The 144179-nt window shown below is 47.0% G+C and overlaps 2 protein-coding genes and 1 long non-coding RNA gene across 4 annotated transcripts; 1 reads left to right on the plus strand and 2 right to left on the minus strand.

The window, feature by feature from the left end:
• The first annotated feature begins 3671 nt into the window (after positions 1–3671).
• On the plus strand, positions 3672–83872 carry LOC135896874 (sodium-coupled monocarboxylate transporter 1-like). Of its 2 annotated transcripts, none has more exons than XM_065425377.2 (11): positions 3672–3728; positions 13737–13874; positions 16934–17099; positions 17461–17549; positions 17653–17762; positions 17932–17999; positions 22333–22419; positions 31397–31569; positions 67928–68031; positions 73337–73437; positions 83780–83872. In XM_065425377.2, the coding sequence occupies exons 2-11, from the start codon at positions 13816–13818 to the stop codon at positions 83864–83866; spliced, it is 1044 nt and encodes a 347-aa protein (XP_065281449.2). In that variant the 5' UTR covers positions 3672–3728; positions 13737–13815; the 3' UTR covers positions 83867–83872. The 2 variants fall into 2 exon arrangements, with proteins under 2 accessions (XP_065281449.2, XP_070395658.1); XM_070539557.1 differs by having other exon boundaries at positions 16934–17063.
• Positions 83873–103212: 19340 nt separating this feature from the next.
• LOC135896860 (uncharacterized) lies at positions 103213–104394 on the minus strand. The gene has a single exon (XM_065425364.2). The coding sequence runs from the start codon at positions 104392–104394 to the stop codon at positions 103213–103215; it is 1182 nt and encodes a 393-aa protein (XP_065281436.2).
• Positions 104395–105203: 809 nt separating this feature from the next.
• On the minus strand, positions 105204–106162 carry LOC135896876 (uncharacterized). The gene is made up of 3 exons (XR_010562837.1): positions 105513–106162; positions 105346–105453; positions 105204–105260 (listed from the first exon to the last, which is right to left on the minus strand). It is a non-coding gene; the product is annotated as an uncharacterized lncRNA (long non-coding RNA).
• Positions 106163–144179: the final 38017 nt, after the last annotated feature.

Below are 144179 nucleotides of genomic sequence, written 5' to 3' on the forward strand. Positions count from 1 at the left end.
GTTCTGGTTTATACCAGTGTCGTCTTCTCGATCACAAAGTTATGGCAGAAACAATTACAATGAAGAAAGAAAGTGATTTGATGCGAGGATTCGATCTTAGTGCGAACATTCTCACAGTCCATGATTGTATCTGTCAGGCACTCAACTGATCCTCCAGCTGTGCAGTATACCAATGCTGAATAGCGCAATCATGCCAGCCACTGCTACGATAGGTGAAATCCCGCTCAACTTCAGTGTACTCGACAAGAATAACGTACCCCCCCCCCCCCCGCTACGTGCTTCATACGCAACAACTTCTCTTCGCCACTTGAACAGGCAGTCAATTCTCTTCATTTACTCGTAACGAAAATGATGTAGCAGGTCCAAGTTATCTTCAGATTTTTTTTCCTCCTGACATCGTCTTGTTACCTTCATGGATAGCGTGAAATCTAATGGGATAGCCAAATATGAATTTGAGAAAAGCAAAACAAATCCAGCCGTCAGAAACTAAACTTTTAGTTGGATAGAGAACGGTAGCTAAGTCCGGACATGCAAGAGAAAAAGAAACCTGTTTTTAAGAATATTTGGGAACGGTATGCGAGGCCTTCTTGCTTCTACCATCTGGGGGCAGAGTTGAAGGAATAGTGAGAATACGAGTGTTCCGGCATCATTCTAATTTGGTATGCCAGTCGCATGCCACGGTTGTCCATGTGCATGGCTCCATGAAGATGTGACGACAACGCAGTGGCGAGGATAAAATGACAGAGAAGGAATTATATAGGCAGAACGATAAAAGCGGTATAACGATCGATGACGGCCTAGCTGGAATGAAATAATGATTCCTAAATGACGACAATGGCGTAACGATGACAGCCTGTTTTAGATGAACCAAGTAGAATGGAAAAACAACGACAGCATGACAACAATGGCTTGACGGTAACGCTATGACGGCACCCAGATCTGGAAGCTGCAGTGAAGACGATTGGCCAACCACGACGGCATGAATACGACGGTATGACAACAAATGCCTGGTAGGAATTGTCTAAAGACGACACAAGGATAACGATGAGATGCAACGGCGACACAATCGCGATTGAATGATTACAGCATGATAAACGTAGTATGACTGAGGAGCGAGGCCGGTGCGTCGGCGAATGTGACATAACGACCATGGCATGACGACGATAGCATTACATTATTAAGTGATGGCTATGGGGAAATGACATTGTGCTAGCGATATCATTGCGAGAACAGTAGGTCGACGACTGTGTAGCGACGATGGAAGGCAACGACAGCATGACGAGTCAGATATCGAAGTTAGAATGATGACTATGAAACGCCCGCCACCACACCCTGATCGTGGTACAAACATAAATGCCGACGACGACGTAATGACGGTGATAGCATGACAATGGTAGGATGACAATATATTGGCAAGTATATGGCGGCAATTCCATCACGGTGACTGTATACGAAGGAGGCATGAGAAAGATGGCGTGATGGCAATAGTGTGAACTGGTGTGACGACTATGGCACGAACACGATGGCATGCCCACGATCATCTCAAGACGGATGTATGATAGCGACTGTCTTATGATGACAGCATGACCACGGCGGCATATTCAGAATAGTATGCTGGCAGCATACCGGCCACGGAGACTCACTGGACAGACGTTGGAAGTCGCCCACCATGAGTTCTAACACAAGCTTCAGCTCTGCATTATTTTCCCTCCTCCAGCATTGGTCTTCAACGCTCCATCTTGTTCCAAAGCAGGACAAAGGCCACTGGCGGTCTTGTGGTGATTACCGAGCTTTCAATGCCGTCACTTCTCAAGAATACTTTGCCTTTCCCCACATAGATGACTTTGGCACCCGTCTCGCAGGAACACCGAGACGGGTGCGTATTTGACGAGTGCGTACCACCAAATTCTTCTCGAATCCAGCGACACTCGGAAGACAGCAAGCACTGCCCCTTTTGGCCTACATGATTTTGTTCGCATTTTGTACGGTTTGAAGAATGCGGCGCAAAAGTTTCAAATTTTTCTTCCCATATGCTGAAAAAGAAGAAGAGCCGAGCGGCGTGTACGTACTTCGCATGGGCTCTGTCGACTTTCATAATTCTTGTCAGAAATTCACATCGGAGGGCCGAAGCCTTTGTCGGACGACCTTCGTAAAGTCATCCGGAACCCCCTTGAGAAGTTTGAAGACCGTGAGTGCACATTATTTTGCGCTTTTGGACTTTGAAGTTCTCCGGAGTGGCGCTGCCGTGTTAAGCCTGACGCCGCCGTACGTAGAAGCGGAGGTAGGCGAGGCGCTCCACCGCCTTTGCCGCCGTTCGCTTGCTACGATTACTCGGCACTCACTGTGGCGCACATTGCTGGATCCCAGCCGGCCGCCTCTACTTCTACCGGAGGGAGTGGAGGTGGAGTTGTTGCTACAGCTCCACCCGCCTCCGGCGCTATTGTTCGAGCTGCCGCCGGGCCTTCGTCGCAAGAAACTACAGCCATGGACTTCCAAGACATTTCGGAAGATCGCCATGACGACCCTGCCACTATGGAAGAGGACCTTTCGCAAGGGACGCCATCGGTATGGCCTTATTCCAATTGGTCTTTACACCTCAAGCGAAGAACGAAGAAGAAGCTCACCAGAGGCGAGCAAGTGTGCGTGACAGGCAGGGTGATCTCTCCGCTATCACCCTCCTTTTGCACCGCGTTATCATCATCATCCTACGGAGCTGCAGGCGCTGGGGCATCAAAGAAGCCTTCTTTTAAGAGGCGACGACTCCCCCCACTGCCACGTAGCGACTTCAAAATCATTATTCGCCCCAAGAAATGCCTTCAGGTGAAGAATTTCAGCAACCACCAAATATCAAAAGCCGTCTCGGCCGTCTTTGGAGGGAAAGTTGACGATTCGCATTTCATCGTGCGCTTGAGACCCGGTTCCAACGTAATTATTGTTAGTATCCCAGATGAGGAGGTCGCGGATATTGCGCGCAAGATCACACGGATTGTGCTGGGCAGCAACCTATACGAAGTCAACTCTTACGTTGCGGCCCCGGACGGAGTGGCCCGGGGCGTCATTCATGGAATCGACCCGTATACCCCGCCCGAGGAGCTTATGTCTCACCTAAGTGTGAGGACCCAAGGCGTGGAAATCGTGCAGGCCCGCATGCTGGGAAAGACCAAGACGGCCGTGATAATGTTCAGCTCTCACGTAGTTCCACGATACGTCTACTACTACGAAGGGGAGACCGAGTGCCACCCCTACAAGCCCACAAAACAAATCTGCTATGTGCGCCAGTGCATGGGACACCGATCGGACGTTTGTCCTACCCCGAACATCAAAATCTGTCTCGCTTGCGGGACGCACGACCCGAGGGACGACTGCGAGTGCTCGCTCAAGTCGCCGTCTGCGGTGAAGCCCACGCCATGGGGTCTCGCGAGTGCAAGCAAAAGCTAAAATACAACAGCACTACCACCAAAAAGCATCCTCCACCCGGAACGAGGAAGGAAGACGACGACAATGATAGAGGAAGGCCAAGGTGACGCCGCCTGCGGTGGTTCAGCTCGGAATCCTCGGCGAGCCGGTCAAGGTCCCGGGCCCAGTCCAGGTCAATGTCCCGGTCCCAGTCCAAGTCCAGGTCTCGATTCCGCTCGGAGTGGCCAAAGCTAGGAGAGAAGCAAGGGCAGCGGCAGCCTTCTACCTCGACATCCACGTCTAAACAGAAGAACCAAGCCAACAACAACATGGTGAGCCGGAATCAGTCTAGTACCTCCTCCGCTCAAAATACCAGTGAAAATAGTAAATGCTTCCCAGAATGTACGCGCATCAGGGAAGAAAATAGGAAACTCAAGGCTCAGGTTAACGACCTAAACCAACGCATGCAACGCTTAGAAGCGTTGCTAAGCAAAACCAGCAACAACACACAGGCAGGGCCGCAAAGCGGAACGATAGGCCATGAGCCCGCCATCTCCATTCCTCCCCCCTCAAGAACCACCACGTCCTCATCGCTCCCCGGTGTGGCCTCGGCAGTGGCAGGCCAGTCAAGTGTAGTCACCCTCGAAGGTATTTATGCTACGATACAACAGATGCTTTACGAGATGGGCGAATTAAGCAATTAAGTCAAGGAGAACACACTAAGCCATGAAGACCTTGAAAGAAGAATACGCAAGGTTGAGTTTGGCTCGCGCAAGCGCGTCGACGACCAGATCAGCAACCCACGCATCAAGGCGTACAGGCGCATAAACAACACGGGTGACGTCAGGGGCGCCGACAACTGCGACGGCGGTGGCATGAACGTCAGCAATGGCTAACACCACACGCAGCGCGCCCGAACACCAAGAGATCTGGCAGTGGAATAGTCGCTCTTTCAACAAGAAGGCAAGTTCACTACAACTCTTGATCCAAAATCACCTATACCCCGCCGACGTCATCTGCCTTCAGGAGGTCGGGAACCAGCCGATCAGGCTATGGGGTTACTACGTAATTAAACACGCAGGATCACCGAAGGTCGCGGTTTTAGTTCACAAAACGGTGACCACCGTGGGGCAACATTAGCAACATCATGACATTAATCACGTGCTAGTGGAAGTCCTCCCGCTGAAGAGGAGTAGACATAGCACTTTCATCCTGAATTTGCACAGTCCGTCGAGGGCTCAAAAAGATGACTTCCGCAACATCATTTACGACAGCGTGAGAGCCACTGGCTGCAACCAGCTGGTAGTGGTTGGAGACATGAACGCTAGACACACGACTTGGGGCTACCAACAAGACACGCAAAAGGGAAGGTCGCTCCTCGATGCGGTTGACAAAATGGGCCTCGAATTGATAACCAACCTCCTCCAACCAACCCGAGTAGGCAACAGTGTAAGTCGAGACACGTTTCCGGACCTGTCATTTGTGAAAAACGTAAAGGAATACTCATGGGCGCACCTGGGTGAAACATTGGGCAGCGATCACTAAATCCTCTGCATCTCGGTATCCCTGGCGAAACTCACGAGCACAATTGGCGAAATTCGGCTTACGGACTGGGAGGCATGCAGGCAGTACACCCTTCCCCCCCCCCCCCTGAAAACGGTATAATGCACATAGCGGAATGGATGCAGCACCTCCGGGACGCCCACATCTGATCCACTAAAACCATCCAGCGCACGGTCGAGACGCCCTAATTCGACCACCGGCTCTTACATCTGTGGGAAGCCCGTAAGGGCCTCCTCAAACGGTGGAAGCGACAGCGGTTAAACTGGAAACTACGTCTACGAATCGAAAAAAGAACAGATGAAGCCAGAAATTACGCAATCGAGTTGACGCAGCAAAATTGATTAAAGTTTTGCACCTCGCTCAAGGGTACCCTGAGTACGGCGCTGACGTGGGCCATCCTAGTTTGATTGATCGAGCCCGAGAAGGCGAAATCGACAACCAGTCGGACGCTTCTAGAAATCGCTCACAAGGTCCCCGGAAACGACCAGGATCTGATTGACACCATCAAAACCAGATACCTGGGTAGCGACCTCATACAACCCTGCCTCCTAAAATATGAAGGAGAACCAAGACGACAACTGGACGCTCCCATCACGGAGGAAGACGTGTATACCACGGCACGAGCCTTACAGCGCAACACTGCTCCCGGAGTTGACAAAATCACCAATGTCATGATTAGAAACCTGAGCCCGATGCACATCCAGGACTGGACCAAATGCCTAAACGAAGAACTCTGGAGCAAGGGCCACGTACCGAACGAGTGGAAACACGCGGAAATCGTGACCATTCCCAAACTCGGCAAGAAGCCCGCGACCGACGCCCTGCGTCCCCAATCACTGACTTCATGCCTCGGCAAGCTGTACGAGAGGGTCATCGAAACCCGCCTCCAAGATTACGTAGAGGACGGTGACCTCTTCCCGTACACCATGCTTGGCTTCAGGCACTGACTTTCTGCTCAAGATGCGTTCCTAATCCTAAGGGAAGAAGTTCTCAAGGGCATCCCGAAGGGAGGAGAACACCTCCTGCTGGCATTCTACCTAAAATGGGCCTTTGATAACACCTTACACGAGGCCATTCTCAAGGTACTGAACGAAATCAGCTGCGGGAAGCGCATCTTTAATTACGTTAACTCGTTCCTGTCGGGCCGGACGGCAACCATGGGAATAGGCAAGACTCGATTGGATACGAGCGACGTGCCGAACAATGGAACACCGCAAGGGGTGATAATCTCCCCGATTCTCTTCAATGTCGCGATGCTAGCGCTGACCAAACAGCTGCGGAAGATCCCCGACCTAGGTTACGCCTGGCACGCAGACGACATCACGCTCTGGGCCACCAAGGGCTCCCTAGCGCGAAAATAGGCGACCCTTCAAGAGGCCGTGATGGCCGTGGAGAGATTTGCGGCAGCGAGCGGGATGCGTTGTGCGCCCGGATGCGTTGTGCGCCCGTTGTGCGCCCGTTTTGCACCCGGGTGCACGGAGGAGGAATCTACAAGTCCCCCGGCCCTATCGACCTCTATCTTGAGGGCCAGAATATAACGAAAGGCAATAAGACTAGAATTCTGGGTATTTCGGTCCAAAGCAACCTGAAAGCCTCCCACGCCATCGAAACCCTAAAGTCTGCCACAAACCAGATCTCGCGGATTATAAAACGAATTACAAGAAGCCGCAAGGGCATGCGAGAAGAGGACACGATTCCCCTCGTCCAGGCTCTGGTGATCAACAAAATAACGTATAGCATGCCTTATCACTATCACTCGCTAAACAGACGCGACCAAGAACAAGTCGATGCCATCATCAGAGGCGCGTAAAAAACGGCCCTGGGTCTCCCTGTCACCACCTCAAACGAGAAGTTAGCGGCGCTCGGGATCCACAACACCTTCCCTGAGCTGTCGGACGCGGTTATGGCTTCGCAAAAGGCCAGACCACAGAACACGACGGCGGGCAGAGCCATCCTCCACCGGACCGGAATGGCAACGGAGCTCCGTTCCCTCGATGGGCAACGATCACTCCCGTCTGAGGTCAGAGGCAAGATCAAGGCGAACCCGATACCGACGCACATGAGTCATGAACTCCATGAAGGACGACGCAAGGCTCGCGTCGACAGACAGCACCGACAATTCATGCGTGACCCATACGTACCAACGGGAGAGAAAACTCCTTGACCCGCGCGGCCTCCGTAAGGGCAGAGACCCCAGCTGCGGCTGAGGCCATAGCCGCGGCGCTGGTAATAAAACAAGAAGACAGGGCAGGCAGGGAAGTTCATGTCGTTACCGACTCGCAAAAACCCTGCCGTAACTTTACGAACGGATGAACGCCGCTGCTGGCGACTCAGATTCTAGGCCCGAGGCTGCAAGAATACCATCAAATCACGTTGACGCTGGGCCACGGGGGTCTGGAGGGGAACGAAAGGGCGAACCCCCTAGCTCGAACGCTAATCAACCGAGCGGGGCAAGACCAATCGTCTCATCAATCCCCACCCTTTAACTCCATGCCCCTGCCATGCAATTACTGCGACCGACTCGAGATCCAGCGACTCAACCGCAGGATTTATCCTCCGCCTAACAAAAAGCTCAGCGCTAAAGATGTCGTAGCTCTCCGACTTACTCAGACCAACACATTTCCAAACCTACAGAGATACAGCAAAATGTTCCCACATACATATCGCGGCATCTGCCCCTGGTGCAGCGACACACGCCCTACACTCTTTCACATCTCATGGGGGTGCGAGGGCAAACCTCAACACTTAAAGACGCCTAGCATGTCATGGGAGCGGTGGGAGGTACAGTTGACCGGCGATACCCTGGCGGAACAAGAAGCTCTCGTCCAGCAAGTAAGTCGAGCAGCCATGGCCAGTGGAGTCCTGGAAGAGGGCACCACCCACTCGACATCAAGAGCAGCCACCTCGATGGTCCGAATAAATGTTTTTTCTCTCTCTCTCTATCTCTCCCATATGCTGCCACACCCTATCGCCATAGCGCATATCACTCTTTTGGAAGAATTTGAGATTTTTTCGTTGACCTCTGAATCCTTCCTCAGTACCAACGGACCTTTGTCACCCACTCCTTCGCATTCAACGCTTGCGGACGATGTTTGTAAGATGATTGCACCTGACTTTCCTTCCTAACAAACAGCTCTTCGTCAGCTCTTGTCGTCTTATCGGGATACCTTTTATTTGCACGACCGTCGACTGGGCCAGACATCTGTTGTTATGCATCGCACCAACACCAGTGACACCAGTCCCATTTATAGGTGGCCATATCGTGTTTCCGCTACAGAAAGGGCCATCACACAGAAGGAGGTAGACAAGACGAAGAACAAGGACACCATTGAACGTTCTAGTAGCCCGTGGACATCACCAGTTGTCTTAGTAAAAAAAAAGACAACACGTGGCGCGTCTGCTTTGACTACCGCCACCTCAACAGAATAACAGAGAAGGACGTTTATCCACTGCCTCACACTGATGACGCTCTTGACTGCCTTCACGGATCCCAATACTTTAAACCAATGGACCTCCGCTCCGGCTATTGGCAGATTAGAGTCGATGAGATGGACCACGAGGAAACGGCTTTCTTCAGACCAGACAATCCGCGCCTATTTAAAATCATGCCCTTTGGCTTATGCAATGCGCCAGCTACATTCGAGCGCAACTGTCATGCAGCTTGAAGTGGTTACATGCCTCCGTTACCTCGACGATGTGATTGTGTTTTCGTAGAACTTTGAGAGCCACCTGCAGCGCCTCACAACCACACTCTCCGTGTTTCGTAGAGCTGGCCTTCAGCTAAATTCCTCCAAATGCCATTTCGGTCGTCGTGAAATTAACATGCTCGACCTTCTCATCAACACCGCAGGAATCAATCGTCATCCACAGAAAGTTCACGCCATGCGAATTTTTTGTGTAGCTTGTTCAGCAAACGATGTCCGTAGTTTTCTGGGCTTATGATCTTATGTCCGGCGATTTGTGAAAAATTTTCCTGACATCGCTCTCCCTCGCCATGACTTTCTTAAGAAAGATGTGTTTCACTTGAGGACCACTGCAACAGCAAGACTTCTCTACCCTGAATGAACGGCTTACAACTTCCCTGATACTTTCACAATTTGACCCTCCTGCGCTCAATTATGTACGAACTGATGCAAGTGGTCATGGCATCGGCGCTGTCCTCGCTTTACGTCAACAGGGCCAACACCGCGTCATCACTAACGCCAGCCACCTTCTTTCCAGGCCCGAGCGAAATTACTCCATTACTGAGAGAGAATGCCTCGCGCTCGAATGGGCGCTCGCCAAATTTCGACCGTACCTTTTCGGTCGGAGCTTCTGCGACGTAACTGATCATCACGCCCTCTGCTGGCTCTGTTCCTTGAAGGACCCAACTGGACGGCTAGCACGTTGGACATTGCGTCCACAAGAATACACATTTTCTATTATGTATAGGTCGGGGCACCTGCATAAAGACGTGGACTGCCTGTCCCGCAATCCCATGGATGGACCGGTCGAAACCGATGCAGACTCCGATATCAATGTCCTATCCCTCTCCGGCTTCCTCCATATTGGTGACAAGCAACGCGAAGATCCTGTTCTTCCAATACTTATGGAACGCCTAAGCTCCTCGACCAGTGAACCATCCCCCCGGATGTTCTCCTTGCACGATGGAACTTTGTACCGTCGTAGTGTTTGTCCTGATAGCTCCGAGCTCCTGCTATTCATTCCCAAGAACTTTCGACTGGACGTGTTCCAGCAACTTCACGACGCTCCTACTGCTGGACATTTTGGCATCTGTTGTACTTACGAGCACCTGCTGCGCCTCTTCTTCTGGCCCGGAATTTATCGCTCTGTGCGCCGGTATGTCGCTTCTTGCGACCTGTGTCAGCGCTGGAAGACGCCTGCTATGCCTCCTACTGGTTTGCTTCAATCAACTGATATCCCTACAGCGTTCTTCTTCCATTTGGGCCTCGACCTCCTTGGCCCTTTTCCAATTCCCATCAAAGGAAACAAACGGATTGCTGTAGCACCAGATTATGCCACGAGATATTCCATCGCACGAGCGCTGCCAAGCAGCTGCGCTACAGATGTCACCGACTTATTATACGACTTAATCCTGCACCACGGCGCCCCTCACCAGTTACTCGCGGATCGCGGCCGCTACTTTCTCTCGAAGGTCGTTGATGATCTGCTCCACTCCTGTTCTGCAGAACACCAGCTTGCTACCGCGTACCACCATCAAACGAGCGGCCTCACCGAGCGACTCAACCACACACTAACTTAAAAGCGACTGGGACGTCACTTTACCATACATCACTTTCGCATACAATTCGTCCCATCACGGCACTGCCGGACTTTCACCATTTTATCTATTGTATGGGCACGACCCCACATGCCCTTCGACACGTTTCTACCTTCCGCAGTACAATCATCCAGCACTGGTTGCGCTCGCGATGCTATTGCCCTAGCCGCCCAGGCCCCAGTTGTCACCCGTCATCGCTTTACAGTCTCGCAAGCTTCTCAACAGCGACGCTACGACCTTTAGCACCGATACCACCATTTGTCATCTGATTTGGTTCCATTGGCCTTCTTTGGACGCCTTCACGTCGCGCGGCTTGTCGGAAAACTACTTTCCCCTTATTCTGGTCCGTACCAGATCTTACGTCAACTGTCCGACGTGACATACGATATCGCCCCTGTCGGTCAGCCTTTAGTGCCTCGCAACGTCACCAGCGATGCTGTTCACGTCGCCAGGCCCAAGCCCTTTGTCCCCCCTTTAAGTTAGGCTATATAACTTTCACCAGGATGGAGCTAATCCCGCCGGGAGGGTGATGTTACGATGAAGCGAAAGAAGAAGTTGACGTGGACTAGAGGAAGATGACGTCTGGCAATTGCCTGAATGACATATGCACCAGTTGTATATATACACTATTTCACACTCGTGGGCCTGCTTTCTTCCTGCAACAACATTGTTACAGGGATGTTAAGAGTACAGAAGATTGTATTTACAGTATATATATATATATATATATATATATATATATATATATATATACTGCATTTGTAACGCCTGATGGGCTCTATGAATTCAAAGTTCTCCCTTTTGGTTTGTGTTCCGCGCCAGCCACGTTCCAAAGACTAATGGATACTGTACTCTCAGACCTTAAGTGGAAGACATGCTTAGTCTACCTAGATGATGTCATTGTTTATTCTGCCACATTTGATGAACATCTGAGACGGCTACGGTCAGTTCTTCAAGCCATACAGTCCGCTGGGCTTACCTTAAAACCTGAAAAGTGCCACTTTGGATATGAAGAACTACAGTTTTTGGGCCACGTAGTAAGTCACACAGGTGTCAGACCTGATCCTGAGAAAATCGCAGCCGTCGCAAAGTTTTCAAGGCCTACAGACAAAAAGGCAGTCAGACGCTTCATGGGCCTATGCGCATATTACCGGCGATTTATTGCGGGTTTTGCACGCATCGCCTCACCGCTTACCTGCTTAACCAGAGATGATGTCACGTTTGTGTGGGGCGAGGAGCAGGAGGCGGCATTTAACGAGTTGCGGTACCGTCTACAAACTCCGCCTGTTCTTGCCCACTTTGACGTGGATGCGCCGACAATGATCCACACCGATGCCAGCAACGTAGGTTTAGGCGCCGTCCTTGTTCAACGGCAAGACGGCGCTGAGCGAGTCATCGCTTACGCGAGTAGAACATTGTCACGTGCCGAGTCGAACTACTCTACCACAGAGAAGGAATGCTTGGCTGTAGTATGGGCAGTTACCAAGTTCCGTCCGTACATATACGGCCGCCCATTTCAAGTTATAAGTGACCACCATTCTCTCTGCTGGTTGACCAACATGAAAGATCCATCTGCACGTTTGGCACGCTGGAGCCTACGGCTTCAAGAGTACGACATGACGGTGGTCTATAAATCGGGAAGGCAGCACTTAGACGCTGATTGCCTTTCCAGATCGCCGATCGAGTCGTCCGGCGGAGATGATGACGAATCCACTGGCTTTTTGGGAGTTGTTGATGCGGCCACCATCTCTCAACAACAGCAAGAGGACCAGGAGCTCGCGTCACTAATTGATTTCTTAGAAGGCCGCACCACAAACAAGCCCAGATTGTTCTCGAGGCACCTGTCATCATTCTGCTACGCAACAGTGTTCTTTTTAGGAGGAACTTCTCTTCAACAGGGAAGAAATATCTACTCGTCGTTCCTAAAACACTCCGCAATGAAATTTTGCAGGCCTGTCACGACGAAGCTACCTCAGGTCACTTAGGCTACACAAGAACATTAGCACGGATCAAAAAGAAGTATTACTGGCCACGGCTCGTAGCACAGGTGAAGCACTACGTTCGAACGTGCCTTGACTGTCAGCGGCGAAAAGTGCCACCTACGAAACCTGCCGGACTATTACATCCCGTTCCAGTGCCTGCAACACCGTTTGCACAAATTGGGATGGACCTTTTGGGCCCATTCCCAATATCTGCTGCCGGAAATAAATGGATCATAGTCGCGACAGATTACCTTACGCGATATGCTGAAACCAAGGCACTTCCTAGCAGCACAGCAGCCGAGGCAGCACAGTTCTTCATCGAAAACGTCGTCCTGAGGCACGGTGCTCCAGCGGTCATCGTAACCGACAGGGGAACCGCGTTCACGGCTGAACTTTTGTGAACTGTACTCACCTTCAGTGGCACGGCACACAGAAGGACGACAGCCTATCACCCGCAAAGCAATGGACTTACGGAGCGCCTCAACAAGACTCTCGCAGACATGCTGTGCATGTATGTCGATGTGGAACACAAGAACTGGGACCAAATATTACCCTACGTAACGTTTGCTTATAATACGGCTCGGCAAGAAACAACAAGAATGACGCCATTCAGTCTCCTCCACGGTCGAGAAGTGACTACAATGCTGGATGCTATGCTTCCTCATGACTTCAGCGATTCCGAGACTGACGCCGCAGATTTTACAGAGCGCGCTGAAGAAGCAAGACAGCTCGCGCGCGTTCGCATAGCTAGCCAGCAAGACCGTGATGCCCGACGTTACAATGAACACCATCGCTGCGTCGTCTACCAACCCGGGCAAAGAGTGTGGGTTTGGGCTCCAGTACGCCGCCGAGGCCTCGCGGAGAAACTTCTGCGACGATACTTTGGACCGTACAAGGTTTTACGACGCCTTAGCGACGTCAACTATGAAGTCGTTCCTGACAGCCCATCCTGCTCGAGGCGCCGTCAGGACCTGCCTGAGACTGTGCACGTGGTGCGCATGAAACCGTATTTTTCTGAGTGACATGGACACGCTCTGGTTTGCTGGACACCAGATGCTATCCGCCGAGCATCGGGACGATGCTCTTTCTGGAGGAGGGCAAATGCCGCGACGCCATCAGCGCCCGACCACGTTGACGAAAAAGACGATGACCTTGTCTGTGCAAGCGAGGCGCTAGAGAAGAAGAAGCCTGGCCTGAGCGCTTGCCCTAACTCTCTCGAATAAATACCGCTCTCCTTTTCTTGTCTCCAGTGAGCCGTGACAATATATATATACAAAATGAGTCAGAGTAGTGGTGGTGGCTGACCACTAATAACACGCTGCAGCCAGCATCCCGCAATCTTCTTCTTCCTCTCTTCTTTCATCCTTCCGTAACAATACCAATATACTCATTAAGATTCATTCCAAAACTAAGCACTAAATTTCAGTGTCGCGTGCAGGGATTGCTTTTCGATAACAAAGAACTACCATGAAACTCAGTAACCGGAGCGACGTTGCTCTGTACTTCTTGAAAAGTACGCAGTTTGACTTAACAGACGACGAGAACGTGTGGCCCCTTGTTTCATCGTTGCCATCAGCGTTCTATCGAGTGACCATGGATCAAATTGTCGTCCAGAGGTGCCTGGCGTCGAGAACACTTGCTAGTGCACAAAGGTACGAAGCGTCATTCTATACAATGATATTTCTTGTTTTCCCAACGGTGTTGTGAATTTGTAGTGATGGTGAAGAAATCAACCACTGTAAAATGGCCGGTAATTCTAATTTTTATGGGAAGAAATTCCGGCCTGAGTGTCAAGCAACATTCAATGCACATCGAGAGCACCAAAAACAGTCGCTGATCGTCGAAGTGCGTACACAATTTATTCACGTACCCTGGTATATTGACACGAAAACGTTGACGCTCGCCTATATTTCAAAATGTACAACAGCATTCCCATTACTATGAATTTCATTAGACGAGACTCTCTCACTGGAAATTCTCAGACGACATGGCACAATGCACTAGTCGCGCCTTTCGCTGAGTGACCAATCGATATAAGTGATGATCCGTTGAAAAATTGTCACCAATAAAACACGAACAAATGTACGCATGGCAATATCACCTGGCAGTTTTAAGATTTTTATGCTGCTGGCTAGTACGTGCTTTAGCATTTAAAACTCACCGCATATTTTTGTGCAACTTTACTTGAGCATTAGTGCCGCGTTTAAGCAATCATGCACTAAGGTGTGTTTCTTGCGGTAGCATTATATATATATATATATATATATATATATATATATATATATATATATATATATATATATATATATATATATATATATATATATACATATATATATATATATATATATATGTGTGTGTGTGTGTGTGTGTGTGTGTGTGTGTGTGTGTGTGTGTGTGTGTGTGTGTGTGTTCAGTAACACCTTACAATGCGGTGCACGCGCTTAAAACCATGGATGCGGGACCTCAAAGGGGTGCAACGTAATGCTGACCCATTTCTCTCGCACTTATTGTTATGGCATCGCTCACTTTCTCCCTGAAACGACTAAACAAGATGCTGGCATGAAGAGAGCATATGACAGACATTTCACATAGGAACTATAAGAAATGTACAACGAGTTTCAAAACCCTAGCAATGTCCAAGAAAACACATTAAAACAGGACACAGCAAATTACATTGCACCATGAAGTGTCTCGAGAGACAGGTTCGGCGGATCCCACGTAGAGATGGAAATCAGTGATACGCAAAGCTTTCACTGATATGTTTTTTTTATTTGTCTTCATTTCACATTTCCAAACGTTTATGTTGCTACACTGTTCTTGTGGTATGCATGCGACGGCTCAATTTTGTCCACTTGCCTGTTTACCTCTCAATGAGCTGCATTCATCGTTAACATTCTCACTATTTTGTATCTCAACATTCCATGCTCAATGCACGCCCTAGTTACATCTTTTTTGCTGTCCTTGTTCTTTACAAGCTTCGCTTGCCGACTGCTGCACTTCTTGTCTACTTTTTGCCTAAGCCAATGTCACATGGACAAACAAATAATGGCACGCAATTCATGCCTGCATTGTACATACGTTCGGTACAGACTTGCCGACTGCTGCACTTCTTGCCTACTTGTCTTTTCAAGTGCCTCATCATTGGCCAAGAATATTCATGCAGCCAGTAGCAGGTACTAAATCGCACATAGCTGATAAAATATGCCTAGTTGGTCGTATGCAGTGGTAGATGTTGTCGAGTAGGCAGCATACATAGTGACAAGTATCAAGTGACCCAGGTTGTAATGCAATTGACAAGACAGTACTATCCTGCACGTACAGTGGGCAGTTGAGGCAAAGTTCAAAGTTGTCGAATATCACTGTTTTTGAGCAAAAAATAATAAAACGTCATGCATGCGCACATTGTACACACGTTCAGTGCCAGTTTCACCGACCCAGTTTAGGTCTACCTACGACAGATCTGTATCACTTTTTTAAGAGCAACAACTGCACGTGTTCGCAGAGTATCCCCTACCCATGGTTGTATTAGGATTGGTTCAAATCATTGTTCTCCGATATTCTGATCATTGTAGACACCAGTCGGTTTGTACTATTCAACTTATATTTATAAGTGCTTTTAATGTCGATGCTCTCATTACAACAACTCCATTCTAAACTTGCATCAATGGCGTAGTCTGTGCAATCTGGGCGTGAATTAGAAATGTTGCGAGAATGCACAATAGGGCGTTCGAATTCGTCTTATCAGACGTGGAAAATTAGCCGCTCTTTTGGATGCGTGGTTTCGAAGACATGAAAGCAAAGCTCAAAAAAATAAACAGCAAGCGTTGAAATAACAAAAGCGCGTTTTGGAAGAGGCTGCGCACAAGTGTATACGTAATCGCTGAACTCGCCAGCGTCTCGTGCATTATGGGGTTTGAAACGTCTTTAAAGCAAGCACTAACAGCACCGCTGGATGACATCTTTAACATGAAGGTGTTTTCTGCCAGGTTCCAGTGAAACTGTGTCCCATGTATGAAGGTCACGAGTCTCACGAGATGAAAAAACGTTGCCGTCATTTGCTAATTTAATAGCTAGAGATGTAGGCATCGAAGTGTTTGAAAGGTTTGCGTTATTACATAAATACCGATCCTAATAAGTATATTTGTCGCAATGATGAAAGTGAAGCATCGTTTGTTTAACGCTGAACAATTCCGAATTAAGCCATGCTAGTCGCCTGGACACACGTATAACGGTACTCAATATGTTAATTCTAGTAACTATGAGGCGGTGAAAATTAGTTGGCCTCTATTATGGACAGAGTTTCTCGCACTTCTTAAGGTGATCCCTCACAACCAACCTGACTTGGTTTCACCACGGTGGCTTACCTGAAAGCAGTTGCATAGGATTGCAGCAGTGATGCCGCCGGAGCTCTAACGACGCAGTTATGCCGCATGCATAGTCACCCAGCTGTCGGATATACTTATTACGGCTGGTTTTTATAGCAATACTGCTTACGCTGTGCAGCAGCACAAGCGTCACGTGTTGGCTATTACTGGCATTGCTCCGCCTTTGAAACCAAACTGTACCTAATGAAAGACTACTCATATTTGTGGTTTTGCATTTGTAAAGGTGCAGCAAACCTCCTAGTGTTTCTTAGCATGCACGTTTCACTTTCGTATGATGCCCGACTCCTCTGAAAGAGGGATCAGCCATTTTGTTATATATGCAGGACTGTGCTCACAGGGTCCGTCCTGCTTGTAGCGGCATATACCGTCGAACTCCTGATGGCATTGTCCTTGGTACTCTGGTTTCGAGGTTGCGACTCCCAGCTGTCAGGAGCTATCAAGAATACTGATCAGGCAAGGACGCAGTATCGTCATATGATGCGCTGTAAGGTGACTCGAACTACACCTTATTTCAGAAAGCGCAACATCTTCGTCATGTTTGGGCTATATATTCAGTAAACTCGATTTTTTCACAAGAATACACATATCAGACTGGATTTCAATTTACGCTGCAAGCGAAATGCAATTTTTAGGTTAAAAATTTCATAATAGGTAAATAGGCAGTAAATTGACATACAGTTTACGAACGATTTCCTAGCCCCTTCTTAGGAAAGAGAGAAGGAATGTGTGAGCTATAGTCTTCCTGTAAAATTATTATAGAGGGGCGATACACGTTAAGCCACACTGGTAAACATATATGGATGTATGTTTTCTATTGTCACTTTGTAACACAGCCTTGTCTGTCGAGCAGGTACTGCCCTTCTATATTAAGACGCACCTGATGCAGTTCCCAGGATTTACCGGCCTTTTCCTCGCTGCAGTTGTAAGCGCCGGAGCCAGGTAACGACAATCAGTGTTTTATCTTTCAGTTCTAATCATGTTGGGCGCAGCCTATACATTTGGCGTGATTAAGCTCATCGTGATTACCTGACTTTCTTTGCAGCACAATATCCTCCTCAATCAACTCCATGATAGCTTTGCTGCATGTGGACGTGCTTCCTTATTTCTTCAAGAGTGCCGGTTCTGACGTCCCATTTAGAACACAGGGACTAGGTGACTGAAGGTATCACGCCTTGCTACAGTCTACATTATGTGATATGGAGGTTCGCATAGAATAAAATTATCAACAAGAGATGCCCGAAAACTTTTGCTTCTCTAGGCAATTTGATAGGAATAGGAGCATACAGCATTGTATTTTAACATTATATTCATTGTTTTTTAGCGTTCCTTCTTGGTGCCGTCATGACAATTTACAGTTGCATTTGTGTTTACGTGGGATCCGTCACCAGGGTGAGTTCTTCTTTGCACAATTTTACCAGCCTCACAAATGTATTTGAGTGAGTGGAGTCGTCATGCAGTCAGCGATGCCGCTGTGTACAGGCGACATGTTGTTTCTCATTGTTATCATAAGCTGCAACAATTCCAGCAGAAGAAACGCACTGTAGAAAGTGGAATATTAACATTTCTTTCAAGGTGCACAGTTCGCAGTTCTGGATGACGCTGGAGTAGTTTATTCGCAACAGTTAACAGGATGCTCGACCTGCTGTACATTACAGTTCATTAGGTTCAGTTAGTACCACAAAAATTAAGGTATCTTGAGCGGGTATGCACTTCTAGGACAGCACTTTCCAGCAAGGATATCCCGCGCACCCATAGAAAATTCGAAAGTACAAGTTCTCTTTACTGAGAGTCTACCGTAAAATTTTTCACCATGTTATAGCTTCTGTGCCACAATGACGCATACAAATTCTGGAGGGTTGGTGAAGGAACCGCACATACCACGAGGGCCAAGAATGTGACAGCTCAAATACAATATTAGTAAAATTAAAAAAGTAATTGACTAGGATACCCTATTAGAGGACCCTATAAACCGACAATATGAGCACGGATGTTAAGTCCAGATATCTTGATTACGCAAAACACTCCATGATGGCCCCAGTGGCATTACAGTGTCTGTCAACTTTAGGGGTTATGTGGGTCGATTCCCCGGGAGTCCTGTTTGAGTGCCTCAGGCAAGAACCAAGGATCAACGACAAATACCCTCAAGCTCTACATCAATTATTTGCAAGATCGCGACTGCAATTGCTGCAGCGGAAACAAAGATGATTCATACTGCAGTTGAGCACACTGTCAGAACATTAGTCGCGCCGACCGAGGACCACTAAGAAAAGGCTCCACAAGGCGTATGATCTGAGGGTCAAATTAAACACGAAAGCGTGTCATCTGATTCCAGACACCACTTTCGTAACCTGCAATGCCAACTTAGACTCTCGAACCGTCGGATGAGAGAATTAGTAAAACAATTCCAGTGAAAGGTTGACAAAATTCAGTGTGTGCGTGAGGCCTAGAAGAGGTCTTTAAGCCTATTTACGTTTCTTACCCGTAGGCCTTCAGCATGAAAAACCTCCCTACATGGAGAACTACGAGAAAGACAAAACATATCATTGGGACAAAGGGCGGGAAATGCAGACCTGAGATGTGCGTACCTGGCGTGCATGAATAACAAAGTCAGGTAATAAAGCACAAAGAATACCAACTCAAGATTTGTCCCGTGATGTGTGGAATGAGGTAGGATATATCGAGCACCGCCTGTATTCGTATGAGCCCTTAGGTCCCTAAGTCTAGACGTTTCTGGAGAGTATAAGAAGAGAATATTTTCATGGGCATGCTAACGTTTATGTCACCCGGAAGGACCACAGATTGCAGACAAACAGGCGTCTGGAATTCTACATGCGACTAGGGGAGAGACCTAATTGATTGATTTATGGTCTATAGACCATGATGGCATGGAAAGAGACGCTAAGGCGGAGCAATTACAAGCCGGATTTCTCCGTCTAGGAGAAATTTCACGGTCTGTTGGGCTAGTTGGTCGAACACAGTTACCGGTTATGTAGCACGTGTCCTCGTGTCTATCTGTGCTTTTTACGCTATATCAGGAAGTTCTCTGCATAAGCGCGCCTGTGCAAACATCATGACCAACACCATCACGATCATTACTGAATATATTGCTCCTCGTCTTTGATTACTAGCATTGTACCAGTGCTGTTGTTTAAGGGCCCATTCCTCAAACAAATACAAGCATAAGCGCATTGCATGTACTGCATTCGTGCAGTCGAAAGCGCAATAGCAGCTTCGATTGACGACGCACAATGGACAAAGATATGGAGTGTAGCTGACTTTTTAAAAATTGCTTTAGAAAAATTTTGGCAGAACATATGGTATACTGACTGTCCAACTGAATGTGATTAGCATTCAAACATTGTACCAACACACCCTAATACTGAAGACACAATTATTTGGAATCGTAGTCACTCTGAGATTGCCTATGTTATATGCTGCGCGCACCGATCTGTTGTTGGCCCTTTCTTTTATGACGCAACATTGCTAGCTATAGTCACCCATGATCATGATTATTTGAAGTTGGCTGTATAACAAGGGTGCTGTGATGAAGAAAGAATGCTCTTCTGTGTAATAACGAAGGTGACATGATGACGATGGCATAACGACAATGGAAATACATTTTTGAAATTAACACGCTGGCATAACGGTGACAACACGATGATGATGGCCTCAGAATAACGGTATGACGACGCGTGTAAGATGACAATGGCATGGAAATGACTTTATGACGTCGACACTATAACGACGCTAGCGTGACACCAATAATATGACTAAGCTGCAATCGTCACAAACACCACAAAAGGGGTCTTGGAGGAAAAGACAGTGATGTGATGTGACAGTGAAATGACGATGGCGGCACGAGAACGAATCTATGACAACGAATGCAACGAATGTGACCACGGCGATGAAATGGTAACGGCTGCGTAATCATGATAGAATGTCGGTAGCCTGGCTACGAAAGAAAGCAAATTGAATGATGTTGACAGAACGACGAAGCCGTTATGAGGACGCCAACATGATGGCAGTGGTATGGCGTTTGTGAAATGATGCCGATGACATAACAATGACAGCGTGACTTCGGCATGACTTCAATAGGATGACGACGGCTCTACGACATTGACATGATGATGATGGCATAGCGGGAATCAGATGACAAAGTTGGCATCACGACACTGAAACGACCAGGAGGGCACCACAAGGATAGTATGAAAACAAATTCATGTCCACGGGTGTGAGACGATGTCACAATGACGACGATCGCATGCCAATGGTTGGAGAACAATGATACATCTGCGATGGGACGATGACGGCTGCACCGCATTGATGGAATGACGCCGTTATCACAAGGATCCTCTGATGAAGTTCGAGTGCGGACGATGGAACAACACGACAGCAAGACGATACCATTATGACAAAGAATGCACGACGATCATTTTAGGATGGCGATGACGTGACGCCTAGGTCATGGCGAAGGTTGCATGACAAATATTGAATGGTCACGATGCAAATACATCGACGGCATCCCGACTAAGATTACGTATCTAGTGGCCCAAGCTTTTAGACAGCTTGAGCCACATGGTTGGCGTGGGAACCTAGATGGGTAGATAAACTCAAATGCACGAAGAAGGCAAATAAGGCTAACTATAATAAAAACCCACTCAGTGCAGATTGCGCTCAAGTTCTCGTCGCCTTGGGTACGTATATCAAGATGTACTGGCTCAGTCATACAAAAAATATCGGCCCAACAATACCGCCACGCATCATGACCACGAAAATGCATACGTCTTGCACGTTGTGACTAAACAAACTGCATTCCGCCTCACAATCGGAATTGAGTTGTATGAACCATCATGGAACAGCTAAGTCAGGACGTTGCTATGGCGGTTATAATAGTGCGCACTTCTGCACGTTCTTGCTATGATGCCTCTAACCTTGACAATAGAGCAAGGCCTTTGCAAACAACAAGTTCTTGAACAAAAACTTGTCGCTTTCTCAGCCGTTCTCCCTGAAAAAATACTGAAAGTTTCACCCGAAGCCGGAACATCGCAAGCCATAGCAACTTTTAGCGTTTTGTGCTCTAGGTTATACAACTGCTGCAGTGGTGCGGGCACGGAACCTTGGAAGATGAGAAGGTGGGTTGCATTACCGGAGCGATTAATGATGTCAGCGGCCGCGTTGCAGGTGCCGCACATCGATGGTGCACGATATTAGAACAACGGCCAATCGGTAGCGGTTCTCAGCATCCAATGAAACGACTTGATTGATTTTGCGATGTTTAATATACAGTCCGCTCAAGCTAGTGTGCGCAAAATGTAAGGCTATCGGCGCAACGTCTTCGCACAAAGAGCAATAATAAATGTGCCTGCAAGACTCATGCCACCTCCTGAAGCCAGTGCGTTACCCAAGTTCCGGCAGAGCCGGTGGGACAGAGCTTGACGGTCATAGCACGTGGTTTGCTTTTCCTTTTCGGTTCTTACCGCCCAACTCGCTGCATGCCTGTGGATACATTTATTTCCACCGCCCGGTGTCCACGCAAGGACTCTCGATAGTAGGGCAGCCCGACGGGGCCGACGCCGATGGCACGAACGATCTCGAGTGAACATTTATTTGATAACCTGAAATAATTATTACGCATGCGCGATACAAAGACAACGAGCGCTTCTCTTTTCTCCACTTCATAGAAATTACAATTTAAGACTTCGTGTTTCTGTCTGTTTTCAAGGCTATGATCCTCGTATACTCTGCAGCGGCTGGCCCATGTATTGGTTTGCTGCTTCTGGCGATTGGACTCCCATTTGTGCATTCCAAGGTAGGCCTTGTTTTTCTAAATTCATAGTATTATACACGAGTCCTATATATTTTGTAGGTATGTATCTAATGAAAATGTTGTCCGAAACCAAAGCCCGCACAGCCTTTTCGCAACTCCAACCAAACTCTCGCCCTCTAGTGACCGTGCCGATAACCAGCCGATCTAGACTCAGCCATGTGTTGTCAAGTTACAGCGTGTGCTGCAATGTCGCCTCGTAGGTCTAAAAGCGTCATAATGCTGCCACACACAAACCCAAAAATAACTGATTCCGAAAACATATTACTGTATTTTATTATGCGGGTCACCCAGCTGGAAAGACAACAATTCATAGTTTTATCGTGTTCCGAAAATAGTAGTGGAAGAGGAACATGGATAACAAACTTGTGCATTGGAAAAAAAAAACTGACACTACGGTGATTTGATCCAAATTCTTCACATGCGACTTGTTTAATCCCGGCATGTAGACGATTGCTTTTGTTTTCTCTATTTTATATATGTTACTGGCGTGTAAATGAGCATAGTGTACTTCAATTATTAGGCATGCGCTTTGATAAATCCGGGATGTACATTTAACGTCCATTTGGTTTAGTTAGCTTAGTGTTTAGCGTCTGCATTACTATTAGTGTTTCCTTAACCAGCATGAATATTCTAGTTAATGGAGCATGTTACTGAGGCTCCGACAGCAGGGACAATAACTATAGCGCTGGAGGTCTGAACTTGATAATGAATCATGCTAGGGCGCAAGGCGACGTAGCGTTTTGAAAGCATGGTTAATTTAAGAATGGTCTAAGTAGAAGATGATGTTTTGTCAATCTCCGCGGTTAGTTGTCAGTTTACTTCCTCGGAAAAAAATGGAGAAGCAACTGCATAAAGGGCTCATTCAATATTTTGGTGCCTAGGACTGGTTACATCGCCGCTATTTCGCTTTCCGATAATGTGTACACAACAAAGTTCCATCGCAACTGGTTTGTTTCGTATCCAAGTCATGCATTCACAGTAATACAAGTGACATTGCTCAAAAGTAAACCATCGCAAAATTGTGGAAACCTAGTGGAAGAAACGCAACTTTGTCGCACGGGTTATATTTGTTTTAACATTTCACCAGTCTTTAGGAATTCCTATGGGCGGCGTTTCTTTTCTGTGTTCCAAACCTGAACGCTGCCTCGAACACTGCGTGCTACAAGAACGAACTAGCGACAGTCATTGGACGCCGACTACCTCTTCACACGAGTCAGAGAACTATAAAAAGAAAGGTGAACCCCGACTCACAAACTCTCTTACCTATTTCTCTTACCCCTATACACGCTGACCAGGCAACATAACAGTTTTTAGCCTCGTTCTATCAGTCCACAATAACCGTATTCACCTCCTGTAAGCACGAAAGACTTTGCTGCCTACGTATTGTGCAATGCTGTACGTATATGTGATATACTGTTACAGGAATCATAGGGTGGAGCTGCCTATGAAGACCGAAAAGAGTAAAGTATCCTAACTGTAAGCTTTCCCAAATCCGCTACACACCAGCATTTCCCTTTTTAACCACGGGTTCACTTGAAAGTCTATAAAGAGGAATGATGCGACTACGCAAGCAATCTGAACGTTTGCACGGACAGCGCGGTTTTCGGCGGTTTTGTCCCAGAAATATTTCACACCAACCACCATAAGGTAATGGGCAGCAAATGGTCTTTTTTTCGTCGACGAAGCACCTCAATTATAGGCCACAAACCCGAAGCGTAAGCACCACACCACTCGAAAGAGCTGTTGTGAACCTAGATTTTGTACCTATTTTTGTTCATTTGAACAGCGTTGCCAGCAGGAGTAGCGCGTTCTGAAGTTGCTAATAAATGTGGACTGAACCGGAAGTGCAGTCTGACAGACCATCTGAAAACGCAGCTGTCCCAAGGCTATGATTAAGCAAGAAGCTGAGATGTGACGTATGCGCTGGTGGTTTCAAAAAGCAACTTTCCCGAGCGAAGCATGGGTGCGATTGCGGCCTGATGAATTCACCATTCAGCTGCTGTGCTGGACCACAGAGCTTCGATTCCGCCATAGGTCACGCCCAATTTATTACAGCAATAATATCATCATCATCACCATCATCCTCATCATCATGGTAACGCCCACTGCAGGGCAAAGGCCTCTCGCATACTTCTTCAACTACCCCGGTCATGTACTAATTGTGGCCATGTTGTCCCTGCAAACTTCTTCATCTCATCCACCAACCTAACTTTCTGCCACCCCCTTCTACGCTTCCCTTCCCTTGGAATCCAGTCCGTAACCCTTAATGACTATCGGTTATCTTCCCTCCTCATTACGTGTCCTGCCCATGCCCCCATTCCTTTTCTTAATTTTAACTAAGATGTCATTAACTAGCCTTTGTTCCCTCTCCCAATCTGCTTTTTTCTTATCCGTTAACATTAGACCCATCATTATCCTTTCCATAGCTCGTTGCGTCGTCCTCAGTTTAAGTAGAGCCCTTTTCGTAAGCCTCCAGGTTTCTGCCCCGTACGTGAGTACTGGTAAGACACAGCTGTTATACACTTTTCTCTTGAGGGATACTGGCAACCTGCTCTTCATGATCTGAGAATGCCTCTCAAACGCACCCCAGCCCTTTCTTATTCTTCTGATTATTTCATTCTCATGATCCGGATCCGCGGTCACTACCAGCCTTAGGTAGATCTATTCCTTTACCACTTCCAGGACCTCGCTACCTATCGTAAATTGCTTTTCTCTTCCGAGATTGTAAAACATTAGTTTAGTTTACAGCAGATGAATTTTTAGACCCACCCTTCTGCTTTGCCTCTCCAGGTCAGTGAGTATGCATTGGAATTGGTCCCCTGAGTTACTAAGCAAGGCAATATCATCAGCGAATCGCAAGGTACTAAGGTTCGCCATTAACTATTATTCCTATTTCTTCCCAATGCAGGTTTCTGAATACCTCCTGTAAACACGCTGTGAATAGCATTGGAGAGATTGTATCTCCCTGCTTGACGCCTTTCTTTATTGGGATGTTGTTGCTCTCTTTATGGAGGACTACGGTGGCTGTGGAGCCGCTATAGATATATTTCGGTATTTTACCATGTGGCTCGTCTACACACTGATTATGTAATGCATCCATGACTGCTGAGGTTTTGACTGAATCAAACGCTTTCTCGTAATCAATGAAAGATATGTATCAGGGTTCGTTATATTCCGTACATTTCTCTATCTTCTGATTGATGGTGTGAATATCGTCTATTGTTCAGCAGCCTTTATGGAATCCTGCCTGCTCCTTTGGTTGGCAGAAGTCTAAGGTGTTTCTGATTCTATTTGCGATTATCTTAGTACATACCAACGTTACTAGACTAGCTTCAGTTTTAAAACTCGGCGCCGTTGCGCGGAACCGCCACCCGCCCGCGCCTTCGTGGCGCTGCAGTCGCGCCCGGCTTCACTTCCTCACTAGCCGGCTACGCGGGCGGGCCGGACTAAGCGCGCGGTGCAGCGTATTGTGTGGTTCGTTGTTGAAGGCGAATTTCAGCAAGCATGTAATCCGCGAAACTGTAGCTTTCGCCGAGTTTGTTGAGAATATAAGCAGACGATGCGGACGTGCTGCGCACCTGGCTGCATAGGCGGCTATCGGAACGATGTCGACAGTTCGGCGCGCTGCTTTTTCTGTGCCGCCAGCAATGCGACGCTTCGCTCGGCGTGGAACAGAGCGATTCTGTTGTTGTTGTTGTTGTTGTTGTTGTCCTGAGTGGCCGTGGCACATACCCACAGTGGGGGATTGGCCAAGAATCGGGCGGTTTAATTAGGTGCCTAAAATAATAATGATAACAAGCGAGTTAACAATTTGGGCGTGTGAGTTTAAAAGTAAACGTTTTGTGTTTGGAGACAAAAAGAAATAATCAGATGAAAACCGGGTATAAGATAACAATAATAATAATAATTATTAATAAAAGATAAGAAATAAAAGAAAGCTATGGCTGGGAGGGAGAACGATCAATCTAACATGGAAATCGATTAGTTTCAATGAGGTAATTTTGGATCGCCAAGCAAACATTTCTGTTGCTGAACCCAACAATGGAGGCTCCAAAAGATAGGATCACAGGCACTGATAAAGTCAGACCAATAGAGCGAAGCGGGATTTCGAGTAGTCGTTTTCTTATAATAGAAAAACGTCTGCAAGACAACAAGAAATGGTCGATTGTCTCCGCTTCGCCACAGAATGAGCATAGTGGTGAAGGGACCAGACCAGACCTGTGGAGGTAGAAGTTCAATGCAGGTATACGGCAGCGCAGCTTCGTGATGGACACTTCAATTTTCCGTGTTCGGCAAAACTCTCTGTTCCAAGGGTGCAGGAGATGTCCGTACTCCACAGAGTTAGTAATTTCGGAGCCTGATACTGACTGTATAATGATACTCCTGCGAAATCTAGATGCAGTTACATAAGCAGTCAAAGGGCAGCAAGGAAGAATCGGGCCATTTATCGATGCCTTGGCTAGAGAGTCTGCAATTTCATTAATGATTAGTCCTTTATGGCCGGGCACCCAAATCAAACGCACGCTTCTCAAGTAACCAGGTACCAATGATTGAAATGTCCTCATCACGCGAGAATCACTAGAAGCAGTAAGGGATGAGCACAATGATAAAGAATCAGTAACTATCACAGCTGACGTAATTGATGGTCCTAATTTGCGTAATGCTAGCACCACGGCCATGAATTCGGCTATTCCTTGTGCCGACCGGCACACGCACTCGTGCCACTGCTCCTACGTTCATCGTCGTCTTCCACAGCTGGCTGCGTTGCCGTTCATCATTCCAGCGTAGAATTTCACTTCTGTCATCGTAATGGGGAGGCCGCGTTTACGGTGGGAGGGGCCATTGCTTAAGGCAGTATGAGCCACTCATTGTCTTACGTAACGGATAGATTTAATTTCTGAAGAAACTTAATTTTGAATAATCGCAAATCGGGCGAAAGCAGCTAATCACGCCTCCGAGCAAACTCGAGACATCGAACGGAAGCGACAACGGCGGGCTACGGGCATATCGTCAGTGACGTCGTTCTCTCCGTCACAGCCGATTGTGTGTGTTACCGCATAATTCAGAAATACTTTAATGAATCCTCTAGATTAACCCAGTGATAAACACGGGCCGCACGTTTCAACTTCGCTGGTTAACCATCTTCACGGAGTGGAAGAGCAGATGATATTTTTTTGTGTGTGTGTGTGGCTTGTGTGTTCAAAGACTGACTTCATCTTTCTTTTTGTTGCGCTTCTTTGGCGTGGCGAGAAGCCTCGGTGCGGATGAAGATCATCCTAATCACACACTTTGGCCAAATGTTCAGGCTTCTGAGCCTAAACTGCGCGAAACGTTAAGACGGCAGGAAAAAACACAGCTCCCGCGCTTCGCTCTATGCGTTTCTTTCTTTCGTGCAGTTTACCCTTATTACAGTATGAACCAACTGGCCCGATAAATCTTATTGCTGTAGGTGGATACCGCTTTCTCATGGTGTCACTAATTCGGACAAGGGAGAACGCCAGCGAGCGTGAAACACGCGCAAACTGCCCGTCCGCACGGGCTCAAGGCTGCGGCGAGGCGTCTGCAGTGGAGCCCGATGGAACGGCGCTGCCATCTGGCGGCTGTCGCAGAAGTGGCGACACCGGCTGTAAGCGCGCGGGCGGAGAGCTTTACAACTGAAGCTAGTCTAGTAACGTTGGTACATACTTTGTAGGCAACGGACAGTAAGCTGATCGGTCTATAATTTTTCAATTCTTTGGGGCCCCCTTTCTTATAAATTAGGATTAAGTTGGCGTTCTTCCAAGAGTCCGATACGCTCGAGTTCATCAGGCATTGCGTATACAGGGTGGCCAGTCTTACCCAGACATAAGCCATTTTCAGTTACGTAGCAGAGCACTCGAGGTGGATTGAGCGTACTTGATCGCGTCACTCTGTAAACAAATTCGACGACACACGTGACTTAGATGTGTGAATTTGACAATTGAAAGTACGTAAGAGCAACCGTGACAGGTGCACGTGCAGTTATCGAGGCGTCATAATCATCGAAAACTAACTATTATGTCGTATACTTGGACAGTAAGTGGCGCGAAGCTTGGGTTTTTATTTTTCCTCTCCCACACGACCACTTACTTAACGACAACGTCAAGCTACGGCACCAACCTCCGCGCACACTTGTTCTATCATGACGCATGTCTTCATTTGCCTAGAAGAATACATATTTTCTTATATATAAGATAAAGAGGAAGACCTGAGCTAGTGCAGACTAGCAGACTAGGTCTGCACTGGTAAAGAGGGAAGGGAGTGAAAGAACTGGTGTGAATGGGGATGATGAGAGAAGTGGCTAGTTCTTATGAGGACGCCGAGAATGGTGTCCTCCGACAATGTTTGACTGGCGACGCCGGCTAGAGAATTATCCAAGGTCTTTTGCTGCAGGAAATGTGCTGGGCTATCGCACGACAAAATATGCTGGACTATCGCCAGCTTTCTTCATAACTGTATGGCGAAATTCCATAAGAATGTATTTCATTTTCCTCATATAAGAAGGAAAAGAATCGCGTAGCGGCAGTATTTTGCTGTTTTTATTCACTGGTCGATAATAATGCTTCCGGTTTTCGCGCAGAATGAAGCTAGTGGCTGCATTTCTTGTGCTAATTGAATAGTTATCATCTTAACTCTACAGAAAACTGTGACAGGCAGTGAGGCTTGCTCCTCTTTTTAGAGAAGACGCATAGCGATCGGTGCAAGAGTTCTCAATAACGCTTCCTACTTTCTGTATACAAGGAAGATAAGGAATAGCGTCACGATAATAAAGAAAACAACAACAACAGCAACCGTGTTGACATGCATCTGAGAGGTTATACGGATTGGTGTTACAACTACTGTTGCATACGCGTAAAAGAGGCTAGTGATAGAGGGCAAAAGGCATCCGCTGCAACTCCGCTCTCGTAAAATGTTTTGTGCTAGTGGGCCGTTTTAGCGCGGACCAATAAATGATATCGACGATATAGGAAGCAGGAAAAAAATGCATTTGCACGTCTACAGTTGTTAGAGTTGTTAGTCCATGTTAACGCTAGAGTTGTTAGTCCATGTTAACGAAGTAAACTACACCTAATAGGCTTTGGACGCACTGATATTCTTAATTATATTCTTATATGAAAAATGTTGTACCAATTCAACGTCATAATCAAAACATTCAATAAAGCAAATATATTACAGCCTCTGATAACACGTAGCACTCCAATTCTCTCGCGAGCGTGCTTAGGAAGTTCGTACTTTAGTAACTCTCTTCTAAACTACCTTTAAGCTTGTGGTAATAGGTGTGGAACTGCTCTCTATTGTGCATCGGCTGGCAGACGTTTTACGGGAAATGGGTTACGACCAAATCTCACAAGTGGTTATTCCTACTGTCCGAACTATACGCAGCTAAAGCAAATATGACAGCTAGTAGGACAAAAAAACAAAGGCTAGTGTCTATTGAACCTCTTTCTGTATATTCTTTTCTTGCGTTCAGCAGCCTTCTATGTTTAGCATCTGAGGGCGCTATGACATCGTGAAACTATTCAGAGGCAGCAACCATAGCACTCTTCCGACTGCCTCTTTCGCCCCGCACTTCATTCTACAGCACTCTTTTTTTTTTGCGACGCTTCAGTTCATCGTCCGTCCCATCACGCTATGAGCAGTCTGACATAGAGTCGGTGAGGCCACCACTAATACACGGGTCGCATGCGATAGGTCAGGTAATAGGGTGATGACTCGAGGTGGGGGGGGGCGGGGGTGGGCGGAGACTGCAGCCACTGTTTGCAAGTGTGCTGGAAGAGGAGTTCACACTAGGAGCTTTTTGCCATGCGTTTAAGCAAAATTTCCATCGACCACCAAACAGGCTCGTTTAAATTGGAGCTACTATCACGGGAAACGAAGTTTTCAGTGCAGCGCGCCAAATCCCAAGACTTGCGCTATGGAAGCATTGAATCGCACTGGGCCAGTTCTCACTGCCTTGCTACAAATTCATCGTTAGTAAACAAATATTTGAAAACAATCAGCAATCACACACGCATTTTGCATCGCTCCATGCTCTGATAGCACTGCCAACACTTGTGCTATAGATATAAGAACGAAATGCCGATTGACATCACCATGTCGATCCCGCTCTCAGGTACAGCGTGTGGATGACTGTGTGCAGTTCGTATCATCTACATAAGCCGTCTTGACAGCGTAGGACACACTCACATGTTGCATGGCGCAATAGTTGGGGCTTACACACTACGGTTGCGTTATTCTGTCGCGCAATCTAGATTCTTGAGTTTATCCTGCAGTCTACCGGAAGTCGCCAAGTGTGTTCGCGCCTACAGTGCACTTTCCATTTCTTTTTGTAGCAACATAAATCGGCAGAAGCGTTACACTGAGGAGCAGGTAACCAAGTGTGCATTTGAAATGAGTTCTTGGGAAACACGGCAGTAATTTTTCGTTTTTCCCGTATGCTTCCTAAATATGTCTATCATTTTAGTATTTAAGGAACGTGTCCGTGCTTTCTTCTGCGTTCATATGTTTCTTGACTTTAGTCAGACCAACATGGTGGATTTCAGTGGCGACCACCTTTTTTACGGCGTGCGGCATTCCATTTCGTCACGTATGTCGCTATCTCCTAAGATGTGATTAGCTTAATTGTGTTATAAATACGCAAAGAAAGCAACGCACTACAATCGCTCCATCGGTGGTGCTCAGCCCATGAGCACAGAAAAGCAACACTTCTACAAAACGGCCGCGGTCGGCAACAACAACAACAAGACACCTCATTGAGCCACTACATTCAAAAAACGATAAAAACAACAGAAATATGCGATATAACATGAACCCCTACACGAACCCTACAGTCTTAAGGAGAGCCCTTATAGTCTCTGTCATGTGTCACATAAAGGAAACAAGGACTCTTTGCAACTACAAAGATAATGAACTAAATGACTTGTAAACTGTTTTATTACAGGGTGCCGGAATTTCAACTCTCCTCTTCTTCGCCATTCAGCTGTACCTCCTGTGGCAAAGAATAGAGAAGATAATATTGCCACAACGTATGCCAGTGACGCTTCAGTACTGCCCACGGAACACCACCGACGTACACAAGAGATTAAATGATACGCACACTTGGAGCCCACACAGGTGTGTAGACAGAGCTAAGTATGGTAATAGGACCTGAGGGGCTGCTGCCATGTTAGCGTAGTAGCTGAATCGGGAACTCCATCTTGCGTTGACGCAATATGAACTAGGTACCTATCGTTCATTTATCTGAAAGCTGGTGCCCAGGAAGAAATATTGTCAGCGTGGAATAATGGGATACCATGGTGAATTTGCGTTATCCTACTTGTTTTCTAAGAGGAACTGGAGCAGTGTTCAAGTAATTGTGAATTGCGTAGCAATAACTACAATTGCAGGTTTTTCTTCTTATTTATTTTTATCGTCATATGCCCATTACATTACCTAACTCGTTAAAAATACATAAGAGTTAGTGCTAAAACAGTCATTTAGAGGTGCGACATTAAGAAATAAATGAGACTTTGTATTAGGGAGTGCACTTGGGTAGCTCGATTTCACATTGCCTAAACAGGACAAGTTAGAACCGCTGAAGAGTAAGACGAATAAACTGGTCCCTACTACAAATGCCGTATACTAAGGAAACAGACACGCTTTCAAGAGCAGCGAATCCTTAGAGAGATGAAGAAAGGTGTAAGAAGGCACTTAGGCACAAAGTTGAAGTCGACGAATGACACACTCTCCATGAGCTAGCTCGCAATGACAGAGTCATCACACAGACGCAGGGGCGTAGCCAGGGGGGGGGGGGCTTACGGGGCTTCAGCCCCCCCCCCCCGAACTTTTTTCGTGCGGTCCATGCACCGCTCACCCAGGCAATACCCGGGGCCGGAAATCATTCCGAATTTTCTCTAGAATGTCTTTTTCACGCTCGAAAAGACACTCCAGTGCGAACCTTGCGAACTCAGGCTGGATTTCGCGGACGCGCCCATGCACCGGGAGTCACATAACGCAATCAGCCCCATTCGAGCACAAAGTTGCAAGGCGTTTCATGGCAAACGGGCTCGCCACGCCATCTTGCGGAGGCCGCGGAATCTACGCAGCGCATGGATGTCAATTCCGAAATTTATGGGTATAAAGTTCTCATAAACTTTTGATGTGAAAGTTGCATATACATTTCCAAAGTTGTGCTTTAGGATTTCAATTGCGGAACTTTGTGGGTTTGATGTTACTATAAATATTGGACGCCAAAGGTGCACTGATTTTTCTAAAGTCTTACATCGGACCATACAACGAGACAAGCCAAATCAACACACTATCAGACAAGTTGAAAAAGCCAGCAGTGAGGTCGGATGAGAAGAAGCGTTGTGGTAGTTCATTTGTGCCGTCATGACACATAAAAGAATATCAACATTTTTTCTCCACTGACGCCAAAGCATCCGTGTCAAGACAGTAAAGTGAGCCAAGGTAACTACGTTCTTATTTATTTTTTTCTACTTCGACTTTTATTCGCGAGGACACATTGAGCCTCTTCTATTTTTTTGTCCTCGTTACCCTACCGACGGGCTGCCAGAGGCAGCCAGCGCGCATGCGTTTTTCTCGTGTTGCTCCGACCACCGCGCGGCGCACTTCGGTGCGCATTCGCTTTTCTCTGTCCGAGTGGATTTTCGCGTGCAGAGTTTTGGGCACTTTATGGCTAGCAGACGAGAAAAATAAACTTTCGTCGCCCACCGCCATCACTGTGGGGACTCGACGAATTGCATGGCGTTCGCTTGAGCGCAACCTCTCCGTAACGTCTTGTCTCGCCAGTGTAGGATATACCCAGCAGTATGCGTATCGTTCTCGGTGGACCACGCGTCTCACGTTTTCTTCGATATTCTTTCCGTAGCTACATTAGGTGCCCAAAGTAGGCATTCGATTGTGGCCAACATACTTTGCGCTTTTTAATTTCGGTGCCTCGGCTCCACACAAAAAAAAAGAAAGAAGACATTGTTGTGGCGCAGCGAATTTTTGTATGGTGAAAGCTCGATTTTGTTACTTCTTTTGCGGACTGTAATGGGCCACAGGACGGTTCAGTTGCCGGATAGTCTTATTATATAGTGTCAACGGCCGATCAGACACAATTGCCCTGGAACGTCTCAAACCCGCCTACATCGAAGCACCCGCGCCATCAGCTCCACCAGTATGCGACGCGACCCTGCTGCATCCTTCGCCGCCGCCAGTGCACGTGACACCCAAGACCAACGCCAAGACACGCCGCGTCACGTGGACTTTCCATCGTTCGTCGAACTTTCCTCCTCTCTAGGGGGGGGGGGAGCCCTCTGTAGCGGCAGCAGCATCGGCGTCGCACGAGAGTTGACGTAGACGCTCGCGTCTACACGAGGCACGAGCGGCTGGCACGCTCCGGCACGGGCTAGCGTCCCGAAGATCATTAAAGAGAATGCTACGCTAAGCGACGGAGTGTCGGTTCTTCCTCTCCTGCAAGAGCCCGAGACTTTACCGGTCTACGTGGTCGCTCGTCGCCACAATAGCATTGCGATAGCAATTGTATGGACACTCCAGGCGCATTCCGGCCGTCGCCCACATGTTTCGTAAAAAGTCCAAGGGCGACATCATGGTGACCACGCGCCGCACGCTGTATGTGCGAGTGAAAGCGTAGGGAGGGGGTTGGGGGGCTGGAATTGGTGAGACGACGATGGTGGCTAAGTCTTGTGTGCGCAAAAGAGAAAACGGGGAGCAAGCGCGCCGCATTCCGTCGCGCGCGATACATCGGGCGGAGTGGATGGAACGGGGATGGGATCTAGGATTCTGTGAATTTCTAATCGCGCAACATGTTTATTTGCCTTGTGTGACGCATTGTGTACAGTGACCTTTCTTAAATACGTGGATTTATTGGAGACGTATACCTATATTTAAATATCTTGTTGTGGGGTTTTGTGTATACATGCAATGAACTTTGTTTCCAGTGACACCTTTTTGCATTTTATCAAGCTGTATCTTCGCATTTGTATATTTCATTGTATCTTGGCATTTCTAATATACGAAGGCAAGTAAAACTAAAGTGAGCCAACCCACCCCACGCAATAATTGTTCGGTCCATTATCTGAGGCATGCACGTGACACAGAGGCATCTCTCTATTACAAAAGTGACACGCAGGTGTGAGTATCGAAGCTGTTTAATGCTCTCATACACTAGGTTGAACATAGTTGAGTGCATAATAGACGCTCTAGAAGCTGAGCAGTGTGGTGCCCTGAGGTTTTTGACAGCTGAAGGTATTCCCCAAAAGAAATTAGTCACCGTATGGCTGCCGTGTACGTTGAACATTGCATTTCATGGGCCACTGTGAAGCATTCGAGCAACACTTCAAAGAAGGACGCGAAAGTTGCAAAGACGATACAAGGCCGGGCCAAAGCCATCGTGCAATCACCCCTAACAAAACTGCAAAGGTTGATGAGCTGATGGGACAAGAATGGAGGATAATCATCGATGAACTAGGAGAGCGTGTGAACATCAGTCACGGTTTGGTTCACGCCATAATTCATGAACATCATGATGGTTATCCGCTTTTGTGTGCGCAATGGTTGCCCAAGATTTTGAACTACCGCCAGAAGACGGAGAAGTTCAGCGCTGCCTTGACTCATCTGATCCGGTATCCGAATAAGGGTGAGGACTTCTTGTCTCCAATTGTGATCGGGGACGAACCATGGTGCCACTTCTACGAGCCTGAAACACGACAGCAAAGCTTACAGTGGAAACATTCGAATTCACCATCCCCAACAAAGGAAAGGCCGTCATTTCCGCCGGAAAGGTGTTGTTGACTTTCTTGTTTCGATCGTCAGGGGCCATTACTGATAGAATTTGCTGAATTTTGAGAGACTATCAGTTTTTTTCGTTATTGTAAAACGCCAGATCAACTGCGTGTCACAATCAGCAACAAACTACGTGGAAAATTGCCGAATGGGGTCATCTTGTTGCACGACAATGCCGTGCCCGCGTCGCTGATGTGGTTAACACAAAACTGGCCATGCTCAAGTGGGAAACGCTGCAACATCCGCCATACAGCCCAGACCTGTCGCCTTGCGACTTCCACTTTTTGGAGCATCTGAAAAAACAGCTCAAGCGAACCAGATTCCTGTCGGACCATGACGTGAAAGGGTCACTTGCAGACTTTTTGAAGCAGCAACCCAAGGAATTTAATGAGACGAGAATCACGTGACTCGTTAGACAAAGGGACAAATGTCTAAGTGATCATGGAGACAAAATTTGAATACGGTACCCCGTTTGCCATATATTCGCATTGGCTGACTTTCATTTGACTCGCCTTCGTTTATTTTGCAGAACTTCTGCTTTGTATACGTGCTCTCTGTTGCGGCTCTAATTTCGGTACAATTACTCACGATACACGAACAGTGACAGCTGCTCCTGCGTAATACATTGGAACAAATGACAGCGTCATTGAGATTTTTCACTGACCGTTGCATATGTACAAGAAGCCAAAGAACGCTCTTTAATGACAATGTTTCATTAATATTTGTCATCAGCTTGTTAATTTCATGGCCTTTACATTTTTCATATCAGCGGCATGCACTGCCTTGCTGGTTTCGAACTAACATAGTTGTAAAATTCGTGTGATATTTTTGATACTTCCGGATCGCTTTTAATGAAATTTGTTGGATTTGAGAGAGAAAGTTAAATTCTAGTGTCTATTGGAAGCGGAATTTCGATTTAGGGCCTTTACATTGTTTAAATATTTTGAAAAACTCGAAAGTAAAAAAAAATAGAAGCACGACGTTTACAAACTAATAGCTGTGCATCAAGCACACATGTCGCTGTTCAGTAAACGGTGTCTGTTATAGCAGTCAAAGCGGACAAATTTGGTGTGTCAATTCGTATCTTACCTGAATTGGTTACGTTGTGTAAAAGGATTCTGCAAAAGCCGTATTTCCATAAGGCTATTTCTTTTAGATTCACGTGTAGCATAGAATTTTTTTCGCTGTAGATGTACTATTAGGTGCAATTCACAGAACTGTGATATGTTTCATTGGTGAGTTGCATAGTTTTAAACTTGATAGTTTAGATTTCTGAAAATTTGCGATTTCGGTGAATCTTCAATAAAGAATTGACAACCTAAATGAAAAATTCAAAACCAACAGTCACTAGAATCTAAGTTTTCCTTTTAAATGCAACAAACCTCGTCAAATTTGGTGCATTGGTTGCCGAGAAAAACGAATTTTCCTTTTTCATGTATTTAGATACGAGCACCCGAGCTCAAGCTTCCTCTTAAGGAGGAGATCGAGCTGCAATGTGAGCGCACCCCCCCCCCCCGAAAGAAATTTCTGGCTACGTCACTGCATAGACGTCACTGCCCACGAAACTCTAGTGCATCCCTTCTCGCATGTGGAGGTTAGACGGAGCATCGAGCTGATTATTTTTTGTTTCACTACGTTAGGGATTGGCACACTATCCAGAGTGTACTAGCTTCAGGATAGTCTCTAAATTGTGAAGTATAAGAACGTGTTAACCTTAAAACACTTTCGCGCTTTTGCATACCAAAACTGCTATTTGATTGTGAGGAACTCCGTTGTCGGGAAAAGAAGACCCTGTCCTAATGGTTATGGTATCGCGCTTCTGTGCTAGAGGTCCTCTCACCAGACCCTGCCTTCAGGCGACGTTTTTTACTAAGAGATCCTGGTACATCCACCAAAGAGAGCCGTTCATTACACTTGTAACGTTTACCTTTATCCTTGGACTCCACGATCAGCGTTCAAAAGATTTGTGGCTGCGACATCTTGTAGCGACGAAGCACATGAAGTGACTCCTTCTGTATGGAGGTAAAGACACCCTGTCAACCTACTAAACGTCTGACAAGGCTCTCTTGATGAGTGGTGTTGCACGCATTACATATCGACGGTGCACAAGCAGAGACCGACGGGAAATAGTTGGCATTTTGAAAACGCTCCAAGCGTCTGCATTTGCTCGCTTGCTGTCGGAAATAATTAAGGATCTTCCATTCTGTCTCTTGAGGCATGTCTGTGTGGCATGAAACCCAGAGTAGTGACCACTTGTGCTGGGTGATGCCCTGATGGAAGGCCACCGGGTATATATATATATATATATATATATATATATATATATATATATATATATATATATATATTTATATATATATATATATATATTCTAAAGGTGTTTATTTGGCAGAGCTTGGGAGCAGCGCAACGTCGACGGGCAGGGCAGTCAGAGCTTCCAAGCACGAGAGCCGTTGCTGAGCAGGAGCGCTCGATCCACTAGCGTTTAGAGCCAGTAGCGCTGAACCCACTAGCGTCTCTTCTACAATCTCTTCGCTACAACCACCCCCCCGGGAGCGAGAAGGGAGCCGTCCGGCGACCTAACAGCTCGTCACGATGAGCGGGTCGTAGTAAGGCTTTAAACGGTCGACATGGACAATGTCTCGTCCCCGGCGGCGCATGTCTTCAGATGGCTCAACTGGTTCGATGACATAGTTTACAGGAGATGCGCGTTCGAGAACACGATAAGGGCCTTCATACTTAGGGACCAGTTTTGACGAGAGGCCAGGGGCAGTTAAAGGGACGGAGAGCCACACGAGCGCTCCCGGATCGAAGGTGACCGTGGCAGTGGCGTCACCGCGAGTGCCCCTCTGGCGCTTTTGATCAGCGGAAGTAAAGGCCCGTGCGAGGTCACGGCACTCTTCTGCATATCGGACCGTGTCAGAAATAGGGACGTACTCGGATGCATCCGGCCGGTACGGAAGAATGGTGTCGATGGTGTGCGAAGGGTGTCGACCATACAGGAAGAAATACGGTGAAAATCCAGTGGTGCTCTGCGTAGCGGTATTATACGCGTAGATGACGAATGGCAGAATGGCGTCCCAGTTCGTGTGGTCGGAGGCAACGTACATTGAAAGCATGTCGCCGAGCGTACGGTTGAAGCGTTCTGGGAGGCCATTCGTGTGAGGGTGGTACGCCGTAGTCGTACGATGAACAACGTGGCACTCTTTGAGAATCGCTTCAACTACTTCCCACAGGAAGACGCGTCCGCGATCGCTGAGCAATTCTTGAGGTAGACCATGCCGCAGGATGAATCGGCGTAGCAGGAATGATGCAACATCGCGCGCTGTAGCTGCTGGGAGAGCGGCGGTTTCGGCGTATCGTGTAAGGTGATCTACTGCCACAATGGCCCAGCGGTTACCAGCCGACGTCAGGGGAAGTGGTCCATACAAATCGATGCCAACGCGCCCGAACGGTTGGGTAGGGCAGGGTAGAGGCTGCAGGCCAGCTGGCGAGAGGTGGGGTGCAGATTTTCGGCGCTGGCAGTCGGGGCATGAACGAACAAACTTTTGAATGTAGTTGTACATTCCTCGCCAGTAGTAGCGTCGTCGGAGGCGCTGGTAGGTTTTGAAAAGTCCCGAATGCGCACACTGTGGATCAGAGTGGAACGATGCGCAGATTTCAGAACGCAGGCTTCGAGGTACAACTAATAACCACTGGCGGCCGTCAGAGGTGTAATTGCGTCGATAAAGCAGGTCGTCGCGAATGGCGAAATGGCGAGCTTGACGGCGCAATGCACGAGTGGTTGGCTGCGATGACGGATCAGCAAGGCAGCCTATGATGGAGGCAATCCAGGGGTCCTTGCGCTGCTCAGAAGCGATGGTCCCAATGGCGACGGAAGAAACGTCAAGCTGGGATATTGCGCAACAGGCATGGTCGTCTGGCAAGGGAGAACGTGAGAGGGCGTCAGCATCAGCATGCTGGCGTCCGTTGCGGTACAGTACGCGGATATCGTAATCCTGTAAGCGAAGCGCCCAGCGGGCGAGACGGCCTGAGGGATCCTTCAATGACGACAGCCAGCATAGTGCATGGTGGTCCGTGACGACATCAAATTGGCGACCATACAAATAGGGCCGGAACTTGGTAAGCGCCCAGATGATCGCCAGGCATTCTTTTTCCGTGACGGTGTAATTGGTCTCGGCTTTAGTAAGCATACGGCTTGCGTATGCCACAACGTATTCAGGAAACCCTTCTTTGCGCTGTGCTAAGACAGCGCCGAGGCCAACACCGCTGGCATCTGTGTGTACCTCAATAGGTGCCGTTGGATCGTAGTGGCGCAAAATGGGAGGAGACGTCAGCAAACGACGGAGCTTAGTGAACGCCTCGTCGCACTCGGACGACCACGAATGGAGAGGTCCGTTGCTGCCAAGGAGCTTCGTCAGGGGTGATATGACGGCGGCGAAATTGCGAATGAAGCGCCGGAAGTAGGAGCACAAACCTACAAAACTGCGCAATTCTTTGACGGACGTCGGTTTAGGAAATTCAGCTACGGCACGAAGTTTGGCTGGATCGGGGAGGATTCCATCCTTCGAGACGACATAGCCTAGTATCATAAGCTGCCGCGCTGCAAATCGGCACTTCTTTAGGTTCAGTTGAAGGCCAGCGTTCGCTAAGCAAGTCAAAACATGCCGTAGGCGTTGAAGGTGCGTGGTGAAGTCAGAGGCAAAAACAACAACGTCGTCGAGATAACACAAGCACGTGTGCCACTTCAAACCGCGGAGGACTGTGTCCATCATGCGTTCAAAAGTTGCTGGCGCATTACAAAGTCCAAACGGCATGACGTTAAATTCGTATAAGCCGTCGGGTGTGACAAAGGCTGTCTTCGGCCTATCGACGTCAGCCATGGGTACTTGCCAATAGCCGGAGCGTAAATCTAGAGATGAAAAGAATTCTGCTCCTTGTAGGCTATCAATGGCGTCATCAATTCGCGGCAGCGGGTATACATCTTTGCGAGTGATCTTGTTCCGGCGGCGATAGTCTACACAGAACCGTATCGAGCCGTCTTTTTTCGTAACAAGGACGACAGGGGATGCCCATGGACAGTTCGAGGGTCGGATCACTTCGCGGCGAAGCATATCGTCCACTTGCTCATTAATCACACGACGTTCCGTCGCAGAGACGCGATATGGTCGTTGCCGCAATGGTGGTTGGAAGCCAGTGTCAATATGGTGCGTGACAGCAGACGCCCGGCCCAAGGAAGGTTGCTCGACATCAAAAGAAGAACGAAATTCTTCTAAGATGCGCAGAAGCTGCGAACGCTGAGGTGGGGTGAGGCCATCGGCAATAGATGAATCGAACACACCTGTGGGCAAAGGGTCGGACGTCGACAGAGAACCGAGCGTGTTGTAACTGGCGCAGGACGTGTCTTCGGGAACATCCGTAATTTGTACGGCGTCGAGCACTTCTACGTGGCCAAGACATTCGCCTTGAAGCAGCATCACAGGGTATGAGAAGGGGTTACATACAAAAATAGCTGTGGAGCCCTGTTTGACGTTCACAGTCGCAAAAGGCAGCAGCAGACGTTTTCGAGTGTAAAAGCGGCCCGACGGAGAAAGTAGCGCGATGGCATCAGAGAGGCTGCTGCACTGCATTGACACAATCACTGACGAGTTGGCAGGAACGTTTGTGTCGTGCCTGACGAGTAGTTTGTTTGCAAAAGGAGCATTATCGGCAAGTGTCATATCTGCTATCGGCGACAGTTCTAGTTCGGCCCGTGCGCAATGAATGACGGCATCGTGGCGGGCGAGAAAGTCCCACCCCAGGATAACTTCGTGGGAGCACGAGGAAATCACAATAAATTCGACGGCGTATACAACGTCCTCGATGAGAACACGAGCGGTGCACGCCGCAATCGGGTGAATACGCTGTGCGCCTGCTGTGCGGAGGGCGAATCCACCAATGGGCGTCGTAACCTTTCGAAGGAAGCGACAAAGCTTTGCGTCCATAACTGATACAGCGGCTCCGGTATCCACGAGGGCAGATGTGCGCACACCGTCAACTAACACGTCTATCACATTGGACTTCCGCGTTTCGACGGCGTCGCAGCCCTTGCCTCATGGACTGCGACGATTAGTTTTCCTCATCCCGAGCTTCGGGACGAGGCCGCATCGGTGATGGGGAGCGTCGGCGTGGAGAAGTTGAGCGGCGGATGTTAGCGGACCGGCGGAATGGTGGTGACGCAGCCCGAGGTTCGTCATCGTAATAAGGGCGCGGAGAACTCGCCATAGAACTTGGCCCATAAGGTGTAGCGCTAGGCGACTGCACGCGACTACAGTAGCGTGCGACGTGGCCTGCGTAGCCGCACGCAAAACATATTGGTCGATTGTCCGCTGTACGCCACCGAGTCGTTGCGGCAGGTCCCATCCATGTGGAAGGACGCGTTGGACGTGGCGCCTGGTGAAGTGATTGCATAGCCGGCTGTTGTCGGGGCATAGCGAGGACTTCGGCGTACGTGAGAGGTCCCCGTTGAGGGAGTTGTTGAGGCTGGGTGACGACTTCCGCGTAGCTGAGTGGCACAGCCGTCGGCATCTGTTGGGGCCTGGCCATGACTTCGGCGTAGCTGTGAGGCGCAGCCGCAGGAACACGCTGGTGGTGCTCAGGCAAAACCTCGTGCAGTTCTTGCGCTATGACGCGGCGAAGCGGAGGCGCAAAACTTGGCGTAGGCGCGTGTACCGAATGCGGCTGTGCAAAATCCATCAACGAGAGTTGCCGGGCAACTTCCTCGCGGACGAACGCCTTCATTTCTGCGAGCAACGCTGCCTGGTTGGACATGGCAGCCAAACCAGCGAGGTGTTCGTCACGCGGTAGAGATCGACGGGTCAGTGACCGCTGCCTGCAGAGTTCTTCATAGCTCTGGCACAGTGTGACAATTTCAGCCACAGAGCGTGGACTTTTGGCCAGCAACATGTTAAAGGCGTCGTCTTCTATGCCCTTCAGTATGTTTCGGATGCGATCAGACTCCGCCATGGTGGAATCGACTTTCCTGCATAGATCCAGGACATCTTCGATATAGCTGGTGAACGTTTCGCCTGGCTGTTGAGCTCGTTCTCGCAAACGTTGCTCGGCACGCAGCTTGCGAATAGCAGGGCGGCCAAACACATCGGCGAGGGAAGTCTTAAATTCCGACCATGGCTGGAACTCTGCTTGGTGGTTGTTATACCACAGGCTGGCCACTCCAGCGAGGTAGAACAGAACATGGCTCAATTTGGCTGCTTCATCCCACTTGTTATGGTCGCCTACTCTGTCGTACGCCGTGAGCCATTCGTCCACGTCAGTTCATCCGCTCCAGTGTAGATAGGAGGGTCGCGATGACGAGGCACCCCGGGACACGCAGTGGGTGCAGGAGGAGGCGTTTGCTGGGAGGCGTCTTGGGGCATGGTAGATGGTAAGGTACGGGACCGGAGTTCCAGGATGATCGTCTGAGGCAGAGCTCGGCAGCAGAGCTCGGGATCGTTTGGCAGAGCTCGGGAGCAGCGCAACGTCGACGGGCAGGGCAGTCAGAGCTTCCAAGCACGAGAGCCGTTGCTGAGCAGGAGCGCTCGACCCACTAGCGTCTCTTCTACAATCTCTTCGCTACAATATATATATATATATATATATATATATATATATATATATATATATATATATATATATATATATATATATATATATATATATATATATATTGTAATGAAGAAGAGCACAAGAACAAGGCCATCCAGATCGTCTCTTCCATGCCTGCTGGGTAACCAGTGGGCCAGCCGGATTGCCAGTGCTTGGCACGAGTGTGAGCCGTTCGGACAAACAGCTGTTCCTGCTCTGTGTCACCTGCCTCCTCGGTTACGAAGAGACGTTACCATCGGAACTGTTCAGTGCACCCATTACAATTGGTGGAAGGTGCTGGGTACTCAAGAACATCTACACCCTGGAACTCTGGTCTCATACTCTGCCTCCCCTCATGCCTGACTCTCCCCAGCCGACGCCGGCGCCACTCCCCTTGCCTACTCTGGTGCTGTCCCGCAACGCCATCCAGTGGTTTTCAGCGGTACGGATGAACAGGACGTCAATGACTGGTTGGCTACGTACGAACGGGTGAGCTTGCACAATCGATGAGATGATACCGCCAAGTTAAATGCCGTCATATCCTACCTTGCGGGAGTGGCTCACCTGTGGTTTAAGAATCACAAAGCCGACTTTCACTCCTGGTCCGCGTTCAAGAGCAGTTTCGCTGCACTTTTCAGTCGCCCTGCCGTCCACAAGTTGCGTGCCGAGCAGCGGTTACGACAGCGAGCGTAACAACCTGGTGAATCATTCACCTGTTATATTCAAGAGGTTCTCGACGTATGCAAGCGTGTGGATGCGTCTATGCTGGAAAATGACAAATTGAAGCACATTTTGAAGGGCATCGCCGATGACATTTTCCAAATGTTGGTCGCCAAGAGCCCGCGCACCGTAGCAGAGCTCATAAACATGTGCCAAAGCTACGATGAGTTCAGGAAGCAGCGCCAGTTGACCAGGCGCCCCTCAGTGGCTGACGAGGCCCTCTCTTCCATGACAGCCTCCTCTGATCGTTCCTCCATGCTCACACAAATCCAAGCTTTCGTGCGGGAGGAAGTTGCACGCCAGCTTACTCTGCTACCCTTCGCTGAGCTACAGCAGCCGCTGCCGCAACAGCCTCCTACACTGCTCGCTCCTACACTCCGGTGGGTTATTGAAGACCAAGTTGCTGAGGCTCTACCAATGCAGCATCAGCAGTACCCTGCCGCCGCGCCACTTACTTACGCATCCGTCGCCGCGCAGCCACCTCGTCAACCACTCGTTGCGCTACATCCTCGGCCGCCACCACCCGTTCATAGTCCTGTTCATCGACCTGCTCCTGCCTTTAATAATCCTTGGCGCACGCAAGACAGCAGGCCCATATGTTATGCCTGTGGTATTCCGGGCCACGTTGCACGACTCTGCCGCCACCGCATGCTGCACTCCGATGAGTTTGGCAGTCGCCTCCCTCCGCCAACCTGCAGCCTTTCCACGACACTTATTTTAGTCGGCAGTCGAACAGGCCACCAGCCGAGTGCCCGGTCCTTACACGTCGTTCACCTTCCCCACGTCGCCACTCGTTGCCCCCCATGCGTCGGTGCCCTTCGCCCACGCAAGAGGAAAACTAAGCGCCGCAGTTCAGGAGGCAAGAACTGCGTCGCCATCGATCTGTACAAGTCCTCCATTGTCGCCTTCGAACATTGTCGATCTTATTGTTGACGGCATCCCTACCGTTCCGATAATTGACACTGGAGCAGCCATGTCTGTCCTAAACGAACGCTTCTCTCGCGCTTTACGAAAAGTTACGACGCCACTTTCTGGGTTTTCTCTTCGCACAGCAAGCGCGCAGCCAGTTCAGCCTCCAGCAGCATGCACAGCTAGAGTTGTTATTCAGGGCGTTCTCTATATATTGGAGTTTGTGGTTCTCCAGTCCTGTTCTCACGACGTGATAATTTGGTGGGACTTTCTTTCGCGAAATAACGCCGCCATCAATTGTGCACGTGCTGAAGTCGAATTATCGCATCTGTGTGACACGCCCCTCGTCGGCGCCACTTCTCTTACCGCTAAGCTAGTTCTTCGAGAAGACATCACCATACCGCCGTACTCGTCTGCCGTTGTTCCCGTTTTCTGTGGCGCTGTCTCTGAAGGCGCTGTCTTCTTCACTCCTTCAGAACTCTTCATGACCCGCAAAGACGTTCCCCTACCTTTCGCTGCGCTTGAAATTTCAGCCGGTTTTAGCGCCATCCTTGTCTGCAATCCGCTTTCTACAGCCCTGATGGCTCTTCGCGGCGAAGCACTTGGCCATGTTCAGCCTATTGATGACATGTTTATAACCGACGTGCCGGATGCTTCGTATGCACAGCTCACCGACTTCTGTGCACTTTCCACTTCTGCTCCGCCATCACCTGACTTATTCACACCTTTCCTTGCCGATGACCTTACTTCCGAGCAGCGCTCCCAGCTTCTTCACCTGCTTGCCCAGTTCCGCTCTTCTTTTGATGTCGCTCAGCCTACTCTGGGTCGCTCGTCAACCGTCAGCCACCACATCGACACTGGCTCCAACGCGCCATCGCGGCAGCGCCCGTACCGCGTATCCGCCAAGGAGCGTCAGGTGATCAGTAAGCACGTGGACGACATGCTTGAGCGCGGCGTCATTCGACGTTCCAATAGCCCGAGGGTATCACCGGTGGTTCTCGTCATAAAAAAAAGATGGTTCCATTCGGGTCTGCGTCGATTATCGCCGTCTGAACAAGATAACGCGGAAAGACGTCTACCCTCTACCGCACATTGACGACGCTTTGGACAGCTTGCAAGGCGCTAAATTGTTCTCTTCGTTGGATTTACGCTCGGGCTACTGGCAGGTCCCGATGTCGGCAGTTGATCGCCCTAAAACTGCATTTGTTACGCCAGATGGTTTATACGAATTTAATGTGATGCCATTTGGCCTATGCAATGCGCCTGCTACCTTTGAACTAATGACGGACAATATCTTGGGCGGCCTAAAATGGAGCACGTGTTTGTGTTATCTCGACATCGTTGTGTTCGCCCCTTATTTCAGCACGAATCTTCTTCGCCTTAGGCAAGTTTTGACGTCCTTGACCAACGCAGGCCTGCAAAGAACCTGAAAAAGTGCCAGTTCGCCGCGCGCAAGCTCATGATTCTAGGTCACGTCGTATCCGAAGACGGCATTTGCCCCGACCCCTCAAAACGTCGCGCCGTGGCAGAATTTCCGAAACCTAAGACACTCAAAGAACTCCGCGCCTTCATCGGCCTCTGTTCTTACTTCCGACGCTTTGTTCGCAATATTGCCTCGATAATATCACCTCTGACACAACTCTTCAGTGGCGCCAACGACCTATCCTCCTGGTCTCCTGCATGCGACACCGCGTTCGTGACCTTACGCCGTCTCCTGACGTCTCCGCCTATACTGCGACACTATGACCCCACCGCCCCAACTGAAGTGCATACCGATGCCAGTGGTATTGGCCTTGGCGCTGTCCTTGCGCAGCGCAAGTCAGCGCAAGCGCAGTGCGTCGTTGCTTACGCCAGTCATGCGCTGGCCAAAGCCGAACGCAATTACAGCATCACAGAAAAAGAATGCCTGGCAAACATTTGAGCACTCGGAAAGTTTCGCCCCTATTTTTCCGGCAGGCCTTTCAATGTAGTTACTGAACATCACGCCCTTTGTAGGTTATCCTATTTAAAAGACCCGTCTGGACGCCTTGCCCGCTGGGCTCTACGCATTCAAGAATACGACATACACGTCATATACCGCTCAGGTCGCAAGCACACTGACGCTGACGCTCTGTCTCGCTCTCAGCTGCCAGGCGACGCGGCATCCCTCTCCACCATTAAGGCGGTATCCTCGGTCGACATCGACACCTTCGCATCAGAACAGCGCAAGGATCCTTGGGTGGCCTCTCTTTTGGATCTCCTTTCTGGCTCGCCTGCCTCTCCCATCTCCCGCTCCCTGCGTCGCCAGGCTGTCCATTTTGCTGTCGGGGATAAACTCTTGTATCGACGGAACTACCAGCCCGATGGTCGCGAGTGGCTCCTGGTTATCCCTAGGACTTTGCGTTCCGACATGTGCGCGTCTTTCCATACTGACCCACAATGTGCACACGCAGGCGTTTTCAAGACGTATGAGCGCCTGCGGCAACGTTACTACTGGCGAGGAATGTTTACTTTTGTCCAAAAGTTTGTCCGCTCGTGCCCGCCATGCCAACGCCGCGAATCTCCGCCTCATCCGCCCCACGGATTATTACAGTCGCTTCCGAGCCCTGCTCGTGCCTTCGACCGTGTGGGAATTGACCTGTATGGGCCGCTACCACTAACCCCCACTGGAAAACGATGGATTATTGTCGCATTTCATCACCTTACCCGCTATGCCGAAAGTGCTGCTCTACCTGCAGTGACCGCCAGTGACGTTGCATCCTTTCTGCTCCATCGTTTCATTCTTCGTCATGGCCCACCTCGGGAGCTGCTGAGTGATAGAGGCCGTGTGTTTCTGTTGCAGGTGGTTGAAGCTCTGCTTGCTCAATGCCGCATAGTTCACCGGACCACCACGGCGTACCATCCTCAAACTAACGGACTTACAGAGCGTTTCAATCGCACCCTTGGTGATATGCTCATCATGTACGTTTCATCGGAGCATACAAACTTGGACATCGTCCTCCCATTTGTCACGTACGCATATAATACGGCTACACAAAGTACCAAAGCATTTTCTCCATACTTCCTTCTCTACGGTCGCGATCCTTCCCATACCATCGACACGGTTTTACCTTAAACACCAGACTCGTCAGAATGTTCTCCCGTTTCAGCCGTCGCCCGATACGCCGAGGAATGCCGTCAATTAGCCCGAAAGTTCACCTCCACTGACCAACAACGACAAAAAGCCAATCGTGATGGCGACGCTACTAATCCGAACTTCGCTCCCGGCACCCCTGTCTTGTTGTCCGTGCCTTCTACCACGCCTGGACTTTCAACAAAACTTCTCTCGCAGTATGATGGACCATACCGAATCGTCGAATGGACCTCTCCCATCAACTGTCATAGTGCCGCTTACATCGACATCCGACAAGCGCCGCCGTGGACGGGATGTTGTTCACGTGCGCCACCTGAAACAATTCTATGACCCGCTCGTCTCCACGTCGTAAGGCGGCAGGATGGCTCCACTTTTGCACCGGGGGTGATTGTAATGAAGAAGAAGAGCACAAGGACAAGGCCAGCCAGATCGTCTCTTCCATTCCTGCTGTGCAACCAGTGAGCCAGCCGGATCGCCAGTGCTTGGCACGAGTGTGAGCCATTCGGGCAAACAGCTGTTCCTGCTCTGCGTCACCTGCCTCCTCGGTTGCGAAGGGACGTTACCATCGGAACTGCTCAGTGCACCCATTACAATATATATATATATATATATATATATATATATATAAATTGTGGGCCTTCGGCCTAACGTGCCTGGACCCCGCAGCGCACGCAAAGGGGCGCCGCGGCGGGTTCGCAGACTCGCCGGCACTGCGCAGAGATGACTCCAGCCGTGGCACCAACGAATGGGGGTTTATGCCCTGTTATGCACAAAATGCGCGTACAATACAGGAATACGGCACTGGGGTGGCAGTCGCAGACTGCGGCTGAAAGCTCCCGGGAAGTCTGCTCCGCCACGCTGGCTCTTGCCAGCAGGTTCGCCACACAGAAGGGGGCCGCCTTGCTCTGAGGGGTGCGGGACCAAGTGGGTCCGCTCGCCCGACAGCCAAGAGCACCGAAAGTCAATCTGTCCGGCCGAAAGCGCCCGCGCTGCTCCGATGCTGCAGCAGAGAGAAGCCGAAGAGAGGGCGAGAGGAGCCCGTTCCTCAGGCACTGTTATTACGCGCGCCGCCCGGCGTAAGGTTAGCCGCGCGCGTAAGCAGCAGGCTCCGCGTCGCGCCGGCGCCACCGGCCGCGGGGAATGTACGCTACCCAATATAAGGCTTGGAACTGCGTGTCCCTAGTAGTCGCGCGGGTGAATGGCCCAAGTCTCGCGTGAACAGGAGACAGGGGTCCAAAAGGGGTCCCCACATCCCCCCCCCCCCCTCCTGAAGACTCAGGCCGGCCCATGAGGAAGCCAACATTTATTTATTTATTTATTTATTTATTTTTGTTTATTTATTTATTCATTCATTTATTTATTTATACATACTGCAGCCCGTTAGGGCTATGGCAGGACTGGGTGTACATGCGAGGAAAACTGATTATGATATGCAGAAACAAGAACATAGCAATATAAAAATGTGAAGGAACTATACATCAGCAATAGCATTTAAAAAATTGAGAAATCGGTAACGAAAGAACTTCGGCAGGTAACAAATTCCACTGTTCGATCGTGCGGGGAAAAAAACTGTATTTGAAAGTGTTAGTGCGTGGATGGAGTGGTCTGATATTAGAGGCATTATAAGCTGTAGTTGAAGTTGGGCGAGCAGGCATTAAAAGGGAGGCATCTGATAGGTGACAAAGAGAGTTCTTATAAGAATAGAAAATCTGCAGAGATTCTATGTGCCACCACCTAGAAAGAAACTGGAGGTTTAATTCCGTAAGAGCAGCTCACGCTGAAAAGTCTCGGTCGAAGCGACAGGAAACGAAACGAATAGCCGTGCTCTGGACAGACTCAATACAAATAATTTCACATTGTTTATATGGGTTCCATACGGAGGAAGCATATTCTAAAATTGGGCGAATCAGTATTTTGTATGCTACTCATTTAGTGTACCTCGGAGCAGGAGACAACGTCCGGCGGATGTAACGAAGATTTTTTAACGCTTTACTACAAATGTAATCTATATGTTTAGACCAATACAAGGTGGGTGTAAAAATGACGCCTAAATATTTGTATTGAAAAACTCGTGTTAGTAGTGAACCGTTGCATATATAATCATATCATACGGACATGTGTCTGTGAGTAAAAGGCATTATGAGAGTTTTATCACAATTTATCCTCATTTTCCAAGTAGCACACCAGTCACAAAATGAAACAAGGGAATCTTTAAGGCGCTTATGATCAGCGAGTGAGTCAACTGGGTTGTACATAACACAATCATCTGCAGAGAGGCGTATTCTTGAAGTAACATGGTCTGGAAGGTTGTTAATAAACAATAAGAATAGTAGAGGGTGAAGTCCGGATCCTTGTGCGACTCCTGAGGTGACGTCGACTACAGACGAATCCGCAGAATCATAGCATACGAATTGCGAACGCAAAGAAAGGAAACTGGAAATCCAAGACACTAACTGAGGGTTATTTAGAATATTATGGAGTTTCAAAAGCAATTTAGAATATAGTGCTGTGTCAAAAGCTTTACTAAAGTCAATGAAAATGGTGTCAGTTTGATTACCTAAGTCGATGTAATGGGAAAGGTCATGAGTGAACTCCGTAAGTCGTGTTACAGTATGAAAACCGCGCCTGAAGCCGTGCTGAAAGCTGTTGAATAGGTTATTATTTTCAAGGAACAGCATTATATGCTTATAGATTATGTGTTCTAGTATTTTACATGAGGTTGCAGTTAAAGAAATAGGCCTATAGTTAGATAAAAGCTGCCTGTCACCGGATTTATATAAGGGTAGTACTTTAGCTCTTTTCCAGGAAAAAGGCCCAACGCCACTATTAAGGGACTTCTGACATATAATGAACATATATTTAGATGTCCATAGCGAGAGTCGTACTAAAGAGGAATTCGGAAATCCATCATGACCAGCTGGTTTTTTAGTATCTAAGTTTAGTATGAGGTTCAAAACACCTTTTAGGCTAATGTCGATATCATCAATTGCATATGAATCGTCAGTTGCAAATGTTGAACGACTGGAATCATCCGAGGCGAATACTGACTGAAAATATGTAATCTCTAATGGATCGTTAACAACACTGTTGTTGATTTTAAAAGATGTGGAAGAAGAAGAGCCAGGTGATATGAAATACCAGAATTTACGGGGGTTAGACTTCAGCAGTTTCGGAAGCTGAGCATGATAGAAGAAATTTTTGGCCGAGGTGGTTTTTTTCTGGAGTACGTTTTTTATCTGAGCGTACAAAACGCATGCCTCAGCATTATTCGAGCGTTTAGTGCGAAGTCTACCAGCACGTCGCGATAAGTGCAGCAGTTCCCGGTTCATCCAGGGAAGGTTATTGTTTTTTTCTTAGTTTTCAAAGGAACGAATCAATATATACTGTTGTGACGGAAACATCTCAACGCTGCCGCCACTGTTGCGAAGGGGGATCCAAGGCGACGGTGATTAAACGAAACATTTATATGCAGTACGCACAAGGGCGTTACATGAACGGCTCAGAGGCCGGGGCCTAACGGACTCGCACTAAAGCGTGCGGTGAGAAACGGGAGCACGCCTCTGCTTGCTGTCGTCGTCGTCGTCCCGTGGTTCGGGCTTTTATAACCACAGGAGTCGATGCAGCTGCCATCGGCTCGAACCTCCAATCAGTACCCACCGCGGGTTGCTGTGCAAATTTCGACAAATGGACGAGAGGCAGCCTGCATCAGGCGATCTCGGTGAAGTGGTTCAACGGCGCCGCTGCGGCGGCGGCACAGGATGTAACCCGAACACGACCCGCCGTCGGGCCCGGCGAATTCGTTCGGCGCCCAGCTTCAGCCGCATGCCGGCAAAGCGAACCTTTGTTGGGAGCTCTAGCACAAGAATACATGATTTTACTATGCTTTCAAAACACGCCACGAGTGCATCAACGTCACTAGATAGTCCAAGTGTCAAAAATACGCCGAAATTATCGGATAGTTCATCTGTGATACGGACGTCATCAGCTCTGGAAAAGTCTCGAAACCTGGACAGCGTAAAACTTTGGTTATGGATTGGCCGGTTTACGGATAGAAAATCAGCGATGTGATCCGAGATACCATCAATTATTTCGTACTTGTAACCCGTCTTGGCAAAATGAGTGCTGCGAAAAATCAAATCCAGTACTGCGTCAGCACGGGTGGGACTATGAACGACCTGCTTTAAGCCAAGAGATAACGATAATTCAACAAATTTCCTGCTTAATGCATTAGCATGATCAAAAAATGAGAGAGACGTCCAGTTGATTCCGGGAGCTATACAATCACCCAGTAAGACGAAATTTGAGGAAACTGAATTCTCTTGCAGTAAAACTTGGTCAAGGTTGTCAGGAGTTTCCAACGAACTATTAGGGGGACAATAGAAAACGCATATGTTTAAGAATTGTTTACCGTAGTAAAGTCTCCAGCAGACTGATTCTATGTCTAGCGCAGAGAAGAGGACGTTGAATTTGAAATCTGAGCGAAAAAGCAATGCAACACCACCACCTCTTTGATTATGACGATCATTTCGCATGGTGGCGTAACCTGGCGTTGTAAATTCCGAGTCAGGAATACCGCATGTAATCAAGTTTCGGTGATACCAATTATGTCAGGTGAATCGGACAAAACAAGCGCAAGAAAAAGGGAAAATTTATTAGCTATACTTCTAGCGTTGATGTTCATAATGGTAAGATATCTTTGGGTTGTAGCAGTTCCACCTATAGCTGACTGTGATGCGGGACCTGCTGTCTTACAAAAGTTGCGACGATTAGAGATTTTTACAAGAGAGTTTGTGGAATCGCACCAGTTATACCGAATGTTGTCAATGAAAATATGGTCAAACCTAATCTTAACAGAAGACCCATTGTTGCGATGCTGACTGGACGCCTCCCATAGTTTCTTCCGAATTCCACGAACTATGGGTGAAAAGTCATCAGAAAGCCTATGTCCGGAATCCGTAAGCCTAAAACCATTCTTCAGCAAAGTAAGCTTGTCATTAAAATCAAGCATTTTCAAGATTACCGGGCGTGGATGGTTTTCAGGAGCTCTTCCCAAACGATCGAGGCGTTCGATGCGAGGACATTGAATACCAAGACTCTGTTGAAATAATTCAGATATTTTGGAAAGAAGGGAATCGTGAGTTTCATCAACAGTTTCTAATAAGCCATGTAAAATAATGTTGTTACACCTAGACCGATTTTCTAGATCTTCATTCTTTCCAGTCAACTCAGAGACTGAACGCTTCAGTGCAGTTATTTCGTTATGTAATTGACCATTTTCAGGCCGTGAAGCAGGGGTGGCCAATGCCTTTTCAACACCGAAAATGTGCAATTCACGTGCCCCGAAGCGCACACCAACATAACTTTTTATCTCTGCAATGTCGCGAGCCATGTCCTTATTGTTAGTCAATATTTCAGTCAAAAGTTGTACAAGCACAGGATTATCGGAGTTCGACAATGCTTCCTCAACCACCAGCTCTTCAGTAGGATTAGAAACCCTCGGCGAATTAGCAGAGCGGCTTGAATGGCCCAAGGAAGCGCGACGCTTTTTAGTAGATTTATTCGACCGGCTTCCCGTAGTGGGTCCAGGGTTAAGCTCGATATCACCACTCAAGAGAAGGCGGTTGAGGGCCGTCAACATAGCATACGTCATGAAAAAAAGTGGCGTGGGCAACACAGCAACAGCAAAAAACGATCGTCGGACTTTAAACAATGAGCATTTTTGCGGTAATATACCTGCATAAGCAAGAAAGAGCATTTAGGCGGCATTCCGTAGCTGTTTCCAAGCTGCCCACTGATGAGGGGAACCGCACACAGTGCTTGTAAACCCCTGCCTTATGATGTCGCTGAGCTAGAAGGGTTGCTGATGGGTTTGTCGGGAATGGCAACGTTGAGGGCGGTGTCTAGCAGCAGAGATGAGCAGATTGATGGCCCGCACCCATGACACACGTAGGCGATAATGCAGACCTGCGCAGCTTCCTCGATCTCAGCCACGTGCAATTGCACCGGTGATGGTGCAGTCAGCCGCGTGAAGGCAGCAGCAGGGACGATGGTTCCGGGGAAAAGACTGGCAAACTGCGTAAGCAAGAAACAGCATTTGGCGGCATTCCGTAGTTGTTGCCAAGCTGCCCACATGAATCAATGGCGAAACTGACGTCTGACCTGTTTTATTTTCTCAAGCGAAAATATCGAATTGGAGACTCTCCCACAGGGTCGGTGCCTCCGTCTTCCGGATAAAGGACTAAGCTGTAGAGGGGCGCCAGCGCTGTCGCCTGCTGGACAGCTGCAGCGATGGTCACCGCGAAAAAAGGCTCCGAGGCGAGAGTGCCGACAACGGAACGCAGCAGGGCAGGGTTGACGCCCGGGTCGGTGTTCTTCAGCACCTGTGTGGCTGGATCCGTCCCGGGCTCCGCGGCAGCCGGCGCTGTCCCCCTAACGTGAAGCTTGTGCAACCCGCTGGAGTCATAGGACCGGCACAGCCGCAGCACACTGCAGATGCCCCAGTACACTGCCGAAGGGTCAGGAGCCATGACCGCTCCGCCCAAGGCCTCGACCATGGCTGATACCGTGCGGCCGCGGAAGATGCGTGGGATCTCTCGCCCGCTCATTTCGTTCTCCACCTTCCTTTGTTCCTTCCACCATTTCGTCGACACGAAGCAAAGTGGCGCTTCAGAGCCGGATTGGAAGGCCCACTTAGCGACATGGTGGCGTGAAGGCAAACGGGCACCTGGCTGTGGAGACGCAGGCCACGACCGCACTAGAAGGATGTGGAGGTGGTAGACGCGCTAGATTGGACAGCGGGTCGTGCTGTGGTCTTAGGAGCGAGTGCGACCATAGTGGCTTCCCGAACGGCTTGCGACTGGAGGTGCCTGCAGCGGTGGCGGCGGCTCCCGTGAGACATGGGTGAGTCGGTCGATGTCCTCGAGGCATGCTGGGACGAGTTCATTGTAGGCGTCTGTGTAGCACCAGCCTGACAGTTAGCACTTCAAACAACTAATACGCACTCCGATGATAACAACACACCAACAGCAAACCTCACAGTCCGACGACAATGTTCATACACAGAACACGAAGCTCACAATGCGTCCGTCAGCTTGCCAATCAAGCATCGTTCTGGCACATTCACCCTTGCAGGCGGCTGCCAAAGGGAAGGAGGAGGCTCACGGAAAGGGGCGCATTGGGCTTGTGGTAGCCTCATGTGACCCTCCGGCGAGCGCTGAAACGCTAACCGTGCCTTTCATGTCACTCGAGCGCAACTGGAGGATAAAGTTCCCCATGCGCGAACAGTATGGCAACGGCTAGGTCCGCTTTCACAGTTCACACCGGCGGGCTCGCGGCTCACTTTGGTTTACCATGGCCCTCAGCAGAAGCTGCGCACTATGAAAAAGCGTCTTATTCGGCTAATGAGTGCCTTTCTTGCGCTTTAACGCGTGCGTTTACGCTATAGTCACACCTCTCCGCCCGCCATCTCGACGGGGAATAAGGTCCCCCTGCCTACCAGCGAGAAGCGGCGACTAAGAGCGTTTTCGCAACTTATACGGGCGAGTGCGTGGATTGAGATCCGCCGTCTTGCTCGGTTGCGCTTGCTGTGTCTTTTCCTCTTCCCAGTTGTTGCTTCTGGCAACGAAAGGTTTAGAGGTCAGAAACGTTCACTGGACCGCCGGATGGTCTACCGCTTGAATCCATCAGCTCATACACAAGGGGACATTTTGGTCTCTACTCGGTATGAGCCCGGCCACTTGGCTGACAGTGAGGCTGAGATGCCCTTTGTTGCGTCACTCAGTACATGATTGCGCCTGTGGACGGGGTAACTTACTTCATAATGCACCTCTCTATGCGACCGGTCGTATTGTGTCTTTTGTCCAGCGCGTGCTTTCGCCAGGTTGGTGCGTACATGAGAAAGGGCCTAGCTCACCCTAGCGTGCACTTGCACCGCGTAATCGGGGAGACCCGACGCAACGGCGCTCGCGCCGTTGCCGGTTTGCAGAACGCGATCCATAGTATTTGGCAGCTCTCTCCCGAAGTCGACTGGGTACATGCCCCAGTCGAACTGTTTACCCGATGTGCGCAAAGAAAAACCTATCTCACGGAGACAGGCGTGCCAGTCCCTGTGTTGCCGGGCAAAAGCTGCGAGCAAAGGCTTCACATTTCGGTTCATCCACTCGGTGGGATTGGCATGAGGGTGATAAGTCGTTGTTTTGCGGTGTTAATGCCAAAGGCTGCACAGATATCGACGAGCACCTTGGTCGTGAAATATGACGCGTTGTCCATGATCAGCTCCGCCGGAAAGCCAACGCGGATGAATACCTCGAGCAACTTGTCCCATATGGCGCCTGCCGTTAGCTTTCGAAGGGGAAGAAGGGTTACCCACTTCGTGGAATGATCTGTGACGGCCAGCAGGAATGTGTGACCTTGCCAGCTTCTTGGTAAAGGTCCCATAACGTCACAGGCCGCAATTTGCCAGGGTAGCTGGCTCTCGATCGGCTGCATGAGACCCGGGGGTTTGCCACTACGCGGCTTCACACTTTGACACACGCGGTGTGAGCGAGAATAATGAAGATTCACGCTTCATGCCTAATAATGAAATCACGCTTCATGCCTGGCCAGGTTTCGGAGCGGCACAACTGAAGATAAGTCTTACGGCCACTGGCGTGTTCGGCCAACCGCGAGTCATGAAAATAGCTCAAAGTGGCCCTGCGTAGACTGCTGTGAATCACCACCTTGAAGGACTCATGAGGAGCCTTTTCAGAAGGAATATAGCACAGGAGCACTCCATCAGCATCCAGCAGAAACGATTCCAACATGCCTGCAACAATACGGGGTGCGTCTCGCACGGCGCCAACAGCAATACCAGCTGTCAATTTGCGCACATCGGCGTTGCCGCCTTCCTCCTTCCCGGAGGTGTGCTCTTTTTCGATCTCGTCAGCGATTTGCTGACAAAATGGGTCGTTGCGCTGAGCTTCCAGCAGCTCCTGTCTGTTGCATGCGATACCCATGGACGTTACAGGGTCCAGCAGGTACGCACGTTTGTCCGGCGATGGCGGCTTATAGGCGGCACAGCCACCTGAACTCGCTCCTTCCGTGCCATTGGAGACAAGAGCTCCGGCTTCGTTCGGAGACTGTCGCGGAGGGGTGCCAGTCAAAAGTGTCCGGGTCTCAAAACGGGGGCGCGCGACAAGGCGTCGGCTACCATGTTTGTGCTCCCCTTCCGATAGCGAACCAGAAAGTTGTAGAGCTCTAACGTCAATGCCCAGTGTGTGAGGCGCCTGAGGGCTCGCACAAACGGTTTAACGAGGTGAGCGCCATGTGATCCATTTCAACAACAAAAGGCACTCCGTCGACGTAGTGATCGAACTTACGCAGAGCGAACACTATCGCTAGACACTCACGTTCGGTCACGGAATAGTTACGCTCGGTGGGCGTCAACGACCGGCTGACAAAGACCGGCTGAAAAAGACCACTGGCTGAAGAACGTCCTCCTGTTCTTGGAGCAGCACCGCACCTATTCCCAGGTCACTCGCGTCAGCTTGGACTATGAACTCCCTGTTCAGGTCGGGCAGGTTCAGCTCTGCTGTGTCCTCGAAAGCTATAGGGAGAGCCCTGGAGGCAACACCTTGCTCTGGACCCCAGCTGCAGCTTGTAGACTTCCTCAACAACGAGGTCTGTAGAGGAGCTGTAGAGTAAGGTCTGTATAAGGGAGCCTGTAGAGCGGCGCAGTTGGGCACAAATTGGCGGCAGTAATTCACCACGACAGAAAAGCGTCTGAGCGCCTGTATGTTCGCCGGCGTTGGATACTCGAGGATAGCTCAGAACTTGTCCTCCCTCGGCAAAACACCGCCTCGCACTATTGTAAACCCACCAGTGAGACACGGGTCTCTGCGATTTGAGCTTTCTTCTGGTTCAGAGTGATCCCGGCAGCGTGCAGCCTTCCAAGGATGTTTTCCAATTGGCGGAGGTGTTCCTCAAAAGTGCGAGAGAAGAGGACAATATCGTCTAGGCAGGCTAGGGCGTATTGCAATTTTGCCCTTCCCAGAACTCTGTCCATCAATCTCTGGAAAGTCGCTGCAGTGCCCGAGCAGCCAAAGGGCATGCGAGTGGACTCGTACAAGCCTCGATGTGAGGTAAAAGCGGTTTTCTCCGCGTCCCTTTGCTCCATCTGAACTTGCAGGTAACAGCGGCTAGCATCTAGAGTGGTAAAATAATGAGGACCACCTAGGCTGGCCACGATTGAGTCAATGCTTGGCTAAGGGTAAGCATCCTTGCGAATGACTTCACTGAGTCGGCGGAAATCCACGCAAAGACGAGAGGAGCCGTCTTTTTTCGGGACGAGCACTACGAAGAGCCCCACGGACTATTAGATCGTGGGATTACGCCAGTCTCGATCATTTCGTACATTGCGAGGTCGATAGCTTCCATTCTGGCCAAACTCACGGGTCTAGGACTGCATTTCCACGGTAGCCCATCGCTTGTGTCGATCCGGTGTAGCACAAGAGTGGTGCGTCAAGGCCGATCGGTAAACATCGCGGGAAATTGGTTCTGCAGCAATGACAGGCGCGCCTTCTCACCTTCCGACAAACTGCCAGGCAAAGGCGGCAGCGAGCGGTTCGCTCCGCCGCGCGCGCTTGCGATCGTAGGATAACATGAAATCCTATCCCTAGCACTGCGGTCGGCTCGGGAGAATGAGTCTCGCAACAAGCTCTGCCCGCTTCGCTGGCCGACGAGGGTCGGCGTACAGCGGGTTTCGTGGCAGCCGGTGTCTGGAGGGTCAATGGGACTCGCCTCTCTTTCTGCCATGGTGTCGAGCCTGGGGCTCTAGGGGCCACCGCAGCGACAGGGAAGTGAGCAAAAGGTTTTAGGGGCGCACAAGGGCCCTCCCAGTATCCTTTGTTTGTATCCTTTGTATTCTTCTATCCCAGTGTGGGCAGAAAGTCTCGGCCTAATATCACGGGGACGGACAGAACAGGGAGGTACACGAACCTGTGACGGTGTACAGGCTCCTCCCAGCACACAACTAATCTTGCCGAGCCACACGAGGTAGCGGCACCACTCGCAAGATGGAAGGCGGTGTTGCAGGCTCGCAGCCGGACAGTGTGCCGGCGTAAGTGAGCCAAAACTTCCTCCCCGAACAGCGAGGCTGAGGCGCCGCTGTCCAGTAGCGCTGCAAACGTTCGACCAGCGATAGTGAACCTAAAGAAGGGGGCTGGCGACAGGTCATCCAGTCCTACCCTACACCCCACCGGGGCTAAGGAAGCCCTTGTTTCAGGCACCGCCGGCGAAGGCAGAGTCACCGGCGGCGTAAGCCGTTTCCTGTGGGGCGATTGTGCCCTTCGGTAGCGCCGCGGTTTGTGAACTCCCGGGCCATGTGGCCCGCCTTATTGCACTTGTAGCAGACGACGCTGCGTGCAGGTAGATCTCCTCGCGGCGCGCTGCGCGCTAGCGGTGGTTTCAGCGCTTGTCTGTGGTATTTGTTTCCTTGTATCTTCGTCTGTTTCGCGCTGTTTAACCCCAGTTCTAAGGTGGGTTCTGTTGCGCCGCGTGGGCATTGGTATCAGTTTCCACCGCCGGGTCGCTTCGATGGTCCCAGTTTCTTGCTCGGCCGGGCTGGGTTACTGTGCGCGTCCGCCTGGCGTACGAGTACGCGTCAAGAGCGTGGTCAGAAAGCTCCCACGCGCCTCGCTCCGTTTCTCCAATGAGGGCTGCTGTTGCGTCGGTTTGCCGGAATGGGGCGGGCGTAAGCACGTTGCCGCCGTTGCAAGCGCACCGGGGCTCAAGGGACAACGACTCAGGCGGCGCCAGGCGGCAGGCCCGCGGGGCCAGAATGTCACCCTGAATAAGCTTCGCTTCAGCGGCCAAATCGTCCAGGTCGTGCAACCGACCATTTCGAAGGTAAGCGGCGAAGGTTAGATGGGCTTGCCAAATCACCCACTCCACCTTTTCAGAGTTCGACGCCGAGTGCTCTGCTCAAGGAAATAAAGCTCCTGCATGGCTCTCAAGTACTCGTGCAAATATTCATCTCTGTGTTGGGTTCGTAGCTCCAACTCGCGCCGCATGCGTCGCCCATATTCAAGTTGGAGGAACGCCTGACTGAACAACGTTCTAAGCTCCTCCATGCTACGAGCGCGCTGTCCGACTAGGCGGTACCACCGCGCTGCTTGGGCGGTCAGCGAGACAGGCAGTATGGTGCCCAAAATCACGCTGTTTTCCATCATAATGGCTTTCTGGTATTGGCATAGAGACCCCACGTATTCATTAGCCTTCATGCGGTCTGAGTAACCGCTGTACGTCGCAATATGTACCTTGAAGTTGCTCGGCAGGGCAGGCCTAGGTGGACTGAGGTCCACCATGGGAGGCCTGACACTAGCCCGAGATTGCGCCATTTGCAGCAGCGATGATAGCAACTGCGCGGCTGCGGTGTGCAGCAGCGACTGGTCCGAACGAGGCTCACAAAGTGCCTGACGGGATGTGCCCGCTCGTGGCCCTAAGGGACCGGCGAATGGTGCAGAAATGTCGTGTGAGCCTAAGGGAGTCCGGCCGACGGTGCTGCGAAAAGGTAGCCCTCCAGGCCAACTGAGGCCGGATAGCGTATCGCAGTCGCCGGCAGAGCGGGATGGCTCCTGCTCGGCAGAAGGCCGAAGTAGCTGAGCAGGTAAAGGGCTCACGCTGCTTGGGCCGTAGGGTGCGCTGGTGAACGGACTAACCAATGGGCGTCCCTAGCGGGCCGCACCTGGCATCTGATAGCAGGGGGTTGCCCCGAAGAGCATCCCTGAAGCTTACAGCATTGTCCGCTGCCTCAAACGACAGAAGGTCTGCAACCAAGGACTCAGGCTGTGACGGGGGCCGCAAAGGGACCTGCTCCGACGCCATGCGGAAACCTAGTTGGGTGCAAGATATGTGGTGCTTCGGGCTAACGTGCCCGGACGCGGCTAGCTAAGGTCTAAGGAGACACGCAGCTCGACCCCACTCCTCAGCGCACGCAAAGGGGCGACGCGGTGGGTTCGCTGACTCAGCGGCAAAGCGTAGAGACGACTCCAGCACCAAATAATGGGGTTTGTTCCCTGTTATGTAAAAAAATGCGCGTACAATACAGGAATACAGCACTGGGGTGGCATTCGCATACTACGGCTGAAAGCTCCCGGGAACTCTGCTCCGCCACGCTGGTTCTTGCCAGCAGGTTCGCCACACAGAAGGCGGCCGCCTCGCTCATAGGGGCGCGGGACCAAGTGGGTCCGCACGTCCGACAGCGTATAACACCGAAAGTCAATCTCTCCGGGCGAAAGCGCCCGCGCACCTCCGATGCTGAAGGAGAGGGAAGCCGAAGAGAGGGCGAGAAAGGCCCGCTTCTCAGGCACTGTTCTTACGCGCGGCGCATGGCGTAGCGCGAGCCGCGCGCGCAAGCAGCAGGCTCCACGTCGTGCCGGCGCCAGCTGCCGCGTGGAATGTACACTATCCAAAATAAGGCTAGGGACTGCGTGTCCCCAGTGACCGCGCGGGCGAATGGCCCAAGTCTCGCGTGAACAGGAGACAGGGGTCCAAAAGGGGTCTCCACGATATATATATATATATATATATATATATATATATATATATATATATATATATATATATATATATATATATATATATATATTCATTTCGTGTCGTGATGCCGAATAGTCTCATAGTCTCAGAACGGCCTTTACAAGTGACTTCCACTGTTCTGCTTTGGATTATCACAGTTCTACCTGCAAGAATTATGACAAGTCAGACTGCTACTTGGCCAGGCATGTGGCAGGACGTCTTACAATACGTGCGCAGCTCTTCAAATTCTCAAAGAGTAAAACTACGTGGCGCGCTTCCACCTAGCTTGATGCAGCCAGTTGCAGAGTGCAGTTATATGCAGTCCTTCAAATCGGCCGAGTGTGATGTAATGGGACACTTCCTCCCATCTCCGTGGGTCAACTGCTACTAATTGGTGGTTACCGACCTCTTTAAGAAGTAGGTTGGTTTTTATACCTATTGCGTTCACTTACTTCACAGAAAATTTGGCACTTGCTCCTCGATGTCATCCCGCGTTTTGGTTTCCCACCACAACTGATAACCTCAAACGCCAGTTGTTTCGCGTGTCTCGCATTCTCCAACACCTATTCTCTTTCACCGTCAAACAGAATACAACAACGGCATACGATCCACAGGCTAACGTAACCGAACGCATCAATAAAAACCTGCGGCCAATGCTTATGGAACATACTACCAACCACAGTACATGGAATATTGAGCTTCCGGAAATAGCATTTGCGACGCGTAGCACGGTCAACAGATCCACTGGTTTTACACCTGCACATCTGAACTCTGGCACAGTAATTTCATTTCCAGGAAACTGCACCTCGGTGCTATCACATTCAGCCTATTTGATAACCACCTTCCGTGAATGCATGACGTAAGAGGCTCACAACCGCTATTAACGCTGTTCGGGAACAATTTCATAATGCTCGGCTCGAGAAAACGTGCCAATATAACCCACACCCCCATAGTGCTCAGTGAACGTAATGACCTAATATTGCTTCGTACGCATCAAATGATCAACTCAGCTAAAGGTTTTTAGGCAACCTTAGCACCTTGATGGGATGGTTCATTTGCTATTTCACCCAACGTTGGTAATTTATATTACCGCTTGCAAGACACGACAACCGACAGCCTAGCTGGGCCAGTACTTGTCTCGAAATTCAAGCGCTATAACGGTAAGCTCTCTTCTTTAGACTTGTAGCATTCTTGTGACCTCTTTTGCTGGCTTTATCTACACTGAAGCTACAAAATATCAAGCTTTACTTATGAAGTTTTCTAACCGCATAGACATGCCTGCAATTCCATGCACTGCAACTCGCATATACCAATTGCCCCACTCTAAACGCGAGTACCGCCAATGTCCGTGGATCCAGAACCGGTGTGCCCCATTACTCGATTCTTATCGCCGTTCACTTCTCGGTGGCCGCCGCACCGTCGCTTCCTGGATGGCCCTTGATCTCGCGAACCACTGCGTTGGTAGGGTGTCGCGGCTGTCTTGGGGATTGCAGCTTCGACCATTCATTGGGTACTAGCAAGGGCTGGTTCCCGAGCCATTCAGGACCCTTCTCATCATAAAGAGATAACACTCAGAGCAACCACCCATATACAAACCCGATAAAACACGAATTATGTGCCCCGTAACCGCATCCCGAACATATCTGGGCACGTCCATCAAGCGGGGTCTATCCACCGGGCCAGGATCGTCGCCCCTGCGCTTTTCAATCCTGGCCTTTAGTCACCAGTTACACCACTGTGGAGATCACTGTTCCTCTCCTCCAGTCTTTGTGACCACACCTTCTTAAAGAGGAGGTCTTTCCTAAAATACAAAACTCCGCAGGGTGCCGACGCACTTGCTCCACCTGAGCCTCAATCACCCATGGAGGACCTCCTCGACCTCGACATGAATCCGTGATCCGCACCGAAGGGGGCAGTGTGGAAACGCCGGCTGCATGGCTGCACCACTGTGCCGCCATCATCTGGGCCTGGCTCATGCTTCGTGAGGTGTCATGTGCTACCAACCTGTGGCGGGCGCGCGAGGAACGGCGACGAGGAGGCAGTCCTGTTTATTGGGGGCATCGGGCAGTAAATTTTCTCGTTTGCATGGCTCTTGCACTGCGTCATCTACGAGAGCCTCAGCTGGCCAGTGGCTTTGAAGCCATCACCCTGAGCGTAGAATATATATATCGATTGAAGAAGGCGATGACTGGAGAAGCGGACGATGAAGAAGCGCGCATGCTTTAGAGAAAGGGTAAGGCGTTTCAGGCAAGGCACGTCCCTTGCTTCTGACGTTACACAGGTCGAAAGGATGCACCTCACCAACCTGCCATGGCTAGTCGTAAGCCTCCGCTCACCATTACAAGTACAAATGAAGCCCAAAGACGTCCCTGTTGACAAGTGGCTTCCTCTTTTCGAGTTCAAGGGGGCTGGAGCACCGCGGACGCAGTTTCATTGGGTCAGTAACCTCAATTATTACATGGAAGGGGAAGCGTTGATGTGGTACCTCACAGCGACATTTGGCCACAGCAATTCACGGGAAGAACTCAAGCATAAAGGAACACTTTGCGATAGCCACTGGAGATGCCTGCCGGCTTTTCATGCACTGCCGGCTGAATGGAGGAGACGAGACCATCCAGGTTATGTCGGAAAAAGGGAATTCGGTGCCTTGGCCTACCTCGAAGGGTACCACATCATCTATGGGTTGACTGACGATGTTCCTTCTCACGTTGAATTAGTGCTAGCCGGACTGTCTTTCACCTTACCATCAGAGTTCCTCGCCGCGGTACAATGAGTTGAGACATCCATGAAACGAGTGAGATAACTTTCCTTTACTTTAAGTACCAGTACAATTCCAAGAAATCTACATCCCTTCAGCAGACCGCAACACTCAACATTGACATCTAGCCCGCGTGTTCCTGGAAACGAATGTAGATACTGCTCAGCTGCTGTGTTCCTCCGACATTTTCATTGCCACAATGAATGTCTGCGCCGTGGTGCGTGTCTGCTCTTGAGACTGCATCTGGAAAAAGTAAGAGGAACCCCGAGTTTCACTAATACGCTTTATCGCTCCCATCAACTGAAAACCAATCACTGCAACTCTCTATAGAGGAGGAATGATTATTTGTATTAGTGAGGCTGTGTACAGACAGCTCCGACTTCAGTTGATGAGATACTGTAGCATCACAGTTCAACACGTTGCATCAAGCATTAGGATTTGTCACATGGTCAGTCAATTGCAGATTAGAAACATCACAAAGAAAGTAGATGTGCACGTGCTGATATACATGAGAACAGAGTTGAATGTTGGTCTAGACAGCATCTCCTGCTTCAACATTTATGTAAACATGTAAGCTAAGACAGTTACGGAAGCACGTAACATTTTCAACGCACGTGAATGGGGCGATGAGGGAAGCCAGAAAACCTCTCTAATCAAAACACTGAACCGGCAAGCGGCTACGCTCGAGTGTTCTTTAAATATGAAGGTGTCTTCTCGAAATGACATACGGATATTGGATGCATCTATACTGAGTTCATAGAATCGCACACACGATTGTTGTTCCAATTAATAGGGCACGATACAGATGTTTGCAAAGAGACAACGCAGAAATAAGAAACAAGTTGACATCCTTGTTAAGTAAGGAGCTGCGAGGCCTTAATTGTCCCCTACGCCGCATCAGTCATTCAAGCGGAAAAGAATGGCGACGGACGCACTCGTTTATGTAACAACTACCACAAGTTGAACTGCAGAATGGTGCCCGGCTATCACCAAATTCCACAGATTGACGATGTGCTTCAACACTTGGGAGTTCTTTACTACGCTGAATGTAACTTCCATATACCGGCGTGCCCGACTGCATCCTTTCAACATTCAGAAAAGATACATTGATTTACTAATGGCTGGTATAAATGGCTGGTGAGGTCGTTCGGGTTAAAGAGCACTCATGCTACATTTAAAGCAGCCATGAATGCAATCATAGCGAAACATTGACTGCATATTGTAATAGACTGTTTTGACAATGTTGTCCTCTATTCCGAGATTTCTGGCGACCATGTGTGCCTTCTCGAGGGAATACTGAAAGCTTCTAAGGCCTAGAATGTGGAATTGAAGCGCGAAACGTTTCAATTTTTCATGTCGAGCATCGCGTATTTGGACCTCAAAATTTCACAAGGAACTTTGACACCTAACCAAGGCCACGTTGTTGCGATAAATAATTGTCCAACACCAAGACAAAGGACCTTAAGCATTTTTGGCACCGTAAACAATCATCGCCACTGCATCCGTCATCTCAGCGATATCGCTTTTCCTCGCACAGTACTACCCCGCAAATAAACTAGGTAGACGTGAATAGAAGTATGCAAGCGAGCTTCTTTAACTCAAGAAGGGCATAACTGAACGGCTTCACATATAGAACGCTCCAAGACCTCTACTGTATACTGCGATACATCTTGTAAAGGAAGTGGTGCTGTGCTGAATCCGTCAGGTTATACAGACAATGAACATCCCGTTACCAATATTTCATATAAATATACTTTAGAACGAAGGTAACTACACCATCGCACACAGAAAATGCCTTCCCATCATAGATGCGATTGTTAAGTGGCATTGCTATCCACATGGGAAGCCGTTCAGTGTTGCAACGAACCATTCTGCGCTACAGGAGCTGAGGAATGTCAAGAGTCATCAACATTAGCTCTTTCAGTTGTCGTTAAAGTTTTCAATGTGTAAGGTGAACATCAAACACGAGGAAGCCATAAGCAATGTTCAAGCTGACGCACTTTCTAAAGCTCCTATAGTGAAGCTTCTCTCACCCACATATCTTCAGAAATATAATAACGAGTGCCCCAAAGCAATGTACACGCTAGAGAAAGGCATAGGGATCGCCAGAAGAAAGGCCTAAGGTTGATATATGGGCCTTATGCACTACGCTAAACAATTCATGGGAAAGCTCAACATTTTCGGGACGTTGGCAGGAAAAGAAAATTTTGACTCCTCTCTGCACAATTCTACTGGCCAGATATAATAGCCGATGTCGCCAACGACATTTGCATTGGGACACATGCTCATAGTACAAGAAGACGAAAACAAAGAAGTACGCATCACTTGACTCAATGCGTCCAATTATACATTCTTTTGATCTCCTTGGAATGAACGCCACTGGAGGATTTTCTAGATAAGGCTAATCAAAAAGACTCACCCACTTGGCCACTGACCATGTTACTCGCCATGTTTAGGCGTTTCCTCACGAAAATGAAAATAGCGACGCCTACATTTTATGCTGAATAAGCCTTTTTGCTGCCGGCAAACCACGGAAGTTTCTTTCATATCATGGAAGAGGGTTCACAGCAGGAAAGTAATAAGCAGTTAAGTAAAGCATAACCGAAGGCATGAACTCTTCAAGTCATCCCATCATGCACAGTGCAACGATATGAAGGAGTGGTCAAATCACAGTCAGCACATTTCACGATGAACCACAGAAGTCTTAGACTAAGCTGCTATCTGAAATGTCATCGCCGAATACAAAAGAAATGCTTCAGGAAGTTGCGGGTTACGCACTTTCGTAATTGATGTTTGGAATTGTATCTTACCCAGCCATATTAAAGCAACCAGAATAAATTGTTGAACAAGGTAAACTGTCGTTTTGAACTCGATCGCTTACCACAAAGAACAAAGTATTCTATGACAGGAAGTTTCTCCCGATTGACCTTCAAGTAACTGACTCAGTACTTTACGAGACACCATAGCATTCCACTGATGTCAAGTTGAGTTCCCTTATGTAAGGTCTGTACAAAATTCTACGCAAGGTGCCGCCAGTGAACTATGAGATAAACCGCTCAGTAACGCCTTTAGGTGGAGAAAGGTGGAGGACGAACGCTTTTTAAGTCTCCAAATTGCGGCATTATCTTTCACCTTCTGAACTGAGACTTTCTTGAGGCGAGAGGGACATGTGGCAATTTGCGAACCCACTGGCTGGAGAAGCGGATGACGCAGTACGTGGGCTTTCGAGTAAAAGTATGGCGCCTCAGCCCACGTCGCTTGCTCTTAACGGTATATATACATATATATATATATATATATATATATATATATATATATATAGTACGGGAAATCAAGGTGACCAGTCGTGCTATGGTCACATGAACAGTAGCACTTATGCGACTTAGATCGACTAGTTGGCTGCTGGCTTCGGGGAACATAGTTGTAACTGCGCTTTAGACAACGGGACACAGAAAGAATAGTACCTCATATTCGCCCGTAATTTCGCGTGCTCTGTCTCGGGAATGGACCCAAGAAACAGGCTAGACCCACTATCTGTACAGAAAATTTATGTTAACTCGATAAGAATGACATCGGCTATAGAATTTACGGCAGAACAATGCATTTCTGTTCAGAATCTACAAGAGACGAAGCGTTCTTTCTTCATTTCATTTAAGTGTTTTGCAAAGGTGCGAAACACATGAAGCGGGTTATTGTAGTTGTATTTTGATGGTCTTGTTTACACCACCTTATTGAAAGCGAAGTGCAAGGAAACTTCAATTTATATCACTTTGTGATAGGTAGACAGTGCATACTACTGAAGCGCACATGATTGAGCTGCTGGGTTCTTGATTGTCCAGTATTCTTGTTACCAGCCTTTTATTTGCACCTACGGAGACGACGCTTGCACTTAGGCAGCATCTGATGTTGGTGTATGATCATTACTCCCAGAAGTTTTCGGCAATGATGCATCAAAAGGCAGCACACTAGTTACCATGCTCTTTAATATATTTTTTCTCTTGCAGATCAGTTAATCATGACGCACCATATCTCATTTCACCCTTTTGGAGCTCTTTATTTTCCACTGCAGGGACGCTCCTCTTGGGAATACTGATTAGTATTGCCACAGGTAAATACGACATCTGTAGTAGGGTTAGTTTGTGTTTTAACGCGACAGCGTTAAGGAGCTGGTGTTAGAAAAGCCCATGCCGTCAGTGTCGGCTGCGTTGGCCGTGAGCGAAAAATGGTGGACGGCAACTCATAAATAAAAACTTGCAAGATGGGCTGGGTGGGAATAGAACCAGGGTCTCCGGTGTGTGAGACGGAGACGCTACCACTCAGCCATGAGATCGATGGTTCAAAGCATGACAAAAGCGCCTCTAGTGAATGCGGTGTTGCATTAGAAACGTGCCATAGAAATTTATACTGCGGTGTATACCAGTTTTATGAGCATGTCAATTACAGAAGTCGCAGTTAAACGAGTAGCGAAGCACGTTCCTGCTACATTTCTTCTGTGCTTGGCGCACACGCAAAGCCATCTTGCGGCAAAGACAGAAGACCCCCTCCTTGAAATGTTCGGCGCTGCTCCGGCAGATGGCGCGCCGCTCGCCTGTTCCTCCCCATAGTCTCGTTTGAGCGCATTGAGGCAGCGCGGACACCGGTGCGAGGATGCCCCAATACCCTTGTGTTTAATTAGTTTTCTCACTCTCTCCCCTTCTAACTTCCAGCGTGCGTCCTTCGACCCTCGTGCTTACGCGACTCGGCTCCCCTTTCCGCTCATACCGCGTTCCTATGTGCAGCCTCCAATGCGGGATGACTCTGACGTGATCGCTGCGCCGTAGCGCGTCTGGTGGGAAAGCGTCCCCTGCGATGTGTGCTGTGCTGCTGGCGAGGAGTCATGCGTCTGCGTGGTGCTCCCGAGCGAGATAGAGGACGATCGCATGGACGCGTCAGTCCCATGATCGCGTCCGCCTTCATGGCGCGTCGCGGCCCGACTGTCCGTGCCGGTCTAGACGTTTGGCTCGCGCAGATCGTTTCTCCCTCCGAGACATCGAGTTCTTTGGTTTGTACCGCTTGCTCCGGCACACATTTCGTTGCCGCACCGAACGCTGCGTTGCTCGGCGCTCACCGTGTGTCTTTGCGTGACTCAAGAGCATGCGGAGCGAATGAGTGAGCGGTGCAAACGGGGTGCGATAACGCTATCGCGTTCCATTCTTGAAGGCGAAGCTTAAGCGTCCTCCATTTTTTTTCAGATGAATGCTTACTACGATCGGTTAGCTTCATCTTTATTAAATCCTTAAATACTTCATTCTATTCCATGAATATTGGTACTCCAGTGATCCTACGTTTTTGCAACTTTCATTCTTCAAGAAAAAAACTGTTTTGTGAACAATTCATAATCAACAGAAAGGCGAAATGACTTTCTTATGTCTTATGCACTAAAAAAGTTCTTTTTCTTTGTTAAAATAATGTTTAAACAACCATATTAAACATCAACTCTTATTTCACCTCAGCTTTTCACTCTTTCCTTGTGAATATGGCAATATTGCTGAAATCCCTGAAAGAGAATACAGAAATGGAAATTATTCAAGCTGTATTTGAACGCAATCGAAGAAAGATGACCAACGTGGAAGTGGGCTCATACTAGGTAGAATCTGTGTGTCATAACACCGTCTTCTCATTAACCGAATGGCCATGAACCAGTTCTGCTGTATTATCGGCGTGTCATGGAACATCTAAACGTCTCGGTAAAAGCAAAACTGCAGCGCCTGAAGCAGGTGGCGCTGACAAAAATGTTCTCAATGCTCTCGCCAGAGTAATGTAAGAAATAGAATTCTCCAATGTTCAACCCCATTATCCTACATAAGCTTTCATTGGTCATTGCAATTACGAAGAATTTGTCTGAACATTTATATTGATGTTCAGTATAATTTACCAAAAATACACCGCTGTTCATAAATAGAAATACCCGCCTTACTTTCTTCCCCGCCACTGTGCCTGTATTTCATAATTATTGTCGCCAGCTTGTCAAAGATCCGCTGATATATTGCTACACTATTTTTTAAACGCTTCAACGAGGAGCGATTCAGCAGATGCAAAGAAAACCGCCGCCTACTGATGGATGTAGCAATAATATTAAATTTGAGAAGACGAAAGCGAAAACCAATTTTGAAGAATAGTCTTATTCTTTGGACTTTTAGTACTTCTTTCGCTACGGGACCATCCACCACACACGTCGAGTGCCGTTATTTTCGTAACTGAGACGCTCTCATCGCCATAGCGCTTCTATGGACGGGCAAATTCTGGGGCCGATCACCGGTGTGTGGGAAAGCTATATGTAGAACAAACAGAGTTATTAAGATGCACGCAATAAAACGCGGGCGCTAGCGCGCATATGCGTTTACTCCTTAGCACTGAATGTAATGGTTTGCAAGCACTCGAAGTTCTTGACGAAAAGCTGAATTACTACGATCTGCGGTTCAATGCTGCATAGAAATGGTCGCCATCCACAAAGTGGAACGTCTTTAAAACCACGTTTGCAATGCTTCACATGATCAACTAGAGCAATCAAAACACGCGGGCACCAGATATTACACTGGCAGCTTCGACGAGTCATGTATACAACAGACAGACCTAACTCCCAGGTCAGATTTTCGACAATCGCCGACTGCGCTCGCCCCAGTCCTTGCGCTTTGAATGCTACTTGTTTTTAAGAGCAACAGTTTGCCTAATAAGGAGTTCTGATTCACAGTTTTTATAATGTTTTCTTCAGCATCACTAGAAAGTGATATCTGGTGGAGGTGTTTTTGGGTTCATAAATAGGGATGCCCCTTAAAACCCACATCCCTTAGACAACGCCAGCGTCGCCCGTGTCCATCTATCAATCCGCATGAAGCAAAGGCTGCCTCCGGAGCCAGGACTTCAACCTGAAACGTGCATAAAGATATTGGTCAAGTTAGCAACCACAATGCCAGCCCCAGCGTCCCCCATCGTGCTGCAATAGCCCAGGCAGCCACCGATATTCAGCGGATAATTGTTTGAAGATCCGGGATACTCGATGGAAACATACGAGGGTGTCGCTACATTCAAAAAGTACAATTCTGACGACAAGCTGCGGAATGTATACTTCTCCTTAGAAGACGACACCAGGACGGTATTTGAGAATTGTGAGTCGGCCCTAAGAACGTGGGAGCGCTTCTGTCGCACCTTCTTTAACACCTCAACGAGCAACGTCTGCAAAGAGAAAGCGATAGTGTAATCCAGTGTTCAGCTCGCAAACAAGAACATTACAATTTATACTAAAGAGATAACCCGCCTGTTCCGCCACGGCGACGCATACATGTCTCAGGACCACACAGATCGCTTCCTGCTCTGTGGTGTGAAACAAGAGCTTTTCGACAGGGTGACTGGCAATCCAACCAAGACCGTCAATGAAGTTTTACCGGAAGCCAGCGACATTGAGAACGCGCTGGAAATGCTGTAGTTGCAAATAAGAAACGTTCTACACTGAACTGCGTACACTTGAACTGGCACGCATTTTCAGAACGACGTTGTTTTATTTACCAGATGAAAAGTTTATAGTAAATCGTATTTGCTTCGATTCCTAAAAAGACTAAACTGATGCTCCCTTTCAGCTGACTGCAATTCAAGTCCCAAATTGATTGTTCAGATGCCCGTAACCAAATCTTTGAGCTGCGTCACGTTTGAGAGTGGTCGTTATCACCCATTTCTTGAAACACAAAATTTATTCTATGGATTTTATTCTTGCGGCCTATATTTTCCTTTTGTTGAACGGTTGCTTGATGAGCAAGATCCCTAATTTCTATTGCTAGCTCAAGTACCAATTTCATATTGTAGCTTATGTGGCCATTGGTTGTATCAAGCTTGGAGTTTATTTCAACCATCTTAGCATCATGATTAGTTATTCTGCTTTTGAAGCTATCTAGGTTAGATATGAGAGTATCCTGCGATTCTTTCAAATAAATAATTTCTCCTCCATCGAAACGCCCAGAGTGAATTGTGTTCTATGTCACCGGAGAGTAGCACGAGCCCAGCGAGGTAGAGCACTCGGTTCACACACACACACACACACACAAACAAGAGGTTTCTTGACAAGTTAGGTGCACACTCATCCTGCAGATACAACACATGCCTTTGTGGAGCAGCACGCAATGCTATAACTGATTCAGATATATCAATAAGACGAACACCACTAGCCTGCGCAAATAACAGTGGTCTGAGCTGCATTTCAGGAACTATGTCGGCACGATATCCCACGCTGTCATAGTGCCGTGCAGTTATATAGGCCAGCCCCGGGTCACTTGACTGAAAGCGCTCGAACAGACTGCCGCCGACGTCATCGTCGAACAAACTGTCCAGGCGAACCTCGAAGTATTCGTGGTCCAGCGATGAATCTTCGTCGTTTGTCGACATGTGGGAGGATTTATTTATTAATTATTTATTTTACAAAACTGCCGCTCTCAACCGAGAGCCTAGCAGACGGGCATGAACACTTTCTTTTCCATACATAAATAGAAGTGAATGAAAAAAGCGACAGTCAACAGAATACAAAAGATAAAGTAGATAAAGTATACAATAGAGCACTAAACAACGCAGAATAATACGCGAACCGAGGGTCACGTGGCTCACAACGCTGAAAGATACTGCCGCCGACGTTGTCGTCAAACAAATTGTCCAAGCGAGCTTTGAAGTATTCGCGGTCAAACGATAAATCTGCTTTGGTTGTCGACATGAGGCTTGATGGATCAAAAATGGGCCAATGAAGCACGAATAAACCCTACTCCTATTAAGGGGCTAATGCGCAATCACGGTCCAAGAATCTTCGAAAATGTGCAGAAACAACAGTAGTCTGACTTGCATGTCGGCAAGCGTGTCGACTGCATATCCCACGCAGTCATGGTGCCACGCAGTTATATACACCAGCCCCAGTCACGTGGCTCGCAACGCTCGAAGAGACTGCCCCAGACGTCGTCGTCGAGCAAACTGTCCAAGCGAGCCACGCAGTATTCGTAGTCCAGCGATAAATCTTCGTCGGTTGTCTACATGTGGGACGATGAATCCGAAAATCAGCCACTGAAGCCCGGATGAACCATACTCCCACCAAGGGGCTGATGAACAATCCCCATCCAAGAAGATTCGAAATCCTGCGGAAACAACACTAGTCTTAGCTGCATGTCAGCAAGCGCACCGTCTCCAAATCGCCACTGTGAGATACTGATAAAAATACTCAACATATTCAATATTTATTTGTTAATGGCATCCATGTATTTGTAGTATATTGCTGCTGAATAATTACTGACGGTAGCCTTCTAACGGGAATTTGTTTTATTGTAGTAATAAGACAACTTATACAGCATAAAAAGCGCTGGTTGCTGTTCAAATCGTTGGCCTATCACTTTGTTTTATATTTTCAGGCGAGTACAAGCAACTTCCGGCCGACTTCAGGTATCTGAACCCTTCTCTGGCGAAGATGTGGCTGAAGCTTCATGTTATACGGGGCAGTGAGGCAGAAGAGGTCAGTTTTGAAGTCAGCGCCGAGATATAACCGGCAATTGGGGCAGTTGTTGAGGATATGTCTGCTTCTAATGTTTCAAAATAGAGACGTAACCAAATAACGACTTTGTCATGCACTGCATGAACGCATTGCAGACCAAAAAAGCAAAAGAAAGGCCTAAGCGGGCTGTGAATGAATTCTAATAACAAGAGCGACTTGGTGGAACATACAGAGAAAGAACATGTAAGCAAGTGCCATACATTGTCCAAAGGAAAGCAGTGCTTGTGAAAATTTCATGATGACCTTGTAATATATATGATAAACTTTTTTGACAACGTAGCGATAACATTCTTCTAGACATAAATGAATGTAGAAAGACACAAAGATAAGCCAAACATATTGATGGCGAGAGCGTGGAAAAGCTATTCTGTAATTTACGTGCTGAATTGACAATACATATGTTTTCATTCTACATATTTACATGTTTGTTCAATAGACCAAGCCTTACAATACAAATGCCCCGCTATTTAAGCTAAGATTAAAAAAGAACAATTTATTATATGCTTTATACTGAATTAAAGATAGTGAAAACTCTAACCAAAATTTATAATAACAACCTGGAGTTTCAGAGCACGATCGGGGTCTTCTCCATGGCTGGGGTGGCACGAGGTGTAACAGGCTTATAGCGCGTTCGGGGCTTTGACAGGTGCTTTGACACGTTTCGTATACCTCAAGAGCGAATGGCAAGAACAGTTTCTGATGAACGATTCGTGTTACCCGGCATCTTCTGGAAAATCCAAGCTTCCGAAAAGAGCCCCCGCTGGTGGTTTTCTTCTTTCTCAAAGACTACAGCACCGTCAAAGTGAAGCTCGTGAGCGAAAAGCTCGCAGTGCTTGGCCACTGCGCTGTATTCTCTGTTTAGGTGGCGAAGGTAGTTCTTGAGTTGAGGAATTATTTCCAGGACGGATTTATTCTCGCTAATATTCGACGCAGGGCATTCGGTGCAGGTAATCGTGTACACGTCCTGCGCTCTTTCGGCAGCAGCGTGGTCTTTTCGGTGAATGCAGAAGCTGCCGACTGAAGAAAGACCATTGTAACCGACGTCCACCCCTACTCCTCACCACACAAAGATTATTGTCTCGCCGAGGCAAACTAATGGAACTGAGGCAACGACGCCTTTTACGGATACCGGTTGTTTGGGGCGTCAGTAAGATATAGCGCTTTGCTGCCAGGGGCAGGGGTTGACGTCGCCAACAATGCTCCTTCTGCCCTCGGTAGCGTCCTCCCTCGTCTAAAAGATACCGTTCATATCGGAAGGCAAAGATCATTGTGTATATCATTACCTGCACCGAATACCCGTCGTCGTATAATTGTGAGACCAAAGACTTCCCGGAAATAATTCGTCAAAAGAAGAATTACCTTCGCCACCTAAACAAAGAATTCAGTGTTGTGGCAGAGCACTGCCAGCTTGCCAGTTTTTTGCTCACCAGATTCGCATCGACGGCGCTGTAGCCTTAGAGAGAAAATAACCACCGGCGGCAGCTCCTTTCAGCATCCTGGCACATTCAGGAGTGGTCGGGTGACAGCGATCTTTCGTAAGGAATACTACGCACCATTTACAGTCAACGTCTGCAAAAAGTGTCTGCGCTCCCTGCAAAGGGCCTGTCAAATCGTAAAAACACGCATAGCACTGCTACTCCTGAAGGAGGGGTCGGTCGTTCCCCGCAAAGTCTCAGTTTTTGAATAAATTCCCCGCTTGCAGGTTTCCTTCTCTTTACTTCAGTTTTACCAAGCAGACAGCTGTAAGCCGAGTGTTTACCTTTGATGTGTTATACTCATTTTAGAGCCAAAGCAATTGACGTGGTCGCGAACGCGATGCTGACTTAAAAAGAGTGCCTCTTGCTTGGCCTATCAATAAAGCAGCACTATATTGCTTTCAGCTTCAGTTTTACGGTGATGGAAATTGGAGACGTTACTTACTTTTGGTTCCTAAGATTGGTAGTGAGAATAATTTCTTGAAAATAGCACTAAATGTAATAAGAACTTTCTGTGAGCCAAATAAATTCTTAAGTAGCTTTTTTTGCGGAGAGTAATGTAAAACAGTGCTATTTTAAGTAAGCTGTTCAGCATGTTTAAGAGGAAGCTTGACTTGGTTCTCTGTATACCTGCTGTTAATCTGTGTTCTTCTAACACAGCTCATTGCATCAAATATTTCATTATTTTGATTTCCTGATAAAAATATCACCAAGAAGGGAATAATACCTTAATCAAATTGTTATTTTCTAGTGATGTCATTCAGCCTAATTTGACAATAATATTCACACTAGAGGTCCACAATCTTTTCTGCAATGTTTGTTACGTGTGGCAAAAACACAGACGTGTGACGGCGTTAAGACCGCTAAATCACTATTCGATGCTGAACGGGCTGATGTCTCTGTCGGCAAGTGAGGTTAGATATAGCAACCTCCCGTTAACGAGCAAGCTCCTCTAGCAATTGCGCCACATCAGGTAAGCTTAAGTGCGCGATTATGGCAGTATGTCGTGCAGATCATTGGATGGGCACCAAAATGATTACATGGCGTCATTTTGCGTGAGCTTTGCAGGGAGTATTGCCTAAGGTTCGATAAACTGGAACCCTCTGCTCCTACTGCAAGAAAGCCAAGTGCAATGGGATTCGCCACGGTTTAGGGGGTCATATTACAAATGCATCACAAACAGCAAAATTACACTTGACCCCCCTTTTCAAATCTCTCGAAAGGAGCGGAAAGGCTTTCGAGGAGGCGGAGTTATTATATTCATTGAAGATGACCATCAACCGTCTCTTGGTGATAGTCGACTGTCCCCTTGAAGTAATCTGGTTCTCTGCACGCATTTGACAGTATCGAGTAGTCGACGTCGTCCTAGAAGGAAAATAGCAACAGAGGGTAATGTCACTTTCTATAAACCTTGCACTTTCATCATTTAACTCCAGTAGTGCGCGAAGCAACTCGGGGTGCCCACGTACTGGGCATTCTTTTAAGAAATCATCAAGATCTTGCTGAGACATATGTACTAGAACTAGTAAGGGATCACAGGGTTGTGCAGTGTTCCTTTCAATTGAAACCTGCCGTGCAAAATACAGCGAAATATGCACTCCCATCTATGTATGCACCGACACTGGCAAAAAGATTGGCATGTTATCCTCTTTTACAAACGACTTTGTAAACAATTTTCAAAACATAATGGTTAATGTTAATTGCAGCTTCTTCCACGATAAACTCAAAGAAGTTGAAACTACGTGTACACCGAAAATGACGATCATGTCAAGAGAGAACGATCCATGGTTTACCCTGAAAGTTAAGAAATGCATATATAAGAAATAAAGAGTTTGTAAAAGCTGCCCGAGCAAATGCTCTAGAAGACTGGAAAAATTCTCGAAGCTAAAGACAAGTTTTTTTATTGCGTCATTTCCAATATGATAAAAAAACTGATTTGAAAAGTTTTGGTAAGTATTTAACCCAAAACCAAATCACGCTGCTACCTTACTAATGTCCGAAAGAGGAGCAGCGCTTAACATAAGAGGAAGCACAGATCTATTGAGCAAAGGTTTCTCTGCAGTTTTCACTTGATAACACTCACATACTTCAACAATAATTTATTCCATTCTCTTTTCATCCATCATAATATAGGACCTTGCTTTCGCTGATGCAATTGACAGGCTTTCTTACAAAACCAGCCCAGGTCCTGATCGTATAAGTGCTGAACTTCTAAAATTAACCTCGCACTATTCTTCTGTTTTGTTATCTCTAATATTTCAGCAATCCCTACATGCGGGATGCCTACCGGAAGATTGGAAATCAGCAGTAGTAATACCGGTATTTAAAGCTAGTGACACTGCACGGTATAATAGCTACAGGCCTATATCACTGACATTTATTTGTTGCAAATTACGGGAACACATCCTGCACTATCACATTACAGCCTACCTTAACAAAAATAGCCCGGTCCTGAATAACGAACATGGCTTTCGTGAAAACCGCTGGTGTCAGATACAACTATACGGACTTGTAATAGACATTCATATTTCTTTGCACAAACTGATTTCTGCAGTCGCCATTTCTATTAATTTTTCTAAAGCTTTTGACCGGGTAGCTCATAATTGACTAAAACTGAATGTTAAAAACCTACAGCGTGACTACAACACGACGCGTTGGATTGAGGAGTGTCTAACGAACAGATTTCGAGTAATCAGTCCAAACAACTGCTTTTCTGACCGCACACACGTCAATTCGGGAGTTCCTCTAGGGTCAGTCCTTGGTCTACTGCTATTTTTACTATACATCAGTGAGATCGCAACTAATATTACTTCACGAATACGTACCTTCTTAGGTGATTGCGTCTTGTATAATGAAATAAGCTTCCCTGCCAACATTTCTGTGCTAAAGCCTGATTAACCAAAACTAACTGACTGGTGTGATACATGGCAGATGGAATCTAGCATAGCCAAAACTAAACGCTTAACATTTGCTTCAATTACTCAACCTATCGCTGACCAGCACACAATACGCGGTAATGCTGTTGACTCAGTGTCTTCCATCAAGTATTTGGGTGCTCTGTTTTCCTCCTATTTCGGCTGGAATACTCACATTGAACACATTACCACAAAAGCGTGTAAAAAACTTGGCTACCTGAAACGGCACTTATGCCTTGCGAACACACATACCAGACTTTACGCATACAGTTCTCTTATTAGGCCCTCTTTATAGAATGCGTCCACAGTTCGGCAGCCCTATCACTCTCATTTTACGAATCTACTTGAATCTCTCCAAAATAAAGCTGCGCGTTCCATCTTATATTCATACTCTCTACATGGAAGTGTGTCCCCCCTAATGAAATTACTGAATCTCCATTCTCTTGAAATGCGCAGGAAATTATCTTGGTTGCCCTTCTTTCATAGTCTTTACCGTAGGAACATTATATTCACTCGAGCCATAATTCTTGCCGCTCCCCACATCTCTACCCGCACAGTGCATGTTTATAAAGTAAAACCTATATTTGCCTGTACTAACGCTCATAAAAATACGCCTCTAGTTTTATATATTGCCGAATGGAACTCATAACCTTCAAATATTGTTTCGCTTACGGAATGCTCATAATTTCAAGCAGCACAGCTAACCCTTTTGGAGAGTGTTAACCTGTCTCAACCTACATATGCTTGAATATTTACATAAAGTGTTTGCATGTGCTTGGTATTGTATAACATTCATTCCGTTCCATCTGATATGTAGTTCTGTATCTTGTTTACCTATATCGTTATTCGATTTTATCGTTAAACTCATGTACTGATAGGTACCTGTCGTCTTGGTCACGTTCGAAGTTTTTATGCGTTTCTCATGCTAACCAATATTGTATAAACCCCGTTTCTTTTAAAGCGAAGCTTTCTTTGCCTCTTCCTTTTACTTTCCCACTGGTGCTGCTGCTGTGGCTGCTGCTTTTAAGCACATCGCGTCGGAGCGGGCCCAGCGTGGCTCAGAGCGTGTGTATACATGTCTGGGGCGAGTAAGAGAGGAAAGGCGAACCTAGAAACTCATTGTTATCCCACCGTGTCAAATGTGCACAATGCCCTCTGGGGCTCCCTGGCCGTCACCAGATTAGCCTCTTGACAGCAATGAATATCCGTGACTCCCCTCAGCAGCATTGCCGAATAGCAGCGATGTCCTTTCTACTAACGTTTAAGCCAAAGGGGACGTAGATAAAACTGCAGGTAGGAGGGAGGAGAACAGGCATGTCCCGCGCAAGGGAGGTGGGGGGGGGGTTACGTGAGAAGGCAAGCAAACCCTACTACTATACAATGGTGGTTGCGGGGTAATTGGATAAGCTTAAGTTCAAGGTACGCAACAGTACGTTGCTGCTATTTCTGAAAAATAAACACCATGCAAATATGTCACGCGGACAAATTACGCAGGGTGTAGAGAAGCAGGGCCCCATTGATTAAAGCGCATCGCAGACTTCAAGTGATACTGCGACTCTGGCAATGCTAGAAGTCACAGATTGGATCCCGCCGAGGCAGCCGCATTTCGACGCTGGCTAAATAAAAAGGCACGTTCACTTATATTTCGGAATACGTTAAAGAGCATCACGGCGTCAATACAATCCGCCGTCCGCCACAACAGCATGCTTCGTAATCTGATTGTGCTTTGGCACGTACATCCCCATAACATTCATAATACATCTTCCATAATGCGAAGTGCTATGTGAGGCAATGACTATGGTCAATAATCTCAGATTTTATGAAATATGGCGCACAACAACGCCTCAAGCAAACACCTTTCTTTGCGTTTTCTGTGTACGGAGCATGCAGCAGGTCTGGTTCCCGCAAGGTAAGGTTTAGCATCAACTCAACACTCTCGTGTTAGATGAAACGTTGAAGAAATTAAGCTGAGGTTACTGTAAACGTTACCTATAATTATTCTCAATCAAAGCATCCCGCATGGGAAGCTTCGCTTCTATCGATTTCCACAGTGCGTGGGATCTGCATTTGTTTTCTTATGTACTTTCTTTTTTTCTGCTTTGTTTGCTTCCGTTTGACGTTTTGATCATTTTTATTGTCCCTAATGCCTTCCTAAATTTTCGGCATTGCACACATTCTACTTACGCTTGATATTTTTCGTCCCGTCCTATGTAATGCGCTAACTCAAATAAATAAAAAATAAATAAATCTAAACGCTGTCTGTCACAGCCAAATACGAGGATGAAGATACTGCATACTGCAATAACTTGATTCTGAAATTCTGGTGTAAAACTCTCATGAAACAAAACCTGCATTCTTCTAATCTGTAGGTATTACATCTTATTCGCTCTCAAAACTGAAATCCTTTTTTTTAGTCTCAATGCTAAACCAATAAATGTCTATGAATATGTGTTCTTACGTGCCTACAAACAATGCTAACTCGAAACGGCCAGCGTTTCGTACACTCTACACGAAAGGCACTCAAAATTTTGGTCGTAATAGCCAGAAACAAAAATGGGTGTATGCACATGGGGTGTAGAGCAGATGGATTACCTGCCAGGATATAAATAGAGAGGCTTGTATGTTGTTTGGCCGTAATGTTCGAACGTAAAATATTTTTGGGGACTTGTCATTATTGGTTCAAATCATTCGCTTCACTTTTAGGTAGCGGATAGTGCCTACATATTTCGCTAAACATTGTATGTTTGGTTACGTAACTTCCATCTACAATACTGGTGCGTATGTTCCTAATAAATAAGGGGGAACACTGTGCTGAGTGCTAGTTTGTGACAGGGAACATGATTATTGCACAGTGTAGCAATGAGTTACCTGATGCTGTTTGCGAACAGTGTAACTTGCGACTTTGCTATACCCATCCTAATGTTGGTGAAAATATTAGAGCTCTGAAATTGAGTATGTCACGACACCAATAGATAGGAGCAATTATGTTAAAACCTATACGGGGAGGCCATTTGGAGGAATATATTATACCATCACAATATTCAATAATGGTGTAATTTTTTTCACATGAATATGCACACGTTGAATATAATATTTATTTATACTTAGGATGAATCTTAAGCAGTGCGAAAATGCAGAAAGTCCTGTATAACTCGGCACTCAGGCATTTGCAGGATCTGTCATGTGAAATGTATGATCAAGGTTAAAGAGTTTGATGATAAACAATGACAACGATGAAAGATCTTTAGACCAAATTACGGTGAAGATGGCACGGCGACCTCTATAATTCGCCGTCCTGGCAGCTACAAAAAGTTGTGCGCGTCGAAGTGAAGGAAGCGGAAGTGGGCGCAAGTGAAGGGAAGTACTAAAGTCCAAAATGTACAGAGATTTAACCGCGCGACATGGAACGTAGGCAGCCATTACTACAAATGACATAGGTCTGTTGGCTATGCGAGAGATTTTGCATGAATTTCCTGCCGTCTCTTTCAACGCATAAATAATTTGTCCAGCCCTGCTATATTTACATTATCATGGCAGCTTCTAGTTCTGTGTAAACCACAACTGACCACAACACCAAGTGATATGCTTTCATCTCACCGATAATAGTTCATGCTTTTTGGTGACGAAGATGTCATCTTTTGACAGAGCTATCACTGCGAAAACAAACAAGGGACATCAGTAATAGAAAAAAAAAACGTAATGTCTATTTTTGGTGTCAGAAAAGAATCAGCGTAGAGGAAATCTGCAATTTATTTCTTGCTGCTGGGATAATGAGTAAATGGTAACCACATATTTTCTGTTTAGGATGAATCCCGCTTTACATAGGGTGAAGAGGTTGTCACTACCTTGCTCGCATCTGTGCTTTGTACAGGCACACTCGCAAAGGTTTACAGCACAGCTTAGTGCAATTATATGTGGGAATCAATCCTAAAAACCTGCAGTTTCTGTTTTCTAAGCACCCCGTATTTCCGGGCTGTGAATTAATTCTCGCCGCCTGGGGTCCTTAGCGTGCCCCAAATGCACGCTCCGCGAGCGTTTTTTTTTTTCCCTTCCGCCACCATCGGAATGTGGCCGCGACAAGCGGGATTGAACGTGCGACGTCGAGCTGAGCATCGGCACGCCCTAGCTTCCGTGTTGATTTAGAAATCGCCACTTTAACGTCCATCATCGTCCGTTGTGAAGTAGGCATCGGCAAGGCGTTTGGCACACACATGGCAGGAAAGCTTTCTTTTTCATAGAAGCTCATACATTCAGAAAACAGTGATCCACAGAACAGCCGCACTTCTTGTTGCTGTGACACTTCTGATGACATAAAAGTTGTGTGGCTGCGCATTCAGAATAAAGAAAAGGAGCGACTCCATGTTTGCGTGCTTCTTGACACTATCTGTGTATCGGCATATAACTCAGCGAAGGCATACACAAAAGCTCGGAATGTAGAAAGACACGCACGGCACTCTGTCACCTTTTTGTGCACGCAAACGCATGAACTCCCAAAATTATATGTAACAGAAATCATGCTTACCACTTGGCAATAATGCGAGAGCCTCACTTCCCTAAAAGAAACTTTGATGAATTCACTTAGTCATAAGCTTGTACGTTTTCAAGAATGTAACATTGCGCTCATCTCCTGAAACACATCCTGGACGACAAAAGCCACGGCTGCTTATCAACATACTGATATTTACTGACTTCTCTACAACAATATTCTAGAACACTAGATTCCGTTCACATTTGTCATGTATGTATGCTTAGCAAGGTACTAAACTTTCTGCTTAACATGTAATAAATGTTGGCTGTTATCTTCCCCTCTCCTATGAAAACATCAATCCTATCCATCTTGCCGAGGTCGGTGGCAATAGGTATCGTCCGGCTTCTCGTCTCGAAATTCTAGAACTAAGCACATACTCACTGGTTTCGTAAAAACTGACTACAGCTTGCGGCACGTACAATCCGATCACACACACCACTCTAGTAATCGAGGAGTCGACCACAATCGAGAAGTATGAAGCCTATAGCACTTTCTCTCCGGGGAGCGATAATAGGATGACTGTGTTAACCCGCCTTGGTGGCGTATTGGCTTCGGCGTTGACGTGCTAAGCCTGAGGCCGCGAGATCGAATCACCGGCCACGGCGGCTGCATTTCGCAGAGATCGAAATGCTCAAATGCCCATGCAACGTATCTTGCGTCCACGGTAAAGAACCACAGGCGGTAAAAAATTATTATGCGGTCCTCCATTACGGTGTGCCTCATATTGATAGCGTGGTTTTGGCACGTGGAAAAACCAAAAAATTTCAATTACTGCGGTGAACGAATATGGGGTAACTTGAATGCACTTGAACGCGACAACTGACAGAAATCATGATGACAATTCTCATTGCGCAAAAATATACCAAACGTACTTTCCAGCATAGTTCCTGCGAAAACATGATTTATTGTGCACATAATTGGACGTTAATATACACTATAAAACTATATCGTTACCATGAAATAGCATGCAAGCGTTCGATACAACAGTGCGTTGGGAAACTCCGACCTCCAGGTGCACTTTCACGGCGGCTCCTAATTCAGGATCACATCTTGAAAGACAATTTGTTCATTAAGACGAAATTATTTCTGTTTACGCTTTGGAGTGGTATTTATTCTTATTTTCAACATACCTGCCTGGTTAATTTGGTTAAAGAGCGCATTCTCAGCCGTGATGCTGTTTTCACTGCTAAGCTGGTAAACATTGCATAAGTAATGTTTTGAGGTAAACCTTCATTTTAAGGCTCACTTATTTCGGTTCTACTTTTTTGACAAAAATTGAATAATTTAGAAACAAGAAAACGGTACTTAACACATAAACTAAACCAGCAAGAACCGCTTGTGACGAATCTTGATTTACAACAAGCGTTCTTGTCTTCACGTTTCAGGCACAGCCAGAGAATCAGCAAGAAACAACGAATGCCGCCCTTGTTTCTAATGAAGAGAAAATGAGGTGTGCTTCCACGAATGTATAAATAAAAGTACTGGAAAATCTAAACACACTGGGAAGTAATGAGTTGAAAAAATAATGTCTGTGACAGCGCACTACAAAGTCTTCGGCGCGGAAAAATTGAGGCAGATTCCAATACCTTGTTTTGTTGCAATATTTGCAATATGTTGCAATATGTTGCAAACAGCAATATTTTGCATAAAGCTGACAAAGACTGTGGAAAAAGTGGACAACAGTAATGGGGTCAAGTATATCAAATACAAAACATCAAATCTACAAATATATCAAACAACCAAATGACCGGATCTTTCGGCTCAGAAATGCATGTTCATAAATAACTGTGGCAGAATAACAAATGTGGTAGCTCGTAAACGAAAGTGCTAGTGTCCCACTCTGTATCACGTTTACTATCCCCATCTTTCTCGCCTTCTATATGTCGGATTGCCTCCGCGGTGGAAGAGCACACAAGTATGTCAGTGGCACTGTCTGCGGAGCGATGTGAGTACACCGTTCTCCACCATAGCATCCTACGCCACCAGGGGTGCGACCGTGTAGAGTCGACATTGTTTATCATCTGCTAGTGGCGTGGGGCACTGCGTTAACTTTCTTCGTTTAGTAATCTGTCGTAAGTATGCCTACACGTATTACGTGATTTCTGTGCCCTACAAGCTCTTACCATTTTTGCATTATTGCTCGCTCTAAACTGCAGATGCGGCTAAACATTCCCTACCGAACTTTCTATGGTACTTTGATTTTCAATGTGGCCACAAAGCATCCGAAGACGTCTTAGTTGGCGCTCTTGAAAAAAGTTTTTCTGACGCCTCTACATGTCAACCTGACCTTCTATTTCGCGAATTGAAAATTATTATTACTGGCGCATCCCTTATGTGCAGGCTTGCCCTCAATAATAGTGAGTAATGCGTCGTCAAAGACATAGACATACATTTATTTTCGAATGTACCGGCAGCATCGGCTAACATAATCAGCAAGTATGGCTCAGCACAGTAGTATCTTGTGCGCATATACAAGCATTGGTTGGCTCACAAGCTGTTGCCCTAGTGTTATTCAAGCTGTGGCGTGTATCACATGGGAGTATGAGAATATAGTGTCGTGTCGAAAAATCTCTATAGTTGTACAACTGTATTTTCTTTATTTTCACCGCAGTGGCACATGATGCTATTTGACTTGCTGTTAGCTGTGTCATTTTTTTTCTAAGTAGAATTGACAACTGTTAACCCCTTGACTGCCCTGACAAAGTGCAAAAAAGCTTTTAGAACTGCGAAATTTTCTTGCGCAAGTGCTTTTGTGCCAACTTTCTCTAAAAAATGTAATACCAGAACAGCAAATTGGCAAAAATTGGCAAAAAGGATTTAGTTATTCATTTCTCAAAAGTACTAGAAACTTCACATATGCGAAAATTGAAGAAAGCTCACGACGAGTTAATTTGTCATGGCACCAGAGGACACTCGTTGTGATCTCGTCATCAGCACTCAATGGGTATGCGATTACTGACACATTTTGTAGAAAACTTAAAAGTGGGGAATTTTATTTAAACCTACACATGTCGAGACACGTAAAATATATTGTGCCAAAGTGCTTATTAAATTTTGGCTGGGCTGGTTGAAACATAAGAAAAGTCATTGTGTATTATTTATTTGTTAGAATCACAAGAAATTGTACATTCATGATGTCCCAGCTATCATGCATGCAGTTTTAATAAAGACAGGTATTCTACGCGAAGATAAGCAAGTGCGTAGTGTATACAGTCTAGCAGAGCAGCCAGCAACGAGCATATAGAGGCCAAAACTGTAAAGAAATACTACGTCTCTATGGGACACATTCGCCACTTTTAACAATACCGAGTGCCGAGTGCCAGCGCTCTCTCATCATCGCCACCAGCACGTTTCAACCACTCCCCTTCGCCATTCTGGCAGCTGCCCTGCTCACTTTCTATCTCGTACTCCCGCCGCTCGGCGGAAAACTGACGGGCTCAGCTCAGAGACGTGAGCCTGCCAAGACGAAAATGCTCTGAAATTCCTCTGCACACATCACCTTGACATCACAACCACATCAACGTATACGTGGAGGTATACCTGTAAACGCGCTCATTTATACGGGCGCCCACATATCAGTCATGAACGCAAACCTCCGCATTCGTCTGAAGAAAGTTGTTACCCCTGCTCCGATTGCTGTAGTCCGCGTAGCCGATGGTGCGACTCCGGCTGTTGCTGGATTGTGTACCACCCGTGTCACTGTTGCCGGACGCCAAAGTTCAGTTTTGTTTGACTTCTTACATCAGTGTCCCCATGTCGTCATCTTAGGACTTTACTTTCTCTCGGCACATTCGGCTCTTATGGACGGCTCCGCAGGGGTTATGCAGCTTGCTTTACCTCTTACCAGTGAACCTTGTGATCCTGCGCCGAGTCGGCTGTGCTCTGCCGATTACATTCGTCTACACATCTAGCCGTGACGCACGTCGACGTCTCTCCTAATTCGCCTGTGGACGACGGCGATTACATCGCGTCGCGCAACGCTACCTTCCTCTTTTCGCAGAATGTTATGTCGCCGCAATCAATAATCAGTATAAAGGGCAGTGTCACATGTCTACACATTGTAAATCTTGGGCTATGCCCTCAAGTGATATCCCACGTATTTTTCTTGCAACCCTAGCTAGAGCCTCTGACTATCATGTTTCCGTCTTAACTGAGCCTGCTACAACGCCTCCCGCTGCTATTGAATCGATGCCCATGAAGTTAGATAACATAGCGAAGATGACCGCCACTGACATTCAGGCCGAATACGTACACGCGCTTCGGGGCCTGCTGATGTCGTACCAGGACATTCTTGATCTCAATAAAAAACCTCTCGGCCAAACAGTTCTAAAACATCGTATTCTCACCCGGGGTGCCAAACCCATACATCGACGTCCCTATCCCGTCTCCTCCGCTCAGCGCGAATTTATGCAAAAGGAAGTTGACCAAATGCTTGCCCTTGATATCACCAAACTTTCTTGAAGCTCATGGGCATCTCCTGTCGTGCTCGCTAGAAAGAAGAACAGCTGGCGCTTCTGCATGGACTACCACTACCTTAAACAAGTAGCAAAAAGACGTGCACCCCTTGCCTCGGACAGATGAAGCCCTGGACTGACTCAGTGGTTCGAAGTATTTTTCTTCAATATACCTTCGTTCCGGGTACGGGCAGATTGCAGTTGACGACATGGATCATGAAAAGACGGCGTTTATTACATCTATTCGACTCTATCAGTTTAAGGCGATGCCACTGGGACTATGCAATGCTCCCGCCACATTCAAACGAATGATGGACGCCCCCTTCTTTACAGCTTATAGTGGTCAATCTGCTTCTGCTACGTCGATGATGTCATTGTCCTATGCCGGACTTTTGACACACACCTCGAGCGCCTCTCGACAGTTCTTTCAGTGTATGGCAAGGCGACACTGCAGCTTAACTTGACGAAATGTTACTTTGACCGCCGGCAACTTACTGCGCTTAGACACCTCGTCGAGTCTTTTGGTGCTCGTTCCGATCCGGAGAAAGTTCGCCCGAACAAGGATTTTTCTACCTACCTGCACAACCGATGTTCGAAGCTTTGTACGCCTCTGCTCCTACTTCCGCAGATTCGTGAGAAATTTACTGGCATTGCATGCCCTCTAACGGAACTTATAAAAGACGCGACATTTGTCAGCGGTCCCGACCAAACTACTGCATTCGCTGAGCTGTCGACGCGACTCACGTCGGGATCGATTCTCGGCCACATATGCGTGTCCGCCCAAACGGAGGTTCGCACCGACGCCAGTGGCAACGGTATCGGCACTGTTTTGGCACAACGACAGTACGGTTGCGACCGCATCATTGCGTACGCTAGCTGTTTTCTGTCAGCAGCCGAACGTAATTACTCGATTATCGAACCTGAATTCCTCTACCTCGTTTGGCCAGCAAATAAATTTCGCCTCAACCTCAGCGGACGGCCTTTCACGGTTATCACCTATGACGATGCCCTGTGCTGCCTTTCGTCTTTCAAACATCCAGCCGGACGTCTCGGTCGGTGGGCTCTATGGCTGCAAGAGTACGCTTACATTATGGTGTGTAAGAGTAAGTGTGTGTAAGCATAGGTCCACTCCATGAGGGCGCTGATTGCGTGTCACGTCATTCAGTAGACACAGCAGACCAGCCTGAGACCGGCGAATAACTTGCGCCCTCGCCCTTACCGCGTTTAGTGACATCGCCGATGAGCAACGACACTACCCCTATCTGAGAGCCATCATTCTCAGCCTGACGGAGGTGTCAACTTCACCCTCTTCGCATATGTTTGTGTTGCAAGATGGCATATTGCACCGTCACAACATGCACCCTGATGGCACTGAACTGCTACTGGTCGTTCCCAAGCATATGTGTGAGACTGCGTTCGCACAGCTGAATGTTGTCCCAAGCACTGGTCATCTGGGAGTCCCAAAGCCATATGACCAAGCTCGGCTTCGTTTCTTCTGGATCGGTTTTTGCCGTTCCGTGTGCCGTTACGTAATCTCCTGTAGATCTTGTCAGCACCGCAAAAAACCAGCAGCCCTACCAGCTGGCCGTCTTCAGCATATTCATGTTCCATCTTCGCCATTCTTTTGAGTTCGCCCTCCTAGGCCCTTTTCCTCTATCTCTCACTGGCAACAACTGGATATCAATTGCTACGGACAACACCACCCGGTACGCTATCACGAGGAGTCTCCCTGACGTCGCTGGCTTCTTTGTCGACGCAGTGATACTTCACCACGGCGGTCCCCGACAACACGTTACCGACTGGGGCCACTACTTTCTATCACAGGTTGTTCAGGAGATCTTGCACTCCTGCGCTACAAAGTACAAGTTTACAGCCGCGTATCACCCTCAGAACAACGGCCTCACCGATAGGCGAGGCCGTTGTTCTGATAGGCCAGGCCCTTGGCCGTTCTGATAGGCGAGGCCGTTGGCCGATAGGCGAGGCCGTTGATAGGCGAGAACTACCACAAAAGTTTTCGCTATGTAAACATCCGCCGACCACCGTGACTGGGATGCTGCTCTGCCGTTCATCATATTCACCTGCAATATTTCCCGCCTTGCTTCTGCTGGTTCCTCGCCATTTCTCTTCTTGTATGGACAAGACCATATACAATGGCTCGACACGATCCTTCCAGCCGTTATCGATAAAACGTCAGAACATGCCCGTGATGCCATATATAGAGTGATCGAGGCACGTTAGGTTCTACGCCTGCGTCTGACCACTTCCCAAGAAAAGCAACGACGCATATATGATGCTCGTGACCGCGATGCTTAATTTACCCCTGGTGACATCGTGCTTCTTTGGAAACCAGCACGGCGAGTTGGTCCTTGTGATAAGCTGATTTCAGCCTACTTAGGCATATACCGTGTCTTCCGTCTAGTAACCTACGAGTTACAACGTCTCGATATCTCCACAGCGCGATCCTCCTCCGATGTCGTTCACGTCGCTCGATGAAGCGAAACCTACCAAGCGCCGGAACAGCGCCTTCGCAGACGGGGGTCATGCTACGAGGCGCTGCAGGAGCGACCGACGATGATAGGACTGACGAAGACGAAGATCGCCGATAATCGTGAGCTGGGGCTCGATCTTCTATGCCTGTCTTTGTCCCGTATCCTGTAAATATATTTTGCAAGCGTCTTTTGCCCCGTAAGAATATATTGTGAAAGCAAAACCACGCAAAAACTACAGAAACGCTGATGCCACCCCCACTGCGGAGACTAGCGATTAACTTCACGTATAGCAGACATTGGAAATCAATACGCAATCGTACTACATTTACTGGAGAGTGGAATTTCCTTAAATTCCGTTAGAAAAGTAACACTAAAACCACTGCCTGACGCATATGGAAGTCTTCAGAAGGTCTAAAATTCTTAACATTGTATTTTTATCGGTGCGTTTGTGCTGACAGTGCCTTTTACAATTTCGTTTATTGCCTGCACATCTTCCATGCTAACACCTATGATATGTATGTGTTATCAAGTAACTTTTGCGCTTTTATAGTTTATAACCTGTACAGCATAAGTGTGTGCTTCTTATCTGTTTTTTTTTTCTTTATGTTACTGCACTGTATCTTGTAGCTGCTTCTCTGCCAAGTGTCGCGTCCAAGTCATGCTTTTAGTTTGCCTTTAGCCGTGTATTCCTAGGCAATTTAGTAAATTTAGTAAATAATTAAATACAGGAGTTTGTCGAAATGCAATCGCTAAGTGATTGTTGTGTAGGCTGCAAAAAGTCAAATGACGGAGCGATTCGGAATTTTAGGATCAGGATACAGTCTAGTAGAACACGCAAATATAACACCGCACCAGAAAAGCGCTTCGCGCTGATGTGAGCACCCTGATAAACTGCTTTATGAAAATTATGCTCGTTTTTGACGACGAATGTGCCTATATGGAGTCCGCCCTACAAATTTGCAAACAGCTGAACCATTGATCACACGATGAAGTGTAATAGATGATTTGCCAACCAGAAAAATTTGATAAAATTTCCAAGTGACATATTCAGCCTTTGTGGAAGCTGTCCTTTACATATAAGTTGGTGTTTCAGACAAATGCCTACGCTCTGCAGCGGTGCAAGTTGTAAGCACCAAGCACGTTGGTGGAATGCGTTCTTTTCTGATGAATGCGTTCTTTTCATCACTGATGGCGGCACAAATAATAAAATCAAAGCCTCACGAAATCAACACAATACCTATACTTCAATGCAAGCACTAACAGTGCAGGTGACTCATAAGAAGATGTGGCATCCTCTGTACATAACCCCAACCTTCGAAGAAGACATCGAATTGTGATATATACAATGATGCCGTTTCACTGTTATGAAAGAGGGCCTGTTTTGATGGCCTCCAGCAAAAGTTACTTCTAGAGTCTTAATGCATCTAGACCCTAACTCTGTCTGACTGAAAAGTAATATAAGCTTTTAAATATGAGAACAGAATTATTTCAGAAAATTTTGACGTTCCTGTTAAATCAAATTCCATCTTACTGATAAAATTATCTTCTCTGAATGAAAGAAATGCAATCAACGCCAGTGCTGGGAAAATTGGTAAGTACGCATTCAAGGCTATGTGGCGAAACAATACGGCGCCGCTTCTGCCCATGCACGCCGCGTTGGTGTTTTTCGAAATTAGTGCCGCTGAAGAACACTCTGTCCACCAAAAACTAGAAAAACTATGTGTGCACCCCGAAAGTAATTACTTCCTGTAATCTGTCTCGGCTGGAAGCAATAATGTCATGCTTTCCCACATCTGGTTACCCGGAAACCGGTCTTACCGCACCACCATGGCCAACAAGGAAGCTCTCCCGCCTCTTCGGCAACAAGAGCACCAACTTCAGGAACAGCAGCAGGGCATACAAACCGATTCCGCACAGACCCGCTTGGGCCACGCCCCCCAAAGCTCCGCTCCAGCGGTCGCTCTGAAAGCAGGTGCTGCTACTGTTGCGACCGTGACCGACACGGACGTCTGTCGTGTCGTCGTAGACTTTCCACCCTTTTGGGCAGACTGACCAGATGTGTGGTTCGCATAAATGAGGGCGCACGTTTTGCTGGCACGTATCAACCAGGGTCAGACGTGCAACGATTACGTGATCCCGAATCTGGACTCTCGCTACGCGACTAAGCTTCGTGACATACTCGCCTGTCCTCCGGCTGACGACTGTTACCTGCACCTGAAGATGGAACTGAACCGACGGCTTTCAGCCTCAGAAGACGAGAAAGTGCGTCAACTACATAAGCACGAAGAGCTCGGTGATCACACGCCATCACAGCTCCAGTGCCATATGCGTGCCCTCGCCGGCAACACGCGGGTTCACGACTAACTTTCTTAAGCCCCTACCATCTGATCTGAAACCATCTGACTTAAACGCCCACCGTCCTCCAGGTTCAGTCGAATCTACCGTTCTACCAGCTGGCCCAGATCACGGACCCAGTTGTTGAAGTCTCTCTACCATAGCCACCACTCACGGTACATGCCATCGGCGTCCCGAGCCCACCCCCGAGCCCGTCACATCACCCGTCAGCAGAACTCTATTCAAGGATACCTGGATCAACGCCCACAACCACTTCCGAAGTCACAACCGCAACGCCGACTCATCACATTGTAGCGATAACGGCCGCTGCTACTACGATCGTGGCTTCGGCGACCGGCCCCGGAAATGTCAACTACACTGTTCATCCTGACGTCAGGGAAACTTGAACGGCCAGCCGTAGAGACGGCCGCGAGCTGCCAACTTGAAGGTCGTCGCATTTTTGTCATCGACCAAGTCACCAATCGACGGTTCCTCATCGACTGCGGTTCCGACATCTGCTGCTTTCCACGAGCCTTCCTGCACAGCAAACGCCCTAGCACGCCCTTTGAGCTAAGTGCGGCGGATCGCTCAAGCATTAAGCCCTACGGTTCTCTCTATTAACCTTCACCTAAAAAACATATGCCACTAATTTCTATGAAATTTCGTCATCGCCGACGTTGCAGAGCCAATCATCGGAACCGAGCTCTTGGCGTACTACCGCCTCTTACCAGGCTGCCGACGTGACTGACTCATTGATGCCACAACAGGTATCTACGCGTCGAGCAAGCATACGACCCCCCCCAGCACTGTATCGAGTTGCATGCAGTCCAAAATGCATCGGCGTGCCATGCTGTCCTCGCAGAATTTCCCGACTTGACTCGACCTAGCAGGCGTCCTCGAAAGGTGCGCCACACAACCGACGATTACATGTGTAATAACCCCGGCCCGCCAACTTCCTGCCGTAGCAGTCACCAAGTTACTGACCACTTGCAAATCACCATGCTGAGCTTGAAACCATGCTCCTGGAAGGAATTACCCGCCGCTAAGAGGCAGCTTATGTCTCATCGCTTCATCTGATGCCAAACATAGCTGGCAACCCTGTGCAAATTATCGGGTCCTCAATGCCCGCACCATCCCCAACAGGTACCCGTCCATTAGGTTCAGGATTTTGCCCACCGCTTAACTGGCAGAACCATCTCCTCAGTTGTTGACCTCGTAAAGGCCTACACAGAAATTCCTGTCAAGCAGGATGACGTACCAGTGACCGCAATCATCACGCCCTTCGGCTCACTTCCATTTCATGATTCCCGGCCTCCGCAATGAAGGACAAGCCTTCCAATGCTTCATCGAGGAAGTCGACTACCTAGAGGACATTCTGGACTCTAGGTGGTCTAGCGACCCCCGTCAGCCCCTTAACCAACTTTTCCAGCGTCTAGACGACCACTGCTTATTTATCAACCTTGAGAACAGCACACTCGGCACCTCCATCATCACCTTCCTTGCCCATCAAATGTCTTCAGAGGGCACTAGACCCTTACCTGATGGCGTTCTCGCCCTTAAAAACGACGCTCGGCCTACCACAGCAAATAGAATCCGCCGTTTCCATTGGATGCTCAAATTTTACAGACACTTTGTGCTTAAACGCCGTATATTAGATCCCTCTCGACGACGCGGTGGTTGGCCTACCAAGCAACGAAACTGTCACTTGGACACCACCTTTAACAAAAGCGTTCGAAGACTGCAAACTGCCCTCTGCAATGCTACTCTGCTGTCTCATGGCAACCCAGAGGTCTCCTTCGGGCTCTTCATCGATGCCTCTTGCACCGCCGTTTGAGCCTCCCTATGCAGCACGTGGACAAAAGTAGTGCTCGTTGGCGTTCTTTCCCAAGAAACCTTCCATGCAAAAGACGCCCTCCTCCTCTCGTAGCATCGCCTATACAACCTCGGCCCCTGTAGAGACGACCTGGCCAGCCTACTATTCAGTGCTTCTTGCAATCTACGAAGCGGTCCCGCACTTTCACCAAATCCTCGAAGCACAGCATGGCACCATCCACACCAACCACAAGCCTATTAGCACTTACGCCTTCTCATAACGCCACGAAAAACTTCCACCGGTAGAGCAGAACCAACTGTCCTTTATCGCTCAGTTTACCACAGACATCGAACAGAAGAGTGGGAAAGAAAATGTGGTTGCCGACGCACTCTCTCGCGTCTCCATTGTCGAGTTTATACCCGTGACTACTGACGCCCTCGCCGACGGTCAGAAAACGGGCGCCGAACTTCAGCCCGTTCTCGAGAATGGTTCTCCTGGTCGGCTTCAACAAGCTGCCGTACCTGGGTCGACGGACACTATTTACTACGATACGTTCATGGGGTGAGTAAGGCCATATGTGTCTTCTCTACATTGACGCAGCCTTTTCAACCAGTTACGCAACTTCAGACAGCCCGAAGGAAGACGAAGACACCTTCGAAACGGCTGCGCTCAGATCAGGCAATGCATGTTTGATTTTCGGTTGGACCGCCTTCTGGGACCGGCCCGAAACGATCACCACCTTCTCCAAGAAGTGGTCCGGTGCCTGTGGAGACCAGCTGCAGGTCAGTCGGGCCATATTTCGACGTTTTACGACCGATTTTCCACCTTCAGAACGTGGCGAGCTGCTGACCCTAACTTTAGTAAGGGGAGCAGTGGCGGCGCCGGCGGGCGAGCATGCACTCGAGCATGGCGCCCTTAAGAACTCCGGCTGCGACATCGAACCCGCGACTTACTACAACGTCGCGACTTGAAGAACAGATGGATTTCACTGCATCTCTGGTGGGTGATGCAACACCGCACCATGAATGCAGTAAGGCAGCTAAGATCAACAACAGCATGCAAACCACTACCGTGGTCAACGAAATGACAGCAGAAGCGGATGGGAGCGTGTACTTTCCCTCAAGGAAAAGAAAAATCTCGCTCGCGGCGCTCCGCGCAAGGAAGCACACTGCCATCAGGTCTGGTTACCAACTCATCCAAACCCATGGCGCATCGCGAGCGCCCACGACTCAAGCGTCTTCCGCCGCTACCGATGAGCGACCTAAAAGTGGTCATCAGACCATACCAAGGGCTACCACTCAAGAATGTTACCAGTCAGGCACTGGCAAGAGCCGTCATGGAGGCGTGTCAGGACAGAACCACCGACAACAATTTTATTCTAAGGATCAAGTCAGGTTCCAACATTGCAGAGATATCCACTCCGAATCGGGACACGGCCAAGCTCATGCGAGCCATTAAAGCTTTGAACATCAACGGAAGACAACACCCGGTCAGTGCATACGTTACGGCAGGAGAAGACACGACGCGGGGATAAAAGCACACACCCCTTCTGACGGGCTGCGATCGAACCTTCGTATCCGAACACTGGGACTGGAGTTGATCGACGCAAAAATGATGAGCGACTCACAAAGTGCTTTGCTCACCTTCTACGGCAGCCTAGTGCCAAGGTGTGTTTATTACTTCGGAGGGGGGGGGGAGATACTCTGCACACCCTACCGAATTGCGCTACAATTCTGCCGTATCTGTGGCACCGTGGGATACCGCACGGACGTATGTTCACAGCCCGATGTACAGGTGTGCCGCTCGTGCTGGGTGCGGGAGCCTGCCGATGGACACACGTGAACTCCCAAATGCGCCATTTGTGGGAGTGATCATCCAAGATGTCCAGGAGTGACCGCAGATGTCCCAAAAGACTAAAGCCAGTCAGGCAGATATCAAGACCACGGCCAAAGATACCAATGAAGACCCCGCTACGGTGGTTCGCCACCGAAGACAAGGACTCCGAGCTGGAGTTCCTTCCAGTGATGGATCGCCGCAGCCCCTCCAGAACCCGCTCGCCGTCGCGGAACCGATCTTGTTCCGGGCAGCCGTTCCAGAGAAGACGGTCGGTATCCCGACCCAAGGTGCTTCAGCAGCAACATCAGACAAAAAAGAAGGAGGCCCCAAGAAGCAAGTCACCAGTGATCCTACTGGCATGCAGCACCCCTCAAAATAATCAGGTGAGCTGGACGCAAGTTGCATTTCCCACTCCCAATACTAAGAATACGCCTACACCAATCACACAAAACCCAGAGTACAAGAAAACAGTAGAAGAAAACAAAATACCTCGAAACAATTTACCCGAGTTACGAGCCGAGTTTGAAGCTTTTAAGCGCATGGCAAACAACAGCACATCACAGCAACCCATACAAATTGCGGACCATACTTCCAGATCACCACCGCAGACATCACTGCAACAAAGTACCGCCTCCAGCGCTCAATCGGTAACGCTGGAACAGTTAGCACAAAACATGCAACTAATGTTCGCAGAGCTACACAAACTCAAGCGAATGGTAGAGGATGTGCAAAGAAAAGCCACAACCGACCCCCGAAAGAGGCTCAGTCAATGTCCGGGAGCTCCTACCAGGACACCGAACTCTATAGAGCCACTGATAGTGACAGTAATATCTATAAATATTATGGCAAACAACACAAAAACAAGACACACTGAAATCTGGCAATGGAATTGCTCCACGCTGCGCACTATATTGGCTAATTTCACACACTACATACAATCGGCGCCAATCCCTCCCGACGTTATTTGTATTCAGGAAATAGGAAAACAAAATCAAAAACACATAGGATACGAGCTTTATGCTCACCCAGATTACCCTCAAGTAGCCACCTTTGCCAAGAAGGATGTCGTGATTAGCGTAAATTATTTGGGGGAGGGGCAAACTATTCAGCACCGGATAATCACGAGTTCGCCGCAAAAAAAGGGCAAACCAAGAACAATTATTGTCAACGCTTATTGTTCTCCCAGAGGAAAACGGGCGGATTTCGAAAACGTGGTGGCCACCGTGGTGCGACTCGCTCGAGGTAGGGACAAATTAATATTGTTAGACGACTTTAACGCACAACACTCAAACTGGGGCTACAGTAAAGACAATCCCAAGGGCATCTTGTTAGCTGACGTTGTAGAGCACTACGGATTTTTCCAGATAAACCAACCAGATCTCCCAACGCGAATCGGGAACAGCGTGTCCAAGGACACTTGCCCCGGCCTCACATTCACCGACAACGACAGTGAGACGCGATGGGTGAACGTAGGTGAAAACCTAGGAAGCAATCACTATATATTAAGCATAACGGTAATTGCAGCCAGGATTCGGGAGCTATTGGTAAGGCAAGCCTATCCGACTGGACGAAATTTCGTGAAAAACAGAAAACAATCGGCCGAATAACAGACGTAGGTGAATGGGCCGAGCGGATCAGAGTTATTCACTCTGGGGTCAAAAAACAATTGAAACGACAATGGAGGCTCCAGCCGTGGATCGTCACCTCTTGCATCTCTGGGAAGACCGGAGACGCCGCACAAAAAGATCGAAAAGGCAGAAGCTTAATCGCAAGCTCAGGATACGGATAGCTCTGCTAGCGCAGGAACCTAATGAATACGCACAAAATTTAAGCAACAGCAATGGACTATTTCGGAAAGTTGCGCGCGCCCCCTACGCTACCGCCGCAAAGCAGGCTGGGAATTGTGAGGGATCTTGGCGGGCAGGATCCGGCGCAGGAGCGGTACGACATGGACGTTGCGCAACAGCAGGTAAAAAAAACGTTTTTTTGGAGTGCTAGTAATACTTTTGTTGCATGTTTGCGCCGCACAAGTGATCTTTACATTGCCGTACAACATTGCCGACGCTGCGAGTGCGAAGCGAGTATTTTCGGACGTGAAGCGCGTACATGTGTCAGTGTCTCGGGCTCGGAGCTTGCATTGCATAGCAACACCTTTGTCAGCGTTTTATAGCTATGCTACTGAAGGCACGAGCGCGATCCTGCGGCTAGCAGGCGTGTTTTGCTGGTGAGCACGCGCTAACAGTGCATTTATTTACTAGTCGCCCGTCGCAAACCTTCGAAGTTTGTGCGGCTGTTCCAGCGGCAGGCGCAGTACGTAGCATACAGTACATTCATGTTTGTTGCAACAGTGCGACACCCTCTTGTGAGAATTTATGCGCTGTATTTCAGCAAAATACCTCGTTATCGAGCACTGCCCATTCAGTCTTTTGCTTACATCGGGCTATTTAATCTACGGACGAGTCTGAAACAAGCATATCGTCGAAAGGAACGGGCAGCGCATACGTTCAATAATGTATACATCTTGCAAGAAATAAGTAGCTGAGTTGGGGCTTAGCTTGTGCCGGCGCATTTTCTTGCCTATAGTGTTGTTTGAATAGCACGCAGCAAGTACGAAGTAGAACCAACAAGCTCTTGTATTAGTACTGTTACACTCAGTGTATATATCTGAGCATATCATTGCGGTACAGATAGCAGTTGCTGTTTGTTTAACAGCTCGTACTATCTCGGTCGCGGTGTACATTACTTACTACCGTGGAGTGCAGATCATCATCATCGTCGTCATCATCAGCCTGGTTACGCCCACTGCAGGGCAAAGGCCTCTCCCATATTTCTCCAACAACCCCGGTCATGTACTAAATGCGGCCATGCCGTCCCTGCAAACTTCTTAATCTCATCCACCCACCTAACTTTCTGCCGCCCCCTGCTACGCTTCCCTTCCCTTGGAATCCAGTCCGTAACCCTTAATGATCATCGGTTATCTTCCCTCCTAATTACATGTTCTGCCCCTGCCCATTTCTTTTTCTTGATTTCAACTAAGATGTCATTAACTCGCGTTTGTTCCCTCACCCAATCTGCTCTTTTCTTATCCCTTAACGTTACACCTATCATTCTTCTTTCCATAGCTCGTTGCGTCGTCCTCAATTTGAGTAGGACCCTTTTCGTTCTATAGAGATGTATACAGTACCAGTGGCACCCACGACGATAATGAAAGAAAAAATAGTCTAGTGGAATTCGATATCCCACAGGTAACACCGGAAGAAGTAAAGAAAGCCTTGGGAGATATGCAAAGGGGGAAGGCAGCTGGGGAGGATCAGGTAACAGCAGATTTGTTGAAGGATGGTGGGCACATTGTTCTAGAGAAACTGGCCACCCTGTATACGCAATGCCTCATGACGTCGAGCGTACCGGAATCTTGGAAAAACGCTAACATAATCCTAATCCATAAGAAAGGGGACGCCAATGACTTAAGAATTTATAGACCGATCAGCTTACTGTCCGTTGCCTACAAACTATTTACTAAGGTAATCGCAAATAGAATCAGGAACACCTTAGACTTCTGTCAAGCAAAGGACCAGGCAGGATTCCGTAAAGGCTACTCAACAATAGATCACATTCACACTATCAATCAGGTGATAGAGAAATGTGCGCAATATAACCAACGCTTATATATAGCTTTCATTGATTACGAGAAAGCATTTGATTCTGTCGAAACCTCAGCAATCATGGAGGCATTACGGTATCAGGGTGTACACGAGCCGTATGTAAAAATACTGAGAGATATCTATAGCGGCTCCACAGCCACCGTAGTCCTCCATAAAGAAAGCAACAAAATCCCAATAAAGAAAGGCGTCAGGCAGGGAGATATGATCTCTCCAATGCTATTCACAGCGTGTTTACAGGACGTATTCAGAGACCTGGATTGGTAAGAAATCGGGATAAAAGTTAATGGAGAATACCTTAGTAACTTGCGATTCGCTGATGATATTGCCTTGCTTAGTAACTCAGGGGACCAACTGCAATGCATGCTCACTGACCTGGAGAGGCAAAGCAGAAGAGTGGGTCTAAAAATTAATCTGCAGAAAACTAAAGTAATGTTTAACAGTCTACAGCAATTTACAATAGGCAGCCAGGCACTGGAAGTCGTAAGGGAATACATCTACTTAGGGCAGGTAGTGACTGCGGATCCGGGTCATGAGACGGAAATAATCAGAAGAATAAGAATGGGCTGGGGTGCGTTTGGCAGGCATTCTCAGATCATGAACAGCAGTTTGCCATTATCCCTCAAGAGAAAAGTGTATAATAGCTTTGTCTTACCAGTACTCACCTACGGGGCAGAAACCTGGAGGAGTGCAGATAGACGCACCCAAAATATGAACGTGCCTCGGTGGCTACAAGTAACGCGAACACGGTCTAAAAAAACTGCGGCGGATGTTTTGGCTAACCTGAGAAGTATTGAACGCGCCAGTACCTTGTACTAGGTTGGCCTCAGAGTTTTCAGTTAGCTACTGGCTTACGGAGCCCGTCCTTGTGCAACATTCTTCACGACCGCGCATAGTGAACGAAACGGGTTCAGCGTTGCTTTTCAAGCATGCTTGCCACAAGTGACCAAGACACAATGAATGAATACTCTTTTATTTCAAGATCGCATTGATGATCCCATGATCAGCTGTGTATGCTTCCATGCTCTGTGTATATGTGGAGTGCTGAAGAAAACATTTTGACGCTTGCTAATACCCATGTTGCAGGAACCACTACGAGCCATTGAATATACTCATCCTCTTAAAGCAAGGTTACCGAAAGGACCATGGACAAAGCAGTTAAAAGACGTGCCGGATAGTTTCTCACAGCAAGAAATCGTGGCACATCAGAATGAACATAGTGCTCAGAAGCATACTATAAGCGGATACAGGATGTTTAAAGCAGATAAGGTTCGCAATGTTCTTATTTGCAAGGCTGACAGTTACACTTTTCTTAAAGCAACCTTGGAGGCATCGTTCTCGTTGGCAAAATTATGTAACACTGCTGCTGTGCTCTCGTCAAATGGAACTGTGGTTGGAGGAACCTGCAACTGCCGGGCTGGAGCTTGTTTGTAAACATGTAGCTGCCTTAATAAGGTTTGTACTAGACCTGAAGCGCTCTGGTGCAGCCTACGTGCGAGGCACACAGTCGTGTACAGACAAACCCAGAGCATGGGGTACTGGTGCTAAGAAGGCCAACATGCACTCACGCGAGTTCTCACAACTACGTTTTGTGAAAAATATGCCAATGAAAACTGGCAGGCATCTGACTCAAGAAACCACAGTTTCTCTGACAGTGACAGAAGACCATATAAGAGAATGTATCAGACACAGAAAAATATTCCAAACGCCATTGTATGCAAGACGCTGGAGGTCAACCACTTTCTGCCCGTACCAGTGAAAAGAGCACTTCACGAGGATGCTCTTAGCCAGATGCCAATCAGGTTACCGGTGCAAGCCCTGTGGGTTGAGCATGTGCCAACTGGATACAATTTCGGCTCCTGTGAGTTTACTTTAGAAGACTCATGGGCCCTTGAGCAAGCGACTAGGATGCAGAGCGGCTCTACGACATGGAGCTTCGAGAGATCCAAGCGCCTGACTGCTTCACACTTCGGAGATGTGGTGTCACGGAAGAAGCCAGCTGACGATAAGTTTTTCAAGAGGCTGTTTGGGTCTAGCCAGATGCAGACCAAATGCATGGCTGATGGTTTAAGGAATGAAGCTGCAGCCGTGAAGCGTGGCATAGCGAAGAGAGAGGTCCCAGTTAGGATTTAGTGTTGTGGGTTGTGCGTCAACCCCGGTGTCCCTGTTCTTGGTGCAACGCGAGACCGTGTCGTAGAGGAGGGAGGAGATTTTGGTCTCCTTGAAGTTAAGACCCTTTCAGCTGCCAAGGAACAGGGTGATGAATTAGAAAATCCTGTGAATACGGCATCCTACCTGAAGAATGGAGTTCTTAAACCGACCCAAAAGTACTTTCACCAGGTCCAGGGGCAAATGGCTTTGACTGGACTCTCCTGGTGTGACTTTGTGGTTGATAATCGCACAAACTGCACTCTTCAGAGGATCACTTTTGACAGCTCGCTTTGGATTTCACAAATACTGCCACGGCTTCTGGAATGTTTCAAGAACTACCAAGAGCAGTGTGCTTGTGTGTGAATTTCAACGACTTAGTTAAGTCACATTGGTCTGCAGGACAAAGATGCTCGGACTCATAACATGCTTTGGCATGTGTTCATCTTACATATATGTGGTTTTTAAATATTTTGTATTGCATTAGTCTCCATGAAGAAATGAAGAAAGTGTTTTTCTGTGTAATATCGTTATGGCCACGCGTATGTGTTGCCACCACGTATTTAAATGTGTGTGCAACTAATCGGTGTGTAAAAAGTAAATCAAGCACCACACGTCTTGCGGCCTTGTCATTGAAAACATACATAACGCACTCTTAGACACAGGAATCTGGGCAGCTACACACTTCAACATTTCCTATACTTGATGGTGATAGTGACTTCACATTGGTCTCAGTAAGGAAACCGCATTGAATGTTGCAAGCAAAATCTTTGCGAAGTGACAAGTGTGTTCTCTTTAGTGTAGGTACTTTTGCACTCGGTACGACTTGTAACATACGTGGAGTGAACCAACGAAGGTTTATGCTTTACAGTAATCAATGTGCCGTCATAGAGAGTGCCCAAGGTTCACATTGAGCATACTTCATCTCTGCTCTGAGGGGCTAATGCACAAGTTTCGAGCTGCACTGGGCTCGCACTGCTTTGACGACCAAGCTCGAACCTACCGCATCTCGAGTATTGCATACTGATACTGAGTGCGATAGCAGTTATTTCATAAGTTCTTCCTCAAGAATTCCATGCAGGATATTACATGAGAGTTTGTAATAAAGGTCTCAAATTTCATTGCCATGAAATACTCGCATACATATAGAAATTTTTTACATATACAGTAGACAAATATACAATACATATACATATCACAATTTTTTGAAACATGAGCGCGTCAATAACAAATGTAAAAATGAAAAGTGAAATTCACTTTACAGATTTCACTCCAAAAAGTTAGGAAAGAAAATCTGTGGTAGAAAAGACACTGGCTGCAAACACCAACTTTCCATCTTGTCTGTGTAGCTCAGCAATGAGACTGGTGATTTGGTTTTTAGTCATGACTCTGATATAGTACTGCCACATTCTATGCTCGAATCATTTGCACAACACCGACACAGAAATAAGGCATTGCAGCGCTATATAGCCTGTACAGTGACTTCAGGCTTACTTCAGCAGAGCAATAAATGCTGCTCTAGTCTGCTGTACATGAAGTAGTGCACTTTAACGCAAGTTCAATGCCTTGCACTGCAGCAGGGATTCTCAAACTGCGTTTTGTGGAACTCTTGGGTTTCTTGGAACACTTCCTAGAATCGCCAAGCACCTATGTTCATGCATGTCTTCATCCGCCTTAGCCAGTTATTTTGGGACTAATGCTCTAGCCGCTTACTGCTATCTCACTATACAGCCAGTCATAACTGAATTTAAGTATTTGTTCAGGTGCTGTGCAGCTTGCGTACCCCTTTTACATAATCCGGCCAACACCTTTTCAAGTCTCGGTCGCAGCGGTCGAATTTCGATGGAGGCAAAATTCTAGACGCCCGTGTACTGTGCGATGTCACTGCCCGTTAAAGAACCCCAGGTGGTCAAAATCTCCGGGGCCCTTCATTACGGCGTCCCTCATAGTGTAAGTCGCTTTGGGACGTTAAACCCTCATAAAGCAAATATTTTCAATACAGGCTCCGTGACCGAAGCTGGTCAAAACAGAAATGAAACATAGTAGGAGCTGACTCCATTTTAGCCAAATGAGGTTGGTCTTTCTTTAACTGAAAAGTCTAAAAAGTTTGTGCACCCCTGCTTTACAGTAGATCATGCACAACGTACAAAACATTAAAAACACCACCATCGCCCATCTGTTTAGAATGGGCTCATGCATTAAATTATTGAGATAACAACAAAGTTTCCATATCTTGTTCAGCTTCTCTGCCATAACATTCGGAAAAACAGCACGGAGTATTCTGAAGTTTTTAACTTCCCTGATGACACGCTCAACATGGATTCGCAAACTGGCTATCTGCCGTGTTGCTGACTCCTCTGCCAGTGACAACTGCGAGCGGCCATTCAACATAGGTGGCATGTTTAATTCGACTCCAAGCTGACGGAGGTCATCTTCAATGAGGAATCCTCTATCCGCCATTACACTGTCCCCTTTCTCGAGCAACTCATACAGGCCACTGTGTCTTGTGAGCTCTCGATCAGAAAGTCTTCCAGGAGCAAGATTAGACACGAAAGAAACGAAGCTGTTCGGAGTGATGCCAATGAGCCCTTTTGCGGTGTTGTGTCCTTTATACGAGCTGAAAGTGCCGCTTTGTGTATTGTAGTCAGACGGGTTCTCGATAAAAATTTCTGTGCAGTTCGGCACAATGCGTGTAGATGGATACAATTCTTTAAAACTGTCTGGCATGAACAGGTCCACTGTGTTACGGGATGGCCACACTGGTGTCTGGATTAGCATTTCAAACAAAAAATTAACCCAAAATGTGTACATGGCACTCACGGTCGACACAGACACTTTCAGGCGATATGCCAAACCCTGTTCCAGTAACCCAACCCTGAGCCTGCAAAGCACTGCAATGAGCTGTTCTTTCATTGTCAGTGCTGGTGGCCTGCCAGCACCCGTTTTCAGTGCCTCGTACATGCCTTCAACATGTTCCACAAACGCATCAAATTTTTTGAAGGAGTTAAACCCCGTATAAAACACGAGTCGTTTCTCATCTGAAACAAAATCCTGAACTTTAAAGACAGGATCTTTTAGTTTCAGCTTCTCTTTGAGCGCCTCAACTTTCATATCGTGCAACTGAGCCTTCAGATCCTCAACCTCTTTCTGGAGCACAGATTTGTTTTTGCGGAAGAAGCTGTTTTCATGCTCGAGTTTTCCACAGACTTCGAGAAGGTGGTCGACTTTTCTTAGTGTGGCAGCAGATGCTTCGTATGGAGGCCCCATGGAGTACGAGTGGTCGGCACATATAAAAAATGAACTGCTTATTGATTTGCGAATTGTTAGGCCCTACTTTAATGCAGATTTAAGGGTTTTAAATAGTCACTTCAGCCCACAATGTATGTTCTGAACCTTTGCTCTCGGCTTGCATTGATATACAGACAACAAAGAACCAGTATGCCAAAGCCATAGAGCGCAGCTCTCTTTCACTCCACAGATCCACTTGCGCAAGCAGCTTACCACCCAGCAAGCCAAGATTAATGCTATCCATTTATACTCGTAAACCTCATGAACTGTCTGTGCCCCTCCTGACCATGCAGTCCGATGACATTGCAGCTTGTGCTACCAGTGTATTGTTCCGCCAAATTTGCACTACATTTGGATAGCCTGACTTTTGAGTCATTTTTCCAAGCTGGGGTAAAGGGAATAATATCGAGGTGAAAGAAATCAAATGGATAAGTTTCACAATGTGTGCACTGGTGGAAGAGGTACCACGTTTATCAGAAAACTCACTGAAGTAATAACACATGGACGGTACAAATCACTGATGACATTTACGTCACAGAACACATGAGGTTCTCCCATTCCTAACATGCAGACTTCCCATGGCTAGTTGCAAAAGCTTGCGAAAAACTGCCTTCGCGGGAAGAAATTTCGTCAGTTTTCACTGGATAAGGAAGTCGCTCGCTATTAATATACCGGTTGCCACAGCACCCGTGGACCCCGGCATCCTGGGCGCGATAGGGGTCCGTTAAATGCGAAAAATAAGTTTTCCTAGTGGAATGCAGAAATCGAGAATTTTGAATTCTCACTAACCTTCCGTTTCCGTGCGAAACGAAGCTGGGTGGGCTCCTGGGAAACAACGTCGCTTTCTGCGTATAATACACTTTCGTGAAAATGCGTACACACAAAGCCGAAGCCTCAGAAAAAAGATGGCACAGTTAAAGCGTCTCTTACGTTGATCGCATTGGGGCACGTCAACTACGCAGCCGATATCCAACTCGTTCAGAAGGAACACCGGGCTGGCAGAGGCAGTTTGGGAGCTTGTCTTCTTGCGTTTCGCGACTGGAAAAGATTTGGAAGTTATGATAATATGCAATAACCGTCTGAATATATATACTTACTGGTATTAAAGGAAGGAGATAGTTGATTGATGACCTTATGGGGGAAAATTTTTGGCAGCCGATCCAGATAACCACGGCGTCCACTTGCGTTGAAGTGAGCTCCGCATATCCGGTGGTGCTTAGAAGGTTGCCACAAAGAGAAGCGCCCAGCACTTCCTTGGCGGTTGATTCTTCTCACCCACTCCTTTTTTCTTTTTCATTTGCAGCGAATGCGTGAAATGAAATGTTCTTGTCTTTCAGCGTGTTGTTGTCGCAACCAGGCACACAACAAGTCTGACCGCCGCCTCGGCACTTCGAAGACATCACGCGCAGTAGTGGCTGAGGTCACTAAGTAACCCACAGGCACGTAAGAGTTAATATAACGCACCTGCAACCACCCACCACCAAAAGTACACGCAATCTCTAACCAAACAAAGCACGCGCACACTCACACACCGCAGCTATGCGAACGCAGGAGGCAGCCAAGACGGGCGGTTGGTCGGCGCTCACTCACTTTTCCCATAATGCGTCGCGCGCCTGCTAGGTTTTCTCGCGGCGCTGCGATTTCCGAAATGGTCCATTGGAGTCAGTTCAGCGACTCGCTTCGAGGCACGTTGACTGCAAAAAAAAAAAAAAAACATGACGCATTCTTCGAAGTATGATTGACCAGGGAGGAACAAAAACAGTCGCGAGACGCACACTCCAGCTGCTTGAAAACGAGTCTGAAGGTCGCTAAGCTGACATGATAGACAAAATTAAACACATATATGTAGGAACTGTTCCGACCGGGCAATCCATCAAACCCGCCTACGAAGGTCAGGACCAACCGCAACTGGGCGCCCCCATAACCTTTGAAGAGGTTTACGCAGTGGCACACTCCTTCGGGAAAAACACGACCCCAGGGGTAGATCACATCACGAACGCAATGATTCGCAATCTAGGTGACGACACGCTAAACAGCTTGACGAAATTCTTTAACGACACGGTCTGGACAGAGGACGGCGTCCTTCCAAGCGAATGGAAGAAAGCAAAAATTATTCTCATTCCTAAACCTGGCAGGCCTCGTAACATCAACAACCTTCGACCAATCTCCCTAGCGTCGTGCGCGGGGAAACTCTTTGAAAAGTTTGTGCAGGTCGGACTCTCGAATCACATAGAGCTAAACAACATGTTCCCCTGCAACATGTTCGGGTCCTACCCCACGTGTCGGCGCAGGAAGTTTTTCTACTACTAAAGCACGAGGTCCTGCACCCAAACAGAGGGTCGGACGATAAATTTGTACTGGCATTGGACATCAAAGAGGCCTTCGACAGCATCTCCCACCACACTATTCAGGAGGGACTGCGGAACGCGGACTGCGGACTGCGGAACGCGAATTAATAACTACGTGCGCTTGTTCCTCAGCGACCGCGCAGCCACAATCGGATTAGGCTCCACGAGCTCTGACACCTTCAACTGTCCCGACAGAGGTACCGCTCAGGGAGCTATACTCTATCCGCTGCTATTTAATGTAGGGATGAGAAAGCTAGACCTGGAGCTAGATAAACAGCCGAATCGACTGCGCGATATAAGCAGATGACATCACGTTCTGGGCTCACCAGCGGTCCTACGGAGGCAAGAAAGAAACTCTTCAAAAGGCCATAGAGGCAGTTGTGGAATACGCGAGGGTGGCGGACATGGCATGCGCACCCGAAAAATCGGAATTCATTCGGGTGCGTGCGAAATACGCAAGAAAGAAGGACTGGGTGCCACTCACTCTGACTCTCGACGGGGCGCCAATTCGGGAAGTTGAGACACTCAGAATATTGGAGATGTGGATACAGCAGAACGCTGGGACATCCCACACCCTTCAAAAATTAAGGCAGTCACAAGAAACATGGGCGGAATGATACGGAGAGTGGCAAGAAGAAGAGACAGCCTAACTGAGGGAGAGACCATCAGCCTGGTTCACGCATTCGTAATTAGCTGAATCACATACACCCTTCCGTATCAGGCCTTGACAAACCAAGAGAAGATAGAGGCAACCACATTATTAAGAGACGCCTTCAAAGCCGCCCTTGGCCTTCCCCAATGCGCTAGCACAGAGAGATTCGAGAGACTGGGCCTGCACAATACTTTTGACGAGTACGCAGTCGCGACGTTATATGCTCAGAAAGAAAGACTTTATTCTTAATCTCAGGGTAGGGAAATATTGGCGAGGTTAAGCTTTCCCCTGAGACGCCAGTATTTCGGAGAGGAAATGGCACAAATAGACCGCAACGTACGATTGCACATCGCGGTGGCCCCAATTCTCAAAAACGTGCACCCCAAGTACCATCCCGGAAGTATATGTGCTCCGCAGCAACGGAAGCTGTTCACTCTGGGAAATTCCTCCTAGAAAATTAGACTTATCATTGCGGTTACAGTACGCACCTTTTTTGTATTCCTTATAAACCCAATTGAATGGCTCTTATTTATACAGTTTTTCCAGTTTCACCATTTACGTCTGATTGCTGATCGTTAGTAGGTTTGGCGGTAGATAACTGATAACTTCCAATAAATTTTATGATGAGTTATAGAATGCACCAGGTGATTCATACGACATGATAGCTGTAGAACGTAGTAGGCGTAGAGGCCGGGCTCACTCATGTGAATCGGCCTATACTGGTTCTAGTTCACACGAAATTAGGCAGAGTACGATAAACAGCTCTCGTGGGGAACAAGAAGCCGCATCATCTCTTGTTTGACCAATATAAAGGCAACTTGATTGTCCTTCGCCGTTATAATAACCTCGACAAGCGCGTGTCATGTCAGTTATCGCACGCATAATGTCAGGAGGTGTGGTAAGTTTCTAAACCGTCTTTAATTAAGAGCATTACTGCGCCACGGTTAATGGAGTTTTTCCTGCCATCACGCATTCAGAACTTATTTTTCTGTTTAGAAAGTACTCTAATTGTAAACCGTTCTGTAACCTCCTGATTAATTATTTGTTTATTCTATTTATTTTCCGAACGAATACTGAACAACATTAGAACCTTTCGATAGAAGTGGTACGCCAATTTAGCTTAAGTGAAGCTGCTCCGACTCGCCTACATAATTTAACGTGCACTCGATGCTGTAGAGCCAATTTTGGTGGTACTGCCGAAAGATTTAACAAAAATTTGCCGACTTCTTTGCCTCAATTAAGCGATGAGCTCGGAAAAACGTTGGCAACACTGGTCCTAAGGGTGGCCATCTTTGTCGGGACATAAGAGCAGTGGCAGAATTTCTTGGCCAACATGTTCTGGAGCATCGCCGTTAAAGTGAGGAAAGGAATATAAGGCTCCCAGCTTCGCCTCTCTCAACATGCGTCTGCGCAATGTTGCTGTGTGGCCCGATCTCGGTCGTTCTACTGTAGTTCCCACCAAATTCAGGCTTTCGATGCTTCGTCACCTGTTAAAACTTGTCCCATCAAGAAAGTAACTGGTTATTTGAAATTGGTTACTTAAGAAGTAATGAATTATAATGAGCATTATTGCAGTAAACGAAAGTTTCTTTAACTACATAATAACTAAAATGTAATTGACTATAAACAATTATGCAACTAGAATTTGCTATGCAGAAGTCTGCTCGTTACTAGGCATAACACGTCATTCATGGTGAAACACTTGAACTTTAGGCTTTTTAGCACCAATATTAGTTTTCCAGCATTTCCATGGATTTTTTCTTAGTAAGTAGGAGGGGGGAGGAGCTATTAGAAAGAAAAAAAAGCACTGCAGCTTTCTATGCAGGCTGGGTTTGCTTCTATTTTAGACTGGCGCCGCGATAAGCGTGCCACCTTTCCCAGCTATCATACAATTAAGCACTTCAATACAGATGTTTTTTTGCTGATTCGAAGTCAGTTAAGCCATTAGGAGAAGCGTGGAGGATGTAAAACACCAAAAATTATGCGCAAAGGCACTTGTTTCTCAACGAGGGAAAGCAGTAAGCCGTTCAGCGCTAGCCAATTGCCCAGCCGCACAATATGCATGCATGAGGGTGCACCTTGTGCATTCTTATTAAGTGGCCAGCCCAAGGGTGCTATAACGTAAAACTATTCCAAATCTGCAATAAACCCTCCGCGATTAGTCAACAACTTTTTTTGCACCACCCTCCCCTTAACCAGTCTGTCACGCGACGTTACGCAAGCCGCGATAATCTGATATGATGCGCACACACTGATTATGCGTGATTTGACCGAACAAAAGAAAAGTAGTTTATGATTCCACGCATTTTCACCATTAGCCCTCGGCTATTGGTCAAAATGTTTGGGCTGCACTCATTTCACATGCCTGTCACGCAATGTAAAAAAAAACCGCAAGACCTCTCAGCGTCAAAGTGACGTCTGCGCGTTAAAGATGCTATAATATGCCGAACAAAATTCAATTTTCTTCTCAATGGCCGAAGGCTGCCCCATTCCGTAAAGAATAGAAGAAGGCTGCCGTCGATGGCTCAAGCACTGGCTACTCGCACCTGCCAGAGAGCATGGGTTTATTTGCGTGTAATAAAACTTTTTTGTGGCCGTGTAACGTTTTCAAGCCCTTTTGCCACGTTTACGACCTGGGTCTGCCAACTCTTCTCTGTAGAGGATCTGCTTTAGCGTCATTCTTAAGTGTCCAACGTATGCCGCCGCGATTTTCGACCAGCCACCGCAAGCTATGTAAGGGGAAGCCGATCTATCGCAGACGCCTACACTACCTTCTTCACTCGCTTATCCATTTTCACTGCAGTGGGTGAACCCCATCAAATTCCTCTCCACTTGAGCGTTCTCCTGGCCTCTTGTAAGCCAATTAGATACGACAAATCACTCCGTGTAGGCAATTTTATTCGGTTTTCAAACAAACAAGTGACCTCCTATTAACAAGGAGAGCGTCTGATTGGTCTGTTAAGAAAACTCTGCGGGTGAGCGCCCGATGCTAGCATCAGCGGTTACGCAAATTTGACGTCAAGAGATTGTAGGTAAAACATATTGGAATAGTTTTACGTTATGGGGCCCCAGTTGTCATGAAAAAACTGAAGTGGAAAATTCTCTATGCTATTACACGTAATTACAAATTACACTTGCTAATGCGATAAGTCAAGAAATGCAACGATGCATCACGTCACTGAGGACACACCTATTTAGAATCTGTTACGGTTGTTTGGAGGCTTCCTTGCTTCGGTTACAACCCACATACACTGTTTCGATATCCGCCCACTTCGAATGGCAAGGTCGCCTATGAGCCTGACGGCAGCAAATAGCTGCATGAAGACGGAGTGACAACGGCGGATTGGCGAAGGAAGAACGACCTCAATGTAACAAACAGGGCGCTGTAACGATAACGGCGTGAGAATAAGACGGCTATATTGAAACAATGACGATGACATAAGGACAGCAGCGTGACGACCATCGCATGCGGAAAATGGGGTCATAGTGAGGATGTAGCCACGATATCATGTGGCCGACTGTATCACGAAGACTGTTTGAAGACGAAGGCATTACACGGTAGTATGGCCGCAACCGGTTGGTGAAGCTGGAAAGACGATGATGGAACGACCAGGACGGCATGACGACGGTGATGTGATGCCCAATACATGAGAAAGATCTTCCAATGACCATGCAATGACGACGATGGCATGACTATGATGCCATGACTACGATTCATTCACGGCAACATTATTAAGATAGAATGACGGAGAAAATATCCTTGTACACCTACGCACGTCTTAGGAGTTGTGAGTTGAGCGCCGTTCAGAGGTCGTTTCAGTGTCGTTTCACAGGTCTTACAAGTTAGGAACTCCTCCAGTGAATGCGTTGAGACAAATGGCGTATTTTGCCTTGGCTTTACCGATGGGCACTCCGAAAACTTAGAACTTGCCTTGCGCGAAGAAAGAACGCGCGGTTAACAAAGGCTTCTGAAAATGATGGTGACGGGGTGTCGTGGCGATGACCTATCCTCTCATAGCTGGTCTACTGGAAGAGGCACATATTACTTGGGCAAAAACTGAAATCCATGTAAAATTTTAAATGGTGTTGTCGAGGCAGCGCTTCTCAAGTGGATATGCCTTGCACTCATTCGCTAGAATTTGCAAATTGCAATATGCGCCATTACATAGTTAGTTTAAAACTTAATTCATTATTTGCTTTAATTTGTCGAATATGCATTTCATTTCTCGCGAAAGTTATGCCCCCCCCCCCTCTCTTGAGCTTACCACCACGTGAACTGGAATTGTGCTATCTGCACCAGGCAATAAAAAACTATTTTGAAAGTGTTGGCTGAAGCACCCTGTATGCCCGTTGCTTTTTTTCACGTGACAATTTGAAAGGTGTTAGTCACTCATGTATTTTCTGTCTCTTGTTTTTGCCGAATAATGCGGCAAGGATCCAGTAAAGCTTCAGCTTCGCAGCTCTTTGTGTTTGTCATTCCATTGTTCTAGTCTTGTACAAAAAAAAGCCTGAAATAAACTTGCTTAACTTAAAGACTTACTTGACTTAAAAGACCTGAATATCTTTGATGCAGACGGGAATAATACCCACGTAACAAGGGTTCCACAATGACAGAGACCCTGTGAATTTGTGAGCTGCGCCATAGATGCACTGGCTATGGTCGGTTTCACAAAGCGCCTTTCAGATCATATCAGCTTTAGCGAGCTGCGCCATGAATGCACTGGGTGTATGCCGCTCTTAAATGATCGTCTTGCCTTCGATCAACTTGGGTCTCTGAGTATGTGCTAACGAATGTGTGAAAAAAGAGGGAACAATTCTCAGCGCTTGCAGGCACGCCATTGTACTTAAGGAAGCGCGAAAGAGGGGTCCCACTGCAGTACACGCCTTATAGATAACAATTTCGACGGTTGTAATACCTCGCGTAGCTTTATTCATTAAATTCTAGCGCATTACCGTCGCAGTCATTGTGAGATTGTTTCCGTCGCTTTTTTTTTCCCCTCTTCACGATCGCCATCACGCGCTGGTGATTACGCTGCCTCCCGAATCCACAACGTTGCCCTCTAGCAAATTTTTGTCACTTTGATTCAACGTGTTTGCCTGCACCTTAGAATGCTCTTTCCGAGAGCAACGAAGTTAGTTCGTGCACCCTTACGTGCCAGTGCCGCAACAGTTTGTCTGCACATTTCCACAATGGTTACCTGCATTCATTGAGATGTTGATTTCACACAGCGCTGACAATGCATTGTGCGGTGAGGCGGCATGTGAGGACTACACATACGTGAGCTTGCATGACATCGTTCATCCATTCCACGCCGAGTGCGCAGGTAGAGGGGCGGAGTTCTTCAATGACTATGCTTTCATACTAGACTTAAAGCAGAATAAACTTGAACACAAGAAACCTGACAGGACAGGCTCTACTTCAAGCTTAAGTTTATTCTCGGTCAAACACGCCTATTTATCAGCGGACACAGAGATAAAAAGCAAAGTACATCACAGCGCAAGCGCGTTGCAAACCGCAGAAAAAGTTTGAAAAAAGTCATAAAAGAGTAATAGTGACACAACTATGTACATAAAAGGAATCGTAAGCTCCGAAAGCGTAAAACTTATAGAAACGAGCTCTGACTCACGCCTTTATCACGTGGGCACTGATAGTGGTGGACTTATTTTGAAACTCCACTTATCGAGCAAAAATACTGAGACGTTTCACTTCGTGAGCTTGGATTTAGTGCGAGCGCATGGATATCATCATAATTGTGGAAAATATTATAGGGGCACTCCAGGTGGGCATTTCTGCCGTCATCGTCGCACGATGCTCTCTATAAAGTCCAAGAGCGATAACACCTTCTCCGAGCGCTATATGCTGTATGTGCGAGTGAAAGCATGCGACGGTGGGCGTAAGAGCGCGGCTCAATCTCGCGTGTGCAAAAGCGGAAAGAAGGAAAGTAGAACGCTCTCTCGCGTGTCGCTCATGATCTCAGAAAGAGTGGAGGGAGGCGGGGGGGCAGCGTTGTACTCCGCCAGCAACTGTGTACTCCGCGGCCGCGCGCGCATTATCTTGAAAGCGATCTGGTGAGCACAGGTGTAACGCCAGCGCCGACGGCTCACGGCTGGATGAGCGCTTTGTTCTCGCGGCTGAATGTGCGTTGAAGCGATGGATAGACCGAACGTCACTTAGCTCGCTGCTGCTGCCGCGCTTCCTCACAATGGTATCAGCTCACACGCGCATGTTCATCACGTGCCCCCGAATTCCGTATTGCCCACCATTGTAGAGAAGCCACCGAATTTGTATTTGCATAAACAGCATCCGTGGGCATATCAAGCGCTCGGCAACCTGTTGAGTTTGTGAATATGAAGAAGCTGGGGCGCATAGGCGTTCCCATCGCTAGTGGCAAAAGACGGTAGCTGACCTTTCCGCAGCTAGCGTTGTTGCGTTTGGCAAACGTGCAAGGTTGTTACGTTAACCTCAGAAGACTCTTGCTACAGCACGGGAACCCACGCCTCATGGACGTAAATGATATCTCGCAGATAGCATGGACGATCACACTCTGCACACCCAAACAGCTTATTTATGAAATCACAATTAAAGATTTTGGTGGCTCCCAGGTGAAGCTGGGCATTCGGCGTTGCGCTTCCGGGCTTCGCGCAAGACACTGCGCTTAGCTTCGATATGGGCTTCATGCTGTCGTGGAGTTTCTAAGCTAAGGCGTCTTTCCTGATACACCCGCATTCTCGCAGCCCGCCTAGCGCTTTCCTCGAGAGACTCCTGAGCACGCGAAGCTCTTTGCCAAACTCGTGCAGCCTCTGCCCAGCGCTTGACGAAAATTTTGGGGTCGGTGGATCGCGGTCGGCATGCTGCCGCTTGCATTGCTGGTACGTTTTTTTCACTTGGCGCTCGGCCACTCGATCACGAGACAAACCCGGTACCTCGATAGCGGTCACACAACCTGTAACAACTGCCAGAGTAACCCAATGCGCGTTAACCTGCTTTCCTTCCCTGATTCTTCGCCTCGTTTCTCCAACCCCCAATCGCTATAGATTACCTGCACTTTCCTCGAGGTGACGGTGTTTTGCCGTGTGCTCAGCGCTATTCGTCCTACTTTTCCCGGCGCGCCATTGCATTCACACACATGGGACTTCCTTATTCGCTTCCTTCGCGGCTTCAAATGGCTTGGAGTAGCATTTTCAAATTAGTACTCCTTTCTTGTCGAAATGGCGAACAGCGCACTTTGTTACTTTTATGGGTGCAACGAAACAATCGCGTACCTTTGTGAGTGCTCTCGTTTGAACCCGCAAAGAGAAGCCCTCTCTGTCGCCCTAGACCAACTGCAGAAGCGCCCAATAACGGCAAACAATATTCTTGGAACCTAGCCTACCAGAACATGAGCGTGGCCGATATGTTGGCACTGCTGCGTTATTTGAAAGACACCGTACTTTGTGGCAAATTGTGACTACACTGTGTGACGTAGGTTGCGACGGTGACGCTGTGTAACACTATGAATGCCTTCGAAGTCTGCGTGACTGTGCCCACCAAAGCAGTTGTGTGTTGCGTTTGCGTGTGTGTGTGATCCTTTGTTTGTGTTTTTTTGTTTGTACATTTTCATTATCTCCTTCTCACCAATCGCAACCCTTTGCCCCTTCCCCGGTACAGGGCAGCCGGCGGGGATAATTTCTGGTTGACCACGATGTCTTTTATTGACTTTCTCTCTCTGTCTATCTCTCAAACGTACATTCGGCGATTTCAGTATCCGGACAGTTACGCTTGCGCGTAATGGGCTATTTCACTTGAGATGAAGGTCCATATGCCGCTTGCTGATACCTGATACCTGCTGAACAATTATTTCTAATTCATTTCTATTATATTTGTTTTATTTCAGGTGTTTGAGAATACAGAGCATAAGACTTTAATCGCCTCACAGTGGTCTTTGCCCCTTAAGTTCGCAATAACGGGAATACAAAAAAGAGCCTCAAATAATGTATCCAAAGCTGTATGCAAAGAAAACTGACGCAAAAATTAAAGTGTTGATCACAGTGATAAAATTTACTAATGTAGAAAGCCTATACAACCTCCCTAATTATCTTATGTCGGTGCGTGTAAATGACTCACGTGCATTACCGAATTATGTAATTTTATCGTTTTTTTTTTCAATTTCCGCTTGTAATAATTTTAGAAGATGTTGCCCGATGCATGCATATGTGTCGTTGCCGACTTGGACACCATATGCTGGGGCTGGAAGAAGGTGTTCCCTTCGGAGAGAGGAAGATTGTGCGCAGGTGGAAAGTTCACTCCAAGAGGTGCACAAAGAGATGGCAAAAAAAAACGCCCAATAGGGATCAAGAGGGCTGCCATCCAGGCGTTGAAATTCTTGAAACGAGATATGCAGGTGCTTTCAGAAGCCAGGTGCGGCTCCAGAGCGTGGCATGTGTTGGGCATTTCTACAGTAAAAAAAGAAATATTAAAACTAAGGTTTGTGTTTTGTTTGCAATCGTTGGCAGGCTGCACAAGCAACACTCAGAAGCCAGAGCTCCACATAGTGACACTTGCGGATCGACGCTGAGGAGCCGTGCCGGTTAACCAGCGAGCAGTCGGCGAAGCGAAGAGCAGTGTCGGAGCGCCGGCAAGAAAAAGGAGGGCGGAGGGCGGAAGGAGTGAAACGTAGAGGCACCGCCACATTTGTTGTGCTGTTGATTTACTTCTTGCGCCGTCCTGACCTAGCGCGACATTTGGCACTGACTGTAGGCATGGCGTAATTGTGAAGTCATTTGGCATGGCCAGAGGGAGGCTTACAGAGTAGCCATCTGCTGGTGCATCCCTAAAGCATCGGGTTGCTGTGCTTGAGGAAGCCATATGGCGCCGCTTAAATTACGCTCAGTAACGGAGGAATTTAAAAGGTGTTTGATTTTGTTGATGAGTGACGTAAGTGCCCTTGACAGAAAGACGCAAAGTGACTTGGGAAGGATGATTAAGAATGCTAGTCGCATGAATACGGCATACGCACTCCCATTTTGGAGACAAGAGATGGAAACCTAGAGTTCGTATTCAGTGTAGTACCACAGTTTACAATGAGACCTCTTATGAGCGACATTTACTATATCCTGCTGTCGAGAAGAATTGGCGACGAGATCAGCGCACTGCGTATCATGTGAAGGTTCTATACGGCGAACTACACGTGTGTTCGTACTGCTATATTCCTCATTCATATAAAGATGTCGCTGCTAGATTGCCAATGAACATGCGTTTTTTTTTCAGTGGAAGGCTCACTTGAGATTACAGCTCATTTGGTGCCAAAACGGTGTCACATTTAAAGCTCTATGCTTGCCTCGATTGTTGGATACGCGAAGAACCGTGGCAAACATTTTTTTTAGAGCAAAGTACAGCAGAACAAAGTACAGAATAAGTTAACCTACTATCATTGATACAAAAATCATGAGTGTTCGAACAGTCGTGGATCTGTGAAATAACAAACACCTCATAAACGCAAATATTAAACGTGGCATAGGTCGTCTCACAGGTAATCACATTCATGAAAAGCGTATGAATATTAAACTGTGTGGGTAGCTACGTCTTATCTCACAATATCTGTCGGCCCGCATATACCTCTCATTTGTAATGGACTCTGTAAAGATCTATTCGGCCATGGAGTGTCGAGTAATATGTCAGCAACACATTGTGGGAAATAGGCCTGCAATCCAATTTATAAAATTTCACACTACACCAGCTTCACATTGCTCCAAATTGTTAACGTACAGTCGCGGACAGAATATTATGGACCATGAAATCTAAGAAAAAGCTGAATATCTCCGCAACCTCACAACGCAATCTTGTATTTGCATTTTGAACCTCGACTAGAATATGCTAACAACGTTGTCATGGGCAGTTTTACTGGTTACTGCTACAGGCTGCTCGGGAATGGAACGTTTTCGGAGATCTCGTGGTCCATTTTATTCTGTCCGCGACTGTACATTCGGTGTAAAAAAACTACACCTATTGGACACCACCTCATCAGGCGGAACCTATCGATGCGTGTCGTATACACATATTTCCTCATTTCTAAACGCTCTTGTCGAAGACGGGCACTGATAATATTTAGGTGTCTACAGATGACTCATATAAAAATAGTGACGCTTTGGTTACGACGAGGCTGCATAAAAGCGAAGCCAGATTTATATGCAGGATGTCACAGCTAACTTTAGCCACAGTTTAATTACAAATATAAATTGTGGGGTCTTACGTGCCAAAACCACTTTCTGATTATGAGGCGCGCCGTATGTGGAGGACTCCAGAAATTTTGACCTGCTGAAGTTCTTCTACATGCACCTAAATCTAAGTACCCGGGTGTTTTCGCATTTCGCCCCCATCGAAATGCGGCCGCCATGGCCGGGATTCGATCCCGCGACCTCGTGCTCAGCAGCCCAACACCATAGCCACTGAGCAACCACGGCGGGTGTAGCCAGAGTTTAAAAATAGTCGAACGACATGTAGCTGGAGAAATCTAATGTGATGTTGTTTGGTGTCACTTCCAGATACTCAAATTACTGTATTCACTCCGCCTAATTGGAAAATTAGTCTCAATAATGTGTTCTTCTGAAATATTGTAATTAGATGAAAAGTATCAGATGTATGGCATTCGTATATATATATTTTTTTACTGTGGCTAAATTTCGCTTGGGCACCCCGTATATAAGCACAGTTACGTGTGCCACTGGAGGCATGTGATTTTTACTATAAACATGCGCAGCATAGCTTGGATAAAAGGAGCACAACGTTTGCTTTTCTTTTGCAAGCACATAGCCAGTTACAAAGCAGCAGGCTATGAGGAGACCAGACATGAAAGCAAAAAAAAGCAACCCTTCTACTCTGTGATCAAGGACGAGCCGCAAAGCTGTGGTGTGTTTTACCTCGGTGGATGAATCTATGCATATAAACGTAATATTATGGTTATTATTATTATTGAAGGACAAATACAACGAATACATCTTTTGAGTGTGGAGTGACTTATTCTTAGCCTTTTCTGAAGTAGAGACGTTTACAACTGCCGCGGCATGGCAGATAGGAATTCCAGAATATTTACAACTTCGCTTAGAACTGCATATATCTGACAAGTAAATGAAAATTGGCGCAATGATAGAGCCGTCTTAGCAGCCATTTCAGTAAAATGTTTTCCGAGATACCTACATTCATTTTTTTGCCCTGTCGAAGCGACGTGTAGACGGACAGACGACGCCCACCGCCGGAGAGTAGCTACATAAAGCTTCGCTGCGAAAGCGAAGGCAGACGACAACCCTCGGAGTCTTACGATTCCCCCGAGATGCTCGTTCTAAACGACACACTAACATCAGTTCTTGGCAAATTGACATCACCCACGTCTCTATAACACTTCGTACTACGTTATTTCTATATTTTCATCCTCTCATTTAAGAAAGCATTCATTGGGGTGTGCGACTTAAGTCCAAGAATTTTATTCAAGCCAGCGAGGTCGTACGGTGCGCCGCGCCTGCTGCGCAGTAGTCATCTCAACATGACGGCGTCACAAATCCGTCTGCAGTGACTGGGTGCCGTGAAGGGAGCAATGTGAAGGGTGCACGACGGTCAGCAGCTTCACTAGAAAGCGTTGTATCACCAAGGTAAGAATTTGCGTCGCTTCAATTCTGCCGTTTTGTGTGCTCTCCCGGCGGTGCTGAGTTCGATCACGGAATATGTAGTTTGCACCAAGCTACGACATTTGTGTATATTTAGCAGTGTATGTCCATGTTCTATGGATTGCTCTTATAGACCGAAAGAACTTTACATCATGGCCGTGTGCTTGCAGTCGGCTGACAGCTAAGAATATGTTTTATTTGTATGGAACTATCATATTTACCTTCAGCCACAACGCACATGTCCACAACGGCTCCGACTTTCTTCGACTCTGCTTCAGTGGTAGTTGAAGCATCAAATGTTTTAGAGATGCAGAATTTGAATGGCACAAAATGCAGAAAGATTGGCCCGAGGTACATCATTCTAGCAAGCTGCTCCACGCTGCGGGAAGGGGATGAAAGATTGGAAGGAACTCTCGACACAATCAGTGGGAAAATACTTATCAACAATGGGGTCATTCGAGAAGTCAATCTCTCAAATTCTATTCACAGCATTTTCAGAAGAACTATACAAGCTGTCAGAGATGGGGGAAACAGCAGTGATGATAAACAATAAATATCTCACCAACCTTCACCTTGCAGATGACATTGTCCTGTTCATGAACGCTGAGGCGACATTACAACAAATCATTGAATGCCTTCAGTGTAAGAGTGTAACAGAAATGTTGAAGCTATATATGAAGAATGTAATGGTTATGTTCGATAGCCTGTCACGAGAATAAGAATGCATCATCGGTCATCAGCCTCAAAAAAAATGCGCAGCAGTACGTTTATGAACGTCAAAGTGCGGTCTCATTGCAGTGTGCATTGTAAACTAGAATCTGCGAGTAGCCGGTGGGAAGGTCTGTAGCTGAGAAATAGCGGGCACCATGAAGGACGTTATCAATGCATGGTAGGGAATACATGTCCTCTTTTGTAATTCTGTTAAGATGCCGATATTACACGCAAAATTATGATGGATCATCTTTCCTTTTCACCATTACGACATATCAGACCCATGCACTTCACGACGGTTCAATAATGTCCTTGGCAACCTTTTTGCGAACTTCTGCACGAATAAGTTGACACTCCGCCGACGATACTCGCTAAGGCCGGCGATTAAAAGCAGGGGCATAGACGGTATCAATACGGTGCCTAACAGCTGTAGCTTGGGACAAATGATGATCTTTAAAGTCAGAAATATTTCAGCATAAAAGCAGAGCACGATAGAGCTCATGAGCGTACTCGGACGGCAAGTCGGGAGCAATCGTTTACACCAAAAGGGAGCAGCCCACGCTAGCCTCTAATCCTGGTCGTCGTCTTCACACCGCTGACCAGTTTTTCATCGTAAGTACTGGTCCGTAGCAATATGAGCTGTGTTCACTAAATTTCAAGTCGTAAGAAATTCTACGCTATTCGTAAAATCAAACTACAGCGCTGTGTAGTGGTTGCATACGGAATTTGTTGCAAAGTCTGAACTTATTCCAACACTTACGTATTCTTTGGCTAAGAACAAGCCTGATTTAGATCTATTTAAAACAAATAAATGTATGATGTGCCATGTTTATTACCGAATGAAGGTGGAATTCGTACGCATTTTGGGCAATGCTTCTTATTGGGAGGCAAATATTACGCAGTTATTATCTTTACGTACTTCAAATAACCAACAAACGATGGAACAGATGTCCGCTTGACCCACACTAATTTCTAGCAATTTCGAATTCGGTTCTGCAGTCCATTCAAGAAGAATTTGAACACTACGAATGTAAAAAAATATAGAGAGAATGATTTTCTACGGAACGCTGTTTCTCGTTAAAGATTACGGTGGCTCAAGCTGAACGAACCAATCATGACTAGTAAAGTTTCAGTTCGATACTTCTCTAACACAACGTAACTACATCTTGACGGTCATTGATTAGAACTGCGAGCGAAGAAATTGTTTGTGGTTAAAATCAAGCATACAATATAAAGCAACAGTTCTGACATTCGAAAGGAGAGCCTAGCTGCATTTATAAAGATCTAAATGTTATTTTCAATGTCATCTCCTGAGACACGCAGCGTCAAGCACACCAAATGCACTAAGGACTCTTGGAAGACTTGAGGCAAACACTCAGAGCAACGCGAAATACTACCAAAATAGGAGTTGCGACACCGTCGACCCCATCATAAATGCGAATAAAAAGTGATTTTGTCAGGAGGTTTTGTTTGCTCATGCAACAAAAAAATCCATAATTTAGAACTATTACTGAAGGAAAAACACCAGTGAACAACAATTAAAATGCATATGGACGTTGCAGAATTTAGGAAATTATTGCTATACAAAACACTGAGAACAATTTTTTGCTTTATTATGTTCAGTTTATAAAGTCGCTCAAGCTAATAGAGGTTATTGACGAGACAGTATGAAATGACACAATTTGATAACAACGTCGGCACAGATATGTGTAGTTTTCTTTATTCTGTGCTTTGAAAATGCATATCGTGCTGAGTCGAGGACGTTATTCTTATCAAAACGAACTTGGTCTCAAATGTCTTGAAACTGTTCATTTGTAAGGGAGAGAAAAGCGTTGAAGCCGGTGCAGGCATAGAGAACCGACACAATGACGTTATATTTCAATACCAACTACGCTATTGTGATGTTGTATTTAACGTCATCTATTGGAGGCGCGAAATTGAAGACAGTAGGTATTGTGTTTTTGAATGAGCCATGGATTCGTACAGATCTAGTTCACGGGACACCGCGGTTTCCGAACAATATTAATGTCACGATTGTGGCAATTTTAGTTAGTAAAAACGCCGTGTTCCTATATATTGGAAGAAATAATCGAGCCGCTGATATATACGACAAAATTGTGTTTTGGCATTGCAAAATCTGTCCAATCTTGCACAAATTATATCATCTACAACCCCACTATAAACAGAGACAGGTCAGAAAGCACAGGATGCAACACAATAAAGCAAAAGAACAAATTCTCACCATGACTGCGCCAGTGCATGTGTAAACACCGTAAAGTTACACGTAGCCACACGTACGCCTACTTCCCGGCATTAGGAATAAAAAATGAAATAACATGTTCCACAGGACAACGCCTAACTTGCAAAAATAACCGATCACACCCTGATGCCTATTCCTAGCTACAAGTGTTACCTTTAGCCGCACTGAGTATAGACACCAAAACTATAGCCCCGTTCACCTTGTTCACAGTAGAACGCTTATCTAGGTTAAATACACCGACGGGACCCTGATTACAAGATGAACATTGGGAAAATAATGAAAATGGCTTAGAGAGCATACACCAGGCACTAAATATCATTAACGGGCGGTAATTGCTCGTGCCAAAAAAACACGTGTATACTCATGGCATTCTACCAGTACTAACTAATGGGGACAACATTTGCAGCTTAACAAAACATCTTGAGAACAACTTATGCAGCGAGCAAGGAGCAATGAAATGAAGAATGTTACGCGTATCTTTAAGGGACAGCAAGAGAATAGCGTCGTTAAACATGAAACACGGGTAGCTGAAATTGTAGTTGACATGAAGAGGAAATTATAGTGTCGCGTAGGCCACTTATTTCGTTAGGGTAAATAGTCGATGGTTCATTGCAGTAAAAGAATGGGCGCCCCCCCCCCCAAAAAAAAAAGAAACCTTAGTCCAATACAGTAGAAATTTACGCGAGGTGTTGAAATTTGGAAATTTGATGGCAGAATTTGTATTCAGTTAGCGCAGGTCGTTGGTAATTCGTAGCCTCTGGGATAGGTCTCCGTTCTGCGGTGGGCCTGAAAACAGGCTGATTATGTCTTTCAACATGCAAACATCAGCTGTCATTTTAGCGTACAGTTGATTTGGAGCCGCCCCTCGATTTGTACTGGGAGACAGTAGGGCGTCGGCAACAGCTTGGATACATTCTCTCTCTGGCCTCTTATTATAAGTGCTGAGATTGTTTCGAACAATGTTCAATATTGTAATAAGGTCTACGATTCGTATGAAACAAAACAAGCTCGAATGTTCAACCATTACATTCCTTGTGTGCAGTGCTACGCAGTATTCAGAGAAACGCTTAAACGTGTGAGCTCCTTATGGAATTGTTGTAAACGTTGTGCTCATCATTGTGGTGCCGTTCAATGATTACAATGCAGTAGAACTTCAATGAGGTGGCACTTCGGTTATGACAAACACTGTAGTTAGGGGCTCCAGGGGCTAGGGTCACCAATCTTCGGTTTACAATATGTCTCCAAAATTCCAGTATGCAATCAGCTAGCGCAGTTAATGTGTAATTGAAGATCGCTGGGCGAGTAGAGGGGGAAATATCCCCCTCGCCTGCACACAAGAAATATACCTGTTCAGCATTCGAGGTTATTTTGGATGTAATTCTTTCGAGTGGCAGGTCTTGCTACACTATTGCACTTTATTCGAAACCATCACAGCTCTTACATTGAGAGGCCTGAAGGGGGATGTATCCAAGCTGAGGCAGATGCCCTATTCTCTCCCAGTGTGAATTGAAGGGCGGCACCGGTTGAACTGCGCGCTAAAATGACAGCTGGTTTTTGCATGTTGAAACCCGTAATTAGCCTGTTTCCAATCCCACCACAGAACGGTAGCCTATCCGAGAGATATCCACATGCCTGCAGCCTGCGCTAGCTGAGCGGAAGTAGTGGCTGCAAATTCCTAATTTGAAGAAAGTTCAACATTGCAGTAAAATCCACTACTCGAATCAAAGTGACCCAAAACCTGGTCGAACGTTGAACAGTTATGTTCTTGGCGTGCGGCGCTGCACAAACGCTCGAAGAATGCTGGCAGCGATAGGTCGCGACATATCTCACCAGCGATGTTAGAGAAGGTAGACTCAGAGGAAATGCCTTTGGTGGTGTTACTGTCGACGTTGTCAGGTCCGTCGACCGGAAAGATGGACCATAGCGGCGGTCGACAGCCGCGCATGTTTTTGCTTCGGGCTTGGTTTGCGGCGATTGGGGCTGCAGCTGAGGAACACCAAATAATCTCTACAGTTCCTCCGTGGCCATCTCAGTGACCGAGGCCAATTGTGGTTGCGACGAAGGAAAGATCGCGCGAAGTTCTTCGCGCACAATGGCCGTCATGGTCTCATCTGTACCCTGAGCTTGCATGGCGCACTGCGGCGTGAGCATTTGGCAGTTATGTTGCCTTGTGCGCATTTCCAAAGTTTTCTCAAGCGTCGATGCCTTTGTCGGAAACTCAGCTGTGGAATTAGGCGGGTTGTGAATCTATCCGGAGAAAAGTTCTTTTCTTACGCTTTAAATGTGGGAGTGGACTTTTTTCTCCTCTCACAATTCCGGGTAGGCATGGTGGAAAAGACGGGTCATCTCCTACATGAACGTCGCAATGGTCGCCTTAGGCAGCTGTACTCGGGTATCCAGTAGAGCGTGGGCTCGCTCTTGGGGCACGACGCTTGTGAACGTATGCAGAAAGCCGCTTTGGAACGCGCCCCACGTCGTTAATGTGGCTTCTCGATTCTCGATCCACGTTCTGGTGGTGCCATAGCATGAGACAAATACATGGTGCAGCTTGTATACGTTGTTTCAGCCGTTAAATGTTGTTTGTGACCATCAATTGTTGAACCGTGAAACGTAGGGCGTTCTTTGGGCGGCTGCAACACCATCAGTGTTGCCGACACTGGAGCTGTTATTGTAGCTGTTGCCGTAGCCGTGCACTCCCTGCTCTTCTCAGGCAAAAGTCCGTGCTCCGGGGGCAGTGCTTCCAGTGGGCGGCTAGCTCACTGGTCCTTGTCGACGATGGTGTTCTCTTCGTGGCTCGGCATTGACTCACGGCTTGCGGGGGCGTACAATGATTTAACACACCAGCACCTCCACCAGTTGTCACGTAGTAGTGAGGGCGGATAATACAGCGAAAATCTGTGAATGATGAAATAACCTTTTATTGGACAAATTTGTGCCAAGAAAAACAAAGTTACACTCAAAACACAGCGATAGCGGCGAACACGGTCAGTGATCGTCGAAATCTGGTCTGCGGGGCAAGGGCTTCGGCTTTAACACATGCGACATCGAAGACTACAAAATAAGCGCTAGTGCTCGCGTGCCTCACAGGAAGTTCTACACAAGTCGCGCATACAAGCAATCAGATTAGACATGGTTCTGTAACAACAGACAGCGGATAGAACCCTTGTTAGTATTCTAGAAACTTCCGGTACATGTAGGCGCATATTGCGCTGAGCGATAACATCTGATAGACAGCGAAACACGATCACCCAATAAAGATAAAGAAGTACACATTTCAATACGATACCTAACGACTGTAGTTTGTGCAAACGGATGATTGTCAAAGTAAATATATCGTTGTGTGTAAACAGGACGCGGTGGAGCTCATGAGCGTGCTCGGACGGTAAGTTGGGTGAATTCATTTACGGTAAAAGAGAACAGCCCAGGCTAGCCTCTAATCTTTGTCGTCGTCCTTACGCCGCTGGCCTGTTCTTCATTGTAACTACTGGTGCGTAGCAATATGAACTGTTCTCAATAAACTTCAACGTAATAAATTCTGCGCTATTCGTAAAATCAGCCTATGCAATTATGCACGGATTGCATATGTAGTTTGTTGCAAAGGGTTTAGCTATTTTCAACACTTTATAGTCTATGGGTAATAAAAACACATGACTTAACCCAGGCACGTGCCCAGAGGGGGGGGGGGGGGCGGGGGGGCCCGCCTCCCCCCCCGCCCGGAATGAAGTGGCATACCCCCCCCCCCCTCCCCACCCACTCCACAACTCCTCACACATTCCTAAAGCGCCGCCAGATCAATGTTGAGATTCGCAGCTGTTCATCGGTCAGCATTATGCTGCCTTTTTCACTCCTTTTAGATGGCGGTAGTTATCGGCATCTCTTGTAATGTGAAGGACAGTTTCCTCGTAGATTCCGCTCCCGCGCGATTAACTCGATATGCGTTCAGTTGTCACCATCTCTTCAACCGTCACGCGCGTAGCTGTTGCTTTTGTAAGTTCAACCTTCTTTGTTTAGGCTGATCCTGGGACCAGGAGAGGGATGCGGCTGTTACACAGCTGGTCTGTACTCTCATGGAACGAGTTGCGGCCGGAGAAAAGGCCAATTGCATTTAACTTATCCCTTTGCTTCATTGTCTCCTTGAGTTACGGCTCGCTGCGACGCTGGCAGATGCCCAAAACCATATACAAGTGATATGGGTTAGATAAGGTGGGAAATAAAATAATATTAAAGAGCGTCCATCATGAAACCCTGCAATAACGTTTAAACCCATAAGCAAGATGACTGTCGCCCGTTACCTCGTCTGTTTTCCTTAACCGTATAGCAGTTTTCGTGCAAAATTGGCAACTGGAAACAAAAACCGCAAGGAGTTGAGAAATTAAGCGATCTACTAAGGGAGAGAGCCAAGGCAACAACCAAACTGCAAGCAAAAGCGAATAACAAAAATGTTAAGCGTTGTTTATGAGAATATTTATGGATCAACATCTCTTTATTTAAAAAGGAATTAGAGAAAACGCCACCGGAAGAGGAGAACAATTACTTGTTTTGAATGACGCTTCCACAGTTATCGGCCTCACCTAGCCACTTCTCTGCTGTGCTTATGTGGGTGTTTGTCTAACCTTTCGCACTGAGCGCAGTACGTCTAGAATCGCAGAGTCCTGCGCTCAACGCGGTTGTATGGGACTGGCGGCCGCACTGCGTTACGCAATTTGCGGAACTGTCAAAACTGATCAACCAGGCGCAAATAACTGATATTCGAAACTATAACATGAGAAAGACTGAAGAAGCCGTAAAAAACGAACGCAGCCTGAAATCAATAAAAAAGAAACCTGGCACAGGACAAACCATGATGTATGCACTAAAAGATAGGAAGGATAATATCATCAGCAATCTTGAAGATATAGTAAAAGCAGCGGAAAAATTCTAAGCTGACCTGTATACAGTACCCAGAGGAGTCACGATAGTTCACTTAGAAACAGTAACGAACAGGATACAGAAACTCTCCTATAACTAGCGATGAGGTCAGAAGGGCCCTGCAAGACATAAAGCAATGAAGAGCGGGAGGATAAGGTGGAATAACAGTCGATTTAATCAAAGATGGAGGAGACAATGCTCGGAAAACTGGCGGATCTTTATACGAAGTGTCTATCGACTGCAAGAGTCCCAGAAAACTAGAAAAATGCAGACATTATACTAATCCACAAAAAAGAGACGTTAAAGAATTGAAAAATTATGGGACCATTAGCTTGCTCCCAGTATTATATAAAATATTTACCAAAATAATCTCGAATAGAATAAGGATAACACTGGATTTTGTCAACCAAGGGAACAGGCTGGCTTCAGGAAGAGATACTTTACATTGGATCACATCCATGTCATCAATCAGGTTATCGCGAAATATGCAGAGTACAATAAGCCTCTCTATGTGGCTTATATGGATTACGAAAAGGCATTTGACTCAGTAGAGATACCAGCAATAATAGAGGCACTACGTAATGAAGGAGTACAGAACGCTTACGTAAAAAGCTTGGAAAATATTGCTACTTGCGTGAGGTATTTGTTTGTTTGAACGAGGCGCGTAGGCGCCATCATTCCAGAAAAGAGGAGGAAGAATGAACTGGGCTTGCGCTGTGAATCTAACCAGTCAGCGCTGCAGCCGTTGTTGTAAATATAATCTTTAAATAGTTTCTCGTCTTACTGACTCGTCTTTCGCACTAGAATATCTACAGAGGTTTTACAGCTACCTTAATTCTACACAAGAAAAGCAGGGAGATACCTATAGAGAAAGGGGTCAGACAGGGAGACACAATTTCTCCAAAGCTATTTTCTGCGTGCTTAGAAAAATTCAAGCTATTAAACTGGGAAGGCTTAGGAGTAAAGATCGACAGCAAATATCTCAGCAACCTTCGGTTTGCCGATGACATTGTTCTATTCAACAACAATGCAGATGAGTTACAACAAATGATTGGAGACTTTAACAGAGAGAGTGCAAGAGTGGGGTTGCACATTATTCTGCAGAAGATGAAGATAATGATAAATAGCCGGGCAAAGGAACAAGAGATCAGGATGGCCAATCGGCCACTAGAGACTGTGAAGGAGTACGTTTACCTTGGTCAATTATTCAGAGGGAACCCTGATCATGAGAAGGAAATTGACAGAAGAATAAAAATAGGTTGGATCGCATACGGCTGACATTTCCAGCTCCTAGCTGGAAGCTTACCATTATTATTGAAAAGTAAGGTGTGCAATCAGTGCATCAGTGCAATATGTCCAGTGCCAATGCATTTGCCAGTGCATTTCCCAGTGGATTTTGCCAGTGCATATGGGGCAGAGACTTGAGAGCAAGTTAAGGACCACACAAAGAGCGATCGAACGAAGATTTCTAGGCATACCGTTAAGAGACAAAGAGAGTGGCTTGGATCAGAGAGCGAACGGGTATGGACGATGTTCTAATTGACATCAAGAGGAAAAAATGTAGCTGGCCAGGTCATGTAATGTGCCGGTTGGATAACCGTTGGACCATTAGGGTTACAGAATGGGTACCAAGACAAGGGAAACGCAATGGAGGACGACAAAACACTAGGTGGAGCGATGAAATTAGGAAATTCGCGAGCTCTAGTTGGAATCGATTGGCGCATGACAGGGGCAATTGGAGATCGCAGGGAGAAGCCTCCGTCCTGCAGTGGACATAAAACCGGCTGCTGCTGCTGCTGATGATGATGATGATGATGGTGGTGGTGGTGGAGGTGGTGCCCCCCCCCCCAAAAAAAAAATCCTGCGTACGTGCCTGACTTAAACATTGTTCGAACGAATAAAAGTAATAAATGCGAATTCTCACGCCTTTTGTGCAATGTGAAAAATATGGGAGGTAAATATTACGCAAGTATTATCTACACGTCTCTCAATTAACCACCAAACAATGGAACATGTGTCCTCCTTTACGGGCCTTCCTTCACCCATACTGATTTCTAGCAATTGCGCATTCGGTGCTGCATTGCTTCACAAAGAATTTGAGCACCATGAACATAAAAATTAGAGAATATGATTTAGCGTGGAATACTATTTTTCCTATAATATTACGCTTGGTCTATTTGAACGAACCAAGCGACACTAGTAAAATTATAGCTAAGTACATCTGGAATACAATGCACCGGCACCTTAACAGTCATATTTTCGGACTGCGAGGGGCGAAAATGTTTCGGGTGGCATTGTAAAGCCAACTTAGCAGAAATACTTAAAAATTCAACACAGAAAAAAATGCTAAAGTTTTGGCTTTAGAAAACAGAGCCTAACTGTGTTTGTAAAGACCGAAAAATGGCAACATTTAAGCAATGCTGCCTCAAGCACTTCGAATACCCCAAGGACTGTTACAAAACACTGTGAACAACGTAAAATAATTGGAAAACAGCCATTTCGATACAATCGCCCACATATTGAATGCACATAAAAAGTTATTTATCAAGGCGATTTCATTTACTTGCAAAAAAACAAATTTTAAATTATTATTGAAGCGCAAACAGAAGTGAATAACTAAGACAATTCAAAGGCATGTGCACATTGCCGATTTTAGAAAACTTATCGCTGTACATAACAGCGATAGTCATTTGCTTTAGTACGTTCTGGTTATAAAATCGCTCAAGCTACTAGAAGTTTTTAAATGGATTGTATGATGTGTGATATGAGTTCATAATAAAGCAGGAAGAGATACGTAAAGTTTTCGTTATGCTGTCCTTTGGAAATGCATAATGTGCTGAGTCAAGGACCTCATTGTTATCGAAACGAACCTCGTCTCAAATATCTTGAAATTGTTCATTTGGCAGGGAGAGAAAAGCGCTGAGGGTGACTCACGCATAGAGAAGCGACACAATGAGGCTATTATTCAATGTCAACTACTCTGTTTTCATGTTGTATTTCATCTCGTCTTTTGTAGGCGCCAAACATGATGAAAGTAGCCATTGTTCCGATGAATGATCCAGAGATTCGCACAGCTCTAATTCACGAGCCACTGCAGTTTCCGAACGGTGATTTGTGGCGATATCGCCATTTGCAGTTATTATAAACGTTACGTTCATATATACTGGAGTAAGTTATCGAGCCGATGTAATATAGGCATAAAAGTAGCTTTACAGCGTTGCATAATTTGTTCAATTCGTCTAAGGATCCATCTTTAAATAACACAACTTTAAATAAAGACAGGTAAAAAACACACGGCGCAAGCCACACAAAAGTAAAGGAACACGTTCTTATGAACACTGCTCCCATAAATGTGCTAATACACGCAATTTGCGCATTGCCACACATATTCCTGCTCCACAGCATTAGGAAAAAAAGTTTAATGAAACGGTACTACACAATAATGCCAAAGTTGAATAAATAAACCAACATCAGGCGCTAATATCAATTCATACCTCCAAATATTATCTTTAGCGGAATTGAATATAGATGCCAAAAATATAGCAACATTACCGGCTTTCACCACGCAGGAGTACGCTATGTTTGTCAAATACTTCCAGAGCAGCATGATTTGCGATGGAAATCCACATAATAATTAAACTGGCCTAGAGTGCATACAGCAGACATCAACAAATAAAAGACGGCGGGTTATTTCCGTTGCTTAAAAAATACGTAATCGTTTATTTCTACCAGTACTAATATACGAGGCCGAGACATGCACGGTAACGAGCTATTTTGATAACACATTATGGACCGAGCGAGGAGCGATGAAATGAAAAATGTTACGCGTATCATTAAGAGAGAGTAGGAGAGTAGTATGGCTCAAAGAGAAAACTGGGGTAGCTGATATTCTAGCGGCCATTAAGAGGAAATTATGGAGCGGTGGAGGCCGCGTATTTTGTCAGGTTAAATAATCGGTGCTCCACTAGAGTAACTCAATGCGTGCCAAAAAAAGAAATGAATGAAAGCTACGTCAAAGACGGCAGAAATTTAGGCGAGGTAATCAAATGTCGAAATTTTCAGGGCAATCTTCCAATCAGCTAGTGTAGTTCGTGTGTAGTTGAAGATCGCTCGAATAAGCCTCCGTTTTGCAGTGGATTGAAAACAGGCAGATGGCGTGTTTGAAAATGCGAAATTAATGTCGTATTTGAACCACTGTTACTCTGGAGCCGCAGTTCAATTCGTACTGGGAGATAGAAGGGCATCTGCCAGCGCTTGGATACATCCCTTCCCCCAGCTCACCTCGGAGCCTCTTACGTGCAGTGATAGCTTCGAACGAAGTACAAAACTGCAGTAAGATAAATCACATAATCGATGTGATACAATACCAGCTCGAATGCTGAACTGTTAAGCTGTTGACGAGTGGCGCTGCACAGTATTCGGACATAAACTGTAACGTGTGATCTCATTATGCAAGAATCTTTATGCAAACGTTGACGCTTGTCTTTGTGGTGCTGTTTAATGATTAGACTTTTCAAGAAGGTGCCGCTTGTGTTATGAGAAACACCGCGTTTGAGAGCCGTATGCCTTGACGTCAAGAGTGAGCGATGGAAAACCGGTCTCCGAAATTCCTGTATGCGAGTACTTTTGCATTTAGCCATTGTCTCAATGGCGCGTCATGAATCTTCGAAGGGAGCACCTCACTTGGCACGGGGAATCATTGTGGTTTATAAGCTGATTAGAATCCAAGGAAAAGAGATGAACTTTGATATGACGTCAAAGCCTTCTTTTCACGAAACTTTCACTTACGGATGTAACGTAGCGATGTTGTCTTTATATCAAGCGCCTCTTTATATCAAGTTTCTATCGACGGCAAGGGTCCAAGAAAATTGGTAGAATACAAGCATTATACTAATCCACAAAAAGGAAGACGTTAAAGAATTGAAAAATTATAGGCCATTAGCTTACTCCCGGTTATATATAAAACATTTACAAAAATAATCTCCAGTAGAATAACGGCAATACTGGGCATTAGTCAAGCAAGGGAACAGGTCGGCTTTTGGGTTACTCTACAATGGATAACATCCACGTAATTAATCAGGTTATCGAGAAATCCGCAGACTACACAAATCCTCTCTATATGTTTGTCATAGATTACAAAACGGCATTTCATCCAGCAGTCATAGAGGCATTACGTTATCAAGGAGTGCAGAACGCTTACATAAGTACCTTGAAAAATATCTACGAAGGTTCTACAGTTATCTTAATTGTACGCGAGAAAAGCAGGAAATACCTGTAAAGAAAGGAGTAATATAGGGAGGCACAATCTCTCCAATGCTCTTCACGGCATGCTCGGAAGAGGTATTCAAGCTATTAAACTAGATGGACTTAGCAGTAAAGATCGACGACGAATATCTCAGCAACCTTCGGTCAGCCGATGACATTGTCCTATTTAGCAATAGTGCACACTAGTTAAAACAAATGACTGAGGACCTTAACAGAGAGCGTGTAAAAATGGGGTTAAAGATTAATATGGAGAAGGCAAATATGATGAATAGCCGGGCACGGAGAGAAGAGTTCAAGATCACCAGTCAACCTCTAGAGTCTGTGAAGGAGCAGGCTTGCCTAGGTCAATTGATCGCAAAGAGCCCTGGTCATAAGAAGAAAATTTATTGAACAATAAAAATGGGTTGTTTCCCATACGGTAGACATTGTCAGCTCCTAACTATAAGCTTACCATTATCAATGAAAAAGAAGATTTACAACCAGTGCAATTTACCAGTGCTGACATGTGGGGCAGAGACTTGTTTACTGACAAAGAAGTTTCAGAACAACTTAACTAGCGCACAAAGAGCGATGAAACGAAGATTGCAAGGCATAACGTTAAGAGACAGAAAGAGAGCGGTTTTGACGAGAGAGCAAACGGGTATAGACGACATTCTAATTTACATCAAGAGAAAAAAATGAAGCTGGGCAGGTGATGTAATGCGCCGGTTAGGTAACTGTTGGACCATTAGGCTTGCAGAGTAGGTACTACGAGAAGGTAAACGCACTCGAGTATGGCTGAAGACAATGTGGAGCGATGAAATGAGGCATTGCGCGGGTGCTAGTTGCAATCGGTTGGCGCAGGACAGCGGTAATTGGAGATTGCAGGGAGAGGCCTTCCTCCTGGGGTGGACAAAGAACAGGCTGATTATGATGATGATGATTATACATAACTGTACAGATATTACTAAGCACACATAACACAAACACATCATCTTGTACATCATAAAATAGGTGAAACATATACACACCTTCTGTTTTATACCTTATATTTTGCCGTTTGACAGCAGCTTGACCTAGTAGTTCTGCGGAAACCCGCAAGATGGAGAGAAGTAATGAATAAAGGGAAAATCAGACATCCACCCGTTCGTAGCAATTTCTACAAAGGAAACCCATACGGGTTTCTCAACGAAAAGCCTCATAGTTGAAGAAAAATTCGTCCTGGTCCGGGACTCGAACCCGGGACCACCGCCTTTCCGGGGCAGCTGCTCTACCATCTGAGATAACCAGGCGGCTAGCAGATGGCAGGGCGAAGTCGAATTTGTCGACAACACGAAGCAAATGCAAGAGTTTGACGTAGTAGTTCTGCGGAAACCCGCAAGGTGGAGAGAAGTAATGAATAAATGGAAAATCAGACATCCACCCGAGTGGATGTCTGATTTTCCATTTATTCATTGACGGCAGCTTCAATTCACGTAGGCTACAATGCGGTATTTGGATATGCAAATATAATCCATGCACATCGCCTATATTGCTTCATTAGTGTTCGATAGACTGGTACAACTTGTGAACTGTTTTCACGATACTTCAAATCGTAAGACATTCTACGCTATTCGTAAAATGAACCTATAGAAGGATAGAGCTAATCTCCAGTGGGTTTTTAGTTTGGCGGCCCTAGAAAAGAGCCGCCTTCGAGTATGCCCATAGATTACGATTATGCCATAGAACCACCCTACACTTACATATTTTACATTGATTATTGTGTTGCCGTTGATAGAATGTGCTGCAGGCCACCGGGTTAGGACAAAAACCTGTTTGCCGGAGGCGCCAAGTCACCGTCGCTGTCTTGATTAGCTCGGCTGGAGCTGGTGGGTACCGGGCCCTCCCCCGCCTATAGTAATCGGTGATTTCTTTGTATAAATGAGCGGTAACTATAACGCAATTATTATCTAGACGTACCTCAACAAAGAATGGAAAAGATGTCCCCGTATATGAACCAAGCTGCAACCGCCCGCATTCCATCGAGCCATCGAGAACTTCGTGCTGCCTTCTGTTCCAGCAGAATTTGGACGCCGTGAACATAATATATACACACAATGGTTATTTATGAAACTCTATTCCGTTGGAAAGATAATGATGGCTATAACAGAATGAATCAAATGATACTAGTAAACTTCCAGTTCAATACTCCAGGAATACAATGCGCCCACACTTTAGGTCTTTTTTTTTTTTTGCTACTGCTAGCGCGGCAAATGTTTTTGCTGGTATTACAGAACAAACTTCGCCCAATTATAAATTTTATTATATACAAAGAAAAAAGTCATGAACCATTCTACTCTGTGAAGGTGGTTGACTAGAGAAGCTGTTTAGCACATGACAGAGAGCTGACACAAAATTTAACAGAGGTAGGAACTCATTTTTTGTCTTGATGGGTGGTCATCGTGAGGAAATGTACGCAAAATCATAACTGTTTCGATCAGTTCTCATTATTTCACTCGCAAGTGCAATCACATTATGTAATAAGGTGCAGTTGTGGCTTTGAGAAACGATATCCTAACTATCTTTACAAAGATCTAAAATTTAATTTCATGTCACCTTCAGAGGAAAGCAGGTTAAACCTTCTCAATACGCTAGGGGCACTAAAAGACTTGAAGAAAACTCTGAATAAAGTAAGATACCTAAAAATTGAAGTTTCAGCAACATTCCTCACTTTAAAATGCAAATACAAATCAATTTTAAAGGCTGCTTTCGCTTGTATAAACAACACATTATTTCAAATTTTTACTGACAGAAAGACACCAGTGGATTGCTAATAAAATCCAATAAGGTATGCGAACGTTGGATAGTTTGGGGAATTTATCGCTTTACACAACAGCCATCACCATTATTTTTTTTATTAGGTTTCTGCTTTAATGTCGCTCAAGCTTCAGCAAAACACTTTCAACAAATGGTATAAAGCGTGACATGAATTCACATTATAGTAGGCATGCATCTGTCGAGTTTTTGTTGCATGATATTTTGGAAATGCAAATTGCTCTGCTTTTAACACGTGTGATACCATTATTGTCAAAGCAAATAGTGCTTCATTTATCGTTATATTGCTCATTATTCAGCGGAAAAGAGGTATTGAGGCTTATGCGCACATAGAAAAGCGAGACAATGAGAATATGTTTCAATGCCCCCCACTAAATTTGATGCTGTATATCACGTCACCTATTTCTGGCGTCAAATTTGAAGACAATCGCCCTTGTGCTGATGTATATTACAGAGATTCTCTTGAGCTCTAGCTCACGAGATACGCCGGTTTCCGGACAATAATATTGCGAAGTTCATTGATTTCGCTGTTAAAAGAAACGACGCGTTCTTATATACTGCACCAAATTACAGACCCATTGCGATTGATGAGGAAGGCCGCGTCGCGGCATCGCAAAATATGTTCTATCGTTCACACGATCCACTATTTAGTATACCACTTCTAACTAGATTCTGGTCTAAGAACGCACGACGCTAGACAAAGGAACGCGTTCTTGTCACGACTGTGCCAATGCATGCTCTAATAAACGAAAGTTACCCTTTGCCTGACCCACTTGTACTCTACTGCATTATGAATATAGATGTCAAGGCTAAACTGTAAAAAATAGGCCGCGTTGACGCCAAACTTGCCCATTCGTATCTCCAAGTATTATCTTCAGCTAGACTGGCTACAGACACAAGAAATACAGCATCATTTGTCTCATGCTCATAATAAAGAGCAGGCATTAAATAAATATTTAGATATATTCCTACACCCAACCTGGAAAAACATTCGCTTAATTATTTTGAAAAAAAAAGTGAAGCAGGCAGAAGCTCTTCAGCAGGGTTGCCTTTGAGGTGTTGCCAAATATATAAAAGCGTCCATGTTTAGCCTTTTTTGGTGATATAATAACTCTCATGGTTACCATTCTGGGCAAGGCGCCCCTGCAGCTATCAGAAATATCTGTATTGTTATTGCCGATTGCATCTGTTTGTGATGTCCACGCAACCTGCGTAATCTCGTCACACGGGTGACGCAAATATTGTTTCAGCTCCTAGAAGTCGCTTTACAGCAAGGTTGTGAACGTCTAGCCTCCGTAAAAATTATGGCGGCGAATGTTACATGGATATCTCAGAAAAAAAAGCATACTAAAATTGGTCGCTAAGGCGACTCTATCATTACGTCAAGTTTCATTTGCTTAGGATAATTCGATTGCAGTGAAGTTGTAAACGTTACAGAATTTCCGTCTGGTGTCAATATACATGTATCTGCGGAGGGTGTATTGTTACAGAAAACGGCTGTAACTCTTGTGTTATGGAATTTATTCCGAAGAAAAGTTTATGACAATTTGTCGCTACGAGCACACCAACGTTAAGGTGAGATTCATTTACTGTTTTATAATTACGTAGTTCACAGTGAAGCTGGAAATATTGTCGAATTCCCGTCTACTGTCATCGCATGGGCTTCTACAGGTGGCCAGCGGACAGCCTCATGTTTGTCCTCTAAAATAAATCTCTAGTCCTTCGAAATTCCATAAGTTTATCTAGGTAAAATACCTCAAGTGGACCCTTATGATGAGACGAAAATTGAGAAAATCATGAAATTGGCTTGGAGTGCACACACTAGACTTAAACATATCATCATCGCGAGGTAATTGTAGTTCCTGAAAAAACAAACGCCTACAATTATTGTATTCTACCGGAGATCCTCGGAAACCAGTGCTTGGATGGCGCACTGCGGCTCGAGCTTTTGGCACTTGTGTTGCTTAGTGTGCTTCTTTCAGAGTTTTCTCAATCGTCGGTGCTTCTGTCGAAAACTCAGCTGCGGTCTTAGGCGTGTCGTAGATAACTCCAGCAAGAATTTCTTGTTTTACACTTTACATCCGGGAGCGGACATTTTTGTCATTTGACAGTTCCGGATTGGCGTACTAGAAAACACGGGCCATCTCCTGTAATAATATCGTGACGGATGCATTAGGCAGGTGTATTCACATACAAGAAGAGCTTGGCCTCGCTCTTTGCGCACTGCACTTGCGAATATATGCAGGAAACCCCTTCGGAAGATATCCCACGGCGTTAAGGTGGCTTCTCTATTCTCGAACCACGCCCTGGTGGCGTCTTCCCATCATAAGATTACATGGTGCAGCTTGTCTTACCATGCTAGCCGTTAAATGAAGTGACCCCGTCATACACATCCAGCCATCTTCCTGGGCCCTCAAATGTTGAACTGTGGAACGTAAGGGGCTGCTTGGGCAGTGGCAGCAAGGTCGGTTTTGGTGACACTGCGGCTACCATTTTAGCTGTTGTCGTAGCCATGCCCATGCTGGACTTCTCAGGCAAAAGTCTGTGCTCCGCGACAGTGACTGCCGCCTGCAGCTAGCTCGCTTGTCCTTCGCGGCGTCGGTGTTTACTGCGTGGCTCGGGATTGGCTCACGGTTTGTGGGAGCGTTCAGTACTTGAACACACCAGCCCCTTCAGCAGTTGTCACGAAGTAGTAACGGTGGATAATAAAGCGGACAATCTGTGATGATGAAACTAACTTCTACTAGAAAAACTTGTGCCAACAAAAACCACGCTACACTCAAAACGCAACGTTAGCACGGAGCATGGTGGACGATCGTCAAAATCCGTTCTCTGGGGCAAGGACATTGCATTTTAGACACGCAATATCAAAGGCTCCAGAATAAGCATCGGTACCCGCTTGTCGCAGATGAATTTCTACACAAATCGCGCTTACAAGCACTCAGATTAGACAAGGTTCTATAATAACAGACAGCAGATAGAACCCTTGGTAGCATTCGAGAAACTTCCGGTATATGTAGACGCGTATTGCGCTGAGCGAAATTATGTCATAGCCGGTGAAACATGGTCACCCTAGAAAGATAAACAAGTACATGTTTCAATACAGTACCTTACGGTTGTAGTTTGCGCAAAGAGATGATCGTCAAAGTAAATAACGCGGTGGAGCTCATGAGCATGCTCGGACGGCAAGTCGGGTGAATTCACTTACATCAAAAGGGAACAGCCCACGCTAGCCTCTAATCGTTGTCATCGCCCGCATGCCACTCGCTTGTTCTTCATCGCAACTAGTGGTGCGTAGCCATATAACCTGTTCTCACCAAACTTCAAGTCGTAGTAAATTTTGCGCTATTCGTAAAATCAACCTATACCACTATGTGCTTACTGCATAGGTAATTTGTTGGAAAGATATTAGCTGTCTTTGCTAGAGTTTGGGAGCATACCAGTCACGGTGCGCAAGCGGGAATAGACGCTTTGAGGAAATAGCAGTGCCTGCCGCTCGGGCCTGTGGAATGTTCACCATCGTGGTCAGCTGCGAAAAGGATCATCTACCTGCATATTCGGAAGGTTCGACCAAACTGACCACACTGCCTTGTACAGCGGGATTACTGCGCAGCCGCCATTTCAGTGGACCACATCAACATAAATAGTGGCAGCAGAACCCTGCAATCACCGCTAACTTCGGCATTGTTTTCACGTTGACGCAGGTCAATAATTAAGTCAAAGAATTTTTGCATAGTGCTGTCACTGCTTCCGCTGCCGAAAAGCTTTTGCTTCTTGCAATGTCAACATTGTGTTCAACATGTCATCTGTCCATATCTTACCACTGCGCCGTAGGGTGTTGCGAATGTCGTAGCATGTATGTTTAGGAAAGTGTGCAGGTGTCACAGAAAAATCTTTCAAAGGAAAAAAAAATTCGACACAGAAGGAAACCTGGCGGTATCCGCCCTGCCGTAGTGCTGGATCAGCTACAGTCGAAAGTAACAACCAAGATGGTTGAGATATGAAAGCAATTATGTCTTCCATTAATAAGAAGCTTGAAAGTCTGCCGATTTTGACAGAAAAGGTTCAAAAAATGGAGCACAGTCTACAGTTCATGTGAAGCAAATTTGACGATCTTGAAAGAACAATCAATCGCCAGGACGATGAAATTAAAGAACTAAGAAAAAGGTAGCAGAACTGGAGGCAAGAGATGCTGCTCGCGCAACCTCACAAAGTGATCTTGAGTGAGACAAAAATGAGCTAGAATATAGAAGCAGAAGGTTGAATATAAAAATTCATGGGGTTCGTTTATTGCTGCATGAAAATTTGATTGTATCTATAAACACAGTCGATGACAAACATGCCCATGTGGTCAAATCGGACGTGGTATATTTTAATAGGCTACCAGCAAGACCAGAGACAATACCAGGAATAATTATTCACTTTCTTCAGCAACAAACAAGGGATGCGTGGTTAACGAACAAAAGTAACCTGCAACAGTCCGACCCAATGGTTTTCATTCAAGAGAATCTGACGCGGCACTGCTGGGAACTGCTCCAAGAATCAAATAAAATGGCTAAAGATAAAGGCTACGAATAGGTCTGGTACCACCACGGTAAAGGTCTGGTCGGGAAGAAGAAAGGAGAACGTGCTGTTCACACTAGGAGCAATGCTGACCTTTAACAACTCTAGACAATCTAATCGCCGTTATTTTACTTTGCGAAAATAACTTAGATGACCAATCACCGCTATTATCTGCCAAATGACCTTATATATGGTATGTCGGCTATCTCCTAATTCACGCAGATGCGTGCACCTACATGCGAGGTCGGTTAGAAATAAGGTCGCCTGCCTAGAAGAGTTTTTCATTGAAATTTCATTCCTATACTCCGCCATAATGCTGACTGAAACTTCGAGCACTAATGAACGCGACGTCTTTAGGCTGTCCAATGACAGGACATTTTATTTAAATCGTATGCACGGCTGTGCAGGGGTGTTGCTGTGTTGGTTGGCGAAAAGGTTGAAGGTCAACTGCTGGATTACTTTGTGCAGACAACCCCTGATTATGAAATGCTTTGTGTACGTGCAAACAATAACGTGCTGTCGGTTTAGTATCAACCACCAATGGCGATATTGAAACGTTTCTTGATTTTTATAATCAATTTCTTTCATTTATGGGAGAAAATAAATATACATCGATGGCTGGGGGAGACATTAATATGGACGTCAGCTCAACAAGCTGTGTTACCCGTCACTTTAATACTATCATAGTGTCTAAAGATTGCATAAACACAATTATCATACCCATGAGCGTGGCACTTGAATGCGAGTCAGTCCTAGATCTCTTTATTACAAATTTGTCCGAGATTATTATTAGGTCAGGTGTTTTGTCATGTTGTATAGTGACCACCTTCGAATATTTTTATATGCGGAGCTATTGACACAAAATAGAGCAAAGCCTCGAACAATTAAGTTTCAGTTAGTTACACCTGTGGCGCTCAGCGCACTTCGTAACACTCTGTTGCAGGCTGACTGGAGCGATATAAGAAAATCTCTTGACGCAAACAATGCTTACGATAAATTTATTGCAATTTTCAAGTGATTGTATCATTTGAATTTTTCGGTAAAAGTGCACAGATTAAATTGTAAAACACGAAAACCATAGATAATGCCTGAGCTGAGTCATGAAATCAAAACAACAGATAAACTTTACCAAAGATTCCTACATACTCGTTTACCGGAGGACTGCCTCACCGTGAAATGTTATCGAAACAAACCTACGAAACTATTGCGATCCGCGAGAACTCTGTACCAATCCACATATCTCGAAGTTTCTGGCAATCGTGCTGACGTACTGTGGTCTAGATTAAACACACTCCTTCATCGCGGCCTCTTTGCCGCCACTGGAGTGCTACGCAGGATGTGCCGAGTGTCTCGTTCAGCCAAGTTTTACGCGAGTTTCCTCAATGGCAGTCAGCGAACAGATATAACGTAGAACGCGCAAAAGCATCAGGCAAAAAAAATTTAGACACAAAGCCGCGTATGACAACATGAGCGCACTCTGCGCGGCACGCTCGTTGCACGTTTCAAGCGCAGAAGGCTGCACAACGAAACGCGCCAGCCCCGCATATTATAATCAAGGGATTATCGCAACTTATCAATACCGCCAGCATCCAGCTGCCTATCTGCACACTTGCCGTCAACCACTTGCCACGCCTTTCTCGGGTGCGTCAAAGGCGTACCTCTTGTTTAGGGCGCTACTATCCTCCGTCGAATGCGAACAGGATACACGCTGCGCATTCTTGCACCTACACGTTCGCTCAACCGAATAAGTTAAAATGCAACAAATAAAATAAACGTTCTTTTAATTTCCTTAAGTGACTGTTTTTCGTTTTGAATACTAGGAATTTCTAGTGACAAAAGGAGGATGCGAACATTATTAATGTGTGCACTTCTTGCCGCGAGTGGCGACAGTGAGGCGAAAGCTTCGAAGCGTATACATTGGAAAGGGTCGCGCACGAGGAAGTTCATACAGTGAGCAGTCAGCTAGGGGCGCTGTAGTGCTATTCTCAATGAAGTCAGTCATGACCATTCTTTCTCTATTAGGGGAATTGAAACACAGTGCGCGGTACGGCTGTTCATCGCAGGCGCTTCACTAGGCTATTACTAGGCTAACGATACACGAGTCATAGATACGGGAGCAATGGCTGCCGCTGCAAAATGGCGGTACGGCATTTTAGGGTCCGTAGTGATACAGTGCAGCAAAAATGCACCAGTTTATTTTTGTGCGCGAAGCCTCTGCGATGCATTGTGAAGACGTGCGTGCTTCCCAGTGACGCAATTCATCGCTTGTCATCGCTTGCCCAGTGAAGGTGCCTCTGATCGCGTGTGTGCAGCATTTGATTGTGTTGTGCATTCCAAGGTCCTTTCGCATTGGCCCTGCTGGAGTCAGCAGCGATCGCAGAAGGATATCGTTTCGACACCGCAGCAATCGAATTTTAGCAGGTGATCGCTCTTGTGTGCAGTTATGAAATGACACTTCGAACGGAGGTATCTGTTGGAAACGTTGAGTGCGCAGTGCTTGTGAGGAAGAACTGCCGTTGCACTGAGTCTAGAAAAGGGAGCGATTCTCAGACGCTGATCGTGTTTGCGACGCTGTGGCTCCGACACATCACCGATGACAGAGGAGCCATCTCAAACGACTGCCGCGATACGCATTCCTCAGCATCGTCGTCCATCCCGGCGCATCGACACCTTGCAAGCAGCTACGCTGACGTGCCGACAATTATTTACCGTGCGCTACGTCGCCACACTGCAGGCAATTAAACCGTGTTGTGGGGCCTTGGTTATAGTGGTGGTGATATGGTGCTATCATATTTTGATAGTGATAGTGATAGTGATGACAGTGCACAACGCACTGTCATCACCGATGACAGTGCACAACGCACTGTCATCACCGATGGCAGTGCGTTGTGCGTGGTTTTATTGGGTGGTCAAGATTGTTGATGCTTCTCAGCTTTGCACCACGTCGCTGTTGCCGAAAAATAAGTTGGGCATGGCCCAGCCGTGGTGGCTGCGCGCACAAGAGTTACGTGCCTCGCGCGGGGCGTGATCTCTGGCTGTGATTGACAGGCGAACTGGTGCTAAACTCGTACATCGTGAAACCCCCTCCGAGTTCAACACGGGAACTTGGCAACAGCAGCAGCAGCCTGTGTTACTGCATCTAGTGGCAGCAAGCGGCGCTACGGCTTTCTGGATCCGCTCACGTATATGACCGACGTGGAGTATCAGCACCATTTTCGCCTGTCGAAGACATCAGTGTGCTGGCTGTGTGACGAGCTAGGCGAAGACTCGTCTGTGGAGACAGCGTGGCAGGCTTCATTCGCTCACCGGGGAAGAGCAAGTCATCTGCGCCCTCCGTTTCTAGGGGAGTGGGCGTTTTCAGGGAAGCGTTGGTGCCGAGCGTTACATTGGACGTCAGCCGCTGTGACGGAGATGTGTCTGACGTGCTTAACGATGCGGCAGTGGGTAAGCGGTGGCTGGCTTTCCCGAAGACTGCGGCTGAGCGGGCATATATATAAGAAGGCTTCATATTTCGCGGGAACATTACGAACCTAGTCGGGTGTGTCGACGGAACGTACGTAGGAATTAAGGCACCTTCGATGTCAGTGTTACTGTGATTAGCACTGAATCGACGTCTAGACACGCCATATTGTCAAATTTGTCACTTCTGTGTAACCGACTTAAATTTTGGTGTACCGACATCTCACACGCCGCTGCCTATGACACTGACTTTTTCGTTGGTTGCTGACGTTTTGCCGATTTTTCTACTTTTATGCTAGGGTGCCTTCCAAATGGCTCGCTTTCTTGGGAAAGAGGTTAATTAGGCATTTATAGATAACGGATATCACAAATTGTGTGAGTTACCCTACGAGTGCTAATCTCATCAAGAACTTGGGGTTCTTCATTGGTGAAGGTACTTAGTACGCATAATGCCGAGTTTCGGTCATGTGTCATCTATCGGCCGCACAATGAAACAGTAAGGCATTGCACAATTCGTTAGCATGTGATATGCGGATGTTACGCCAAGCCGGTTTTACTTGCCGCAACCGCCGCGGTTGTGGAAATGAAAATGCATTGAGAATCCTAATGCGCTGGCTTGCATAAAGAAAATACTTCAGGGTGTTTGCTCTGTTCACTGTTTATGCATGTGCCAGACGTTCAGTGTATCTTTTTTTTGGGGGGGGGGGGCAGCGTTATTGTGAATAGAGAAATCATATATTTTCGTCTCATAAAGGGGTTCTGATCCTTAAACGGACACTAAAGGTTACCAGAAAGTCAAGTTAAAGTGATAAAGCAATGCTCTAGAAATTCTAAGACGTCAATATTATCGCGAACAGAGCTTTAGCAAACTAGAAATTGAGGTAAATGCATGACACAATTTGAGACCTCCCAGCGACATTCCGGTACTAGCCCGATGACCAAAGCACACCTCATCATAATTTATACCACTAGTACTCAACTACTCGTATGAAAAATCATTTCATTAGGTTATAAGACGGAATGCTGCTTGCTTACTTCTACTTCCATTCGATTCAAAGAAAAAATATCAATTTGACGTTACTTTTGAGTATTATGGGTGATCGAAAGGTCTCGTTTTCACTCGACTCTGCGCACTCGATTTTGCGCCGTGCGCGCGCTTTGGAGTTTC

The sequence above is a fragment of the Dermacentor albipictus genome, chromosome 5 (assembly GCF_038994185.2).
Source record: "Dermacentor albipictus isolate Rhodes 1998 colony chromosome 5, USDA_Dalb.pri_finalv2, whole genome shotgun sequence".
Classification (NCBI taxonomy): Eukaryota; Metazoa; Arthropoda; class Arachnida; order Ixodida; family Ixodidae; genus Dermacentor; species Dermacentor albipictus.

Coding starts and splice junctions, on each gene's coding strand:
- LOC135896860 (XM_065425364.2), bottom strand. CDS start 104,394: ATGGGGCCTCCATACGAAGCATCTGCTGCCACACTAAGAAAAGTCGAC.
- LOC135896874 (XM_065425377.2), top strand. CDS start 13,816: ATGGATCAAATTGTCGTCCAGAGGTGCCTGGCGTCGAGAACACTTGCT. Junction 13,875..16,933: donor ACACTTGCTAGTGCACAAAG/GTACGAAGCGTC, acceptor TTATATATGCAG/GACTGTGCTCACAGGGTCCG. Junction 17,550..17,652: donor GTTGTAAGCGCCGGAGCCAG/GTAACGACAATC, acceptor CTTTCTTTGCAG/CACAATATCCTCCTCAATCA.